The 126,300-nt window shown below is 32.0% G+C and overlaps 3 protein-coding genes across 4 annotated transcripts; all 3 read left to right on the forward strand.

Annotated features, from left to right (window-relative positions):
- The first annotated feature begins 14,759 nt into the window (after window positions 1-14,759).
- On the forward strand, window positions 14,760-98,771 carry LOC148279901 (protein SCAI). The gene is made up of 8 exons (XM_088229235.1): window positions 14,760-14,973; window positions 25,134-25,316; window positions 35,766-36,119; window positions 38,591-38,829; window positions 65,099-65,290; window positions 90,045-90,287; window positions 94,992-95,162; window positions 98,536-98,771. Exons 1-8 carry the CDS (start codon window positions 14,876-14,878, stop codon window positions 98,769-98,771), a joined length of 1,716 nt encoding a protein of 571 aa, XP_088085361.1. The 5' UTR covers window positions 14,760-14,875.
- On the forward strand, window positions 48,532-52,301 carry LOC148279902 (uncharacterized). The gene has a single exon (XM_088229229.1). It carries the CDS (start codon window positions 48,532-48,534, stop codon window positions 51,334-51,336), a length of 2,805 nt encoding a protein of 934 aa, XP_088085355.1. The 3' UTR covers window positions 51,337-52,301.
- Window positions 98,772-123,932: 25,161 nt separating the features above from the next.
- Window positions 123,933-126,294, forward strand: LOC148279903 (uncharacterized). 2 transcript variants are annotated; one of them, XM_088229231.1, is made up of 2 exons: window positions 123,933-124,106; window positions 124,420-126,294. In XM_088229231.1, the coding sequence occupies exon 2, from the start codon at window positions 124,587-124,589 to the stop codon at window positions 126,102-126,104; it is 1,518 nt and encodes a 505-aa protein (XP_088085357.1). In that variant the 5' UTR covers window positions 123,933-124,106; window positions 124,420-124,586; the 3' UTR covers window positions 126,105-126,294. The 2 variants fall into 2 exon arrangements, with proteins under 2 accessions (XP_088085357.1, XP_088085356.1); XM_088229230.1 differs by having other exon boundaries at window positions 123,933-126,294.
- Window positions 126,295-126,300: the final 6 nt, after the last annotated feature.

Below are 126,300 nucleotides of genomic sequence, written 5' to 3' on the forward strand. Positions count from 1 at the left end.
TTATTAATAAAACATTTCAAAATAGCTGCTAATACACTTTTATCTTACCAGAATGCTATCCATCGGAGAAAACAATCACAGAATCTTCTGCAGAAATAGAGTTGCAATCTTTGTTAGATCACACCACAAACCGTATACTTGAATCTCAAAAGGAATTTTTAGAAAATATTAAGTGCTCTGACGTGTTATATAATAATATAGTTTAAATAGGGAAAGGGGAGTTTGACGGTAGTTACAGCGTAGGGCACAGCGAGTATAAACAGAGTTTTTGGGATTCAAGTATCGAGGATCGAAATTTATTTGTAACTTCTTATGTTCCTGTACAGTTAATTTGTCAGTCAAGCACTTCAGACCCAGATAAAATCATTTGGAAAAACCCGCATTCCTCTTCCACTAGATTTTGTAGGCCCGTGCATTTTAGATTTGCTAAAGAAACAAAAGAACTCTCTGTGCAAGAAGAAACTTATTTCAAAATTAAAATTGATAATCTAGGGCCAACAAAATTTGAATTTGATGAGAGTGAAATTACGGTACGGCATTCCTTGCAGTTAACAATGGTAGATGGAAAGGTATGTTCTGCCCTTAGTGAAACTCCATCAATGATATGTTATATTTGCGGTGCGACGCCGAAAGAAATCTCTAAATAAACCAATTGATGCTAGTAGGTACCAATTTGGTTTGTCACCACTTCATTCGTGGATCTGGTTTTCAGAGTATTTTATTCATATTTTATATAGAATTGACATTAAGAAATGGCAGATTAGGTCAGACGAAGATAAGATTATTTTTGCTCAGAGAAAAAAATTCCTGCAAAATCAGTTCAGAGAAAAATTACGGCTGATTATTGATAAACCAAGAACTGGAAGAGGTGGCACTTCAAATGATGGAAATACCCCCGTTTTTTGTTTCCAGAAGTTCTTCAATTTCAGCTGAAATCACCGGCCTTGGATAAGGATCTAATAGACAGGTGTTGCCATTTGCTGCAATGTTTGTCATCAGGATATAATATAAATAAAGTTAAGTATAGGGATTACGCGTTACCTAATTTAGTTTTTTTTATCTAATTTTTTTTTTTGCACCACAACAGGCCAGGAGGCCCAATAACAGTGGTGAATAACATCACAGAACACCCAGGCTTGAGAAAATCACATTTTTAATTTTTGTGTTCTCACCGGGAATCGAACCCGGAACCTTCCGTGCGTGAGTCAAGTGTCTTGACCGCTACACCACGGAGGCCGCTGCTGCTCAACTACTAGTTCAGGAATATCTATGGTACTACTTGCCATCTTCTGTACATAAAATACTTTTTCATGGGTCTGAGGTAATTGAACATGCGTTATTGTCTATTGGAAAGTTATCTGAAGAAGCAGCAAAATCAGGCAACAAAAATACTAAGCTTTATAGGCGCGATAACACACGAAAAATGTCACGCACTTTATCTAATACCGATCTCTTACATAGACTTCTTCTTACTTCAGATTCCTTAATTTCAAGTCTTAGGAATTTGCCTCGTAAGAAGAAGTCTATATTGTCAAAAGAGGTATTAGAATTGTTGTGTTTATTTTTTGTTTTAAGTGCAACTAATAGTTTTTTGAAAATATAGATTTTTGTAAATATTATGTTCTGAAATTTTTATTTATGTAAAATGACTACACCCATGCTATATTTTAAATAAACCTTTACTTATTTGTACATTTAGTTTTATATTTGTACTCTTTCAGAATGTATTTTTGTGTCGAAATGTAATTTATGTGTACCTATTAAATAAACCAAAATTAAGAAATTATAAGGTTTTGACGTGTTAATACTAAGCATCATTGTTTTATTTATTTTTTATATTTTATTTAACTAATAAACTATATATTTCGATAAAAATGAGTTGTTTTTTTTTCTGAAGTTAGTCATTCTTATGAAAAATATATTTTTTAAATACAGTAGCATATGCTTTAAATGTTTATTACAACAGCAAAAGGCTATGACCGCCCCTCCATGGACGCGGGACCACCGTGGTTGCGGCAAAAAAAAAATATAGGGTCGTGTTTGCAAAACTATACATGGATATAATAAGTATGAGTGTAATATATCAGTATGTACATAATAAAATAAGTATTTATACAATATAATAAATATGTACATAATAGATAAGTATGTATATAACATATAGGTACAAATTAAGTTATAATTGTCAACAATTTTTCTGACTCTTAGATTCCGATGTCTATCAACCATTTGCCAATTTTTTTCCCAAATCATGTACTACTTTCGTTTTTCCAGATTCGCGCTATAAATGCGTTCGGGATACCAGCCCCGATTTCCTTATTCAATGCTGTCATGTACCTACTATTTTTTAAGCTATCCTAGCAAGAATGATATATTTAATGTGATGGTATTTTTATATATTACACTCAACCCTCCTATTACGTGATTAATTCGTATCGGATTATATGGAAACCGCGCTTCAAGAAACCCTAAATTAATATTAATCAGATTATTCATACCGCGTCATATAGAAACCTTTGCCGCGTTATACGGAAACCACGCTATAAGAAACTTGGAATGAATGCAAATCATATTATCCGTACCTCTTTATATAGAAACCACCATAAGTGAATGGCAAATCAGACCAATTTGTTTTGCATTGCATACAGTATCCATTATAAAAGTAATTTTTTTATCGGACCTCTACAAATGCTTAAAATACTCTATCCCTGCAATTAATACACTCGCGGAGACGTGTCTGCCACGCCTGGAAGGCACCCGAAAAGTCCTCCAATGAAATGTCTCTCAAAAACGCTGTCGTATGCTTTTGGATATTTTCCACGGTCTCCCGATGCTTTCCTTTCAGACCTCTCTTCAGTTGGAGAAACAGGAAAACGTCACACGGAGCCAAGTCGGGACTGTAAGGGGGCTGGGGTGTTGCTCCGGACCAGGAAGTTGGTAACGATGAAAGACGTGTGGCTGGGGGCATTGTCATGGTGGAGCTTGACTGTGTCTTTGATGTCAGCCCTCACGCGCGCGACCCGGCATTTTAATCTCTCGAGCACCTCCAGGTAAAAGGCAGAGTTGATAGTTTCTCCCGGCGGCGGCGGTACAAACCCAAAATGGATGATTCCTCGGGCGTCAAAGAAGACAATGAGCATTGTGATGCGATACTTGCTCATTCGCGCTTTCTTGGAGCGGGGAGATGATTTTGTGTGCAACTCGCTGTTCTGCCTTTTCGATTCTGGGTCGTACACGAACATCCAGGATTTTTCTCCGGTTACGACAGAGTTAAGAAAGTCCGGCTTTTTTAAAATCAAATCCAACAGTTGGTGGCAGCGCGAAACTCAAAGTTCCTTCTGATCTTCCATCAGCACTTTCGGCACAAGCTTCACGCAAACCAAGCGCATGCGCAGATCCTTTATTTATTAAATATGATACATAGTTCATATAATAAAATTATGAACTAAACAAAATGTTTCCAACCACTTATTTGATTTTTACATATTTGATGCTTTTCATTCATCAACACTTTCACATATTATTGGCCAAACCTTTTTCTAATGGGCTAAAAATCCCTTTAAAAACACATTAAAAGGCAATCGTATACTAAATCAAAAGAACGCGGTGCTTGTACATAAATTACATTTGTACTTCATAGTTGAAGAATGTGCAGACGAACGCAAAAGACAAACTTTTCAATTAATTTACGTTGTTAAAATGCTGTCTTGTACGAAAAACATGTTGTATGGAAACCGTTTTTAGGAGTGTTGTTCGCAATTTACGCTTCGCGATATATGGAAACCGCGTAATAAGAATACCGCTCTACAGGAGAGTTGACTGTATTAAGTTACATGTTTTTATTAGAATCGCGTCGCAGCATTAACGTAGTTTTAAACTTAAAGGTACTTAAATGTGCACACATTTAACATTAAAAAGTACAAGGTTACTAAAACGCTACATTAAATATTTTAATGAATAATTAAAACCATCTTACTGGATTTAGGTGGAGAAAAATCGGAAAATTTACTAAAAATAAATTCCTAATAAATTAATATTGTATAACTGTTAAGTATATTAACAAGTAGGTATTGATGTTATTGTTTATTTTTGCATAAAAATGTCTGCCTTAAAACAGGTTGTACCTAGTTAGGCAGACTAGACTAGATCCAGAGAAATATATTAACTAAGTGTTTATGTAGTAGATAAAGTGATAGTTATTTTTGTTAATAAACTTTGATTATTATTATTATTATCAGAATAAATGATCCTTTAAAATGAAAAAAAATAATACAAGGGAAAAAATAAACTATGGGAGTCATTGTAATAAAAAAAATTATATTGTAACTACATACACTATTTAAAAAAATATTGTGTTATTAAAGTGTTAATTATTTTGTATTCATTTAAAAAACCTTTTTTTCTTCATATTATATGTTTTGCCTCCTCTCGTAAATAACGCTGTTTTTGTACGTTCAATAAAGACTTTAAAGTTTATTAATTATAAATAGAACATTTCTTAACTTTTATTTTAATTTAATTATATTACTGGGTTATTGTAATGTGTACACTTATTAACGATAATGGACTGTTTTGACAATTTAAGTTCCAATGTACCCCTTTTTTAATAAAAAAAATGATGTAAAAACTGTTGTTTTTTTTCCCCAAATAAATAAATAAATCTTTTTTATTTCGATTCTTTGACAAAACGCCGCGCCGTGTTGTTTTCTATATAAATCTTCTCTACAAAATAATAAAAGATAAAGGAGATGTACCGATTACGGAACACTCAGATATCGGGATATATTCAAACTGCCTTCATTTTCAAGTAATGCAACATACTATACGCCTTTGGTCCGCAAATGTTGGGAATAATATAATACATGTATACTGCCGAAATAAAAATAAATTTTAGTATCCTTTCCCAACTTTTACGAATAATCTCTAAGGAATAAATTTGAACTAACAATATTTTACAATTACAGATGTACAACGCTTAAAACGTCGTATTCTGTGTAATTCTGTAATTCAAAATATATGAACGTAGAATGAGGAGGTTCAGTGGATTTTTATACCATCAAACTAAGGCAAAATATTTGTTTTTTTATTTTTATGTGTCGTGTTATCAGCGCTATGATTTTCCAAAGTTTTGTAATTTTGAAATTACTCCGCCTGTGACGTCACAAGATTCAGATAGTTCTGCTGATTGGTTGGTTAGAATTGTTAGTCGAATTATTGGTAAGAAGTTGGTAAGAATCAACCATTGGTTGATTTATTTATTTTATTAATATATACGGAAAAATTGTCTTTTACTTGGTTTAATCATTTAAAAAAAAAACATGCATTACTTTGATTTAGAAACAAAAATGAAACCTAAACATTATATAACACATTTAGTAGAATTAAATGCTTTAATTTTTACCGCGTGATAGAAAACATTTTTTATATCCAATTTCCCATAACACTGAACTTCCTCATTACATCAATGAATATGTACAAATTTTATGTTTTTCAAAGCATGTTTCTTTGTTGAATTACCCAATAAAATTATATTTTACAAAATAAATAGTTCTTTATTCGTAAAACGCTTCAACTTTTGATTGAACGTATCCTACCTAACCTTATAAAAGACTTATAGTATTATTTATGTATTTTATACACGTACTGTTTATGCAATAATTACAACAAAAGTACACATTGCTTTATCGTATTATCCTTATTTCTGAGTCCGGGCTGAATAAACAATACTATTCTCCGTATGAAATAAAACCAGAAGCTAAAGCATTTGCCTACCATGCTAGAGGTCTCGGCCGTCGCTGGTTCGATTTTCGGGAAGACTTATTTACAGCATATATTCCATTCCCGAAAATGTTCTCCATCTGTGTTTTATATAAGTTAATCTTTATAACTCCCCAGGGGGTAGATTCCGGTCCTTTATACACGGTGTTTCGGGGCCAGAACGCGAAACTTCGGAGCAATCGGTAGTTTCTGTTTCGGTACCATTCTTATTAATGACCATTGTTCACTAATGTTCAATAATGCGCCAAGCTATAGAGGAGCCCAAACGTAGGAAAATTGTTCTCTGAGTTTTGGGTATAAAGTTAGCTACAGTTCGCAGCAAAACAATGGGCCGTACTCAGGTTGAAAATTGCCAAATGGATATTAATTTTCATTGTAAAGTAAATGTAAAATTGTATTTTTGATAAACGGTGTAAACAAATAAATAAAATAAAATCAAGAAAATACTTAAATTTATTTCAACAGAGAGGTAAAACATTTTTGAGAAGATAATATGGAAGTCTAGGCATTTACAGAGCTAATGAAACTAAATATGAACAACTCCCAACTAAATAATGAAAAACTAAATATTAAATATGAACAACTCCCTAGAGAGGAAATCCAGCCAGTCTGCAAGCATTTGGGCATAATCAAACAATGTTGAATTACTACCTGGTAAAAGAAGAAGCATAAAAATTGGAAAATTGTTTTCAGGCGTTGCCTAGTAGGTGATTTGGTTCAGCCGGATGAATCCCACCCACGTGATAAAATTTTCAGCTCTTTTACTTCACAAAAGTCAACAGATGGAAGAGTTGAGGAAATGGGGGTGTTCAAACATGGGCAGAATGGTGAATGTTACACAGTGTGTAAAGTGGCCACTTAAACCAGCCAATGACAGGTTATAAGCCCTGTAAATGCCTAGACTTCCATATTCTCTTCTCAAAAATGTTTTCCCTCTCTGTTGAAATAAATTTAAATATGAACAACTCCCTAGGGAGGAAATCCAGCCAGTCTGCAAGCATTTGGACATAATCAAACGTTGTTAAATAAAATACTTTTAATTATGTAGCTGTGTATTTATTATTGCAGGGTTATTCCATTTTTTTTTCCTTTAATTCGCCAATATTTATTTTATAAAACTGAAAATACATGTGTGTTTATTTATTTACTCACAAGATACTTATGTTACATTTTTTGAGACATAAATCCCAGCTCCATGGAACCAAAGTCCGGTATTGAGTTTGTTTGTTTGTCCGCCACATCTGCGAAACGGCGAGTCGTAGCGACTTGAAATTTGGACACATCATTTAAGATGCGATTTCAAGGTTAAAGTTGCCATTTTCAAGTGAAATTTTAATAGACCTCTAATCGATTAATACTCAAACTTTATATGGATGGCTAGTGCGGCTCCGACATATTGCCCTTATTCAACTGTCATTATTAAGAGTAAACGTACTTTAATTCACAAATGTATCACCTAAATTCAGAAAAAATAGTATCCGAAGTAAATTTGTTGACATAAGGAAAAATTTTGAGCAACATAATACACGTGTCGGGACAATAAATGCCAAAATTCAATGTAAATCATTGGAAAATATTCGAAATCAATTACTTGTGAAAACTGACTCCTTTAACACATTTGACGCTCCTACTGCTGCAACCAATCATACTGCAATTCAGCATAGTCGAATTTTATTTATTATAACGTTAATATCCAAGTTATTTACAAACAAAGCCAAGCACAGCGACAAAAGCATCCGACAGAACCGTTATGTGCTTGTTGTCAAACAAAACCAAATGGCCACCAATTTGTTGCTAACCAACATCGCTTGCGTTCTATGAAACATAGTAATAGGGCTTCTCTATAGGTTACGCTTTATTACTCTGAGATTCTTCACGATTAACTTTTTTTAAACCCAAACCTTTTTTTTTCGGAAACTCTTTTTTTACTGTGAAAAGAATCAACTGTTATCATTTGAAAAGCGTGTCAATCCACGACTGGCATCATTTCCACAAATTTCTACCGCTCCTCTACCAGCCGCGTCCAGTACGTGTCGCTTCATTGCATTGGTCAAATTAATACTTTTTAATCACAATAAAAAAATGCGGTTAGTGGATGTTTTCAAATGTCTTTACACTCCATTATATTTTTTTTGGTTTGTTTCATATTTCTGATAGATAAAAATTACATTTCTGACAAATAATACATTTCTAAAAGGGTTAGTTTGATATACGAAAAAAAGTATTAATACTGTTCTTTTAGCTGCAAAAATATGATAATGTGAACAAAATAATAATGGTGAACTGAAAATAATAAATAAAAATATTTAAATATTACCCTCTCTAAAATATTCTCCGTCTCCGTTGTAACATGTTAATTAAGATATATTTAAAATAGCACCCTTTTTTCATATGGACCACACACGACTTAAATATTTTAATTCAATGAGGAACTTCAGCCCTACGGGAAATTTAATTAAAAAAATGCCTTCTTGCGCCGGGTAAAAATTAGAGCATTAAATTGTATGCCAAAGTTTCTTGAAAATGTATAGAAAAAATAATAAAAAATATTTTAATAAAAACGCACTACTTTGAATGACGTCACTGGTTCATATGAATCAACCTATGATCTGAGAGCTATGGAAGATTTCCGGTCTGTTTGTCGTTTCTGGACCAATGGGAAGAACTGAATGAGAATAAGCGGAAAGTAACCTCTGACGTTACACGCGGAGTTATTTTAGAAATACAAAACTTTAAAAAATTGTAGCGCTGATAATACAATATATAAAAATTTAAAAAAATAAATTTTTGGCCAAGTTTAATAGTCTATTTACAAATAAAAAAAACAACTGAACTTCCTCATTGGTTTCAGGTATTCTGATTATTCATCATCAGGTATAACAATGAACTTAGTTAGATTAATGTAGGTAATCGAAACTTTTTTGATGAATTTTAACATGATAGTATAAATACTAATGTATGCATAGTATAAATGATAAATTATTCAAAAATATTACATTGATACTGCTTAGTTGATACAGATTTAGCTAATTAATACATTAACATGCATTTAATGACTTTTTTTCATTTTTTATTAATTAACAGAACTAACAATGTTTTAAGTAGGTGTGTCCAAATGTTTGTAGACAGGCTGGATTTCCTTCCTAGGCAGTTCTTCTTCTTCTTTTAGTGCCTTGCCGGGTCCCCCCGACGCCGCTGGCGATCACTACAGCGAAAGCACATGTATCTGTCCTTTATATTTCGCAGCCAGGACGACTGCTCGTTGATGTACTCGCCGTAGAGATTAACATTATTAACATATAAATTTGTTAAGTCTACTAGGCAACGCCTGCAGGGGAATTGGTTCAGCCGGTTGAATATCACCCCCATGATAAAAGTTTTAGCCTTTTTAATTCACAAACGTCAACAGATGGAAGAGTTGGAAAATGTGGATGTTTAAACAATTAATTATGCAACACTGTACGAAAATACGAGTTTAACAAATATACGGGTTTTTTGAAGTCCTAACAGAAAATGACAAAATATCATATTTGACCATTTGTGGACTCACATGTTTTAAAAGGTAGGTTGTCTATATCGTCTAATTATTTTAAAAAAAGAAAAAAGACATACTGTATTTAAGGTAAAAAAATAAGTTGACAATATTTCCTCCGTGTTCAGGAGATGAAGAATACAGTTTTGTATGTGAAATAGAAAAAGAACATAATCACCTGCCAAGAAGAAAGATTCCTCATAAATACGACAGTCAATGCAAATAAGGGATTATATGGTTAAAATATCTGTGAATATATCACCATTCCTCTATCCACACGAGATGGTACGTAGGGTACTACATTGGTACACCAACCGCTCAAAGTAAAAATATTCTCGATTAAACGAACTGGTCCAAGAAAAGTATAAAAATTAAAAATATTTTCACTTGATGCCTAGTACGTAGGATAAATAATTTAGTCAAATTAATCCCACCCGCAACAATAAAGGTTTCAGCTCTTTCACCTCATGAAAATCAACGTTTGTAAGAATTGAAGAAATGTGAATGTCCAAACATAGGCAGAATGGTGAAACCATCCAGTGACAGATCGTAAGACCTGTAAATGCCTAGACTTCCATATTCCCTCTTCAAAAAAATTTTTCCTCTCTGTTGCAAAAAATAGATTTAATTAATATGGTACTTAAAATGATACATGGTTTTTTTTTCTATTACAATCTACTTTTGTATATTTACTTAACCATTTAAACAAGTGTTTCCCAGTCTTCTTTATGCCATGCCCCACCGTTGTCTTTTCAAACGTCAGATGCCCCACCGGCATCTTTTTCAATTAAACAGCAGGTACATTTTCAAATCATATTGTCATATGTTTCTAAACATATGAATCCCCAATGAAATTAAATAAAACCTATATTAATACATATATCATTACTGAAATTATTACAAAAAACAAATTGAAAGTTTTTAGATAATTATTAAAATTGTAACGGGTTTCATTCTATTTTTACTCCAATTTGGCGTATATTTCATTTTTGTACATCTCAGGCATTTTTCGTATGACCGATGAGTATTCCCCTTTATATGCGGAATGCCAACGTGTCTCATCTCTGAAGCGTAGTGCCCCACCTCTGAGGCGTTATGTCCCACCGGTGGGGCGTGCGCCCCACCGTGGGAAACACTGATTTAAACTGTAACTTTCTAAAAAAGAGACTAGCTCTTGTGGTTGGAGAGTGACTCGCACTATTATAGATATTTAGTAATTTTAAGTTACAGAATTTCGAATATACATGAAAATAAAAATAAAATAATAATAATAATTTAAATGAAATAAATGTTTGATTGATCACTTTCTTTGTGTATAGTATTTATTTTGTGTAAAATCACCCGATTACAATTAATATCGCCACCTGTTTCTTCGTCAAGGCGTAAACTAAACTTTATAGCACAATTACTTAACATAAGTAAAACGTGAAGATTATTTTAATACAATCTATGCGAAAAAGTGTCTCCTGTTCTCCAATGCAATAAACTCGTATGTATGTATTATTATGTATCCTCATATATTTTCTTCTAAAATGTAATGATTTTTATTTTTTAAAATTTCCTTTTTTCTTTCTCTTCTTAATTCATTTTTATTTTTTGCTCCTTTGTGTAAAATGCATTTCTGTCTTCATATTTAAAAATGCACTTCTATTCTTTTCACTTTTATACTAATATGTAAAGATGATATTTTTGATTTTTTTTTCTTTTTCTTCTAAAAATCAATAAAAAATTTTTGCTACTTCTTTGTAAAATACATGTCTGTCTTTATTTGTATATATGTATGTAAAAGCATGTAAAAGCCTAAAAGGCGTTTAAATAAATGAATAAGTATAAAATGTTTATTTGGTTTTGGTGTAAAAAAATAAAAAGATATCAATAACGATTCCAGTTTAAGTCTGCGCATTTACTACACAGGAGTATGCTTGCTTTCATTTAATTTATTATTCAATTTATAAGTCGCAGCGTTGTTGAAATCCAAATAAATCTATTTCTCAATAGAAAATTTCTACACATCCTGTAAACGGAAGTAGGATAGTTAGTTCCACCTACATAATATGTATGTATTATTTTTTATTACAAGGATGAATTGACGCTACGCTTCACACAATCGTAGATATAGAAAACTGGTTAGCGTAGTACGCTCAGATTGCAGATTTGTGTAAGTTGGAAAGTGCGTCACTTGTCCTGGTATTTCGAGAAATCAGCTCCGTTTTTTATAAAACATTTCGAGTATTACCGAATGTTTGTAGACACGTACTAAATTTTACAACCTACGCAGTTTATCAAGATTGATGGATACTATACGAGTAAGAGACAGGCAAAATTTTTATATGGAAATATGGAAAAAATGTTCCTTAATGGTAAATTTAGCACAGTGTAAAAATAAATTAAAGCCAACCAATGGCAGGTCATAAGCTCTGTAAATGAATAGACTTCAGAATCCTCTTCTTAAAAATGTTGTTCGAATACCTTGGTCAGATTACAATTGATTTTTACTCTCAATATGATTTATTCGATTACATAAGTTTTTTACAAAAATAGATAAACATACATATCCAGATTACAGGTCAAGACTGCCGTACCGCAACTTATTATGTTTTTGAATATATAATGCAAAATAAGCCTGTATATATTTTAAATAATTTAGTTTCACTATTGACCTTGCTGGAAATGCAGAAAGCTTTATTTCTGTACCTTAGAAGATAAAATACAGGAGTTCACTTTCGTCATAAAAATGCTTTTTCAAGATGAAATACAATTCTGAACGCCACTTTGTTTTAATGCAAAAAACAGTAGTCCCATGTACGCTATTTTGATATGTTACTTTATTATTAAAATAATCATTATTTATCATTGACAGTTCTTTAAAGATCGAAATTATATCATTTAGTTCTAAAGTTATAATGTTTTGGAAATTGCATAAACACAAAATCTTGTTTCCTGAACATTTCGTTCAACGCTGTTTAAGGTACACATATTATATCCGAGTATTCCTGGGGGAGGATTAGGATGAAGGTAACTTTTCTTTTAAGAGAAGCCGGATTTTTGACAAACACCAACGGGCCTCGCATTTCGCTTGAAGAAATCATGGTATTTTGTGTCCTGTCGTCATTAATTATTTTTATTATATGTACTATTGAAACCGTGTAAGATATACTTACATTACCACAAACAAGTTGAAATCTTAAAAAAATAGAACACGTCCTAATTTCGATCAATATTTTCACACTTTTTCTGCGCGCGCATTATAATTCAACGAAAAAATCGAATAGAAGGCCATCATGGCCTTTTAATAAAGTGAGTTCTTAAAAAAAGGTATTTGATTTCTCCAAAGCTAGCCATTTGTAATCTGCGCGCGCATATTACATTGGCGTTTGTCATTACAAAAAATAATATCGTGACATAAATTGTAGTCTGAAATGTTATTATTAATTATAACTTAAGTTAGATAATATTATATTCCAAGATATTCCAAGTACTGGACGTACATTCATTGTTTAGTTGTAGGCGCATTGGTTGTTTTTAAATATTCTTACCCGCATTGCAATGGAAAGATGTCATCTATCTTTAATTTTATCTACAAATTAAAATTAAGTTTTCCGTATGCAATTTTTTTTAAACATCTTCAGTTATTGACGAAGATACTTTTATTCAAATATACATATTTTCATACATAAGTATCGATTTTACTTTATACCGTCTCCATAAGGGTTAAATTAAATACTCGTTAAATAAAAAAAAAAAAAAAATATGTTAACTTGGGGTCACTGTGTGTGGATCCGTTGACAAAAAGGTTTTTCAAAGACCGAGTTAACAACAAAGAACTTTTTGTATTTATGTGTTATTTCACTAATATTCTAATTTTTATTTTCTTTTTACAAGTGGTGTGATACGGAGTGGTTACACAAGTATAATATAAATCATTAATGTATCCCGAAGACAAGCCTCGAGAATTTTTTAAAAAATGTAAATAATTGTGGCAGACCGAGGTTTTGGTTTAGGTCAGTTTCGGCCACGGTTCCGGCCAAAAATTGCCCGAAAATTCGGCTCAACCGAAACCTGCTTTAGGGATGTGGCGCATTGTATTCGGCAATACTTTGGTGGAAATTTAGCACAATTAGTGAAGTTAGATTCTTATCCGTTCTAATAATGAGTTAATGTATTGCAATTGTCTAATATAAAGAATAAATACTTGACACTTTTTTTTATTTGCTGACTAAAGTTAGTAGTTCTATCATATTACAATAAACAAATTATGCCTTTTATTTTTACTGTTGGACATGGGGGTGCTTCATGACATACTCAGTGGACGCCTTGATAGTCCGGCTCTTTTGTCGGAGTTATCATTAAATGTCCCCGGCTACCGCACCCGTCACACGTCGAGCTCTCTATTTCATGTGCCAGCAGTTCGTACGAACTATGCCCAGAACTCTCCACTTATACGTTTTGCTAGTGAATATAATTTGAACTTTCCCTCTATTGATCCATTTGATTGTAAAAAAATAACATTTAAAATGCGCGTCTTAAAACATACTGTTTTGTCTTATACTTGGTTTCAATAATAAAGTCTTATTTTATTTTATTAAATTTTATCTCTAATTTTTAATATTTTATATATATTTATATTTTCGACACTTGACACCCTCATTCCAATATAACACCCACTCACCCACCCTCTCACTCACTTACACTCACACTCACACAAACACACTAGTATGTATTGTACGTGTATTTAATGTATTTATGTGGATATCTGTTATTGGTTTTATTCTCTGTATATGTTTTTTGTTATATTTTTGTTACATGTATTACCGTTGATATCCCCAATAAAAAAAAATAAAAAAATTTCGTTGTGTGTTTGATTTAACACGTATTTTAATGAAGAATTTCAATTAACAAAAAAAAACATAATTTTAAGAGTTTGAAGTGACTTTAAATAAGTATTGGTTTCGGTTTCGGTTTCGGCTAAAACTAGAACAGAAGCCGAAATTCAGTTTCGGCTGAAACTCTTATTTCAATCGGTCACTAATAATAATAATATGATTTATTTTTGAAGATATTCATTGTAACTTTTTTTTTCCATTGGTACCTTAAATTCTCTAATAATACCTATATGTTTACTTTTAAAGTTTTTATTTTAATTTTATAAGCAGAAAAGTTAATAATCGTGAAAAATAAAACATAATTTATGTAAATCAGAACGATTATTTTGTGTTTTTCATAGTAACAAAAAAACGCCCTGTGGCAATGAACAGAAAAGGGGATGCGCGTGCAAGGTTGGTGGGCGATGACGTCATTCATTGAACAGCTGCCAGGCGTCGCAGCGACGCGCGAGCATGCGCGGCGCCATGTTGGACGCGGCTAGTCTCGCCTATGTTATCTCGGAGGTCCAGAATGAGACACGAGAGACTCGGTCACCGGTGACAGTGCACCCCTAACATGTGTCGAGACACCCTCGGAAAGACTGCCCCGCTCCTGTCCTCGCCCGACCGCCTCTGAGCGCCCTTCGCTACCCGGATGCGACTCCCGTTATGGGAGTAAGGAGGAATCTCTGCTGAGCAAGCGATGGTAAATATGGCGGGAATGGAAGAACACGAGAGAAAAATTGTAATCGAGTTCTGCCATTTGCTCGAGAAGTCCAAGCAGTTGTTTAATGGGCTGAGGTAAGTCCAAACACTTTGCCTTTCATGACTTTCCCCTACCCACTCTCGTGTTAGCAAACTGTCACTTGGAAATTACACCCCCTTTTGATAAAAGCATTCGAATTCAAACTCACATTCGTTTTAATTGTTTACTAACGAAATGTTAACATAACTTTTGAAATATTTTCAGATACTCCCTATCTTTGTACACATAAAGAGCAAAATAGAAACATAATTTTAATTCAATATAACCTATTATGTGTGTTCTTCACAACTCATTTTATTAATTAAAATTGTATCAATGCGATATTATCTGAGATTGTTACTGTAAGAATTTAACAAATACCATACGCAGTTTTATTTTTGCTCATTAGAAATATTAAAGATAATCAAAAATTACTTCGTCACTTTGAAGACACATTGGGTTTTTTTATGCGTTGTTTCACCCGAATGAAATCATTTTAAATTTGAACGAAACACAGTATCGATTTGTATATAAGTAGTCTAAACAAAATTACGTAGCGTGTTAGATTTATTTGTGTTATTATCGGCTTAGAATATGCACCGCGCGGTGGGCCACTCTCCTTCACGCAAGACTGGTCACGGTACAATATTGTTAAATAGATCTTCAATTAATAATCCACCCGTGAAATTCCTTTGATGGCATCCCGTGGACTGGTACACACACTTCAGATATTTTCCTAGCTCAATGAACAATGAACCCAAGAACGACGAATTGGTTATAGGCACTTTTCTATTTTTGTAATTAATTCATAAACATAAATATTTTTTTACGGCTAAATCAATTTGAGAAAAATGCACTTCTACAGTACAGCATATCTGCTGTCAGGATTTTTATAAATATTTACTTTCTCGCTTCATATCAATTTATTTTACAAATACGTTAAACGCCTTTATATTTATAATCAGGCAATCAGCAAAGCATCCCGATGATTAAAAAAAAAACTATATACAATCTAGTCATTTAAAATTATTCTAGATACTGCCATAGAAAAATCAACAGATTAACAACATTGCCCTTTTTTCAAAAAATATTATTTTATGATGTCCATAGAAAATGTGTTTTTTTCTGCCTTACAGTTATCTTTGGTACATTTCTTTTTCAATTCTTTTTTCGATTTTAATTTAAAATAAAATTATTTTTAAAAGGCACTTAATACAGTATTTAGTATACAGTGCCCTATGCACCACTGGGTGCGGATATGGAAAGGATGAAAAATAATAATATTTAATAAATTAACTTATTATAATTATTACTTATAATTATTTTATACAGTTTTATACGTAGTGTCTACAAGCACTATCTGCCTACTAACAGCTATCAAAATTCGTGTAAACATTGACCGACGTACATCAGCCTGTTTTTAATTGACTGGAAGATAATGCTTGTGGCAATAAGCTTGCCAATGTACATATTTACGTATTGTACAAAAGATGAAAATAATATACATTTTTTAAATTCACTTACTTTAGAATCATCAATAGGCCGATTTTACACCGGTCCCGTCCTTCAAATCCACAAGACGCAATGACATTGGATTTCCGTTTGCAGGATTTTTGCCTACAAGTAATCGCTAAATAAATAATTTTAAAAATACGAAAAAAAATATAGAAACTATCTTAAACTCGTGAATTCCTATTATTTATGTTCAAAGCATGAAATTTGTGATCAAACACTTTAATTAAAGTTAGTAAATATTAGTATTTAACCATTTACCGACTTTGTATGTCTACCGGTTTCGAGATGTACTCGTCAGGACACTCACTACAGCAACTAAAATACACTTCCCTCGTCACCGTCATATACATATTATTTACGAAAAAATACATATATTACATGTAGAGTTAAATGGGATGCAAACACTGACAGTGGTTTAATACTAATATTTATCGTAAATTCTACTATTCGTCCCACATTACAGAAAGGTTGATAAATACACGTATTCACTTTTTGAGAATGGAATATAGACGTTTATTCATAGTATAATATTTACTATCCTGCCCACGTTTGAACATCCATATTTCTCCGATTCTGTGAAAAAAGATTACCTAAGTTGTAATAACTATCAATTTCGATAAACCACCAAGGGGTTAAATCCAGTATTTTCCAGCAAACATTTGAACATATTTTAAATAAACATGTTTTGAGCTTGTCCAAATTTTCGTAGACGAGGACTGAATGCAACCCCCTAGGGAGCTGTCAATATTAACATATTACAACATACATGAAGAACATTTTACAAAAAAAGAAAATGGAAGTCTAGGCATCCACAGACTTATTTTTGAAATCTCTTAGTTTGGTCATATCATTCCAATACTTCGGGAATTACACTGGCTACGTTTTTCACAGAGGGTTGAATACAAACTCTGTTGGCTTATGTACCTATATATCCCGAATATCTGAGGGAACTATGCATTCCAGATGAACTAGCTGACAGGCGTCTTAAACTTAGATCAGCTACGTCTAGGGCGAGAGAAAAAGTTATTATACCTCCACGCAAACAGCGCACTAAATTCAGTGAACGCGCATTTGCGGTCGCAGGCCCTGTGGCATGGAATGCTCTCCCAGCAGAGGTGCGAGGCCGTGAGACTGAAGTGATGTTTCGGAAAAAAACTCAAAACCCACTTGTTCTCTAAAGTATTTGAATAAATCCGTAGCATGCCATTTCAAAATAAATTGTTTTAATTCAATTACAAATTAAAAAGCTTCACTTAAATTTATTTATCTAAAGAATGACTTCCAAAATCACTCGCAAACGAGTGGAGGCGTATAAAATAAAAAAAGAAATAAAAAAAAAAAAGACTTTGTAAAGCGCCCTTGAGGCGCCTCAAGGGCGCTTTACTAAATGGTGATGAATTCTGAAATATTACGAAAATGGCGCTTTATAAGTTTTCCATAATAATTAATTGATTAATTATGACCTGTCATTGGCTGGTTTCAGTGAGCACTTTACACACTATGGTGAATGTTACACAATGTGTAAAGTCGCCACTTAAACCAGCCGATGACGGGTCATGAGCCCTGTGGATGCCTAGACTTCCATATACCCTTCTGTAAAATATTCTTCATGTCTGTTGTCATATGTTCATATTTGAAATATTTTTTATCGGAAAAGGTGTGAAAAATATTATTATTATCGTCTATACTTAGCCTGTAATAACATATCATGTAATTGGCTTTGTGTCGTGCGAGTATAATATCGGGTGTTTTTAAAAGCATGATGCAACTTTTAATTGAAATAAGTGAAGCGAATTTTTTTCAATGAGGTTGCTTTTATTGTGTCCGAAAGGAAAAAAAACACGTTTATTTTCCGAAAATGATTTGCAAAAAATATCTTTCGCGACTAGCGATGGTGGCGCATTCCGTCGCACAGCATACAATTAGACTAATCTAGAGAGACAAAAGTCCTGAATTGAAATGTTAAAATAATGCTTTTCCTTAATATGACAATGGCCTTGAAGGTTTCCTTCAACCGGCAATGCACTTCTTATTATTTATTGCGCAATGGTCCTCTCAAAGACAATGACTGAAGTTACCGGTTCGGATGCGTGTAGCCGGGGGCCGCTCGGGGCGACTGTGAACGTTAACTTTGGGCATATACAACTGTGTTTTATATAACTTTACGTACTTTTTGGTGATGCATTCGTAAACTACAGGCTTGATTGATTTAGCATTGCATTTTAATTCACCAAAATATTCGAGAAAACTTAGCAACACTGTCATAAAAAACACCATTTTCGAAACACTAAATATAGCGTAATTTAATTTCGGATGTTCGTAAACTATGTAGTTAAGCTGAGTCAAGGCATGAAAAACTTCTCAACATATCATCGCATCATTAAAATTTGTTGAGGATATCATTATTTTCTGCGAATATTTGCGGTTTTAAAGATTTTCAATTTTTTATTGATATGTGCCCGCGCATAAAGAAACACATTAAGCTTATTATTACCTTAACCCGCGAACTTATATTTTAACTTTTACACAAGGAATAAGACCTTAGCGCATGAAGCAGAAAAAAAAAGATATTTTGTCACACAATAGGACAAGTAATATCCGAAATGGGTTTAGATGCCGACAACAAAGAAACTAAGAAGCTTACACTAGGTCACACATCAAGAACTTTTCGGGTTCGTATGAATTATGGTTAAATTAAATATGCATAAATATTATCTGATCCTTACACTTCTTTGTAACGGAAATGCCCAAGAATACCAGGTAAACATTTAACTAATGTAAAAATATTTTTGAAATCAAAATAATTGAGCAGAATCAACGAGTTTATGTTTAATTTGCTGCTACATTTTTAAAATGTCACTTCAAGTCATTCAAAATCCTACAAGTCTGACATCGATTTTTGTCCAACTAGATTTATTTAATTGTATACTGTGCGTCGGTTTCATTTTTTGCCACTTTTCCTAACAAATCCGGGGTTATTTCCGAAATGCCAATTGGCTTCAAATACTTTAAGAATTTTAGATTTGTTTCCATAGACCGCGGACTTAACGTAGACCTATTAAAAATAATCCAATGGCGTCAAATCACAAGTTCGTGGCGGCTAATAACAGGATCATTCCTAGAAATAATTCTGTCGCCAAACCTGTCACTCTGTATATTAATAGCTTCAAGAAGAGCTTTATTATACATTTGGCGAACTGAACACTGATTCCTAAAGATAATTGTCTTAAATTGAAACGTGTTTCGAATAATTTAACTTAAGACATTCTATTATTATTTTCAGTATTCTAGAGCACAAACATACAATATATCTGTCATCGTTAGTTTGACAAGATACAGTGTTACCAATAGAAGGTCACATATATCAGGAATCACTACAAAAAAAGCACCCTGTATATTGATACTGTTATGTTCGAGTCCATTGCGAGTGAAGTGATCCAACCAACAAAATGATCAAACTTTTGTATTCAGTGTTTTAACTTTATGAACATTTTGCCATTTTTTTTTCTGACATGAACGTCTTGTATTGAAAGAACTAGGAAAAAAAGGCTTTTGGTTTTTACTGATTACAGAAATGTAATAAATAATGTGTTTACTCCACATTTGAAATAACAGTTCACTTCACCTGCAATGGGCTCATTTTGTAGAGTAAACATACTGACACGTTATTTTATGTATTACGAGCTAAATCCGGCAATGCTTTGCTATTGCTAGATTTGAGTACATGCTTCTAAATATTATATTTAAAAAAACACAATCGAAAGTTTTATATCAATTATTATATTTACTCCAAATTAGATATGTATGAATATATTTTTACTTTAGTGTTTCGGTTTACAAAAAATATGAGGAATTTTGATAAAAAGGTATTCGAACATTTTTCCCGTCACTGTCTTGCAGATGCCTCCCCGATACTGTGCGAAAAAGACAACTGCATGTCAGACCTTTTGTTAAAATTGACGAAATCGACGTTTCGTTTCCGCATCTCAAAACTGAAACGATTTGTTTATTTTTTTAGACAGAGTATCAGAATAAAATTTTCTGTATCGGAACGTTTTGTGTTTTTTAAAAATAGTTATATTTGTATACCGTGTGCCCGAAGACAACATTGAGGGGAGACCCTTAAGCCCACCATCTACCCTCAGCTGTTATAGAGTCCTGGGGGACTCTCTGTCAGCTGCGTATAGAGGAAAGTTATTATAAATATTCCTAAGGAATACAAACTCTAGGCAGATAAGGGAGGGGGGAGGAGAACGTATAGACAGAGGCCAACATGTCGTCCCCACCCCTTAGGATCCCCTCAATGCCTCTGTTTTTTTATTAAAAAAATATGTTCGCAAACAATTTACATAAATAAACGTATCTAAATATACAAAAACAATTTCTTAAAACTATAGTAACATAACAAACATAACTTACACAAAAACATAAGTAAAAACACGGATATTTACAATAAGATAACGACTTTGAATAAAGAAGGACTCCCTGGGGGGTCAGAGGCAGAGGATCCGAAAACCACCCCCGTAAGGGGAGGACAAAACAAAAGAACGTGTGCGTTCCACTCGGAAGGAAGCACAGTCCCAACTGAATGAGCATCCCACAGGAACAGTTACCTGTCCCACCATATTTTACCCACCTAGGCGTCCGCGCATCTGAGGAGCTCCCAACGCTATACCCAAGTCCGGACAAACTGACGGAAGAGTGCACAATTCGTACTGTTGGCCATCAGATCCACATTCCACACTGGTCACATGACCCCTGTCAGACCATTCAGCATCTCATCTCTGGCGTCATCTAATAGCACACAGTGCCACAGGGTGTGTTCGCCCGAAAACAACAGATAAAACTGTGCTTTTTTTTACGGATTTGGATGGTTCTAGTTTCCATAAAAAACTGTTTTTATAAAAATGAAACAAAAGGGACACGCCAATGGTAAATATTTTTAATGTAAAAAATCACTGCAACGGTGCCATAATCCAGAGAGAAAATACAGGAATACATTTGTATGAAGGAATGTCAGACCGCGTTTCCTTTTAAGATGAACCATTTTTAAGTATACTTATAATTTTTTACTAAAAAATCTTTAAAAAGATATTGTAACTTTTAATTGGTAAGTAGGTACCTACCTAGGTACTTGTTTATGATTAAATTCCTAATTTAAAAATAATTCATATTCAAATATTGAATTAAAATCGGTACCTTGTTTATGTTTGAATTCCAAAACATAAAATAATTAATTTTCAAATTTAGAATTCTGTTTGTAACTTGCTATTATCACCAACAGGGGTGTATTTTTTTAGGAATTCGATTTTTAAAAATGTATCAAATGTTAGTCGACATTCGACATTATTTTAGTATTACTAAATATCCAGTAAAAAGAAATAAACGGGTGAAAAGTTAAGAAATTTAAGGAAATAATTTGATTAGGATCTATCAAAAACGAATGCTGTTTGTAAACATTCAAAAACATTTTTGTATGCACTAAAAAATAACATCTTCACATTTTTTTATTATCTATATTCTCGTCAAATGCAACCCTGGTGATGTATAAAAAAAACATTAACGCTCCTGAGCTTCACTTTTTTTCTACTTGGTAAATTGAATTATAAACACGCTCGTGGCGAAGATCTACATTTCGCTGAAAACCGCACGTAAATCGGTTCAGTAGTTATTAAGTCCTTCGTGCACACACAAACGAACATTGCTTTTTATAAATATACATGTATCAACGCATGTACACTAACAAAATGTTCCGATTTCATACATAAGGTTTCTAGCTAGTCATAACCAAAAACAGAACTGTTTATATTTTAAATATATTAACATATGTATATTATTTATTGAATCAGCATAAACTTGGTAACACTTCACGATGCTTACCCGAAACCAAGTGAAGGTTATAATTAAAGGGGTTAAAGCAAAAGTTTTTAGGAAGATCAACTAAACCAGTAGTGAAAAGACCACTCTTTTAAGTTCAATCTGCTTATTGCACTTAAAATGAATGGTATTTTTGCTACTTGTTACCTTTTTGATGCTTGTCAATTGCGATGGGAATCTTCCCCATAAGGGAGAGTTACCTTTCTTTTTTTTCCTTCAATCCATCAGCGCTTAAAATTTTCTTGAGTTATCCCCGATCACTGGACAACGCAGTTTTTATCAGGTCATGGAAAATTTAACGACAAATTATTTGTTTTCAATATTGTTGATTCGTGCTGCTGCGTATACCCTAATCAATCCTTTGAACACATTCTGTGGTCTTGTCCCTTTTCCCCTCTCGATGATTACCGAATGGAGACTTCTCGCTACTATCTGTGGCCCTGTTGTATGTCCTGTCGGAAATACAGATCTGGTGGCTTCCAAAAATAATTTCAAGGCTTTTAAAAAGTTTTTTAATCATTTCGGCGAATTGATACTGTCCAATCAATTTAATCCCAGTCAGTGAAGAATTCACTTCCCTCTTTTCTCAATCCGATGATTTGTATTTTATGTATTCTAGATTTTTTAAAAAATTTTTTATTTATTAAATCATACAATTTTTTTTTGTACCCCAGGAGTTACAACAAACTCATTTTGGGATAGAAAAATATTTACACATAGGTATGTTAACAACATTAATATAGCAACAAATAGTAATAAAGTAACAAGTAATAATATGTACATAAAAACTAAAATAAGATAGCAAGCAAATATATGATACAAATCATACATCCGCTTGCCATCCTTTAAACAATCCATAATAAAAATTAAAAATAAAATTGTTATATTTACATATTGCAAGAAAGAAATATTTAAGGGAAAAAATAACTTAAAACTAAATTTCACCCTCCACGTACCTCCTCAAGTAGTAATTTTTTAAATGAATACTATTGTTATTTATTGACGTTCTATAGGACTCCGGTAGCCTGTTGTACTCACTACAAGCAAGGTATAGATTATTATTAGATTAACTTCATTCAGCACAAATATGCTAAGGCTACCAATATTACAGAGCGCTCCTTCGGGCAGCTTTTCTCGTTCGGTAACGCGGTGTGCGGTATGTGGTTGGCACGCTACTTATGCTACGCACAAGTTGCGCATAAGGAAAATAGTATTTTCGCTTCTGGTTTTGCGGGTCTTCTAAAAAACAGCGACCATAGGCAGCGGTGGTTTTGATTGTAACACAAAATAAATTGAATAAACACCTTGCTCTAGTAAGGTGTTTATTTAATACATTCTGATGAATCTTTCTAAAACTTCTAGACGTAGGTTCTACAGTGCAATGATGAAACATCTGTACTTATTGAATGTCAATGTGATGCTTTATATGACAAAAAAGTCACATCCTCGGGGGACCACTGGTTAAACCTGAGGATGTTAGAGCGCTCACCCTACACCTAATAGCCCGAGACTTTAAGGTATTGGGCGAATGGGAGATTTTACAATATGAACTTTGAACATTTTGAGCACTTTAAAAACCTCGGCTTGGGGGGCGAGAATCAATTTACGGGAGCCTGTCAAAATAGATCTACGCAGGTTGCGGTGATGTTAGGAGCTTATATGCCACTGACCCCCATTTTTCAAAATAAGAATTACACTTCATGACATATTATATGCAATAAACATAAATATTTTTATCATTTTAAACACAATATTGTAATTAAAAAATACTACTATAGTTTTGGTAGAGTATACTGATGGGTGTTAAACAATTCATAGCCCAAATAACAAGTTTCATTATTTAAGAATAATTTGCAAATTTAAATTAATGAATAAATATGTATATTGTATTTATGTATTCTTCTTTATCTTGTAGTAGATCAGATCCAACTGTCTCGTCACCTCTTTGAAGGTTCTTTCAGGTTGGCTGCCACCCTCGGGCAAATTGTTTGCAACCACGTGTGGAAGTCTGTTGGCATCCATTCTCTCCACGTGGTCGCGCCAGATTATCTCTTCCCATCTAACGATTTCTCCTATGTTCCGTGCTTCACGTATGACAGTATTTCTGATCCTGTCCCTCAGCGTCTTTCCCAGAATAGAGCGCAATGTCCTAATTTCTGCAGTTCTAAGAAGTGCCTTTGTTTTGGTTGTGTCGGCTCTTAATTATTATTATTATTATTATTAGCCGGATACAAGTTCTACATATTTATTCGCATTTCGCTTTCTTTTTCCTGATAGTATTTTGAACATCCTGACATAGTTGCAGCTTTATCGGTCTGTTCGCGGACTTCACCGTAGAGATCGTTTTGATGTATTTCAATTTCAATGTATTTAAATTTAAATTTTCAATTTTATTTATTTATTCATATATATGTACATTACAAAATGGAATATCTTAATTCATACATATAGAAATAATTCAAATAATTATGTAAAATTAGGCATATATATAAAAAAAACATTAATTTACATAATATCCAAAGAATAATATGTTAAAAAAGTAAGAGAATCTTGTATTGAAAAACTCTCTCAGAGACGTGAAAAATGTCAATGTCCAAAGTGATATTGTTCAACATAGAGATAGCCCTTGATAAGAGACGTCTTGGCGTCGGGACTTGTCCCGGTACCTGAATCTTGACGCCTGCACGATGGGTTAATTCTCAATCATCAATGCGCTCTCTATCGGTTCATTTGCGATTGTCACACGCTTATTTTGATGACAGTGATTGTCATATTGTATAATTTTGTATTTTTGTGTATCAGTAATGTGTATTGTTTTATTTAGGGACTTGCCACAGTATGGCCACAAGCAGTGGCAAGCATACTTCGGACGGACTTTCGACATTTACACAAAGCTGTGGAAATTCCAGCAGCAGCATCGTCTTGTGTTGGACACCAAGTATGGGCTCAAGAGGTGGCAGATTGGAGAAATCGCCTCCAAAATAGGACAATTGTATTACCATTACTAGTGAGTATAATACCAATTGTCATGCGACATTTTAGCACTTTAAAAAATCCTTAAATTTTGTGCGACTTATGTTTCTTTCATAAAACTTATTTTTAAGTCAATATTTTTTTTTATTATAAAAATGTACACTGAATCAAAAAGTTTCCATAAAATAAATAAATAAAAGTTCGTTTTTTTTTATTGTTTGAATACAATGAAGTTCTTACGAAAGAAAAAAATTATTTGCCTGTAGTATTTTTCTGCTTAGTATTTAGTTATTTATTTTTTTGAAATATGTATGTAACTATTAAAAATTAATATTTTTAAAGTGTTTATTTTTTTATTTATATATCAATCTATAATAAGTAGAAAAACTTTATACGCGTTTATAATTGAGAGCGATGCGTTACTTTAAACTTGTTTATTATTATTTAAATTTATTTCAATAGAGAGGGAAAACATTTTTGAGGAGGAAATATTACACAGTGTGTGAAGTGGCCACTTAAACCAGCCAATGACAGGTCATACGCCCTGTAAATGCCCAGACTTACATATTCCCTTCTCAAAAATGTTTTCGCTCTCTATTGAAATAAATTTAAATATGAATAACTAATAACCCTAGGGAGGAAACCCTGCCAATCTGCAAGCATTTGGACATACTCAAACATTGTTGTTTATTATTCATCAAATTATTTAGTAGCTTGGCTTTGCTCTGTTTTAGGATGCGAAATTGATTTATTGCTAGTAAATATGGTATATTTAAAAATGCATATTAATTTATTTAGTTTATTTCCTAATTAATCGATTTGTGAAAAAGCGTTAATTTATTATGTAGTATTTCAGCTTAACCCGGGCAACGGCCTTAAAAGTTTTTATAATGTCAAAAGCTATGAACTTAAATAGATATGATAAACAAATTAAATCTATATAACTCTCTAAGGAGAAAATCTAGCTTGTCTACAAACATTTGGACATACTTTAAACATTGTTGAGTAAAATAATGAATTCATATTATGGGTTATCCGTAGTTAATTGAAATAAAAAAGAATCAAATAATTAACACTATAAATAAATCTATGATTCCTGATTTCAAAATCGTTTTTAATTTATTTTTTGATTGTTTAACTTTATTTTAATTAATAAACAAAAATTAAATAACATTTTTATTTTAAGAAAGCGCCCCAAATTGAACATTAATGACACATTTGGCGATGGTTCGAAAACGATTTTTGGAGATGGTACTGTCATTTTTAAAATATTTTTTCTATTAATACTAGTACAAAATACAACCAAAAGTACCACAAAATGATATGTAGTATTATTTTATTTAATTATATCACTAACGGTTCAAAATCTTGCGTGAAAAAATATTTTTTTTCTGTATTACTAAATAACCCTTTTTCCATCAAATAAGGTAAACTTTCGTTCAACTCAAATAAAATATGGTATTATTACAGAAAAGAGGTACGTTTATAAGATGATAATATTGAAGTCTAGGCATTTACAGAGCTTATGATCTTTTATTGAATGGTTGAAGTGGCCAGTTTAAACACCAAGTAACATTCAGTCTTCAAATCTTCCACGCATTGGTTTTTGTAAAGTTAAAGAGCTCTTATTGTAGTGAACTTGATCTTAACAATTCTTTAGGGAGGTATAATTCAATCCTTGTCTACAAAAAATTTGAAAAACAAAAAATATTTTTCATCAAATAAATAATACTAGCGGGTAACCATGCTAGGGAATTCGGCCCTTTGGACCTCACAGCCTCGTTTTACGGCTCTACGGGCCTCAGTTGATTGGCTTCAAGCCTCGGTTGGTTAGGATCTTGGGTACCTTAAAATATCGCCCATTTGGGCGTCACAATTTTTTTTTGTTCAGTGCAATCTAAATGCGATAAGGAAGAATTTGTTACTCATAATAATTCGACTGAAACCACACAAAATTTACATATATTATATATTCAATATCTACACAAAAAGTTTGGGAAGTAAGCGATTAACATTGAAAAGCGAAGAATCGGTAATTTAAAATGACCAACGAAGAGACGGATACGTCTCGAAATCGGTAGACATAGAAAAGTCGGTATGTGGTTATTTACAAATATTATAAATATAGTGATAAATAACCAATTGAATGTTTAGATTTTCAATTATATTACAAAAATGTAAATAAAAAATAAAACAATGTAAATATACAAATAGGTAGGTACTTGAAGTGGAATCGAGTTGTGGTTCCGAGGCTGCTGTCGCGGACTAACAGAGGTCCGAAGTTCGCACCCCACTTTATCGCAACCTGATTCGCATTTCCTGATAATGAGTTATTACAACTCGTAGAAAATAAGCTCCCAGAATTGAAATATTTGTGTGAATAAAATAAAAAAAACTAACTTATTGTATATGTAAAATGTAAATATTACATTTAAGAGATTTCTTGAATAAAAAATATATAAATAGAAAAAGGATCTACCCACCCTTAAAATATTTATATGGCTACATATTCGTCAGCGCCGATTTGACATCCCTATAGATGTGTTTATAACCTTAAAAATGATACACATTATGTTTTGCATATTGCGTAATTCAAAAAATCAAGAAACGTTATTTGATGTTATTGAATTGAGAGGTTGAAATTTTACAATGTGACCTTTAAACGGTGCGCTTTTAATTACAAATTAAAGGAAAATAATATAAAAAAACTAAAATATTCAGATTTTTCCAATATGTTTTGACATTTTAATGCTGTTTTGACAGTTCAATGAATTTCATTGAAGTTGTAAGCGAGAAATTTGAACTCTTTCTCCATATACCCATTGTTTCCGGAAGACTGAGAGAGACGTTACTTTACCGAATCATTAAAGCAGTCGGACTATTTCGCCCAAGATTTAGACGATGAATTTAAACAAACGAAAATAATTCTAATTTACGTAAATAATAGAGCTCGAATTCCTATCCGCCAATATTCTCGTAGTAGTTCGGTCAACATGGCACGGTACCATGAAATAACATAGGGCGGATTCATTAATATCTAACTTTTTTTATTATTTTATTTACCAATACGCAGGTAAACACACAAAACAGTACACCATGAGGTCGACTAATCTCCACTCGATTTATTTTAGTAAATTTTTCACCTGCGAGTAGAAACTTAACAAATAAGAAATGAATAAATAAGTATCCACCCACCCTAATTTTACCGGACAGAGTGGATTGGCTCGATATGTGTGGAACGGGCCCGTACGTGACAGACACAGTCAATCATTTTTTAAATAAAAATATATGGGATCATATATTTTTGATTGACTGCTAAATAAAGTAGCCTTGAATATTTTTTTTCTTTAAGAATATAAAGAATGCACCGTACTGTAATTTTTTATTTAATGTCGAAAATTTTTATCAACAATTATTTCTCATTTCTTTAATCTACAAATTTGTCACTATTTTAAATACATTCATAATTTTACAAACTATGTAAATATAAATGTTTTAATAATTTGCAATATTATTATATTTTTTCCTTTCTTTATGTCTAAGCTAGTAATTTTAAAAGCTGTTAAGTAAAGTTGTTTTACATAATATGTAAAATATTTTTTTACATATTAAGTTTGTTTTTTGTTTCTCCATACTATTCATATTTTCATGCACGTAGGTAAATTATTTAGACTTTATTTAATAATATAAAGATTTAGACGTATCTCTCTTAAAATGCAGAAAAAAAATGGGTTTAGTGAATAAAATATTCATAACTTCATTAATTAAGGAAAATTACTGTTATTTAAGTTTTGTTATCAACTCACAATTAAGTAACAAATGCCTTAAAAAAAAACTGAAAAGTAAATGACTTTAACAAATGCATATTATAATCAATAAACCTACATATGAATGTACTTTTGAATTGCAAAACTGAAAGACTAAGCTTTCTTTGTAAAAAAAATTGAATTTATTTTACGTTCAATGTAGCACTTTTACATTTTAACATATATTCTAAACGAGAAGTATTCGGATACACATTTCAACCGAGATGGAAAATGTACGTGTGTAAATTGCTCATTTTAACCAGCAAATGACAGGTTATTTTTCTATTGTAACATCTATCGAACTTGATCAAATATAATGCCTACTTATCTATAAAGTTTAGGGCACAATCAAATGATAAGTTTTTGGGTGCATATGCATTAATTTAGTTATTTTTTTAATAATAAATATATGGAAAAATCTATCATCAAAATATGTACAAAAACGATTTTCATTTTATTTATTGATGTGCGAATATTGACTAACATAATAATACTTGGAAATAAAATATTTTCTAGCGATTTGATAGAAGTCGTGCGAGTTTTTTCAAAATGAGTTTTCTTACATACTAGCATCTAGTTATATTATTCCAGTAAAATGTATAAACAAGAAAACATACAAACTTTTCATAAACAATATAAATCCGTTACTCATGTAATATTATCAGTATAAAAAGTCCTGAAAACCAAAAAAATAAATGAAACTAAATTACAGCAAAATAAACAATAAGCAAAAACAAATGAACTGCTAATAAAAGAAAAAAGTTAAGTTTTCACAATAGAAATACTATGAATAAACAGTTATGTTAATAACAATGAAAAGTTTGCAACTTTTGTATCCATGTACAGTATTGTACAGTGTACAGGGGTGAGTGGATACACCCCGTAGAGGCTTTGAAATGGGTATTATATTATATCGATTACACTTTATGATTTATACTATATGTTCAAATAAGTGATAAGTTTCATCACACATTGATTAGAAAATAAACAAACCGTCGAATGGGCACCAAAAGGACGACAAAAAAGATTTACGATGCGAATCTTGATTAATGGAGAAAACGGGGAAGACCGAGAAAGACATGACATGAAAATTGTGGTTCCGTGGTAGTGTTCCTGTCTTCGGATCGGAAGGTCTTAGGTTTCTCTCCCCTCTACCACAAGTTATTAGCCATTTTTATTTCGGTCATTTACGACTAAAAGAAAATATTCACGAAATTGAATGAGGGTGACTCATAAACATGTTGCGTTCTGTCCAATCAGGCGTCACAAACGGCGAGGTAGTCTGTTTGTTTGTTTCACGATTTCGTGAAAAAACATACAATTTTATTTTCTTCGACAAATTACAAGGTACACGATATTCACACAATGCATTCTAGAACCTTTGTGTTTTACTTTGCAAAGGTAAATCCATTATGTTCAGTAAATATTGGTAACATGCATTTTATTCCGAAAAGTATTGGAATGTAAAAAGAGTCATATGTCTACGAGAACAAATAGGAAATAACATAATTTAGAATATCCACCTATGTCCAATTTGCTTGTTAATTCAGTACTGGATATTTAAGGTTTTTTTTTTCATAACTTTTGGCTTGATTATGCACAAAAAATACTGAACAGAGACGAATAAATTAGCTGGGGCAAAAAATATTTATTTTATTATTATTGACGTACTAGCTTTTTTACCTGCCTTGGATCGATTTAAACTTAATTTTCATCGGCTATTTTCCTTTTTTATGCATTGTTTTGTTATTTAAATCCAGAATAGTAATAAATTTTTTATAGAGTTCGAAATTTCACGTCGCTACGACTTTCCCTTTCGGAGTTCTTGTGACGGACAACAAATAAACACACGAACGCGTATTTCCAGTTTTATAATAAAGATAAAACACAAATGTTTATTACATTCCTTGTAGTAAAACAATTCATTCTGGTAAAAAGCAAGTTTTACAAAATTAACACTATCTATGGTTACGGTTAATATTGTGATTTCTTTTTTAAAATAAATATTTAAGTTCTTGCAATTTACCCAAATATTTCAATTTCGAGGTCGTTTTCGACGAATTGTAAATACGGCACTATTATAAAATAGGAATCAAGTTGGGGTAGAGTGTGGTTCAAACATTGGACCTCTGATCCGCGAATCTGCAATACTAGCCACGAAACCACAACCAGATTATAGCTGTTTAATGGCTTTCTGGATAATGATGAGTATTTTTTGTTCGTCTTGTTGAGCCGTGATTTATCCATTATCTGGAATATAAGTAATATAAGATTCGTGAGCGTGTTTGAAATGCCGTTAATAATACATATATATTTTTTTATAACCGTCGTGAAATGTTGCAGTTCTAAAAATCTTTAAAATCAACATTTCACGTCCAACCTACCAGGGATCGAACCCTTGACCTCCTTCATCCACCTTGACACATACAATGAAACGTTTGAAAACTTATTTTGGATAAATAATACAGTTTTAGAAATATTACTAGAACCCTGGACGGGTATTCGACTAAATGACCGCTCTCAGGTAAAATTCCTGAATGATAAATCGAATGGATATGAGTGGGCCTCGTTGTGTAGTGGTTGACGCCTACCATTCTAGCCTTCCTGGATTCAATTCCTATCAGGGTGGACGTGTAATATTGATTTTAAAGGATGCTTAAACTATTATATCCATGGTTCTTGGACGGGCATCTGAAGTGTAGGACTGATCACCTTACCTTGATGTAACGGATGAACTAAATACCTTTATTTTACACTTTATATACATATACCCAAATCGTTAAGTTTAAGAAAATTACAAGTACATGGACATATTTTAACAATATACAATTTTAAATAACAATTTAAAACAAAAATTAACAAAAAAATATACACTTATATTTTTTTACAAAAATTAAAAACAAAAATAAACTACAAATTTACACTATACTAAGAAGAGAGGAGAGGAGAGGTGATAGGATGGAAAGAAGAATGAGAAAGGAACAACTTAAACATTTAGATAGTGACATTTTAATCTTGTTTTTAATGTAAATAAAGAAGAGGCGTTTCTAATATTAGTGGGTAGATTATTCGAGCAGCTACTACTGTAAAAGAGGAGGCAAGAAAATTAGAGCGGTGAAGGGGTATTAAAAGGTACGTTGCGTTTGGTTTGAAATGGAATACTTTTTGCACCATTGGGTGCGGAAAGGGGGACGATGTGATAATGCTCATTAAAAAATACATATAAATAAATATGTAGATTCTAAAAATTTCTTTCGGTTTCTTTCAACTTATTGTTTTTTTTTTCATTTTTATTCTGATTTTTCTATTAGATTTTTTTTTTTCATTTGTTCTTTTTCAAAAAAATATTTTTGTACAATGGACTTATAATTTGATAATATTAAATAATACATATCACAAACCTGTACTCTATAAATACTTTTTTTCCCTCAGTAAAACTTATATCTTAAAACGATGACAAACTGATCGTTTAGCAGTTTATCAGGGCCAGGAACAGAAACGTAAATGTAGTTAAGAGCGGTATTTTATTTTTTTGTGTAATTGTTTTTGTACCATGTTTCTTGTATAAAGACTTATATATAAAATAAATTAAGACTGATTCTTTCTGGCTGAGATACGGTTCCACTTGCTATTTAATGATGCTCACACTTACACACACCTGAACACTTACTCCCACATACACACAAACACACCTATACATTTACTCTCATACAAATACACATAAACACACCCTTTTGTTGTACCACAATTTAGTATGTATGATTTTTATTTAGAAACTTCGCTGGTCTGTTCTTAAACCGTATCTTTTTTAATGTTATTATATCATTGCCGTCTTTTTGTATCTGTAAAATAAATAAATAAAGACTTTTATAAAATAACATTAATAATATAAAAGTGAAAATGTTTGAAGTATTGTATTATTATTAAAGCGATTGTTTTATTAAATATAATGTTGCGTGGGTTTACAAAATGCAGCGAAACCTCTAATTTGCAATTTCATCCAAATGTGCACCTTGAAATACTGTCACTTTAACCCCTAATATATTTATTTATTTATCAAAGTGTACAATACAGCACTGCTGCCAATTGCAATGTATATAATATATTATATTATTAGGTAATGACGAAAGCACGTTATTAAAAAAATGCACTATTATATTATTTATTGTAAAGTCGGACAGTGCTGTACATGAAATAAAACGGTCGTAAATGAACAAATCACAAAAGGGATGAGGAACATTTTACAGAAGAAAATATGGAAGTCTAGGCCTAGTCTACTCTAGTAAGTGGCCACTTGACACATTGTGTAACATTCACCATTTTGCCTATGTTTGAACATCCGTATTTCTTCAATTCTTCCATCTGTTGATTTTAACGACGTTAAAGAACCGAAATCTTTAATGTTGTGAAGATATTTATCTGATCAGATTATTTTGCATACTTGGTGACGCCAGAAAACAGTTGTCCAATTTTTAAACTTCTTCTTGGACTAGTTAGTTTTATTTCAATATTTTAAGTTTGTCGAAATGTTTGTAGACAAAATACTGGATTTCACCCCTTCGGGAGTCATTAAGATTAAAACAATTTACAACAAGGATGGAGAAAATGTTGAAGAAGGAAGTATGGAAGCTTAGGCATTTACAGGGCTTATGACTTGTCACTGGCTGGTTTAAGTGCCCACTTTACACACTGTAACATTCACCACTTTGCCATTGTTTGAACATCCATATTTCATAGATTTTACATTCATCATCATTATTTTATTCCCCTTTCGCACCTAATGGTGCATAATAGTGCGTTTTATATTGATTGACTTTAAACAATTCCCCTTTTTAACGTTATTTTATTGAAAAATATAATTATTACAACATACTACAGTACACAATGCATTATTTTAAATTTTTTGATTATATATATTTTTTTTAAACAATGTTCTTTAAAAGTTTCAAAACATTTGTGGTTTATTCTGTTGTTAATAATATTAAATATTTTAATATATAGTATTTTTAAATGAAAACAAAATAAATTACTCGGATTTCTCTTCCTGAACCTGTGTGAAATGTTTAAGTCTACAAAAAGTTGTTATATTAATGAATTTTTAGAACAATATTTTGAGTTTGTCCAAATATTGTTGATAAATTACCTGTTCCATGAAGAAGGATAGAAATTGAAAAAATAACATTTTCAGGCGTTGCCTAGTATGCAGGTGAAATAATTCAATTAGATGAATCTCACTCGCATAAATAAAAATTTCAGCTCTTTAACTTCACAAACATCAACAGATGAAAGAATTTAAGGAATATAGATGTTCAAATATGGGCAGAATTGTGAATGTTACACAGTGTGTAAAGTGGCCACTTAAACCAGCCATTGACAGGTCATAAGCCCTGTAGATGCCTAGACTTATATATTACCTTCTCTTAAATGTTCTTCATCTATGTTGTAATATGTTAATTTTTAGAATGTTAAATCCTCACAATATGTATATTTGCATTAAACTATGATATTTTACGAGCGTTATTAGTAATTATTTTTTTAAACCTTTTTAATCTTGTTTCAAATCGTCGAGTTTCTGGCATAATTTTGTAACTTTATTTAACTAGTTGTGAGATATTGCACTTTCCGAGTTAAAAACTCATCCTCAAAAACAGTCCAAATAAAATAAACAATTAAATAAACTGCCCGATGAACTAAAAAAGGAAAAGTCGAATAGCAAATCTAAAACTGTCGCAATCAAAAATATTACTTTAACGTTTTTGATAGTTAAAGTTGTTAAATTAAATATATATGGATAGTGTATAATACTGTGTTTTATGTTTCATAAATTATGTTTTCTTACTGTTTTGAATTCTATAAACTGATATTATGTATTGTCACAAAGATGTTTTTTTTTATGTACTGCCCCAAATGAGTATTTTATATAACTCCCGGGAGTATAATATCTTGATCATGTATTAAATGTTTGATTGATAATAAAAAAAATAACAAATTAAATAAAAAAAGTAAGATCTTTTTATTTATAAAATATAAATTACTTTTATTTATTTTTAAACAAAGATTAGTTGATTCCATTTTAAAAATATTTCATTTTTCGAAAATTTTTAGCTACCAACCTGGCCAGAAACCCAACAATATGCGGTTTATTTTTAATCCTTTACTTTAATTTTCTCGTATATTTATTTGAAAATATTTTTCATTATCATGCATATTTATTACTTCTACTTATATCATTGTTCGTTTACTGTACAGCGGGTAAAAGTTCAATAGTGTGGTGTTTAGTATAGTATGCTTTTAATATCATTTTTTTTAAAAACTCCGTTTAAAAAGTTAAAAAGCTACATAAAAAGAATAATAATTTGAGTTTTCCAAAATCTGGATTAAATCATATTCATAGACTTACATATTGTTTTCCCAAATAAGTTCTCTTTTTTCTGTTAAAATATTTGTCATTCATGAGTAGTAAAAAAATATTTGAAACAAAACGAAATAGTAAAAAAATTATAAACGCCAATAAAGATAAACCATTTTGAGGTATTAAAGTAGTGTATTTCCGACCTACAAAAACCAAAAATTTATTATTCAAAAAGTTCCCGATAAAGAATAGTCAATTCATACAAGATTTAACACAAATTCATACCTTTTCTTTAGGCGAAACCGTATAATTTGGTTTGTTCTAGCCTTCGAACAAGCGAAACTAATTACCTGAATGAGGCGTACTCCTTTTACGCTGCCATCAGAGGCAGAGCGTACTACTCCAGGGCATCTAAGGAAGATAGGTCCGACCTGATGGTGAAAAAACTCCGCTACTACGCACGCTTCATCGTCGTTTGTCTTCTGCTAAAGAAGATGAAGCTAGTGAGGGAGCTCGTTGGAGAACTGGACCGACAAATTGTGGACTATGCCAGTACATATGACCCAGAAGACCAAATAGAATGGAACGTGGTTCTGGATGAAATTAAGTCATTTGTCAAAGCAGAGGCTATGGTATCCGTTCTGCACGCCGATTCCAACCCCATCGTACTGTCTCATAGGTAGGTACATCTTTATATCAGCATATTAATGTTGTTTGTATTATTTTTAAACCACAACAGTAGCTCAATCACAAACAACTATCGACGTGCTTAAAAACATGCTAAGCAACTTTATTGAAAATTGTTATCACGTCGCTTATTAGCACGTCGATAGTTATTTGTGATTGAGCTACAGGCCAAGAGGCCAATTAGTTCTGAATTACAGCCCAGAACACCCAATTTCCACGAGCAATATCACATTTCATCAACGCGAATCAAACCCGAAACTCCGGAGGAGTGAAATTCAGCCATTTCATTTGTTATTTACTTAAAAATTAAAAAAAATCATAAATGATTTCCCATTTTAGGAGATATTTTTTACGAACAATTATGTAAATTAATTCCTTTCAATTCCTATGTACTTAGCGTTTCTTTTCACCCACGCAATCCTTTTTATAAAATACGTTTTGTTTCATTTTATTTTTAAAAAAACACGACAAAGAAAGGGATTATTACTTTATCTTAAGTCCATAGAAATAAAAATAGTTGTTTCCTTCAGAAAAAACACAGGTAGAGTTTCCCAGTCATCGAGAAAAATAACATTAATTTATAAATTACCAACAAAACCTTTTTTTAATTTCTTATAATTGATTATAAAAAAAACAATGAAATGAAACCAAACAGGTTTCGTAAAAATAATTTGAAGTATATGTATCACGCTTATGAATTGCAAAGCACAATAATTTATGGCTCCAATTTGTATATTGAACGAGGAAACCATTTGATTCATACATGCCTATTGCCTATTCTATTTCATCGAAATCTACCAGCTCCGACTCGCTGCTCCGCAGGCGCAAAGTGCAAACACTGAGTGTGTTTATCGCGGCTCCCAACTAACGAAGGTACCCCCAGTAATGCGGTTTCTGATTGGTCAATAGAAACTTGAGCCAAGATAGATGATAAAATTAGAAAGTTCAGGGTTTAAAAAAAAAATCCTAACAGACTATTTAACTAAACTATGTTTCAATCAATTCAACTGAATTTTTATGTATCGTATTATCATCGCTATGATTTTTAAAAGTTTTGTATTTTTGAAATTACTCCGCGTGTGACGTTTTAAGTTCCCTTCCCTTCTCGCGTGTTCTGCTAATGGGTCATTTGACTTACTGCAAACCGGAAATCTATCATAATTCTCTCTTCATTGGTTGATTCGGGAGAACTAGTGACGTCATCCAAAGTAGTTCGTTTTGATTAAAATATTTTTTTAAACACTTTCAAGTAACTTTGGCGTACAATTTAATGCTTTAATTTTTACCGCGCTTAAGAACTAATTTTTAAATCTGATTTCTTGTAGAGCTGAACTTCTTCTGAATTGAGTAAAAAGTTCAAACTAACGTTCAAACCTTGGGCGTTATTCATTTTATTATTATTATTCCTTTTCGCATCTAATGGTGCATAGGGCACTGCATTGATACACCAACTGCATCGTATCTTGTTCATTTTTGTTACATGTAGGTATCCATAGTTAAAATAATACTCAGAGTCCCGATACAGACATCTACTGAAGAAATATTCCACAAATCACAACTTATGACACCAAAACAATTATACGCTAAAATAATACTCACTTATAGATTCAAAAACTACTCTTACTTAAATGAAATACATAACCCCCACAAAACATCACATACAAATAATATAATCACTAGATCCTCAACACAAAGACAACTTAAACAAATACAAACTAATATCACTTTCAGTCAAATGGATTTTGAATATTATTCAATTAAAATATATAACCTACTTTCACTATCTATTAAAACAATTAGTAACGAGAACATGTTTTAAAAGGCTATAAAAAAATGAATATTGGAGCTAGGCAGAAGTAAAATGGATTGTCTAATTCGCCCAAACCAATATTGAATCAACTTCAAATCGGGTTGTGGTCCCGTGGCTAGTGTCTCGGGCTCACAAACCAAAGGTCCGTGGTTCGAATCCCACTCTACCCCAACTTGATTCCATTTTCTAATAGTGAGTTATTTACAACTCGTTGAAAATGGCCCTCAAAATTAAATATTTGGGTAAATCATGAGAACGCAAATATTTCTTTTTTAATAAAAAGAAAAAAAAAAAAAAAAAAACTGCTCCACAAGTGTATAGCTTATGTAAGGTTTTTGTTATTTTCATTGTGCGTTTTGTAATATAAATAATAAAGATGTACATTTATACCTGGTTTTTAAAACAGTCTGAATATTGTATTAATTATCTCTGTTTATTAAGTTAGTGAGTGTTCTTTGTTAATTCTAAAATGTAAAAACATTTCAAAATAGTACTTGGCACGGGTAACCCCAGTGAGGTCACATTATTTTTATTATTGTTTATAGTTTGTAAGAGCCATGACGATACGAATAAATAAATAAATAAATAAAATCTTACACTTCTGTGTCAATACATGGACTAATGAAAATGTTTTAAAAATTTCTTTGTTTCAGACTGAGCCCTTTGACCACGCCCCCGGTGGAGCGGTCCCCCGTGATGAGCCTTAGCCTGCAGGAGATCCTCATCATAGGCAGCTGTGCGGAGCAGGTCAAGTTTTCCGAGCTGACCATGGACATGTTCCGCATGCTGCAGACCCTGGAGCGAGAGCCGCAGGAAGACTACAACCACTTGTACGATACGTCTCCGGCCGCGGCGCCGAGCAGAAACTACGCGGGAATGCCCACGACTAAAGGTTTGAAAATATTGTTTTATTTTACAATAATTTATTTATTTATAAATAACAAAAAATCATATTCAGAATATTACTTATTTTTCTGATTACGTATAAACACTAATAAAACACACATTTAAATAAAACTCACAATGTAAATGATTGAAATTTAAATGTGTTGCTACAGGGAGGGAAAACATTTTTAAGAAGGGAATATGGAAGTCTAGGCATTTACAAGGCTTATGGTCTGTCATTGGCTGGTTCAAGTAGTCACTTTACTGTCTGCAAAAAAATGGACATTGTTGATTTGAGTTTGAAATAAATTTTTGAAAAAAAAAAGTTAATATAAAACCCATCTTATATACCTTATACATGTATACACGAATAAAATGCAGATTTGAAAAAAAAATATCTATGTAAACGATCAAAATTAAAGTGATAACTATTTATATATTTACAAACGTATTTATGAAAAAATTAAAAAATATTTATAATCTGTTAGCGGTGATAAATGATCGCGTGTTTTGGAAAAGTTTTTGTTATTTTTCTGTTTCGTCAGTACAGTCTGGGCCCCGATTACAATGGGCAGTTAATATTTATCTTCAATTTTATCTATAAAGTAAAATTACGTTTTCTGTATGAAAAGCAAAATATGACTACATTTTTTTCTTCTAAACATGTTCAATAGATACTGACGAAGATAGTTTAAATGTTCATGCAAATATACTTATTTTTGTACACAAATATCGGTTTTTATTTATAGATAGCCGAAGATAATTCTGTTAACTTTCTATTGTAATCGTGGCCCTGGAGCCGCATAGGCCTCCCCCATCTCTTTCTATTTAGCTCTTGTGTGGCTGTGATGTCACACTAGTGTACATACGATACAATACTTGATATATCTCTCTTATTTGTTCAAATGATGAAGTTGTATTTTTTGTAATCTTCAAATGGACAATTTCACACTGTATTTGGAAAGTAAAATTTGTATAACTCTGCTAGATTTTAATAAAAAAATATTTATCCTTGTCACGTGTGAGATGTGACGGCAATACAGCGATAAATTTGTATAAGAGAGCACGAAGATAGAACTCATAACAAGGCTTCTTTTCTATCTTCATAGAGACGCTGTTTTATGGCTGGTGTTAGTGTGAAACAGATTCAACCGGTTATTGACAGTGATGGGGGACGCACGCACGTACACGCACGATCTCTTGGCAATGTGTGGGTAATCAATATATGTATGAATTGGTTTTGAATTATGAAATCAGGTGAGTGTGCAAATCTGAGACAGGTATGATTTTTAATATTAAGAAAGGGTCTTTGAGACGGTTTGGTCATGTAGAATGAATGAATGATAAAACGGATATGGGTATTTTTGGCAAAAATAAACGATGGCAATGAGGACGACCAACGAAGAAGTGGAATGATCAGATAAACCAAAATCTTAAGTCTGGTCATGTCAAAAGCAGACAGAATCGAAGGGCATGTATCCCAGGATAGACCTGTGAGGGGGTCCATCTTCTCTGCCTATCCCTACAGGGGAGTTGCGTGATTGTTAATCTGTAGACTATGATGGGCGTTTCTAAGCCGTTAGTCATTGTCTTGGTCTTTGATTTGTTTATTGTTAGGCCTACTTCTGTACTTTTTGACGCAATGTTTTGGATCATATTTTTAAATATACAATTGTAAATACATATAAAAAATACAAGATATTTGATGTCTAGACAGTGATGCCAAACCTAGACTCGAGGGTCAGACACTGACCCACGCAGACTTTTTAATTGACCCACACGTTGCAACCAACATGAGCCAGTGCTTAAAAAAAGAAAGAACAAAATTTGACCCACTTCTCAAAAAGGTTCGTTATCGATCTAGAACCTCAATCCGTACTCAGTCGAAGAAAAATTTCAACTTATGAACTTTTGCGTAATGCCGGTGTATATTAGAAATGGATATTTCAGTTATTTAAAAAAAGTTGCAGTAACAGTTGCGTTTCTTGAATTAAAAGTTTTCGTAAAGCTGGTTCTTAATAACTGTATAGAGAAGCGTGGGTCGAAAATATAGTACAAGCAACTGCCGAAACAGTTTCACATTTTTTCGTTTTCATGAGGCAAGGGGAGGGCTGCCTACGATAGTTTCGACACTGCAGTGTAAACTGTTTTCAGTGTTTTTTTTTTTAATTAAAAAATAGTTTCTGAAACAACAGTGAAAAAAAAAAACAATTTTATTTTTTTTACTCACAGTTTTTTTTTTACAAAACCGTTTTAGCAGTTTTTTTAAGAAAAGCTGTTTTAAAATAACAGTTTCAATTCAAACTACCTTATTGTATATATGTATGCGAATTCAGGCCCCTTATAAAATATCATACCAGTGGAATTCACCGTTTTTATTTTACCCGCTTGAGAAGAGTAGGCGGTTTGATTTGAACAAACGTAAAGAAAACAACCTCCTGTAATAAGTATTGTAAAGGTGCTGCAGTAAACTTGGCTCGGACACGTAAGGGTGTGTGCTGGGATGTTTAAGGGTGGGTGAGAGCGTGTGTGACGGGTAATTGGCCTTAACGCAAACCATACCTACATGATATATTCATCATTTATCATCATTATTGCCTTTCGGCACCTAATGATGCATAGGGCACTGTATTGGTACACTGATTGCAGCGTATTTTGATCATTTTTGTTACATGAATGTAAAATGATCAGTCTTACGCTTCAGGAACCAGTTCAAGAACTATGAAATATTCAAGTGTATAAGCATCCTTTAAAATCAATATCAACCATATCGGGAATCCAAACCGAGACATCTTGGTAGACAAACGCGCTGACCATTACACCACGAGGCTGACAAACAAAATATATTAAACTCAGTAATTTAAATTACGCGGGAATGCCTCTTACGAAAATTTAAAAAATATAATTTCAAAGAAATAATGATTCGAAATATTTAAAAATTGACCTCATTAAAAATAAAAGGAAATAATAAGTGATTAAAATTACTAGGAAATTACTTTTAAGAAAGATTTCATAATTTAATTAATATTTGAAGCTCCTCCATATATTTCAACTTATATTTCAAAGTATAAATAATATTTTGGATTGATAGTGATCCAATTTATTATTGAAATCGTCGAACAATAATCTTGTGAACAGATTAGATTCCCTTTAAATATGCGAATATACTCGTATGTATAATATCGCTACCTTACTTTGAAGATGTTGTATCCGAATTTTTAAGATTTTAAAATTTAGCATTCTTAGAGCTACAATCTTGCGCGCAACTGTTTTCAGATTATCAAGCTATCAAATTCACATACATATATGGTTACCATATGACAAGCGTTTGCGCATTTGACGGGCATTTTAAGGTAAGTCAAGCGAGCGGCCGGCGAAATTGTTCTGAGACAGCCTCTTTGAATTGAGTCATCTAAAATTTTCAAGTACCTACCGGAAAAAAATGCCGCAATGTATTCTATTCCCCCCCCCCCCCTCCGTCCACCCCCTGTTCATGGCATTTGGGTGAAGGATTATGAATCTACCGATTTATTTTTCAGAATCTATCACTTATTACTTTTATTTTATTATTCTGATTTTTCTGAAAAATTCATTCATTTTGAAATGGTTACCCTATAAAAATACTTTATTTATGTTAACATGGTATCCGCGTTCGAATTTGCATTAAAGATTTCTGCGTCCGGCGACTTATTTGTCAATTCCTCACACAATTGATCGTATTCTTCTAAAACACCTGTTTAGCAAGGTGGGAAAACGTGCTAACCACTACCCTACGAACCCGAAAAAGTCTAGTCTCTTTTTGGAATATTTTCAACACAAATACCTATAGATTAGGTAATTTAGAAAAATGTGTATAATTCAACATTAGTTTTAATCAACTATCTTCATCATTCCATGTTCGCTCCTTAGTTGGAGTATATATTGTCCACGAAGGGCCTTCATCCATCTCTATTGGCTGCCAGGTCCTGTGCGTCTTCCTAATTAAGGTTCGCGATCCGTAGTTCTAACAGGCGGCCTCCGTGGTGTAGTGGTCAAGATTCTTGACTAACGCACGGAAGGTTCCGGGTTCGATTCCCGATGAGAACACAAAAAAATTAAAAATGTGATTGTTCTCAAGCCTGGGTGCTCTGTGATGTAATTCACCACTGTAATTAGGCCTCCTGGCCTGTTGTGGTGCACAAAAATGTAAATGTAAATGTAAAAACATAAACTGCCCACAAACATTTTGATTTAACGTTATTATTTATGGTAAAATAATAGAGAATTTCTGCATCCGGGCAAATGATGCGTACAGTTTTGTGTATGAAATAAAAACCGAATCCTGGACAAGTGTTTCGACTCAAAGGCTGCTCAGGTAAAAATCCTAAAAAAGAAATTCAAGTGGAGAACCGTCCACCTTGTAGTGTAATTATTGGCACGTTTACCTACAATGCTCAATTCCTAAGAGAGTTCAGATTAAGATTTGTTTTTAAATGTGGTTTTATACTGAAATATTTCACTATCCCTGTGCCTCGATGATGAACGCTATCTTCATCTGCATATATCGAGATGGTATACTTAACTTCTGTACTATCTGTATCTTCCTCGGTATGTTCTTCCTACTTGTCATCTCGACATCATATGATCGAAACGAACCAATTAATGACCGCAAAAATTAGTCCACGTTCCTTACTTCATTGACATTTTAAATAAATCTCATTTATATTTTAAATAGGCTTCCCAATTCAAGCAAAAAAAGCTTGCTTAAATTTGATTTTTATATGACTATTGCCAAAACGATATGCTTAAATATCGTTTGCATTTATCTACTGATGTAGTAGTGAGTGATAAAAGCCGAGTCCCAATACGTTCTCTCAGAAATATAGTAAAAGAGATGGAAAAAATACAATGACTAAATTATTTTTTTACAGTGGTAACTTTTTAACGCCTCGGTACTCTTTTGTGTTAATAGAACAGAACGTAGCAACATTATTTTCGCATCTAGGCGTTCGTTTTATTAAACTGACAGTTATGACCGAATTTAATTCGACTTCAAAATTGACTTATTTCTCTATTATATTTTTAATACGCTTTTGAGAAAAAAAGTGCCAAACTCAAAACGATTAAATTTTTTGAAAAATTATAATTAAAGGAAAAATCGCTCTGTGGAACAAAATTTTTGATACTTTTAATGCGTAGATAAACGTTTTGATGTTAGTACAACCGATGTACTTACATCAAAATTTGATGGTGGGGGGTATCGGAAGTATATCTTTGTAGTCGGTCGGGAGACCTTTATTTTTAACTATGACGTCATACTGACCCTATGTCATTTAAGAGCGTAGATATGTGTACCGTGACGTACGCTTCCCCTTGTTTCATATCGATGTACCTACCCAAATTTAAAGGCGGGGGCTCGGTAGTATATCTTTGTAATTGCTACAGGGAGTTTATCTTCAACTATACCGTTAGGGTGAAAGTATGACGTCTTTATCTTCCCATCATCCCCGGACTGGCACCTGAAGCGTAAGACTTATCACTCTACCTTTCTGTATCAAATTGTTGAGATACGCTGCATTTCATTTAACAAAACAGCGCCCTATGCACAATCGGGTGCGGATAAGGGTTCGATTATGACCACAGAATTTTTCGAACAAAGCATATTTATTTTTCGAATACGTTTTTTAGAACCTTGTAAAAGTAAGTTAATTGTGTATCTATATTTTACTCAATCTGTTCAGTGATGGCCCACTTTGATCTCTACCCTTTTCTCCCTTTTTGTACCCTTTTATTCCTAAATAAACTTCATTTGATAATATTTCCGACTTTGGAAACACCTTAATTGGCCTGGGACATTTACTTAACTCTCGCAAAACTTTTTTACTCATGAATTTAATTTCGATGTACTCTTTTATTTTTATTCAACAAACAAAATTTATAAATAAGACGTAGGTATTTGGGGTCAAGTTGAAACATACACGCTTCGAGATAATTTAAAATGATACAATCGATTCGTTGCAACAGAAAATTTTTGAGAAGGGAATATGGAAGTCTAGGCATTTACAGGGCTTATGACCTGTCCTTGGCTGGTTTAAGTGGTCACTTTACAAACATAATAACAATTATTTACCATAAATCCCCACCACCGTTTATATCTTCCTACAAAAAAATCATCTATAAAGTACGCCCAGCGCCCAGCGCCCAGCGCCCAGCCCGTTCGCAGTGAATGATAAAACTAGCCTTAGCTTATTCTTTTTACATCTTCAACCTAGTCGCGTTTTTTCAGTACTAAAACGAGCTTGCGATTACAAATATTATTTGGTCTCAGTTTAGAAACTAGTATTCTGATCATTTTTTCTTAAAGATTATTTTTCTTTGATAGAATACCGTTGACATATTATTATTTATCACATAAGACATGTGGCGTTCGAAGTGGCCGTTTTTGGAATTATCAATTTTAAAAGGAATCGGCCAGTGCTCAGTGTTGATATTTCTATCATAACGGAAATATCTGCTGAATGTCATTGTGGTATTTTAAATAATTTTTGTACAAGTGTTGCATTAAAATAGTGTAGAATAAAGCTACGTATATTTCGCGAAGTTAATAATTGTTTAATGAGTTGATTTTTACAGCACCACAGAAAAAAAACCATTTATAATTATGTTACTTACATATTATGTACTAATAAATGTAGGAACAAATTGATGAACATTTTTTGTAGATTACTTATAAAATAAATCACTGATTCCACTGCTTTACACACTGTGTTACATTCGCCGTTCTGCCTATGTTTGAACATCTGCATTTCCTCAATTCTTCCATCTGTTGACTTTTATGAAGTAAAGGAGCTAATACCTTATCACGTGGGTGAGATTCTACTTAAACCAGTTTAGAGATTTTTTATTAACAAAATTATTATTTTCTAATTCTACGGTTTGTTGATTTATTATTAACCTAACATTTAAAATACTTAATATTGAAATATAATTATTTAAAAAATATATATACAAGTCACAAAAGGTGACTTTATTATTTGACGAACGTAAAATAGTATGTTACTAGTCTATTATGTATTGGCGAAAACGCAATAGGAAACAATATTTTTAAATAAAAACTTTGTTATTGTTGATAGATCAATGAAGGATTATAATTGTCTCAATAACTCGTAGTTATAAAATGAATTATTAATGCCTAACAAACTTTTAACCTTAAATATCTGTTAACTAGTGAATTGGACTTAATGTTTTTTTCACAGAACACCCATAATATATTAAAAATATAATTAAAAACGTCGTAAAATAAACAAAAAAATAAACATAAGGAAAATGAGTAGTATGAATTTAGAACACATTTTTCTAGTGCATTGTTTTTCAAAATTATTTTTAGTTAAAACAAATTATTTGCTTTTAGGTATTCTGTGCAAAATATGAGTAAATCTTCATGATATAAATATTGATATGAATGAAACAAACACTTCTGCACACGCGCAACGTGCATACCTACCATGCTTTCATACCTCTGATTATGCTGTAAAGTATAATGAAACACACAGTTGGTTCCACCGATATCAGGAATTAAAGCTTGGCAATTTCGTGTGCATTTTCGATCACAAAATTCAAAAGTCTAGCGAAGTTTTAATTGCATTTATTTTTTAATCCCTTTGTGACGTACGTATTTTGTACGACGCGAGTACAGCAGGTACATGAAGGGCTGTTTCCAGTGCAGTAGATTACAAAATTACATCACATCGTCGCTGACTACCTACAGCCGATGTTTTATTAAGTAAGCGCAAGAGCTTCGTCACAACCGCCAGTCAACTTCAATAACCAATAATACGATTATTATATGCACCGATACCCGGGCAAATTGGTTTGCTGGAAGAAATTACTAGCTAGAAACTGACGGAGCTAACCATTTTGCATTGTACGTACGAGAAATCAATAATAAACCAATTAAAATTTATAGTAATACGACCAATTTCTCGTAGATTGTATATAGTTTCACAAAATATGGCAGAGTTTCCCAACGTAGCGGGTGCCTGTTAATGGATCTCGCCCTTTGGGAGTTTATTCTATCAGTCAAATTGGTGCTCCATCAAACTAAGGTCAGTTACGAAGTTGCAACGCGGGTACAACTATGAAGACGAGGTTTAGTACCACTCAAAACTTACTTTAAAAAGGTTCTTTTTGTTTCTCTAAAATGTACGGAAAAAGGAATGACAATAGATTAATATTGACGAAAGTATATATACTAATTGGTCAATGACGTACCCACGTGTGATGATTTCATCTAAAATATAGAGTTACGGCCGATGAAGCAAGTCATCATTTCATATTGAATACAATACATTAAATTATGCAAGACTAACAGTTATTTTTTTATTTTCATTTAATAAACATAGACGGCAAATTTGCCTTTTACAAACATTTATAATTCTAACATATTTAGCTTAATATTAAAAAAAAAACATAAAATTCCTTGTACCCAAGATTTATCAAAAAAAATAAATCTAAAAATTTTACAAGATTTATATTTTAAAAAATAACCTAAGAATTATAAATCATATTCAGTAGAAAGTTTAAATAATAAAACGTTATACAGTAATTCAACAAGAAAATCATAAGTACTGTTTCATACAGCTGGGCAAAGTAAACAAAAAACTGTATGTATTATGAAATGCATGAATAAATAAATATAATTACCTTTCACCATCTTTGAAAAAGTTCAAAAGGTTTGTTCTATAGGAACAATACCCTACACTAAATATATCAGATACGTGGGAATAACTATTGCCGAGTTCATGAAGTCTATTGAATACGGCATTACAAGTATACACTGTCCGTGAATTGTTGCTACAAAACGGTGGCACCTGTCTAGTCATTCTTTCAGGCACATAAAACGTCCGTTTACATAATAATAACGTCATGTAGTATATTCCAAGGCCTACTACATACAGGCCATGGCGCGCCACGGATTTTTAAGTGTCACGTGACCAAGTCAGTGCTTCGAGAAAGTGCTGTTCTGTAGGACCGGCACCGGCCGGCGTTCTACGATCTACATTATCTCTGGCGCGACCGTTTGCATATGGCGTCGTTTGTTGTTGTTGACTGTTATTGATATTTTATGTTGTTTTACCGCATTTATATTTAATAAACAAAGTTATTAGTGTGATTTAAACAGTGAAGTTTACTTGGAAAATAAATTGGTAAGTAAATTTTGTATTTATAATGCGAAGTTAATGTTAAAATAAGTTCGAATTTTATTTGACGTTTCAAACATTCAACAGATTTCAATGAAACGTTCATACTTTGTAACCGATATAGCCCTTTCTTCTTGTTTATATTTAATTTTCCAATGTATTTATGTTACCCATAAGTACATATACACGTCTTTTATTTATAACGTTAGTTAATATTTTCAATAACATCAATGTTCCATATTTGAGGTTATTTGTCACTTGAATATGGCTTGCCTACGAGAGATGATTTTAATTTAAATTTCTGCTTGTTATCTGTATCCCTACCTAGTGGCGCATAATGCACTGTATTATATCGATACGGTGTAATCTCAGCCATTAATTACAAGAAGCCTCGCGAATCAGGGTAACATATTAAATTATTATAGTAAAAATGTACTGTTTATGTTAGATTGTCAAAGTAAGACCCAATTAAGCATTGTAAAATTCCTATGCCTTATTTTATTGTTGTTTTATTACAGGTTATTCACAAGATGGGAAGGTGTTGCAGTGTTATTGGCTGTAAATCCAACTACCGCTCACAAGGTGGAAGTGTATCCACATTTGCTCTTCCTAAAAATGATGCTCTACGGAAAAAATGGCTTCGTCGAATTCCAACGGATTTATCTGGAATAAAAAATCCGTATATTTGCATCAAACATTTTGACGAATCCAAAATCATACGAAGCGATAAGTGCACAGTACGCGGGGAAGTTATAGATATGGCTCGCAAAATTCCCAAGCTTTCTGAGGGAACCGTTCCTACGATATTTCCAAACGCTCCTAAGTATCTGTCTACCGCCCCCCAAGTGTCCAGGAGACTCGCCGATGTGGAGGCATCCCGGATGGAGGCTGCTCTCAAAAATAGCCTCGACGATTTTAAGAAGCACAGTGCAGCGAAGACTATAAAATCTTTGGATGATCTAAAAAAAAACTTTTCCTCCAGGAAGATGTCAAATGAAATCAAACCAGAATGGGTTATGACGGAGACAGTGTTACACAAAGTTTTATGTTTAATGGATTCAAATGATGCGCCTTGTGTTTTAGGGGCTATTAAAGTGATGAGTGATTTGCAAGTACATTTATATTTACATAATAAGTTAGTAAGTAAGAGTCGACATCCAAAAACCATTAATTTAATTAGAAATATAGACGATTTGAGTGAATTGATAAATTTTATAGAGTCTTCTATCAATAACCATGCCATCATTGCTGTCGATTTAAATGATGTCCTAATTATGTTGCAAAGACACTTCCCGGATGCTGATCCGGGAATAACGTTCATTATAGAACAAATAAACTATGCCGCGACCCTTAAAAATCTCCGCCGGTACAGTGGGAACACTTTGATATTTGCAGCAAGTATGTTTGTGCATTCTTCGGCCATGTATCACATGTTATACAATAGTCAATATTTGTGCATTCCACACCCTAGAAATATTAAGAAATTGATTGCAAAATTTAGTTTATTTGATCACGATGTAAAGGGTAGTGTAGAATATTTAAAAACAAAAAAGCAATTCTTAAAAAAAGAAGAACTTCTTGTGAATTTACAATTAGATGAAATTTATATAAGTCCTCAACTTAATTTTAAAGGGGGTAATTTATATGGAAGCAGTAATACTGATCCATCAAAAATTGCCAAAACTGCTCAAGTATTTATGGTATCGAGCATTTTGTCAAAATACAAAGATGTCGTTAGTATAGTGCCAGTAAATAATTTGACAGCCGAACAACTAAAGTCGATGATAATTAATGTTATAAAGGAGGTTGAAGATATTGGTTTTAAAATAATATCTTTAATTTCTGATAATAATGCCATAAATAGGAAGGCATTTGAATTGTTCCAACCGAATAAAATATTACTCCCCAGTGTACCTCACCCGATAGATAACAGTAGAACATTATTTTTTATTTTTGATCCTGTTCATATAATCAAATGCGTTCGTAACAATTGGATATGTAAGAAAGGTGATAATTGTGTAATGAAATTTCCTGATATTGATAATTTTAACGGAACGTTGGAAGCTCAATTTCAACATTTGCGTTTAGTCTACGAACTAGAGAAAAGGTCACTTGTTAAATTTGGACACATGTTATCATACAAAGCACTGTATCCTAGCAGTATTCAAAAACAAAATGTGTCATTGGCATTAAAAGTTTTTAATGAAAAAGCTATTGCAGGGTTAAAGTGTGTTGCGCTTAAAAATCCTGAAACCTTTTTAGACTCTGAGGGTACATTAACTTTTTTAAATATATTTTGTAGATGGTGGAAAATTATCAACGTACATAGCGCATTTGAAGGAAAGCGCTTTAACGATCCGCACAGGGAGCCCATGAGGGAAGAAAGTTGTGATAACATAAACTTCTTACAAAACATGTCCAGATGGTTAAAGAATTGGAGGGTTGCAATTCCTGTTAGTAATTCTTTAAGTGCGCAAACATTTCAATATCTTATCACCACTTTAGATTCATTCTTATTATTAATTCCATATATGTTCTCCATGTACAAAATAGATTACCTCCTACTGGGCAAGTTCCAGAATGATGATCTGGAAGCAAGATTCGGGTGTTATAGGCAAATGAGTGGAGCTAATTATTACATTAGCTATATTCAAGTCTTGGAAAGCGAAAGGAAACTTCGCTTTAAAAGCAGCATTATATTAGTATGTAATGGAAATAATATTCCATTAAAGACACTTCTTCCTGAAGTAACTGCATCCACGAATAATGTCTCTGTGGATTTAAATATTTATAATGATGTAATATATTCTGAATTTTGTTTAGGTAATATTCCTGAGAATTTGATGCCAATTATTACATATATTGCTGGCTATAATGTTAGAAGAGAATTGAGAATAAAGAAATGTGATATATGTGTAGCGTGGCTTCAGTCATTAGATAAGGAGGTAGAAGTTGAAAATGTTCCCAAAGAGTTGATTTTGGAATTAGATAGAGGAAAGTTAATATTACCGACTGAGAGTCCCGTTGTTGCCACAGCATTGGTATGGTTTAGTTTGCAAAAAATTTTGGATTCTTGTCCTGATATTTTTATTAGTGGCCAGAATCAACTCTACATTTTGAATAAGATATGTGTTTCCAAATTAAATGATTATTTTTTACTTCAGGATGATTTTTTAAATCAATGTACTTGTAAAAAATCTTTGCAAATAATATTAGAAAACATTTGCCATAGAACCTGTAAAATCCTCTTAAGTAACTTAGCAAAAAACAAAAATGATGAACTTGCTGTAAAAAGTTGTACCGGATCAGCTAGGAAAGTACAAAAATTTAATTAGTTATATCTTATCTAGTACATACCATCAATTCTCTTAACTTTCTTGTGTTAAACTTAATATCATGCTTTGATGTTCGAATACATTATTAGCAATATTGAATTTTGTGAATTCTATATAATTGTCTTAGTATTTGGTTGTGAATATAAATGAATTTATTGTTTGTTATGAAATGTTCTTTGGATATCAACTCTTCACTTTTATAGCCAAAAGCCCCTAGAACAACAAACTTTCCTTCCAATGCAATATGTATTGAACAATTTTTCATTCTGCTTTTATAATTTTCATAATGTTTATTGGTGAATTATGAATGAACATGTTTTTTTAAAAATTTTATTATAAAATGTTTTTTAAATGTTGACTCTTCACTTGTTGACAGTACACAATGTTGACTCAGCACCCAAAAGACAACACATTTTTCTTAAAATGCACCATTTATAATTTTCAATTCTTCATTTGTGTACACTGTTTTTACAATTGTGAATTATCAATGAATATGCTTACTAAAATATTTTTTCATCTGATATCTTGTAATGCTTAAACTATTTATATATATTGAATTAGAAATGTGTGTATTCTTTAATTCTTTTCTCCACAAAATGTTATTTTACAAATTTAGCTTTGAAATTTGTACATTCTATTTAAATAATTGTCTTTCTATATGTGTTTGTTTTTGAAAATGATAAATGTGTTTTTTTTTTTATTTAGTTAAATTTTATAAATTATCTGCTGATTATTTTTTTCATCTGTTCAAGTTCAAATTGCGCTTCCAATGTCTCAATTTCAACATAAATTAATGTAAGGAATTGATTAAAAACGATTGTTTCCTAGATAATGTTACACATTATTTGTCTATTTTTGTTTGATTTGATAGTAAAATTAAATTTTGCTGTAAATTATGTGTTTCCATTATTATTACGTATATACTTAACTGTGTTTTGTTAAATAAAGAATGGCTATTTATAAAATATTTTCATTTATTTCTTTACCTTTACCCTTTTACAATGTGTCAATTTTAATAATTGAAACATCTTCAGCGTCGTAAAACTTTTTCATACGGTGAAAATCGACCCGCACATTGCGTACCGAATACTAGAATACGACGGCACTGACTTCGTAATTCTGCGACCGCGCGCCTAGGCCTGTATGTAGTAGGCCTTGGTATATTCTCGCCGTGAAGACATAAAGAACAAAGGAACGTGGCCTATAAAGAGACCATAGAGCATGATAACGCCGTCAGCCCAAGAAAATGAGCCCGAAGAGTCAACCCAACTAAGTCAGCTCAGCGTAGTTACCCAGTTCCAGAATGTAGTCCAAGTTCAAGCAGTTCAACTCACCATCGCCATTACTCCCGTGTTGCGTAAAAAATCTGTAAATTAATTCGCCATGTAATAAATACACCTTGGAATACCAACATCGTGTTTTTTGTCATCTTCAACTGGAGTAGGAGCTCCAAACCTTGCCAACAATCTAAACTCTGCACACACACACTTGTCGTTATAGTAAAACATTGGTTCGCCAGTCTCTAAAGCCCGTTTGATGGTTCGTAAACTACAGATTTCGTAGAGCAACTACGAATAAAGTGACTTTCAAACATAAAGGCGGGGATTTAAAAAATCTAAATAAACAAAAAAACACCGCGTTAAAATCTGTAACATGATAAATAAATAAAATACTTTTTTAATTAAAATAAATTTGTATGGCCATCGTTCCATACACGTCATCTTTGTTCATGATGATTCTAACATGAAATAAGTATTTATTATGTACTAATAAATTATATATTATCACTGTGTTATGAATGAAAAAATGAATCCATAAGCATTAATTATTATAATCAACTTGTTTTGATTTTTTAGATAATCTTGAATTACTAAAAACGTGTTTGCAAAATTTCACTATTTATATTACTTACGACTTACGAGTGAAACTTTGATTTTAGCCACAGACAGAGCTTTGTAAAATATTCAATAGGTGGCGGCGTTTTACGAGTATTTTCACAGAATATGAATACAATATGTAGACGTTATGCATTCGAATTTGCTCTGAATAGTTGAAATAGACTCGACATGATTAGATAAATCACAACATTAAATCTGAGCTTGTCAATGAAGGCAACGTATGACAAGATATAGAAATGAAATTAGATTGATGATGAATCCAAATTGTCCGATCGTTCTTGATTTGTTCAAATATTTTAGACCGAGAAACAGAATATCTCAGAAAGAATATAACAGAATAATAATTTAGGAATTGTTGCACACTACTAGTCTGCGTGTAAAATACACGTTCAAAAAAATAGTTTAACGATCGTTTTACAATCTCACACTCCACGGCTATAGAATTTACTCACAAACATACATATTAACCGACACTCACTTGCATTCACAAACAAAAATACACACATAATCACACAGACAAAACAAATATATTATATTCACGCAATTAAAATAAGAATGTAACAGTTAGTTCCTCAAAAATAGTATAGGTAGTATTGAATGCCAAAATAGACGATTCGCCTCGTCTGTGACGTTGCACCTTTGCCTGTTAGTAAAGACAATTATTGTACACGTTGGCCAATGCGTTCACCAGTACGATGGCAAATACGTATTGGCAAACGTGTAGATGCCATATAATTAGAACGGAAGACGAAAACCTCATAAAAATCCTAAGTCTTTCTGTGCCACAAGGACAACAAAGACCAGGAAGGCCCAAAACGCTATGTATGTACTGGTCGATCATTTAAAGTTGGCGCGTTCGCAACACTTACACAAACAGATTTTTAGTGTACAGAATATTGATTTAAAAACTTTTGTGTTGAAAAATAAAAAAAAAACCCTATTTGGATAAGAGCAAAAAACAGATCAGTTAAGAAAATTTCGTAAATTAATTTAATAACGTATCACCTCCCAAAAAGAAAACAGCCGAAAATGGCGGCAGAAAACTAGCTTTTTTATTATTTAGTTGGTCAAAAATTATGAACACAAAATAGTGCAACAAATAATAAATGTACTTGTGCAAAAATAAATTAATATATTGCATTTCATAAACCAAAACGGATTTTTAAAAAGATGGCACATTTGATTAAAATGAAATATAACCTTTTTCAAATCAACATCCTGTAGATTTTAAATGCGTTTGTGTAAGTTTTGCGAACGCGCCAGCTCTAGTTAAACCACCAGTACTGCATCAGTGCAGATATGACAATGTTGGAAGAGAGGAAAAAAGGGAAGAGACTCGTGGATCCAGCCAAGGTCCACAAAAGGCTGTCGAGCTTATGATGATGATGATGATGATGAAACGTGTAGAGAGGAGTATTAGTGGCTGGCAGAGCTTGTACACAGACGGGTACACAGACTGGTACATGCGCTCCCGCCCGGTCTAAATATTGCCGGTTTTTCAACATAGATCAAAAGGCGCTTGGTGAACGAATTGTCAAAGCGCCCACACGCTGGTGTAGTTGTTAATACACCACAAACTGCTGAAAAGAGTGCACGCATTTTTTTGTCATTTTTCGTCTATTTTCTATGGGTGGCGAGATGGCGGCCTGAATACGAGCAACGAAAAAGCTTTTTAATTTATCAAGTTATACTACCGGGAAAACCGTTAATAAAAATACACATGAATTATGAAAAAAAAACTAAAACCCTTTATCTCAATGTGCGCACTTATGAGCGCTATATAAATAATTTAATAAGAAAACTACTTAAACATTTATTACAATTAAATTAATTTCTTTAATTTAATTGTGTAGTAATAATTTAAATATCATAGTTTTTAGTTAAATAAGCTGTTGTTTTCTATAACTTTTTTGTCGGCCTCGTGGTGTAATTAACGGTCAGCGCGTTTGCCTACCATGCAAGAGGTCTCGGGTTGGATTCCCGACGTGGTTAGTTATTTTAAATGGTGTTTTCATGCTAAAATATTTCATATTACCTGGACTGGTATCTGAAGCGTAAGACTGATCATCTTGCCTTCATGTCACAAAAATTATCAAGATGCGCTACGATTTGTGTACAAATGCAGTGCCCTATGCACCATAAGGTGTGGAAAGGGAATGATGATGATTATTATTTCTTTAAATAAATAAATAAGTTATTTATAATAACCGTAGTTAGAAAATATGTTCATTCATTTTATTAAGTTTTCACCAGTCCGTTTTTTTGTTGGCTAGAAGATATTTCTTTTGACAGTTAGTCCACCAAAGTGCATATTGATTATTTATTTACATACTTATTTAGTCTATTAAATAATGGCAAACACATTTCCTTATAATACATACAGGTGCAATTGAAATAAAATACTACTAAAGATAATTATACGTTGCAATGTAGATGTTTGTATTTTTAATCGAAATTTTGGCGCCGAACCGGAGTAATGGATATCATGGATCGTGCAGCGAAATTGAAATGGCAGTGGGCAGGACACAAAATGATGGCAGGTGGACACCCAGAGTAATAAAGTGGAGACCATGGGCAAACAAAAGAAGTGTTGGAAGGCCACAGAAAAGATGGGCCGACGACATTGCCTCTATTGCCGGTAAAACATGGATGATTAAAGCGGGTGATAGGAAGAAATGGAGACGTTTGGAAGAGGCTTTTATCCAGCAGCGGAGAGAATAAGGCTAAATAAGAAAAAGAAGACGAAAGATAATTAAAGCTAGGACAATTTTTTTTTTCTGTAAGTTAAGTTATTTAAATTAAATAAATCAAATGCAACAGGCAAATACAAGGCTTCAACAGTTTCGATGTCCATCTCGGCACCAGAGTTATTTTTTGTGCGTTTTTGACGTACGCACCAGATATTAAACACGTCCAGAAATTGGCCCGTATCGAGAGACACAGAGCGACTCACGAGCGTGTGGGCAGTGTAGTGATTTTGTCACCAATACGCGCACCAGCGTATTGGTGAACGTATTGGCCAATGTCTAGAGCTGTCTTAAAAAGCCATGGCGTAACTAATTATATTTCTTCATCATTATCATTCCCCTTTCCGCACCTAATGGCGCATAGGGCACTGTGTCTGTACACCAACCGCAGCGTATTTTGATCATTTTTGTAACTCTAAGGTAAGATGATCAGTCTTACGCTTCAGGTGCCAGTTCAGGGAACATGAAATATTATATTGTAAAAACCCGTTTTTAAATAAATATTTCGTATCGGAAATCGAACGACACCCCTTGCCCGGTAGGCAAACGCGCTGATCACTACACCACGAGGCCAGGGTTTATTTATGGATGTGCAAATAAACTCATCCATTTCAAGCAATTTTTAATTATTATTGATTACATAGAAAAGACACTCATTTTAGGCAAATGAATACTTACCGTGTACACACATTGTTTAAGCAGTGAATGAGTTTGATCCATCGCGATTAGAGGTAAAACCTTCATCATCATCATCATTACCATTCCATGTCCGCTCCTTAATTGGAGCATATGATATCCACAAAGAGTCTCCATGCATCTTTATCGGCTGCCAACTCATTTGCGTCCTCCCAAATCGGGTTCTCGTTCCAAAGTTCTGACGTAAACTGCCGACGAACAGTCAGCAATGGACGCCTGGGACGTCTAGAACCCGATGCCTTGTACAGTAGGCAAGCATGGTTAGGAGGCATCCGCAGTATATGGCCTAGCCAACCGTATCGCCTCCGCTTGACGACAGTTGTCACTGGAGTTTTCTGCGTCCGTTCTTTTATTACTCCATTCTTCACAAAGTCAAGCCACCGCACACCCAAGATTCTTCTGAGACACCTATTTTCAAAACTCAGAGTTTCGCAGTTTTTGGCCCTAGTGAGGTGCTCCGACTCGCATCCGTAGAGGAGAATAGGTGATATGCAGGCGTTATATAGGCGGCATTTGGTTTTCACTGAATAAATTTAAAGTAAATATGCGATCTTCAGACAGCCTTCATACTGTTGAATGTGGTGCTTGCTACTCCTAACCGCACTCCCAGTTATTTTTGAAAGCCTCCATTTTCTGTAACATACACTCCTAGATATTTGAAACTCTTGACCCTTCCGATGATTTGGCTTGACAGAGTCAGGGAATTTTGATCATAAAGGCACGAAGTATTACACAGTACATAGGTTTTTGCAATATTGATTTTTAAACCCATGCATGCGGAGTACTTATTTAGCTTATCTACAGGGCCCTAAAGACCCCTGACTGAATCGTCAATTATAACCGCACCGACGGCATACTTTAGGTAGCAGAGTTTTTGGGAGGGGGAAATTGATATTTCTCGATCTATTGGAATTGACCTTCTAAGGTTGAAGTCCATAAGGATTATAAAAAGGAACGATGCAAGGACGCAACCTTGGCGAACTCCAGTGGTGACCTCAAACCAATCTGTGATGAAGTAGATTATTTTTTACATAATAAAAAAGTTACATTTCTTTACAATATTTTGAGTTTGTCCAAATGTTTGTAGACAAAATACTGGATTTCACCCCCTAGGGAGTTATTAAGATTAACAAATTACAACAGGAATAAAATGCCTAGTCTTCCATATTTCCTTCTCTAAAATGTCATCCCTGTTGTAATTTGTCGATCGTATATAATTGAAAAAATAAAATGCGATCGCATATATCCCCTTATTTTGAAATATATTCCAAATCAACAGCACGGTTTCCTAAAACAACGGTCAGTTTTATTAAATCTTACAATTTTCACAGATTTTGATATGCAAAACTTGCGTAGTAACAATCAGACAGATGTCATATACACCGACTATTCCAAAGCATTTGACAGGCTAAATCATCAAACTTTAATTAATAAATTACGGTGCATAGGTATTCACCGGGATTTACTCAAATGGTTTACATCATACCTAGAAAAAAGGTTACAAAGTGTAACTATTGAAGGCTTTGTAACTATACCTTCTGGTGTACCACAGGGTTCTCACCTGGGCCCTCTACTATTTAACGCATATACTTATGACATAAACAAATGCTTTAAATATTGTAAATTCATATCCTTTGCTGATGACATGAAAATTTACGCCTGCATTAAATCCCACACTGACTGTGCAAAAATGCAAGAAGATCTCGACAAACTTTTTCAGTATTGTAATCAAAATTTACTGGAATTAAATATGAGTAAATATCATTCATTTTGTATTTCACGCAAACAAACAACAATCAGCTTTCCTTACTCTTTTAATAATACCCCGATCTCTATAACAGATAGTCGAATTCGCGACTTAGGTGTTATTATTGATACGAACCTAATATTTAATATTCATATTGAATCAGTCCTAAAAAAACATATAAAATGGTCGGACTTATTATGCGAGTATCGAAACCTTTTAAACATGCAGAGACATATGAAAAACCCTACAAAACATTTGTTCGTCCCCAGGTAGATTACTGTACTCCTATTTGGTTACCTTACTGTAATGTAAGTATTAATAGACTAGAAAGGGTCCAACAAATTTTTTTTAAGCAGGTCGACTACCGGTTAAACATTAACTTTTCTAATCATGCTGAAAGTATGCAGTACCATGGAATAAACTCTCTTAAAAATCGAAGAATAATGTTGGACCAGTTATTTTTATTCAAATTAATAAATAATAAAATTGATTCTCCTAACCTACTAGAAAGACTTCCATTCCATGTGCCATCTAGACCGACAAGACAAAATCTTTTGTTTTACTCTGAAAACGCGTCAACAAACTATTTTAAACAATCTAAAATACCTAGAAAATGAATATATATAACAATATATTTACCGAGGCTGATATTTTTTGTGACAATGTATATAAATTTAGGTCAAAAATTATAGACATTTTGAGAGAAGCAGACATTTAACTTTATTATTATTATTATATAAATATTTTTTCATTTCGTTTCTTATACATTTATTATATTGAACATAATTTAAATTATTTTATTAAGTGTAAACAATTTTTTTGGTGTGTGCATGAGTTTCTTACACTAATATACAAAGAAATTGGCAATATATGTGTACATACTGTTTGTTTACCTAATAAAATAAATAAATAAATAAATTATATTTCCTTATTTGATTTTTCACCCACAACCCTTACAGTATATCTCAATATACAAATAATATCATAACACAACACGCATTATACTCTCATAACATAACAAATTTTGCTCTGTTAACAAAACTCACATTCAAATCACTTAAAATTTACTTTGTTTTTTTTATTTTTATATTTACCCAAAACTTCTCTGGTATATTCATTCTGGTATGAAATAGAACCAGAAAACTTAATGATTGTTTTCAACTCGGTAACTAGTCTAAGCTGATAATCCCGAAAAAGGAAATTGAGCGGAGATTAGTCCGCCTCGGGGTGAATTGGTTACTGCGTTTGCCTACCATGCCAGAGGTCCGGGCGCCAACAAAGCCAACGAGAAATATTGATCTGATACCTAATATGTGGTTTTTCACTGTAATATTCACCGTCCCTAAACTGGCGCTTGAAGCGTAAGACTGATAGATATTTTTTTCGATAATTCAAATAGACGCTGACACGCTGCTGTTGGAGATATATCATAAGGGCTGGTATTCTGAACGGAAGTGCGAGCGAAGAGATCGCTTCGTTAACGTGTATTTAGTACGTAAATACGCGTTATTTCGTATGTAAATACACGAGATAAAAGTGTTTTCTACGGGCGCGAGAGCGGGTCAGAATAGCACCGCAGGTAATCCCAGGGAATGATGAGAACTCTTATATTTGTATATTTTAGGCTGCATATACATTTTTTTAAAAAAATAAATTTATTGCATGAATAAGTTAGCATATTTAATACCAGGGAATCTATATAAAACTAGTGGATTGGGAAATGAATACGGAGCGTCCTCTGGTTAGGATAGTCTCCATCTAACATGGCATAGGTATACATATATTTTTTCTTTGGTAACTATTTTCTTTAATATTTTTTAAGAATACCTGAAACAATGCATTTACATAATCAGTACCAGTCGTTATTTTTTTTTCTATAAAATACATCGCAAAATATGTCAGATTCACTCACCAAACCTGTCATCTTCCTTTAATTTGTTCCCTTCAATATCTGTTACATAATTCCGTTTTCACGTTTTGCTACCACTATTTTTAACCATATTACTACTACTACTACCATCACCCCATTCCCCCGTAGGTGGATGCAGAGAGGATGATGGACCACCCCACACGTCTATCCTAGCATACATTCCTAGCTTCTTCCACATGCATACTTTTTATCATACATGTCCTTCGGATATGTCTGCTTTTGACATGACCAGACTTGAGATTTTGATTAATCCGATCATGCCACATCTTGATCGTTCACATCCTACGTTACCATTTATTCTCGCCATGTATATCTGTTTTAGCATTCTTTTGTTATCCATTATTTCTACATGAGCAGACCATCTTAGTGACCTTTTCTTAATTTCATCAATTACATCTATCGCAGATTTGCTCTTCCGCCTGATTTCATAATTTGTAACCCTGTCATACATTCATTTCCTGTACATTAGTTTAATTTCATTTCGTATTTCGACCGAATTCACCCTGTTTTCGCCCTTCCTCTGCCAACTCCGAATTTCACTTCCAAACACGAGTGTTGGGACTAAAACCTCATTATGCACTGTCGGTCTACCTTCAAATGACATATTTTTATCAGCAATTACTGTGCTTAGGGTGCAAGTTTGTTGCCCGCATTCACTCTCCTTTTGAAAACCCGTGTTTTTTATTACGACTTTTAAAATTATTTTGTTTCTATGCTACATTTTTTAAATAAATTTTTTAAATATTTTTTTATCAAATCCGCAAGGACACCTACACACGATTGAACGAAGATATGCAAAAAGTAGCCAGTCCACGATTGAAAAAAAATAGGTATTGGTTTTATCGGATGCCGTATTCTATGGTTCTGCTAAAAACATCCAAGCAGCTTTTATTTAAAAAAATGTATTTATCACCTTCTGAAAATAGTGTTATCACAAAAACAACATTTCTTAATTTGCAGAAACACTCCACAGCACTAGAAAAATCTTACGGTATAGATGCTGATGGGAAGATTAATGCCTCCAGAAATTAAGTTCTTTAAATAAATTAAATTGAAATTGGAAGTACTTTAATTGTATAAATTCATAGATTGTAAAAAATACCTGTAATAAAAAAAATGTTTTAAAACAGAATGTCACCTCATATATCCAAAGTTTGAATGCGGTATCATTAAATATTAGATCTGGCGGTTTTCTGCAAAATACATATTTTAGGTTGTGTGGTCAGACAGACTTTAGAAAATCACCAAAATTCCTTTAACACATAATTACATTATTTTAAAGCAATTATAACAAATGAATAAAGCAATTCTTTAAAATTAAGTACCCTAATTGATAAATTATTTTAAAAAATAGGTTCTGTATTATTAAAATCGTTTTACAGAACATTGCATTTTAGTAGAAGAGTGTTTCTGTATACTTTTTTTCGGAAGTTCTAACGGAAACGGAACATTCTGTGCAATTTAAATTGACTCATAATTTGTCATATTTAACAAGTACTGAATGACAGTTCTACACAGTGCTGCCATTTTATCTATTTTAGCCAATATTACAGAACTTAATTTTCCGTACAATTGAGAATTTTTTAAAAATAGGATTTAAAAATCTAATTATATCTAAAAAATTACATTATTATTTTCAATAATTTGTTTTTTTTTGCCACAGCAAAGCGTGGTCGGGTTCAGCTAGTATAAAATAACAAGTTCAATACATAATGACACAACATATATCATAGGTTTACTAGGGCTGGACATTTTCTACAAAATGCACATCTTAGGTTGTCAGTCAGACATTAAACATTATTAAAACTGGTCAAATACATCATTTAATTTTTTTTCGTATTATGAAAAAAATAATCTATGCATTATTTATCATTTGTCAAAGTAAAAATTATTCCAACTGTAGTGCAGATGCACTCTTTTCACAAAAGTTCTATTATCTTAGTTTCACTTTTCTGTGGCTGGCTGCTTTCTGCATAACTACGTTCAATTGTTCTTTTTTAGTATACTTTTTTTACGTGGTACTGCGTGGAATGTATTCTCCGTCTAAAAAGATGTCCCGGTTTACTTGTGTATACTTTTGAAAAAATAAATTATGTTCAAAATGGATGTTACTTGCGATGAGAAATGAATATTGTACGACAGTAAGGAAATATAAGTTTAAAAAAAATATAAAAAAGTAATAAAGGCCTATGAAATACTGTCGCGTTAATTTTTTTTTTCTTATTATACTAATAATAAGAAAAAAAAAATACTAAGCATAAAAAAAAATACTTTAAATTTATTAATACGTCACGATTCATGTTTATTTGTTCGTGGCCGTTGAAATTTGTGTTGAACAATATCACGAATCTTGCGTCACAACAACCAAAGCCAAACACGTCGCGTTTTTCTACGAACGTATTTTTATTGCATTTCTTTATTACATTTATGTATAAAAATATTTTTCCATAATATCCATATTGATTTTGAAAATACAATTAATTATTCTTGATCCATTTTATATATTTTTATCGGTTTTCTTAGTTTGTGATATTTCCCTATTGTAAGCGTTTATCGTGGCGGCAGGCAGGGCCAGTGATCAGATAAAGGGGCTCCGCCTCCAGTCAAACAATGCCAACAACGAAAGATCTCCCGAAATAAGCTCATGTTGACGGGAAGGTGGTCCTCTACCGGCGTTATTCTCTACAACTAAGGGAATCTTTAATGAATACCATTTGATTCATTGGAAAATATTGATAGCGATAGTATAGACCGAAAAAACCTATGTGATAATGATGATTGTTATATATAACAACAACAACAAACCTTCACGTCGTTTCCCCGTAAGCGTAGGCAGAGAGGATAGAACGCAACATCACTCTATCTTTGCATACAAATCTCGCTTCCTCTACATCCATACATCTTCTCTTGCACGCGTGCCGATTATTCCGACTTTTGACATGTCCATCTTCCAGTATTTGTTTGATTTGGTCATGCCATGTCTTTCTCGGTCTTCCTCTATTTCTGTATCCATCAACATTCGCATTGTAAATATTCTTAGCCGTTCTTTCGCTGTCCATTCGTTCTACATGTCCAATCCAGTGCAGAGATCCTTTCTTCATTTTATTATATTCATATATTATATTTCAAAGTGCTTTTTTGTATATTCTGTTTTGTTTTTGTTTGTATTATTATTATCTTCGGTGAAAGAAAGTTAAAGTTTGCTGAATAAAATTTCTTAATAAATATAAAAAAATGATAAAACCTTACATAAAACAAAAGCATGGTACAAATAACTTGCAACTATAAAAATAATAATATTTGGCTCTAAAGACCAAGCGTCTCCCTTTCAGTTAGGCTCATACTATTTTTTTAATATTTCTTTTATCAAAAATTAAATAACTTTATTCATTTTCAATTTCAATTTCAAATCGGGTTGTGGTCCTGTGGATAGTGCCTCGGACTCACGGACCAAAAGCCCGTGGTTCGAATCCCACTCTACCCCAACTTGATTCCCATATTCTAATAGTGAGTTATTTACAAGTTTTTCTTAAAAAAAAAAAATGATACACTACGACTTTTATTTAATTAAAGTCTTTCACTGTGAGTTCGGCAAATGAGAGAAAATAATCTTTCGTTATTTATTTTATGCAACTGGTGGGAATCGAACTCGTGACGCCGATTTCACGGTTAGCTGTCTAACCAACTGTGCCTGTCAAATAAGTACGAATACTTTGTTAAAGCACCGAAAAATTTAAATCCAGCAAATTTCAGACCAACTTAATTAATACAATAAGAATCAATTAATTTGTCATTGCAAAGGGAACTAAATAAATTATGGACAATAAATTATTAGTCAAACTTGCCCTGTGTCATTGAGAAGTTAATAAAGCGAACCAAGTCACTGTTTATTTATTCAATAGTTCTCAGTATGGACTCTATTTGGTTGTTTAATTAAGGGTTGATGTTAAAGTAACTGTAAGGAGTCGAATCAATCTTCATTATTTCAATTACGTACCTATGCACGTTCAGAATGAAATGAATTTTTGATCTGAGTTGTTCTTCGAGTTTTCAAAAGAGCCTTTTAATAGGCACAAGTCATTGTTTTTGAAAAGGTTGAGTAATTTGTAAAGAATGAACACGAACTTTTATTTACTTAATCATTTACTTATGTAGAACAGACGGTTAATATATTTATTTATGTATTGCATAATTTAATACAATTCCCCTATTACACTACACATAATATGTCATCAATTTTCTTTATCCTTAATCCTTTACCTTTTATTATCCACAACCAAAGACTATAATTGATTTTAATTTGTTGCAACAGAAAGGGAAAACATTTTTGAGAAGGAAATATGGGAGTCTAGGCATTTACAGGGTTTATGACAGGAATTATCTTCTCAAAAATGTTTTTTCTCTCTGTTGCAACAAATTTAAGTGTGAACAACTCCCTAGGGAGAGAATCCAGCCAGTCTGCAGGCATTTGGATATACTCAAAACATTATTGATTTAGACTAATATTTAAACAATTATTGCTATTATTATTATTATTTCTCGAATACGTTTTGAACCTTTGAAATTATATAAATAACGTCTTTAGTTTATAGGGTTGGAATAAATTGCGAAAATTCGTCAAAAAGCCCGCCAATGTACAAATATGTACAAGAAGTTAAACAAATAAAAACAATAAATGCATGTACATGTACCTACATATGAAAAACCAAAATACCCATCCTAATATAACAAATGTTTTTTCCAGGGTACCCAGTGGAAAATGGTGACCGGCCAAGTAAGAGAGACAACCCTCATAAATACCTGCTGTACAAACCTACCCTGAGTCAAGTCCTAGTGTTCTTGGCTAGTGGATTTAAAGAGCTTCCATTGAATGGGGCACTTTTGCTCTATATATCTGCCGATGGCTGCTTTTCGACTACAAAGCACCCTGAAGACAGTAAGTACCCACAAACAATGATTCATTTTAGGTGCTTAACTTCAAAAGGTTTTTATAAGTAAACTCCTCATGTTTTCACTTTAATATTTATTACATGTATAATGTATATTTTGATAGATTAATTGCTTAATTAATCAATCAGAGAAGTTCGGGAAAAACAAAATTTACGACTACTATGCAGTTTTACGTACACGAAATTTTAAATTTTATATAATTTTCTGCTGACATAATTTCCAAATGCCGCAAAAAACTTTTAAAGAATTCTATTTAAATATTGTCTAAGATCTTTTAATGTTCTACTAATGAAGCAGACATTTTTTCCATGAAACTAATTGCAAGGCATCTTTTAATAAAATTCAGGCACGGGCAGCAATGCAAGATTTTTGGTAAGCATTTAAATAATCACTTTCTCACTATCTTTACATTTTTTAATATCTGACTGATGAACTATTTATCTTTATATGTATAATTTTTCTATACGCGTGATGTCACTGATCTACTTCTAAACGACATAACCGATTTGCGTGCGGTTTTCAGCGAAATGTAGAGCTTTGCGCTGCGCGTGCTCGTTGACAAAAAGAGTTAGGAGCATAAATCTTTTTTTCATCGACCAACCAGGGTTGCGTTTGACGAGAATGCATATATTTACAAAAAAAAATGGAAGGATGTTGTTTTTTTTGTTTCAAAAAAGTTTGTGTTTGAATGTTTACAAACAACACTAGCTTTTTATAAATTCCAATCAGATTATTTCCTTACATTCCTTATAATTTATTCCCATTTATTTGTTTTTACTGGATTTTTAATAATACTAAAAAAATATTGACTGACATTCAATATTTAATAAAAAAAATAGCATTTATAAATAAAGTGCACGTTTGTTGCTAAGAAGAGCTGAGTTTGACCTTTGCAAAAATAATTATATGCTTGAAAATTAATTATTTTATGTTTTGGAATTCAACCATAAACAAGTACCGAGGTGCCTACTTAAATTTAATATTTGAATATTAATAATTTTTAATTTCGGAATTCAATCATAAACAAGTACCTAAGTACCCACTTATTAATTAAAAGTTTTTTTTATAAAATATATTGAATTAGACGTTCTGTTTATGTAAATAAATAACGTACCTTATTGGTCTACAGCCTTATCATATTGAAGAGGATAAGTAATTTCATTGCAAAAGAAACAAGATGGAATTACAAAAACAATCAAAGGTGCATAACGTTTTCACCTATCTAAGTTTCAATGCTGCAGAACTGCGTTCATTTGGTATTTTTAGTTATATATAATTAAATATTTTCCACTAAGTCTAAAGACATTTAGGTGGGACACGATTTTTTAGGACAGGTTTATTATACACACTTTTATATTTTATACGTTTATTTATTACCTTTTAACGGTCACTATAAAGTATTACGCAAGTATTTTTTCAGTTCTTTTTTTTTCATTTGTAGACTTTCCATGTTAATAGTGGTGTGCGGAAGATCATCGAACAACATCAGAACTAATAGAATGTTCGTTCTCCGAAGTAATTTGTACTTCGGGGTTAGTTAATTATCATAGTTAATAGTTAGGTGTAAACTAAACCTGCTCTAAAATATGTATCTCACCGAAAAGTCCTTAGACTTAGTGGATAATAAAGTTTTAGTTAATTCCCTTAGTCTTTAACCTAGGGCTGTTAGTGTAATGTTGCCAAGCATTACGGTAAAACAATATCAATAGGACAGTTTTAACAAAAAAAATATTTTACGTGCGAATAAATGCTTTTCATAGATTAGTAATTATTTCAATTTACGATCACAAACTCATTCAAAACGTGTTTAGCGTTGGGCAATAGGGATTTGTTTTAACCCTTGTTTACAAATAGTGAACTGCAGCTTAAGAAAACGTGTGGAATCCCTTTAAAATGAATTCAAACATTATTGTCCAATAAACGGCGACCGACGCCGACGCCGACGCTCACCTCACGCAGGGGTTCACGTATTACAACGAAAGCTCCCAACCCTTTTGCGGAACTGTTTACAAAGGACAGTTCTTAACTTTCGCAAGTAAACTTTTTCTAAATTTAGTAATGGTCCCTGTGTCCAGGCAGACGAAGCATATAGTTATGTGTGTGAAATAGAACCAGAACCTTGGACAAGTGTTTTCGACTCGATGGCTGTTCTCAGGAAAAAATATCTGAAAAGGGAAATTTAGTGGAAATAAGTCTGCCTCGTATTGTAGTATATGGCGCGTTCACCTACCAATCTTGATTCGTTTCCTGACTGGGTGAACTTCAAATATTGTGGTTCTACACTGCAGTAATTTATTGTTCCTGGACTGGAACTTGAAGTATTAGACTGATCATCTTATCTCCGTCTAACAAAAACGTTCCACATACGCTGCAGTTGGAATTTAAATTTAGTGCCCTTTGTACCACTGTGTGGGGATAGGGAGATGATGATGATAATGAAATAGAATATTGATTTGAAATTTTTCATTGTAGTTCTCCTTGTTGTCAATCTGTTAGTAATGAAACACTGTTTTCACCATTTTCTAAATTAATTGAATGACAAAGATGAATACAGCTTATTTCATGTTGAGATGCGTTACTATGCCCCTTCGGATCCTAAGCCGGAAAAAATAAAACGAAAAACAAATAAGATCTAAATTTGTTGCAACACAGAGGAAAAACATTTTTGAGAAGTGAATTTAGAAGTCTCGGCATTGACCTGTCATTGGCTGGTTTAAGTGGCCATTTTGCACACGGTACAATTCACCATTCTGCTTATGTTAAGACATCCACATTTCTTTAACTCTCCCATAGGTAGGTTGCGCACGGATCGATGAGTGGATCAAGCCAAATAGGTCAAATGTGTGCACTGTTTATGATTTTTTTTTTCTATTGGTCTATTTAAATTGGTTATGTTTTTTATGAATATTTTATTTTTTTATTGTTTATAATGTTAGTTATAATAATGTTAATTAGATTAATTACGTTTTTTTAAAATTGTTATTATTATGTTAACTTTGTTGAATAGCTAATCTAAGGCATGTTTCACATTTTGAAAAATGTTTCCCCCGGCACGGGACACCCCAGTGAGGGAACATTATTATGTATAAAAAAAAAGAATACAAACAATGTAAAAGTGTAAATAAATAAATAAATAAATATGTTGACTTTTGGAAAGAAAAAGAGGTGAAACCTTTTTCACGTGGTTAAGATTTACCCTTAGTGTGTAAAGCGACCACTTAAACCAGCCAATGACACGTCATAAACCCTGTAAAGTTCTAGACTTCCATATTTATTTCTCAAAAATGTTTTCCCTCTCTGTTGCAACAAATTTAGAACAGCCAGTCTGCAAACACTTGGACATACTCAAAACAGTTTTGAACAAATAAAATGTTTAATTAGAAATTTCATTGCTACCTAAATTTCGATTTGAAAAATGTTTTCTTAAACGGAAATACCTACATTACATTTTATGACGAAAGTACTCTAAAATACCTTATAAAACATGACTAAAGTAATGGTTTGGAATTGAACACATTTCCAATCATGTTTTATCGTGTCGCCGTATACACCTATTCCCGCTTATTAGTTGGCATTTTACTATAAACGCCCGTAATCACCACGTATAGCCGCGAATAAACGTATTCAGTGGGTAAATGATATCATATTTGTGAAGTCAGCCATCATAATACCGCTCCCCCATAAGTACACTGTTGTATGTCTGAATATGACATTTTGCAGAAGAGCAAAACCAAACTTCCTGAAATTTATAATAAATTTATAATGCCTAGTATTTTTTGTGGTATTTGCTCATTTGACTGTTGAATTATGAGAAGAATTCTGTAGCATCATACTACTGCAGTGTTCTTCTCCTTATATTACTCAAATAATTTCAAAGAGTACTGAAGCTTGTGGAATCTCTCACCCAAAATATCATCTGGAAGTTCAAGTACATTTATTACTCACAACAGCCAAATTTAGACTAACAACAATGTACTTTAAAGTATAGTAAAGTAAAGTAAAGTATTTAAATACACGCGGAAAGTTTAAAACGGAAATCTTTTATAAATCGGAACGCCTTCAAAATATTTTATTTTTTTAAACTTGGGCGAATGCTTCATATTTGCTAAGTAACTTATTGCCCGTTTCATAAATATTGTGTTTTAAGTAGAAGAGTTCAAATGCCTAAGACTTACGATTGAATATGCAACGCCAGCTACGATTCCTGGAGAGATCGCTTCGAAAAAAAATATTCTATTACAAGTGTGTTTTTCCTTGTGATTTACTACTAAAAATTGGCATGTTTTTCTGTTGCGGTGTAAAAGATACTTTCAGTCAGCAACCTACAGTTTTATCGATGAGTTTGACCCATATCGCAGTCAATCAATCTTTTTAAAATTCAAACATGATACCAAGTAGAAAATGCCAAGAGAGTCTAGCACATATTTAATTTCATTATATCGATCTTTTAACGACGCGACAGTTAGAATTCAGAACATCAGGTCTCATACTAAACTTGTGAAAGAGTTGTCGACAAGTCTTGTATTTACGTTAATATTTTAGTACCATAATAACGCAGCAGTACTGTCACATTTCGTCGTTCCTTTCTCTAATAAAGCAACAGCTTAATAATTGCATACTACTTTACGTAAATCTCATTAATACTATTCACATTTTGAAACCTTGTTTCCAACTCAAAACGGATTAGAGTAATTAGTTTGATATATATATATATATTGTCAGATAGATAAACGTTTATAAAGAGGTAATGTGTACCTTAGTCTGATATTTAAATATTAAAATCAAACGCTTATTTGAGTCTACCAAAAATCGTTTATTTTATTTTTAAACACAAAAACAAAACAATCGGGCAATTGTTTCGTCTTATTAAGGCATTTTCAAACCAATGTGAAGATTAAATGGACGGAATGTCCTTATGTAGCTTTTTGATTTCAGGTACTCAAGTAATAATTTTATAAGGGTTAAAATAATAATATAAAGGTAAGTCAGAATATGCCCTAGTCTGAACAAGGCTACTTACTGACATCTTTAAACACTCTAATAATTACAATCCTATCATCTAATCATCAATATTTCTTTAACCCTTCAATCTTTTGATTTTTATATCGTTCACTATCTCTGTTAAAAAACATGTTTATCTTATGGGGTTAAATCCAGTATTTGAATACATACATATGTAGATTTAGACATATCGCTAGCCTAAAGCAGCACTCCGCAAATTTCCGATTTTTGAGGTATTACTTTTTATTTGCTTTTAAATCTGGAAGTAGGACCCACATGACCATATTTTTATGTTGGCTCTAATAATAATATTAGTAAAATTATATTTATTTTTATATTATATTTATTTAAAAGAAAAATATATTTATTGTCTTAAAACGGGGAAGCAGGCAGTTTAGGTAGTTTAGTACTTAAAAATTTATAAAAATTAAAATAGATGTACGTAGATCGATAAATTGATTTCAAGTTTTACTGGCAATGAAATAGAATTTCGATATTGGTTATTTATTTTAGAAATTTGAAATAAGGTACACGTAAACATATTCTTATGTGTGTTCTAATAATAAAACTGTACAGACGTGTATCTCATTTAGAAATAATTTTATATGTATTATATTTTAACTTTATGTTTTAAAAACTGTAAAATTTAATACAAATATTTTATTAAGGTATGTGATATTTGTGATAAAAAAAACTTAAAAAAACATTCTTTACTGCCTTAGAACGGGAAAGCCAAAATGCAAAAAAAAAACATGCAGATTTGTTAATAAACTGAATAATCATATATTTTAAAATAATAAAATATAAATTATGTGTAAAACATAGTATTTATAATAAAATTTAAATAATTTAATTCAGTCAGACCCTTTGCACACCTCAAAGTCCGATTAAATCAAATTCTCATCCATAAAGACAACCAAAATTTTAATGTTTTTACGTCACACAACGTTCGCGACTTAGAAAAACTGATAAAATCTTAATTCCAAAATTTAGTAAAATTAGCACAACATTACTACACTGACAGAAATATATTTTTCTTTAATGAAATGAACCAAAGAAATAAAAAGTGCAGTCAGAAGTACAAAATGTTTTAAAAAGAATCGAAAAGTTATATTTATAATTCTTTTTTGTGTAGAACTGATTGAAATCACCGTTTATTTAAAAATAATAATTTAAATGTTATACTACACATATTATTAATAAAAATAAAATAAACAAACCACTGTAAGACATCACTCACCATTATTTACAGAAGAATTGTTTTTTCTTTTACGTAATGGGAAATGTTAATATAAATATATGTATTAAATTGATACTAAAAAAAAGGATTTAGTAGAAATATTGCAAACGTATATATTTATTTTTTGATAAACTTTTAAAAAAATCTTACAAAATAAAAATGCATATAATACTAATAGGATTAAAAAAAACAGATTTAAGTATTTATTTTGGTTTTTTTAACTCTTAGCGATCGTATTGCGTTAAGTATGATATCCAGATAATTACATGTCAGAATTTATATTTATTTCCTTTGTACGTATAAAACATGTGATGTAATACGAAAATATTTACACCTTTTGAAGGTATTATTACCTTATGGTTTTCTTAATTGGTTTCGTATTCGTGCAGATAATTATTATGATGTTCCTACCACTTTGTTCAGTTTGTTGGACACATATTCAAATATTCATCCTTGATCGTAGTTTTGTATAGGGTACCCCCTAATTTTAATTTTAATGTCGATTATCGTTCGATGTGATGTAAGTAGTGTTGCTAGCCCTACCGATTTTTCGGTAGATCTACCGATTTCGGAGAAATCTACCGATATATTGAATTCGATTGAATTTCTACCGATTATTAAACATTTCCTCATAGAAAAAAATATCAATAAAGAAATGGTTTTATTTTTTAAATTTGATCATGAGAATCTATCGACGTCTACCGATATTTTTTTCAGAATGTACCGTTTTTTGCCTGAAGAGGTTGGCAACGCTGTATGTAGGTGTTAATTAGTGAAATTATAGCATTAATTTAACACCGTTACAAAATAATACTATCGTGCCAAACTAATGACATGTGTATCACTGTAATTAGTATAGAAACCCCAGTTTGAATTTTCTATATCCGTTCTGTTCGTATGTACATGAATTTCAAAACGGATTGTAGTCCCGTGGCTAGTGTCGCGGATTAACGGATTAGAGGTCCGAGGTTCGACCCTCATTCTACCCTTACTTGATTCCCATTTTCCGATAGTAAGTTATAAAATTCATAAGAATTTGTCAAGAGAGGTAACATTATACATGATCGATATATTTGTAGTTATTTCAATTATATTTTATAGCGCTTATAATAGTTATCATAATTTCTTGCCTTCCTAAAAAAAGCCAAAAGGAGCGCGTTTTGCGTTATAGCCACACAATCTAATTTTTCTCTAATTTTTTTGCCTCCTCTTTCACAGTAGTAGCCGCTCGATTGTGGAATAATCTACCCACTAATGTTAGAGACGCCCCTTCTTTATTTACATTTAAGTCGAGATTGAAATGTCACTATCTAAATATTTAAATTGTTCCTTTATCCTTCTTCTTTCCTTCCCATCCCCTCTCCTCTCTTCATAGTAAAATGTAATTTTTTTTTTATACATATATTTATTTTTGTTAATCTTTGCTTTTAATTTTTGTATAAAATTGTAAGATTCAATATGTCCATGTAATTATAATTTTCTCAAACTGAACGGTTTGGGTAGGTAGGAAGAAATTGCCTTAAGGCAATATGCCCGCCCTTATATGTATATTTATTGTATATGTATATAAAGTGTCAATAAATAAATAAAATAAAAAAAGAAGTTCATTGTTCTTTTTTTTCTTTTTTAATTGTTAATGGACTATTAAATTAGGCTGATTTTTAAAAATTATTTATTGTATTATCGGCGCTACGATTTTCTAAGGTTTAGTATTTTTGAAATAACTCCGCGTGTGACATCAGAGGTGCTTCTCTGTCAGTTCTTCCGATTGGTCCGTTTACAGTAACCAAACCGGATATCCTTCATAGCTCTCATTTCATTGGTTGGTTCATATAAACCAGTGACGTCGTTCAAAGTAGTGCGTTTTTATCAAAATTTTATTTATTTTTTCGTACATTTTCAAGAAACTTTGCAGTACAATTTAATGCAGCTCTAATTTTTACCGCGATCAAGAACACATTTTTGTACCCAATTTCTCGTACGGCTGAAGTTCCGCATTGCAAAATTTTACTGTATCCTATTTTTGTCCGTTAATTAGTATTTTGAGGTGAAAATAAAAGGATTTAGATTCCTAGCCCTCGATCATCATCATCGTTTACCTATCCGCACATAGTGGTGCATAAGGTACTGCATTTGCACAATTTTTTCAGCGTTTCTAGATCATTACATTACATGGAAGGAAAGGTGGTCAGTCTTACGCTTCAACGCATGTCTAAGAACATTGCAGTGTTGCAGTGTAGAATCACTATTAAAACTTAAATGTGACGTCCACCTTGCCAAAATCAAACCCAGGACCTCGAGAATGATAAGCGATTTCGCCAACCACTACAAAACGAGGTGGGCTTGCATCCAATCGGTTTCCATTTTCAGGATTTTACCGAGATTTGCGACTGTATTTATATCCGCTTAGACCAGAGGTTCCCAACCGTTATTGTATCGTAGACCCTTTGTCGATTTTTTCTGTTTTGCGTCGACCCCCTGTTTTCAGATATTTCTTAAAGAAATTCACCAACTTGAAATGTGTTTTTGAAGCTGACGCAGAACCTCTTCCTTTTATAGGGTTAGGGTTTACTTTTAAATGATACGAAATTAGAATCACATAACATTTATACTTAAAATAAATAAACAAAAAAAAAATATTTTAACGGGAGGGATGAGCCTCGCAAATTTCAATATTTGGCTTCAATTAAGTCATGTTTAACCTTAAATCTCCTCGGCGAATAATTTGAAATTTGTTTTACTTTTTTTGGTATTGGCAACCGCGCTTCATACCTTTTCCAATAGGTATGAAGATGGAAAAGTTTTAAAAAAACTTTCGCGGTAGTCCATAATGCAGGATATGTAACAGGGCTAGTATTGTGAACGGAATTGCGCGCGAAGAGATCGCTCCGTTAACGTGTATTTAGTATGTAAATACGCGTTAAAAATGCGTTTTACGCGCGCTTTTGCGTTCAGAATACCACCCCAGGTATGTCGCTTTTAAGCCAGAATTTCTGATATTCATTTCTAAACTGCACTTTCAGTTCTTCGTTAGTGATTGTTACAATCAGTTTTACAATTTATACGTACTGCGGCCATAATGCGAACAGGTGGAATATGTGTAAGGTGGATTGTTACATTTACGGTAATTTTTTTGTGACGGCCCGCCTAAATGCGATCCACTCTCGTAGACCCCCATTTACATCTCATGGATCCCGGCAGGTCGTGGTGGACCCCTGGGAGTCGATATAGACTTTGGGAATGACTGGCCTAGACGCAGAGTTAATATATAGCGCTTAATAATTGCTAAATAGGGAAAGAATATTTTTTTTTACAATTGTAAATTAATTTAAGTCTTTTAAATACTGTCGAGTAAAAAAAAATTTTCGATACTTATTAGTACCCTAAAAAACATTTTTAAACGTATAATTTTTAATTCTCGCGAAAATGGTCCACTGCATTAGCCACGCCCCTAATACGTCACGATTCGTGTACATTTTGAATTTCGTTTCGTGACCGTTTAAATTTAAATAGAACTTCGTCACGAATCTGTACGCCACAAAAACTGTACGCCAATAAAAACATGTCAATTTTTTTAGGGAGATATTTCGAAATAATTTACTTCTTAAAGTTATGTAAGAAATCATTTCTTCAACATGCCTTATTGATTTTGAAAATACAGGTAATTTTTCTAAATCCATTTCATATATTTTTATCGGTATTCGTAATATGTGATATTTTTCTATTATAGTACAAAACATTTGAAATTATTGGATTTGGTGTATGTTTGGGTAGGTATTGTTGTTTTTTATATTTTTAATGACTAGATGAGATGTGCCAAAAATAAATGTACGAGATTCTCCTTGAATATTATAAAGAAACCGTAGAATTCTATAGACAGTGAGAGGCATCACAGTAAATGGCGCATAAACTCAATGTGATTCAACCTTGGATTGGGGCTCAAATACGCAATCCCTCGCCTTCACTCTGGTGTGGCTGTGATGTCACACTACTCTACATACGATACCAGACTTGATATATCTCCCCCTTTCTTTAAAATTATAAAGTAACATTTTTTGTGATCTTTAAATTGAAATTTTTACACCGGATTTGGAAAGTAAAATTTGTACTACGAGTATCATGGATTTTAAATCAAAAAATATTTATTGCTGCTACGCGAAGAATAAAGGTTACTTCAAATCTGTGTAAGCGAGAGCGTAAAGATCTAGAACTCATAACAAGGAAAACAGAGACGCTGTTCTGTGCGAAAAATATTTGGTCGGATATTGACAATGATGGGGGATGCACGCATGTGAGATATCCGGTGTATTTATGATTTTAAATTTATTTGGCTACAACAGGGTTATATGATTGTTTATTTTTATATATTATAAAGAGTACCTAGGTATGTATCTATGTTTTTTTTTCAAATGTATGATCTTTAGAATATTTAGTCTACTGCTTGTGGTCAACGCGATGTTACATAAACGCGCGCAAAAAAAATTATTTACCACAGTTTTTTAAGAGTCAAGTTAAAAAATGTAGTCGCGTGTCATCTGTGAGATGCTTCTTCTAATTAATGCAATGATTATCTACTATAAACTGAAATAAAATAAATAAATTTATAATACAAAATTTAATCACATGGTTTTAAGTTGGATATGAGAATAACTGGAAGCGGAAGTTTGAAGTTCGAACATGATCGAGCCACGCATAAAACTGTTGTCTTGGTATTTATTAGAAGGCGCGCGACTACCGTGTTAAGAGAATATGCGCGGTCTGACTTTTCTTCATACAAACGTATTCCCACATTTTCTACATAGAGCAATGATTTATACACACTATAGATATTCTCCATTACCGTGGGTCTATTGTTTGATTTTTTGTTGATAAATTGTGTTTTATAAGCGATCATCTAAAAAACCTTAAAAGCGCGTAGTTTTATCTGCCATCTTCGGACGTACTGTAAACAAATATTTATTTATTTCACAGGTACATGCAGTCATCAATTATTAAATTACATAAAAATTTAAGGTTGAAATATAGACCAGTGAAGTTTCTAAATAATCAGCATCATCATTTCCTTTCCGCACTTAATGGTGCATAGGGCACTATATTGGTACACCAATCGCAGCGAATCTTGTTTTTTTTTGTTACATAATAATACAATGATTGGTCTTATGCTTCCGGTACCAGCCCAGGGGCTAAAAAATATTCTGGTGTGAAAACACAATTTTAAATCGGGTTGTGGTCCTGTGGCTAGTGTCTCGGACTCACGGACCGAAGGTCCGTGGTTCGAATCCCACTCTACCCCAACTCGATTCCATTTTCTAATAGTGAGTTATTTACAACCCGTTGAAAATGGCCCTCAAAATTAAATATTTGGGTAAATCATAAGAACGCAAATATTTCTTTTAAAAAATAAAAATTTCATATCAACTATGCTGGGAATTGAACCCGAGACCTCTTGCTTGGTAGGCAAACGCGCTGACCATTATATAACGAAGCCGAATAAGCATACACGCTAAATTACATTTTTTTCTTGAATGTGTGCGTGCGTATTGTTTGAGGTATAATTAAGTAATTTATTATGATAGAAATATTATTATAGAGAAGAATTTCAACTGTTATCCTTTTGTTCATTCTGTTACCGGTGAAGGCGTCTACCACGTGACCTTCTTTGTGACTTCTCTTCGTCGCCACTTGGGGGCACTGCAGGCACGATAACTAGCACCACGTGATCTACAGCGCTACAAAATGCCCTTAATACTATATATATGTATGTATATGTAAAAGGGTGTGTTTGTGTGTATTTGATAATAAATTTATTTTTGATACTCTCAGAAAAAAAAACAAAATCAGTTCAGTTTCGGGGATAGGGAAAACGGTAATTCAATACCTCGATTTCGTCGATTTCAGGTAGGCATAATCAATCCGACGTGTAGTTGTCTTTTTTGCACAGTATTCGGGGGGGCATCTACCAGAAAAACTATATTTAAATACCGATTCATCAAACCCATCCGCACATCCTCCTCAACTCTCGTTCTCTCTCTTCTTTTGACGCTCCTACTGGAGGTTATCGACCATGATTCTGAACTCGTCACGATCCTGTAACTCAATCACAAATAACTATCGACATGCTAATAAGCGACGTGATAACAATTTCTCACAATAGTTATTTTTCGTATTCGCGATCACAATGCAACATCTGTGAACACCTAATATAAAATTTCAAAATATTTACGTTTCACGACGTTTAATCCTGCTGCGCAATCGAATATTTAAATTTCACCGGTGTAAATATGGAAAATATTCCAAAACTACTATTTTTATTTTTTATTGTTTTATTCGTTATGCTATTTATTGCATTTAGCCAGCGGCGGCGGTTGGCAAGCTAAATGTCAAGAAAAGCAGTCGCCATTGTAATTGTAATTTTATTTTAGCTTTTTTGTAATAGGTACTCCTTACTATTTTGCAAATGCAATATATTGTATTATTTTTTTGCTAACGCCAATTTTTCGCCAGTGAACTGTATTTATTTACGAGGAAAACAAAAAACAAACCGACACGAGCATTGACTTGGAGATTATACACGAGTTGAATTATGACTGCGATAACTTAAGCATGTTCATTGTGGTCGCTCAAATGCTTAGCATGTTTTTAAGCATGTCAATAGTTATTTGTGATTGAGTAGTAGCGGCTTAGTAGGGCCAGTCTAATCAGCGCTGCTGCATCCGGCACACCAAACTTGAGCCATGATGCTCTCTTTTGTTCCATACCCTGCCCTCTATTATTTCTTCTACAATAAGTTGAAGAAGGGCATACTTCTTATGCTTTAAACGTGTGACCAAAGTATAACCCTTTCTTCTTTTGACGGTGGTCAGTAACTCTCTTTCTTTATTCATGAAGCTTAAAACCACTCGATTGGAGACACGATCGGACCATGGGATTCGTAGCATTCTTCTGCAGAACCTCTTAAACAAAAAAAAATAAATTAAAATAAATAAAAAAATACTGCTGACTGGACAAACTTTGGCGTGTTTAACGTCAATCATTAAATATTATATTCGTTAACATTATTGCGCAACAGGTTTGACACATTGATACGTTTAAATTAATATCAGATATGTACTCGTACGTACAATAAATAGTCATAATTAAACTAAAATAAATCCATTGAAAATGGTATAAAGTTAAATAAAATATCAATAACATTATTAAGCATCCTTAATATTGTATAACAACAAGGTTATAAAAAAATTAACGATAATTATTTGTAAAAGTGTGGAGATAAGTCCGCCTCGTTGTGTAGCAGTTAAAATGTTCGCTTACCATTCTTGAGGTTCTGAGTTCGATTCCTGGCAAGGAAGATACAATATTTATTTTAAATGTTTTTTTAAACTGCAGTATTTTATTATTCCTGGACTTATCCCCTTACGTTCATGTAACAGATAATCGAACTACATTTTATTCGGTTTACCAATAAAATTCCCTATTCACCACTGGGTGCGGAAAGGAGGACGAAGATCATAATAAAAGAGTAAAATTTATTTGTTTTATTGTTTCAGCATTTACTTTGTGGAAAAACATTATGAATTTATTTAAAATGAAGCACTTTGTCATTTTTAACACATAAGAGAATAATATATTATATCGCAACTAGTTTTAGGTATTCTGAATTACCCATCATCATGTGTAAATGTATACTATAACTTTAGAGTAAAATTTACAATACAATATAATTTAGGGGATTATACGGGAGTCCTCTTTTGCCATTTTGAAGTCAAAAATTCATAAATTATTATCGCAATACGCTATTTTATACCTAAATAATCACCGAAGTCCAATTTCGTTGTAGAAATTTTTGAAATAAAAATCTGAAGTTCACTTCGTTTTAATGCAAAAAACATCAGTGGTGCCAGATGCATTATTTTAATGTGTAATGGTATTAAAAAAAACATTATTTCACATTGATATTTCTTTGTAAGCTGAAATCATCTCATTTGTTTCAAACGTTATGATGTTTTAGAAATCACACAATCGGAAAATCTTGTTTCCTGAACATTAATATTAATGTGACTCCAGTGGTCAATCCTTTAAGGTACACTTATATTTTATTTATTTTTATTTATTTATACTTTTACATTGTTTGTATTCTTTTTTAATACATAATAATGTTCCCTCACTGGGGTGTCCCGTGCCGAGGGAAACATTTTACGAAATGTGAAACATGCCTTAAATTAGTTATTTAACAAAGTTGACATAATGATAATAATAAAAAACCAAATGAATCTAATTATCATAAATATAACAAACAATATAAACTAAAATGATCATAAAAAACATAACAAATTTATAATGAACAATAGACCTAATTTCATAAACGGTACACACATTTTACCTATTTGGCTTGATCCACTCATCGATCCGTGTGCAACCCACCTCCACTACGCATTTCTTATATTGTGAGAAATAACTAATTGTCCTTATTGATAATGGAAGTAGATTGTACACTATTACCTTCAAAGGTAGCTGCAAATTTAATACCGCAACTATTACAAGTATCGATAAGTTTATTTCTTACCCTGCATTGTAATATATGTAAATAAATTTATTTTTATCAATATTCCTACAGAGATGAGGTAGAATTTTTTCAAATTCAGGATTATCGATATTATCGATATGTAAATAAACTTGTTATGGTGTGATCATTCTGGGTATAACAATGTTTGAGTGTGTCCAAATGATTGCAGACTGGCTGGATTTTCTTCCTAGGGAGTTATTCACGTTGAAATTTATTTCAACAGAGAGGGAAAACATTTTAAACTTCTTTTACCAGGTTGTGATCAAACATTGTTGAATTACGACCTGGTAAAAGAAGAAGTATAAAAATTGAAAAATTGTTTTCAGGCGTTGCCTAGTAGGTGATTTGGTTCACGTGATAAAGTTTTCAGCTCTTTTACTTCACAAAAGTCAACAGATGGAAGAGTTGAGGAAATGTGGGTGTTCAAACATGGGCAGAATGGTGAATGTTACACAGTGTGTAAAGTGGCCACTTAAACCAGCCAATGACAGGTCATAAGCCCTGTAAATGTCTAGACTTCCAAATTCCCTTCTCAAAAATGTTTTTCCTCTCTGTTGAAATAAATTTAAATTCCGGGTATAAATTATTATAAATATTGCAGCTTATCCTTAGAGCTTTTTTTTCAGGCTGGCATAATAGATCAAAGAAATATTAGTACATACGAGTATCTAGTTACTTTGTTGGAAACAATTGAAATGTGAATCCTTTTAGTTTGCGTATTGCACATGCGATACTCTTAGTGTCTTCGATTTTGCAGTGAATCGTATTGAAATCTATGTATCGTTTATGCGGAGTCCCAGTGTATTATTTACAAAATTGTCAGCCTCGTTTATGTGTATCCTCAATTTATTTGTATTGCCTATGTAGGTACTGTAACGAAATCCAAGCTAAAAAATTATTTTCGTTCTTGAATCATAATCTTGGTATCCTTCCAAGATTCAGAACACTAGATCGGCGCTCATTAGTTAACATTTAAGAACGTTTGAAATTCTTTTTAATAAATTAAATCAGGTTTAAAAATACCAGTCCATTTCAAATTAAAAAAAAAAAACAAAAAAAAATATTTAATCAAATAGAATGATCAGTTATAGATCTAAAAATTACCATACCATTTTATTATTGAATTGCTATGCGGTACTTTTTATTTTAAATCATGTTTTGATTTGTTGTCATTTTTGTGTATTTCATTTATGAAAAATACACATTATTTGATTATAATACATTCCCCGCTGGGGAATCCCGTGGCGAGGAATATATTTTATTTTTCAGCACAAAATATATATTTTTCTCATTTTAAATGCGCTTTGACCAATAACTTTTTAATACTATAATATATGTCGGTATATTATTTAAATCAATGTATCAATGTAGGCATATTACTGATATGATTGGGTATTTAGTCCCGACTTAACACGGATTTACCTAGCAAGTCAGGAAACAAAAATAATGATTAATTGTGTGTTGTAATTTTGTAAGTATAATAACATAAAATAAATTAATATAAATAATACGCTTCAACCAATTAACGGCATACATTTTTATTAACTGTTATTTCAACGTTAAAATTTTATTACGTGGGTTCCGTGGTGTAGTGGTCGAGACGCTTTACTTTAGCTTTTTATTCATATTTAACACGTTAATAAAAATATATAAAAAAAAATGTTTTTCCTTAGTAGATTGAGAAATACATTAAATAAAGATACTGCAGAACTAATTTACAAAACAATCATTCTTCCACGTATAGATTACTGCTCAACAATATTATTTTTAGCAAACGAAGGAAATTTAAATGAACTAGAAATTTTACAAAATAAAGCGATGAGAATAGTTCTTAAGAAAAATAAATATAGCAATGTAAAAAAATGAGAGATGAACTAAAATGGTTATCTGTAAGAAGGAGACTTAAATTTAATATGTTGATATTTATACATAAATTTTTTCACGATAAATTACCAAAATATTTTAAGGATAAAGTTGACTTAAACAAAAATTGACATGAATATGCTACTAGACAAAATGATAAAATAAGACTACCATTATTGAAAAGAGCTGAGTCGCAAAATTGTTTGATGTATAAGGGTTTAAAAATGTATGATGAGATGCCTGAATGTATGAAGAATGAAAAGTGTCTGAAAGAATTTAAAAATAAATGTATAAGTTACTGTAAGGAAATGTAAATATATATAGATGATGTAAATGTACATAATAGTTTATGTTAGTTTTAATATAAGCTAACTTAAGAAATAAATTTAAAAAAAAAAAAAAAAAAATATTTTTTTCTCAAGTTTGGGTGTCTTGTGCTGTAATTTTTTACTGTAATAAGGCCTACAGGCCTATTGTGGTGCAAAAAAAATGCATATCTCCGCGTCGTCCTAATTTGTAAAACTCAGCAAGTTTCAAACTTACCTTTGTTCAGAGGAGAGTTAAAATGATTTTCACTTCAGTAGCGAATTGTAGTGAGGGTTTAAAAATATATTTTTTAAATTATGCAACACTGTACGAAAATACGAGTTTAACAAATATACGGGTTTTTTGAAGTTCTAACAGAAAACGCTAAAATATCGTTTTTGACCATTTGTGGACTCACAAGTTTTACAAGGTAGGTTGTCTACGTCGTCTAATTATTTTAAAAAACGGAAAAAGACATAATATATTCAAGGTAGAAAAATAAGTTGACAATATTTTCTCCATGTTCGAGAGATGAAGAACACAGTTCTGTATGTAAAATAGAAAAAGAACAAAATCACCTGCCTATAAAAAAAAATCCTCATAAATATGACATCCAATGCAAATAAGGGATTATATGATTAAAATATCTGTGAATATATCACCATTCCCATATCCACACGAGGTGGTACTACATTGGTACACCAACCTCTCAAAGTAAAAATATTCTCGATTAAACGAACTGGTCCAAGAAAAGTATAAAAATTAAAAGTATTTTCACTTGATGCCTAGTACGTAGGATAAATAATTAAGTCAAATTAATCCCACCCGCAACAATAAAGGTTTCAGCTCTTTAACCTCATAAAAATTAACGTATGTAAGAATTGAAGAAATGTGGATGTTCAAACATAGGCAGAATGGTGAATGTTACACAATGTGTAAAATGAACGCTTAAAAACTAGCTGACGACAAGTCATATGCCCTGACATATGCATAGACTTCCATGTTTCTTTCTCTAAAATGGTCTCCATCTCTGTTGTGATATGTTAATCGGCAGAATGGCAAATGTTAGTTACACAGTATGTTAAGAAGTCGCCTTTATCAGCCATTGGCATATCATGAGATTGGTAAATGTCTGGACTTCCATATAATCTCAAAGTTGTTCTACATCTGTGTTGAAATATTTTTCAATCTTTTATTTCCATAAAATTGCAAGTACGTCATACTTTGGCAAGATTACTATAGACGTATAAACCAGTGTGGTTATATAAATAAAATAAATTATGTAGAATCAAATTTATCGCCGTATTTCATTTTACTTAATATACTATTACATAATAAAAATAAGGTAGGTGTGTAGATTACACATAAAAAATTTACGCAATGCACGCTTCGTCAAAAAATCAATGTTAAATAGGTACCTTAAAAAAATCATAAATATTTACATAATTAAAAAATGTTATGCGTCCTCGCACCGCTTTTATTAATTATATTGATGGATAATATCTTATGTAAATCTATACCACCTGACCGAGGTATTGAAGTGAACTCTTCTTGGGTGCGACAAGTGTGACTTGAAGTAAGCAGACGATGCGGTTCTTCTTGAAAAGTCTATTAGTGATCCCCGGGAAATTGTTGACAGACTGCGGGGAAACTCCGCTCGTATGGGTCTTAATATTAATATTAATACCAAAATACCTAGATAATGTGCAACAAATCTTGTTCTGAATGTTGACAGCTTTAAATACTTGAAAGTTCACATAACTGAGGATAGTGGCATGTACAAAGAGCTCGCAACCCGTCTATAAATTACTGGAACAATTTTTAACATGATGCGTGCTGTCGGAACACTTAAGTTCTATGATCGCTGACATCCCGAAGTACTACCCGGAAGAAAAGACATATTGATTTTAGCATCCGGATTTCTGTCCCTGATCTCCTTTTCTGACTAACCAAATGTGGAATTTTTGTTTGCTGTAGTTCATTTGGCCGCATACTGTTTTTGTCATCAAATTAACACAAATCAACAATTCAATCAAATAATCTAATTGTACGCCAATTGTTTTAAATCGCACCCCAAATAAAATAAAACGAAACGTATTATAAATAACAGTTATGTTAAGTAAGGATTTTTATTTATTTATTCATATTTTTCTCTAACAAACTATAATAAATAATAAAAATAATGTGACCTCACTGGGGTGTTACCTATGCCGAGGACACTTAACAATATACTTTTTTGAAATGTTTTTACATTAGAGAATAAAAAAAGAAGTCTTACTTAATAAACAGAGATAATATATATTATTTATATTACAAAACGCACAATGAAAATAACAAAAATCTAACATAAGCTATACACTTGTGGAGCGGTTGATTCAATATTGGTTTGGGCGAATGAGACAATCCATTTTACTTCTACCTTGCTCCACTATCCATTTTTGTATGGCCTTTTCAAACATTTTCTCGTTCCTAATTGTTTTAATAATAGATAATGAAAGTAGGTTATAGATTTTAATTGAATAATACTCAAAATCTCTTTGTCGGAAAGTGGTATTAGTTTGAATTTTGTTTAAGTTGTCTTTGTGTTGAGGATCTGGTGATTATATTATTTGTATGTGATGTATTGTAGGGGCTATGTCTATCATTTTAGTAATAGTAGTTTTTGAATTTGTAAATGAGTATTATTTTAGCATATAATTGTTTTGGTGTCATAAGTTGTGATTTGTAGAATATTTCTTCAGTAGATGTCTGTATCGGGACTCCGAGTATTATTTTTATTATGTCTTGTTGTGCAACAAATACACTATTTCAAACTGTGTCACTCGAACCACCCCAACCGATTTAATTAATAAACAAGCTTATTAATGTTTTGTTTGGGAGTTTTTTCTTCTGACTGATATTAACAATGTTTTCATTTATGAAGGTTAAATTATAAAATATTTTCAAACATAAATACAGCTTTTAATGTTTTTATTTTATTTTTATACGGTATTTTTGTCGGGTTTGTTAGGTGTTTCTTCGTGTTTTGAGGTTACCGTTCGAACGGTATAATTACTATTAAAACAAAATATCTACGATAAATCCAACGCGATGCGATGTTCAGAAAATTAAGTTAACTACGAATATCTTAATAAATACATCAGGTTTGATAACACCGTAGGTACTACATTAATTTATTAACAAAAAAATATTTTTTTGTACTAATGTATTTTAATTTTCGTTGGGTGTGTTAGGTATTTCTGCGTGTTTTGAGGTTATTGTTCCCACGGTATAATTACTATTGAGATAAAATGACCAACGCGACGCGAAGTTCAGAAAATTGTAACTAACTATAAACATTTATAATAATACTTCTGATATGATAACACTGTAGGTACTGTATTAATTTAATAACAATATTTTTTAATGTAAGAATCTTTGTAAATGATAAACACTTTTTGTTTTCAATATAATTATGTGTTATTTCAATCAGAGGCCCTGATAATGTTGAAATATTACAAAAATAAACCGTGGAACCTAGCATGTAACAGTCGGTGACAGCTGACCGTTGAAAAAATAATTTACGTAAATGCAATACGTGTAAAGGTTCCTTCTTATAACACTATAGATGTGGACTGTAATAAAAGGCATTAATTGCTTTTCTGTAGAGATTTATTTAAAAAAAGTAAAGTTAACACAAAAAAGCTTTGAGCCGCGATTATGAACGCTATCTTCATCGGTACATATCGAGACTGTATATACTAACATACATATTTATGAACGAAAATGTATAAATTTATAAATTTCTATGAAAATTCATAGCATTTTCGTCGGTAACGTGTAATTGAACATGTTTAAAAAAATAATTGTGAATATATCCTATTTTTCATACGGAAAACTTAATTTTACTTTGTAGATAAAATTGTAGATATGTTTTTACTTCCCATTGGAATACGAACCCTGGTGCCGCAACAATAAGGTCTGTTGAACACGACTGTTATTTCGGGAACTAGGCTAGGAACTGGACAATCAAGACAGCAGCATGGAGAGCCTATTTCACTACCTTATATAACCCCCGCCAGTAGCTTCACATATAAACTAAAATATCAATCTAATGCACTGGAACCTACCCACGGAGGAAAACCAAATATAAACCGTACATATAATGTAAATGCAATGTCGCAAGTTGTCACAATTATAGAATTATTCATGTTTGCAAAAGATATTATCGAGTATTTTTTTTCAAAATCCAAACTTTGTTACAAAAACGTAGAAAATTCTCATATATAAGGCCTAAGTAAAAATAAACATATTTTGTTTTATGCAAATTTGAAGGGGAACATGAAACCAAAATGACATAAATACAGTATTGTGCGAATTTAATGGAATAAGAGTAATTTTTTGACATTTTTACGTATATTTTTACGTATTAACACTCATATGTCAATTTGACAGTTGTTTAGAGCAAAAAATTATGACTTTCAGTTCATTAATTTTTTGGGAGCTCATGTTGGTGTTTGTATCTGTGGTTTTTTTTTACATTTTCTCAATAAAGGACTAATTTTACAAATTGCTTGCATATTAAACAGTGTTTTTGAGTTGGTTTAAATCATGGATATCACGCCGAGGAAAAGGAAAAAGATTATAACCTTAAGTGAGCATACTTCAATGACTCAGAAAGAGATAGCAAATATATGTTTTGTAAGTCAGGGAGCAGTCAGAAAAGAGAAACAGGGTCAGTTGAAGCAAAGAGAGTTGGGAAATGTGGAAGAAACCGGAAAACTGGTAACCGAGATAAAATATATTTAATCAGAAATAGTAAGTTACACTCCAGAAAAACAAGTTACGAGTTTTAACGAGATTTGGCAGCCGATACATGACTCAACAGTACGAAGAAGACTCGTTGAATCTGGAGGAAAAGTAATCCGACCACAGAAGAAACAACTCCTGACGGCACGTATGAAGAAGCAAAGGCTCATTTAGGCTAGAAAATATACCAAATAGACTAGAATCCTTAAAATGTATTCATTAATTTAGCCACCTTTGTAATGAGGAACTTCAGCCCTGCGGGAAATTGGATAAAAAAATGTTTTCTTACGCGGGGTAAAAATTAGAGCATTAATTACTACCACAAAGTTTCTTGAAAATGTACGGAAAAAATAATAAAAAATATTTTGATAAAAACGCACTACTTTGAATGACGTCACTGGTTCATGTGAATCAACCTATGATCTGAGAGCTAAGGAAGATTTCCGGTCTGTTTGTCGCTTCTGGACCAATGGGAAGAACCGTATGAGAATCAGCGAAAATGAACCTCTGTCGTTACACGCGGAGTTATTTCAGAAATACAAAACTTTAAAAAATCATAACGCTGATAATACGATACATAAAAATTTAATAAAAAATGTTTTAACTTAGTTTAATAGTATATTAATAAATATTAAAAAAAAAAAACCACTGAACTTCCTCATTGTAGAAGAAGAACTAAAACTTTTAAAAAAATTGTAGAAAACATGGACACAATTCGAGAATACCATAACAATTTATTAATTATATTTATTTATTCACAATATATTCATTTAAACATTTATTAAGATACAATTCCCAACTCCATAGAACCAAAGTCCTGTGTTGAGTTGGGACGAATATAATATATTCGTATATACATATCAGGTATAAAACTTTTACAATCAATATCACCATATTTACTTCATATAACAAAAAATACACGAGAAATCAATATAAAAAAGAACATGCAAGAAAAAAACATTTAAAGTGTATGTAAAAATAAAAAAACAAAATCAAATAAAACCATTTCAAATATTTGAAAAACCATCAATGCGTTTCTCACTCAAATCCCCCTAAGGAAAATCCAGTCCTGAAACTCATTTTCGAAAATAGATTTTGTGCTTGAGAGCTTTACACGTTCTTCCAAAATATTAAACACTCTCGGTGCGATAAAGGAGAAGTGTCTCTGAGCAAAAGTCGTACGGGTTTTGGGTTTAACATAATTAACTCCCTGGGAAAACCTCATACAAATAATTTGCTTAAACAAACATAAACCAAAACATAAACTACCATAAACAACATTCTAAAAAGAGACGACAACAGTCAAGACTAATAAACCAGGGACTAAAATTATACAACAAACTACCAGACAAAAATAAACAAAAGACCCAGACAACTTTGACAAAAGATGTCAAAATATTATCATATCTTTATTTATATGAATTTAAGAAAGAAAAAATATTTTGTTAAAATAATGTAATCCGTAAGGGTTTATAAATAAATAAATTTTAAATACTAAAAAAATATTTGCTTCTAGTAGGTATATGGTATGAATGCGGACAATGTAGAAAAAAATAGGTACGAGGGAATAACATTAATATCTTGAATGGTCGCACGATTATAAACATTCGATTATTAAACGAAGCAAAATTGAAATAGTTCACACCACCTCTTCGCGCATTCTGAAAATTAATGCAAACGTTATCAAATCACATGACACCGGGTACCTGCATTTAAGAGAAATCGCGGTCTGACATTTCTTCATACAAACATATTCCCGTATTTTCTCTCCAGATTATGGTAGTAGCGATTTTAATTCTTATACAATTTTCTTTAGCATTGGCGAGTCTCTATCGTTGTTTTTTTTTTAACACGCCAGGGGGGCCAATTACAAGGGTGAATTACGGTATAGAACACCCAGGCTTGAGAAAAACCTCTTTTTTTTTTCTCATTTCACTACACCAGGGAAGCTGCCTTTAATAAATTGTTTCTTATGGGAGCTAAGACCTTCATAAAAGCGCCCAGTTTTATCTTCTGTCTTCGGACGTAGGGTGTAAAAATATGAGAAATAATTTTGAAAACAAGGCCCACGCATGTTTTTTTTTCTGGTACTCTTTCTTAAAAAAAAAATAAACAAAATTGATGTTTTGAGGTGCGAAAAATAGGACAATGAAACGTCGATTTTGATGATTTTAGTTATGTATAATCAGCCCGACGGCGACGTGCAGTTGTCTTTTTCGCCCAATATCGGGAAGGCATCTTCGAGAGAGTAATAGACAAACTATGTTTAAATTTCTATTTATCAAATATCTCTGCCACCGCATTTCTTCTAAAGTTATAATAACGTGATTGTGAGGGGTGGAAATCATTCCTATAATTAAGTATTTAGGCATCATAATTTAATATCACTTCAATAAAAAAAACATCAAAACAACTAAACATTGACATATTTTAAATAAAATTGTACTATATATTTGTAAATGCCTGCGCTCGTTTGTAAAAAAATGCAAATCTCGTAGAAACTAGGAAGAAAAGAAGAAAAATTAAAACCTGGATTTAAAAATAAAAATCTTTAATATCTATAAAACAAACATTTTGAGTTTGAACCTTCTGGCCTATTTTAGTGTTAAAAAATAGTTTAAGTTTGTAACTGAAAATGCTTGATGGAAGTTCATTTTAATTATTATGTAAATAAAAGACGCGACATCTTCGAGACTAGTATCTTTATTGAGGAGTTCAATGTATTTATACAAAACAGTGTATAAATGCATTAAACTTCTTAATAAAGATACCAAAAAAAGATAGAAAGCGATGAAACCGGTCACTGGATATTGAAAATTTGTGGATTGAAGTATCACAACAAATGAAAAAATTGTTAAAAAAAACAGTCCTTAGACTTCTTTATTCCCCTTTCAGAATATTTTAATTGTATGTATGTGTGTATTTAGATTTATGTACATGCTATTTGTTGATTTTAATATTTGCTTTATTGTATTTCAGTGGGATATGACTTGGGCGGCGTTGTTACCAACAGCAGAAGAGAACTAGATATGGGAAAAAAGGGAGTTCATTTGAAAGAAATGCACTGCCTACATCCAGGAGACTTGTACCCATTTACACGAAGGCCTCTCTTCATCATTGTCGACTCCGATAACTCGTTCGTTTTCCAACACATTCCGAGATACTTCGGCCAGCCGATTGTGACACTGATGTCGCCACAAGACATCCCACCTGCCTTCCAAGGTAAAGAGACACTCGATTGATTGATTTTTTATTTGCCTCAATATTTCTCCATGATCATGATGAAAATAAATTATTAAGTTTTAAGTATTAACCCATTCGGCCGTTAGTTTCAAACCTTAAAACAATATTCCGTCATCAACTGCCATCAACTATGGGATCTGAGCCCGCTCAAGGAAACATTTCTCCGATGAATTGACCAACTTAGTTTTACAAGATCAAAAATAACTATTGACCAAATGAGGGTACTACTTGCAAACCCGGCAAAATCCATCTTTCTTTATTTTGAGCAAATAAAAAAAAACTGCCTTATTTAAAAAAAAAATATATCAGTTAATATTTTATACGTAAGCAGTGATAACGTAAGCATGATTATCTCAAGAAACAGTAGTGAAATAATACTTTTAATTTTATACATTACCAACTTTGCAATACTTAAGTAGAGGTTGCCATGTTTCAAACAAAGCCGATAATTTAAAAGTCAAGTGAAATCAAGCCGTATTTTTAACTGACAATGTTAAAATTATTATAAAAAATTGTATTTTGAATAAGTTTTAATTAATATCTAACTTTTTTGAATTTTGGATTTTGCCGGGTTTGCAAGTAGTACCCTCAAATGTGTTTTTTGTAAAGTTGATAACATGCCAAGAAAATAAAAGCTTACAAAATTGTGCGAAGTTAAAAAATAACGTAAAATGTAAAACATAATTTAAAATGATATTTATCATAATTTCCCTATATTCACATAATGGTGCATAGGGCACTGCATTAGCACACCAACCGCAGCGTATTTCGATCGTTTTTGTTACATGTAGGTAAGACAATCAGTCTTAATATGCTTCAGGTGCCAGTCCAGGGACTATGAAATATTCTAGCGGAATTTTTAAAATGAATATTTAATATCAACCGTTTCGGGAATCGAACCCGTGACCTTTTGCATGCTTTTGCAAACGCGCTGACCATTAAACCACAAGGCGGGTGAGGAAAATAATGTTTATTATTTTACTATAAAACAGTTACTTTCTTTAATTGTTTGTAAAATATAACACCTTGCAGTATATTTTCTATGAAACCTTATTGCGTTTTTTTGTAATATTTTGAGATTTAATTAAAGTTTTTGTAAAATGTTCCTTAAATAATTCAACTCACTTATTAACATAATAAGCTTACAGACTGCAATACAATTATACGAAAATACTAGATGGAAATAAATCATAATGAATCATGTGTTATTATATTATTTATAAGTTTATAAGTTTATTATACCAGGAATCGAGCCCGGGGCTAAATGATTTGATTAAATAAGTAGGTACTCGTTTATAACTCTCCAAGGCACATATTTTTACTGCGTTTTGAAATTTTATTTGAATTTAAAGTACCTTCCTTTCAGTCTTCTAATTAGGATATAAAAATTTATTTCTGTTTTAAATGTATGCAATGGAGCCAAAAATAATACACAGAGCAGATGTAGAAACATTCGTTAATACTTGAAAACAGCGATCAAATATATTTACTCTACAAAAATAAACCATAGCGCTTAATTAGTGTTACAACATTTTTATAGTTTATTCCCTGTTAATATGAAAAATAGAAAAACAATTAAAATATTGCAAAGTTTGGTCTCAAGAACTGGCATTTGTGTTAATTAATTAATTTATTTTTATTTTCTTTTATTCAGGAAACATACAGTACAGTTACAAAGTTTAATATTTTACACAATTAGACTTAATTCTAATGGACCAGTGAAGTTTCCATATTATAAAGCAATTATATGTAAGGTTAATTATGAAAGTATAAAAAAGAGAAGGAAAAAGAAAAACATAAATGAAAGTTGTTTAAAAATTAAAATTTAAGAGAAAAAAAGATATTTTAAAGTTTGTAGTTTGTAGTGAGTATTTACAAATGGAAATAATATTAAAGATGAAGAAAATTTGTAAGAGTAATTAAAAATTAGGAATTGAAATAAAGAATGAAAAACATGCTCAGATGTAAAAATAAAATAAAATAGTAATAACATTTAAAAAAAAAAGAAAAAACATCAATATACACATATTTATTTTAAGGGATTCAAAGAAACGATGTGAAGAATCTTTAAGTGAAATATAAGACAATAAATTTAGGTCAATTTAAAAAACATCTTCAAAATTAATGACACATTATAGTAAGAGCAGCAATATATTGATTTTATTTACATATATAATATTAGTAATTAAAAGTAGTTTAAAAGTATAAAAACATGCCAATATTATTTATTTAAATCTTTTATTTAAATCTTAAATTATTTAATTAAATCTTCTAGTAAAAGAATAAGTACATTTGCGGACGTATTGCTGAAAGCAATATCTTCCAGCTAACCAAAAAATAGACCGTTGAAAAGAAGAGTTGGTCAATAATTTGTTCTATAAAACAAAATATATATCAAAAGATACATACATGAAAATAAACCTAATTAATTATAAATAACATCTGATAAGGCTTGCAGTAAATAAATAATAGTAAATTCTGTTATTCATAGTAAAATATCAGGAATGTGAAATCAGGTAATGAATTTGGAAGGAGAGAGAAAAAGAAACCAAGGAAATAAAAGGAATAAAAAAGTTTTCAAAAAATATTAAAATGAAGGAATGTCAGGATTCGGATATATTGTAATGTTTCGGGCGTTTCTTGAAGGTGGCTTGAGAAGGTGCACTTTGTTAAATGAAAAGGTATTTGAGACCCTTAAGAGTATTTCATCGTGTGTAAAGAAATTTTATTAAAAATATATATTCAATAATTATATTATTTTGATTAAAAAATTACTTTATCGTGTTATTATAATAAATTATAGATTTACGCTTTAAAACAGCATTTAGTTATGTAAAAAATATATGTTGTTTGCGTTACGTCATATTTTTTTAAATTATCGATTACTTGAGTATAATAAAGTGTGTTATTAAAATATTAGTTATACACAGTATTTTTGTGAGAAAATAACGCATGGTACAAACATGAAAAATAACCATAGACTAGGACATAAAAAAACTATTTGGCAAGAAAACCAATATGAATTCTTAAACCAAACACTGATTTGAGTCTACAAAACACTGATTTGAGTCTGCTAAATCTACTAAATTTACACCTGAAGATGGGTAATACTGATTACCCGAAACTAGTCGTGTTATAATGTATCAAACCCTTGTATGGTAAATTTACAAAGTGTTATATTTAAAATAAATTCTACAAAAACCGTTGGTTTTTTTTTTTTTTTTTAAACTGACATAACACAAGAACGAAACAATTATTTCAGTTCTTGTTTTCAAAAATATAATAAACGAATTCAGTAGACTCAAATCAGTGTTTGGTTTTCATATTAAAATATTAATATGGCGATCTACAAAATAAACACTTAGTCAATAAACAATGTGAATTCTACCAAGACGTGGGTGAATTAATAAAAAAAATATTTTTAAAAATGGTTTTGAATGTATATCCATGTTTTTAAACTTTCAAACTTCTTACCAAGTCTTCTTCTATACTCTCTTCCCAATAAATATACATGTTTTTGTTTACTTACGCACCCACACACACGCACCCACCCTTTCACGTACGCACATACACATATGGCACACATGCTATTATGTATTATTAGATTAATCATAGATTTTTTTTATTTCTTCTAGTACTGTTAACGTATTTTATTTCATTGTTGTGTAATAGCTGTAAAAATTCAAAATTAAATTAATTAAATAAATAAAAGTCATGTACACATATAAAGACCAAAAATATTTTTTCAATCCAATTTTTGATGTTTTTGTAAATGTTGTTATTAGAATACTTATTGATGTATTGCTATAAATGTATTTTTCGTTCCCTTATAGTGTTAATACCGTGTATTTTGTTAGTGTAAATATGTTTTTGAAATTAATACAGCTTTTTCAATATGATGATCCAAAAATATTTTATGATTTTATGCCTAAAGTATGCTATAAAGGACTCAAAATGTAAAATAACTTTTAAAATAAAAATAACTGAACATATACAAGTAAATAGTGCAGCGGGAGATATTTTGAAAAATATCTGTAGATAAATAAACGAATTACTTTATATAATTATTACACACATTATTTATATTCTTATGTATGACACGACTTTATGTTTGTTTTTTCATGATATAATTTACTATATTATTTATGGAACGAATGGACAGCGAAAGAACGGCTAAAAATATTTACGATGATGAATGTAGAAATAGAGGAAGGCCGAGAAAGACATGGCATGACCAAATCCAACAAATACTTGAAAGATGGATATGTTAAAATTTGGAATAATCGGCGCGCGTGCATGAGAAGATGCATGAATGTAGAGGAAGCGAGATCTGTTTATGAAACTTTATGTAGATTAATTTATAACCTTTTGAATACTTAACCTATATTTATATAAAAACAGACGAAATATATCAACTTCACCATACTCGTTACCTAGCCGCTGTAGTCTAGGTATTAGTGAGTATTAAACTACTTATATTTTAAAACACAAAAAAATCTCCATCTTACAGCAGACTGAGCCATGTGAGATGGAAACAATCCTATCCAGAGGACGCTGCGTATTTATTTTCTGATTCACTAGTTAGATTCCCTGGTATTACATATGTAGTAGATTGATTTATGCAATAAATTTATAAAAATAAAAAGATTTGAAGTTACTTTCATACATTTTTTTGTTTTACAGATCAACAACACAATGGGTCACTATTTACGTTATTTTTGCATTCACCTCTCACTGCATTCTGTTACTGCTGTAACCTAACTAATGTGCCTATCCATCACTGGGAGAGATGTCAGTCCTATATCGATAGGTTTGTTACGGAGGCATCTAGGCTGTTCACTAGGTGCCGAGTAGGTAAGTTAGATCAAATTTATATAATTTCACTTATTTAGAATCTGAAAAATAATTGAATTGCCAATCCACCAGAGTGGTACTTGTATGGATATTAAAAGTATAATATGTTTCGTATAATTAAAATATAATTACTTTTCGACCGGCAAATTACGCCTTTTGAAATTTAGACTAAACTTGGGTATGTTGGCACTCATATAAAAACGAAATATTCAAATGAATTTTTTTTAGTAATTTATATAAAATAGATTGAAAAATAATGTTGAGGAAAAGAAAAAAATACTTATATTTGTAAAAAGATATACAAGCTTTTAAAACCTCACAAATTATACGCTATTTAAAAAAAAACTGGGTTGTTAAAATTGTACCTTCAATAATCGTTTTAAAAATAAATCGTGTAAACATTTTAATTGATATTTTTTCAGGATAAGTGTTTTGTTTGCAAGTTTTTGATTTCTACGGTATGTTTTTAGCAAAATGTCAATGCTCATATCAGCCATCGAATGGCGTTCAAATTTCGCTAAAAACATACCATAGAAATGAAATATGAGATTTATAACCAAAAATGCTTCATAAAAAATGTTTTAAATATGTAATTTCATAATTACCTTTCCGCACCTAATGGTGCATAGGGTACTGCATTGGTACACCATTCACTGCATGACTCGATCTTTTTTGTAACATAATGGTAAGATGATCAGCCTTACGCTTCAGGTACCAGTCCGCGGACTATAAAATATTCCGGTGTGAAAACTCACTTTTAAATAAATATACCATGTAGGGATCGAACCCGAAATCACTCGCATGGTAGGCGAACGCGTTGACCATTACACCACAAGGCTGACGATGTTAAATATGTAATTCCATTAAAAAGGGAAGAACTAAAATATTTTATCTTTTTTTAACGATTATTGAAGGCATAATTAAACCCAAAAATAAGGAAAGATAAGCACAGAATTTTTGTGGTTTTAAATTAGTCTTATTCTTCTTGCGGTGCCTTGTCAGGTCGCCCTGACTTTTTCGATAACTGCAGCGAAAGCATCTCGGTCCTGGGCAACTTTTATATTCCGCAGGACAACTGCTTGTTGGATTTACTCGCCATAGTGATTCCTGGGAAAAGATGACCAGAGTGGTTTCCCGTTGTCTTCTCTGGTGGATTTTCCTGTCGGGGTTACCTTCTCTTAGCTGGTTGGAAGAAATAAATTATCACATTTCATTAAAAAGATAAATTTAAGTATTTTCCACAACTTTCCTGTTTGGTTTATTGTCTATAAAATAAGTAAGACCGCTCAGTTAGCCATCCTGTAGCAGGTGAACGAGGTACGCTGCATTTATTTGACCAATTCAACGCTATTTGCACCATTAAGTGCGAATAAGAGTTTGATGATGATATTTTCCTCCATATTATTTGAGTACTTGTTTTTTTTCAGTTGTTTATAAATTTTGTGCATTGAATCTATCAAATAAAAAAGAACATATATGCATACGCAAAAAGAAAGCGAGGGGACAACGACGCGTTGGCCTCGGTCCATACACTCTCCTCCCCCTTCATTAATCAGCATAGAATTTGTAGTTCTCACGAATGATTTCATCAACGTTAGTTCTATGCACAGCTGGCAGAGTCCCACATGATTCAATAACAGATGCGTTCTATAAGTCTACGAAAGGGTAGGTGAAGAGATATTCATCATATTCATTTCATGATATAAAATTGATTTATATCAAATGATTCAAAAGCAGTAATAGGCAAACAGGTTAATATTATTAATTGCATCAAAATAATGTAATACGGAAAAAAAATAGGAAAATAAATAGAACATAACTTGTACCGCATTATCTATTTCACTATTTTCCTTTTTACTTAAATTAATGCATGAAAAAATTATTCCAAAATAGCAGCCAAAACTTTATGGTAAATTTAATCAGTCAATGTCTTTCCTGCCAAATTCGCTAATAGTGACTTCTTTACTTGAATAAAACAGATTTTACAATGTGTTGCGTATGTCCAAATATATGCAGTTAGGCTGGATTTAATCCTTAGGGTGTTATTTAGATCGAAATTTGTTGCAACAAAGGGAAAACATTTTCGAGAAGGCAATATGTTACACAATGTGTTAAGTGGCCACTTAAACCAGCCAATGACAGGTCATAAGCCCTGTAAATGCCTACACTTTCTTATCCCCTTCTCAAAAATGTTTTCCCTCTGTTGCCACAAATTTAAAACAGATTTATTTTATTTTATTTATAATTGTTCCTAAACGATAAACAATACTAAAAACATTGTCATTATAATTTTTTTTTTAAATGTATATTTGTAGGTATTTTTTATCAATGTAAATAAATGAATAAATAGAAATTTACGCAAAAATAAACAATAGCATGACTACTGACTAGTTATTTATATAATAAATTACAAAGAACTTCCCTCAAGAATTTTCACTTACAAGCTCAAATGTTTTAAATACTTACTGGTTAATTTATTATAGAGTTATACAATATTTAAATATACCATTTAATATTTTAGAATGTTTTTGAGTAAGTTTTCCGATTTTTCTCTACCTAAATCCAGAAACCATATTTTGACAAATTTATTGAGTTGAATTTGGGATGGATTTGTAATGTTTGGGTAACACATTGAATATTTTGGGGCACAGAAATCTGAAATTTCTTTTGCCCGAATTCAGAGTTTATGGTAGACCCCATGACTCATCCTTAAGTTTGACTTCTGGTAGTGTGGGAGTGTTCCTTTTGGGATTTGATTTAATAATTTGCTTTCACAAACATAATTATTCTAGATATATATACTTGCCTTATATCTAATATATCAAGTTCTTCTAACAACTGGACGCTGGGGTGCCTGTAGGGCTTTTTAAACATTATTTTAATAATCGGTTTTTGAGCAGATTCGAGAGGTTTTAATATTGATTTATTAGTGTCTTTCCATCCTATTATGCCGTAAGCTATGATTGAGTTACATAAAATATAATAAAGTTATTTGAGTTTGATTCTTGAAGACATGGAATTTTTTTTAAATTTTTTGCGTTAGATATTCTATGTGTTCTGTCTATTTAAAATATTTATCAATAGTTATTGCCAAATATTTTATATGGTGTACTGATTCAAGTATTTTAGAGCATATTTTTAATTGAAGGTTTTGTTTAGGCTGTCCCGCTGTGGTTTTACCAAATGTTATGTATTTTGTTTAATCAATATTTTAAGTTAAAGGATTTTTATCCAGCCACATTTTCATTGTATTGACATCGTTTTAAACCGCAGAATAATAAATAATATCGCAAAAGATATAAAAATATCCAACATTAGCCTCTTTAATATGAATTCTCAATGTACGAGATAACGATTTGTTTTATTTTTTTAGATATGTCGTACATGCAATTCTTCGGCGACGACTTCTTGCGGCTGGTGCTGGTGCGCTTCGTGTTCTGCGACGTGGTGCTGCGGCTGCACCGCGGCTTCCGCGGGCGGCAGCAGCGGCCGCGCGCGGCGCCGCCGCTGCCCGACGCCGAGCTGCTGGCGCACCCCGCGCTGCGCTCGCTCGTGCTCGACCTGGCCGCGCACCTCGACCTCGGCTCGCACTTCCACGACGCCGAGTGACCCCGCCGCCGCCGCCGCTCGAGCGACGCGCCGCACGCCTCCGTTATGGCGTCGCCCTAAGACTGTCGAACCGACTATTACATTCTTCGTAAACGCATTATTTTTTATAAGCAATGACGTATAATGAATAGACGCGTTATTAAGATATAAAGACGCTAGACGACGAGAATATTGCGTGGCCCTCGACAATTTGAAAACAAGAGAGATAGAAAATCTTGATCAACGCGCAAATATTCATGTAAGAAAGAGATATATAGTTGTTACATATTTTCTCAGTTCATATTTATTTTGTGTTAATCGTATATAGAAATCACAGAAATATCTCAGAAACGACATTATCAAGCAACAGTATTTTTTTTTCAATTTGCTTAAAAGAGGCAATCTACTTAATCCAAATACTGGGTAGAATAACACAATATGTCTGTTTTGTTTTTCTGTCACGTATCACGTTAATCATGGAAAGAATTCGTCAGAGAACGAAGGCACGGAAGGTAATTACCCACGAACAGCGTCGCCAACTCTACCGATTTTTCGGTATATCTACCGATTTTGGGAGTAATACCAGTCTACCGAATTCGATGATAATTAACTATTTTTATAACATAGCAGTAGCCACTCCCTCCCCCCGCCGCTTATCGCGGGTTTTGAACTGTTTATAAGCTGAACTGTCTATAATATAAAAAAATGCCGATTAAGCCTTGAGCTTTAGCTCTAGCTAGATAGAGGTCGGCAACGCTGCCCACGAATTGCAATGCCCCTTTCTCCTCCCCAGTAACATGTCTATTTAATAATTATACGTCATTGATAAAAAGCATTTCCTTTGTGGTCAAACAATTAATCAAATATTAGTAAATATTTGTATTTAACCACTTACTGGCTTTTCTGTGTCTCGAAGTCTACCAGTATCGTCAGGATACTAATTATACTAAAGTGCAAATCCCACTATACCCCTTCACCGTAATATAAGTTGCACAAAAATACAAAACCAAAGCGTTTATTTTTTTTTTAAATTATTATTATTCGCGTTAAAGAACACATGAGGTGTCTCCACAGTAATAACTTCTCCAAATGCGGAAACCACATAATGCAGGAGTAGAAATATTACATACAAATAAATAAAGAATAAAAAGTAAATAATGAGAAAATATAACGCCTTAGGAAGGCTTTGAAAAATAATGTTTCTTTAATCAATAATCATATAACCTTTCAATATAGCCCATTATACGATGTTCCATTGTAATTTTATTTATTTAAGATAATTTATACAGCGCCATTTTTGTGAAAATTTAGCTCTATGGCGCTGTTTAATAAACATCCTTGCATAATGGTAATAGTCAACATAGACTTAGTTAATTATTGCTCCCCTTTACTCCCCACCATTTTTTTTACTTTTTTTCCCGTAAGCTAAAGCAGTTTTTTTTAAGTGCATGTTAGTATTAGCTACTTACATCAAGTGTGTCTTCAGTATTTTTTGTGTTACTACTACCATGGTTTAGATGCATGGGGGGATTTGCATTTTAGTTTGTTTGATGTCCTGACAAAGAGACGGATACGTCTCGAAACCGGTAAACATAGAAAACTAGGAAAATTGTTATGTACAATTATTTACCTGTATTTAATAACATATTATTTATTGAATCGGCACTAACATTGTGGAATAACATTATTAAATTTATCGTTTTGGTATAAGACCACTTGAATTTATTTTTGAACACCACTTATAGCTTCGTTCACTGTCTTCACGGAGACTGAACTATTAAGCCCACTGCGTGATATCACATGATTGGCTCATTTCACATTTAATGATTTATTTATTAATTTAATGGAAAACGCTATAACCAATACATCATGAGGCGAACTCATCTCCACTTAATTTCCTATTGCAGAATTTTTACCTGAGAGTAGCCGCTGAATAAATACAAAAAAAAAATACATCAATCCATCCTAATTTTACCTTGTGTTGATTTGTACGATCCATTTATGACGCGGTTGGTTTGTTTATTTGGAAATTCTAGTAATAATGAACAGATAAAGATAAAGTGCAAATAATAAATTCAAGTAGTCTCATAACGAAATGTTTCATTTCATAAACATTTTGAATGCAACAGTTTTTTTGACGAAAGCCCTTTTTTACCCTCAAATAATTTTGCCATATTGATGGTACTATCATAATAATAATGTAATTTTGCTGAATTCTACTTCTTCCTCGTTCCTCAGTTTTGAGGGTAGTGATGATTGCCACTTTCCCCACCCTTGCGTCTCCACCCTGCGCCCTCTCCACAGCTTCATGCCGGCTCGCCTGTGATACCGTCTTCACCTGATCGATCCAGCGAGCTTGTAGCCCTGCCTCCGCTTCTTCGTCCTGCCACGCCGCCCTTGATTATTATTTCCTCCAAATTTCACGTCCGGCGAACTGCAGAAAACGTTGGCAGCATACGGCCGATAGGCGAACTTTCATGTTAAGTTCCTCCAGTTCGGAGACGTTCGTTCTTCTGTCTGTCCATGCGATTCTGAAATTTCCTTACATATCAACAGTAATGGAACCCCGTGAAAAGAAAATACGCAATGGCTACGTTAGTCTACGCAATAGGGAAATATCACTTTTTTTACAATTTTTAATTACTAAGGGTCTATGAAATACTGTCTAGTTAAAAAAAATTTTTTTTTTACCACTTATTAGTCGCTAAAAAAAAGTTCTAATTTATAATTGAACGTAGTTATGCAGAAAGCAGCCAGTCCAAAATTTCGAAAAAATTAGATATTGATGTTATCGGGTGCAGTCAGGTCGATTCTGTATTTTGCTAAAAACAGCCAGACCGCTTTCATATAAAAAAAAAACTGTATTAATCACCTCCAGAAATCGTAGGTGTCGATCACAAAAACGGCATTTCTCAATTTGCAGAAAACACCCACAAGACTAGAAAAATCTTATGGTACTTTAAAAATCTTTTGAACTAGTCAAATGCACAATAAGATTCTTGTTTGTAATATTTAAAAAACTTATGTATCCATTGTATATCGTTTGTTAAAGTCAAAAACATTCAAACTATTGTGTAGATTTTATAATTCACTCTTTTCACAAAATGGCTATTATCTCAGTTTCACTTTTCTACGGCTGACTGCTTTCTGTATAAATACGTTCAATTTTGAATTCCCGTAAAAAAAGTCCATTGCTTTGGCCATGCCCTAATACGTCAATATTCGGATAAATTTCGAACTATGTTTGTGAGCGTTTAAATTTAAATAGAACATCGTCACGAATACTTACATTACAATTATAAAGGCCAAACATGTCGCGCAAGGATACATTTTTAAATAATTTACTTTTTAAAGTTGGGTATGAAAACGTTTCACTACAATTTCCATATTGATTTTGAAAAAACAATGATTTATTCGAAATCCATTTCATAACTTTTTTTTGGGTATTCGTAGTATGTGATATTTCCCTATTACATGGATAATTTTATAATATGGCTAGTTTAAGTGACCACTTTACAAACAGAGCAACATTCACTATTCTGCCTATGTTTGATCAAATAAATGTACCTTTTTATTTCTTCCATCAATTGATGTTTCCAGTTAAAAATCTTTTATACGTTTGATTGTAGTTCAGTAATATGAATTTCACTTATTATTTTAGTTAATTAACAAAAATTATGGAAAAAGAGTTGTGTGACTAGTTATAATGGAGATAGCCGTTTTTATTATGATATGCCTTATATCTATAAATTAAAGTTTGAAATTAAAAAAAAAAAAACTAAATTAAGACTATGCTTTTACAAGCCTTAGTTCCTATCTCTCGTTGGTTGACTAATTCAATTGACTTATTTGCCACAAAACTAGTTTCAATACATATTTAATACGTCAGTTTATTATTTACAGTTTTAATATGAAATGCATACATATGGAGATTAAAAAAACTAGATACTTTTGTATTTTGAGAAATTTTCATGTCAAATTATTCAATTTGAGATTCATAGAGTATTATTCTATGAAGATAAACATCTCTCGAGGGTTAAATCCAGTATATTCAATAGCAACTAAAAACGAATAATCTTAATTTACCCACGTGGAAAATCCTCAAATCGTCCGAGCAACTAATCTTTTCACTATCTTCGTAGTTGCATAATACGTGTAACTATGTACAAACGTTAACACCGTAGTTAGTTTCATACAAATAGAACGATAGCGAAAATTTTGTCCGTTTGAGCAATACGACGATTTCGTACGTGCTTAAGACCCGTATCAGTTTCATAAAAAAGATTAAATATTATTCTCTTAATTTATAATGCATAAGACACGTACGAGTGAAGGTAACTATTTGTTACCAACCAAAGGGACAATGAAATATTTTTTTATGCACTATAAATAAATAATTCATTTCAACCTGTCGGGGGTTGAACCCGAGAACTTATGCACTACATTGTGAAGCAAAAAAAACTTCAGATAAATCAATAAACATAAAGGCAATTACAAAATCAAGAACAAGAAAAATAAATATGGTCTTTGATTATTTGTGCTTGACACGAATTTGACAGTGAGCGTTGAGTATCAAATTTTTTCTGTTTCATTTTGTTTTTAATATTACTCGTTAACTAGAATTTTTCAACAGTTATTTGTTCATTATTTACTGAGTTTTCAATGGATATAAATCTGTCTCGTTGACTATAAAAAGCATATTTACCTACTTACATTAAAACATCGAGAAAAAAACATTTGTAAATTTTATGTTTTTGTGACGCATTTATATTTTTTTTATCTGTGATCGAAAACTTTAGCATTCTTAATTAAACCTCAATATCTCAGCAGATTTTTAACGTTTACAACAATTTGATATCTCGATCGAAAATTAAATTTAGCCAAACAACCAATCCGTAGATACCATCAAAATACATTTCATTACCTTCTAGATATCTGTATACTCGTACATTATTTCTATAATTTAATATTTCAATTTAAAATTGTGAAAAATGAAAATTACTTAGTACTGGGTCATAAGCACGTTTAAAACTACCCAAACAGTCAACTGTTTTTGTTATCCTCGTATTTGTTTTAAAATGCAAACAATTATGGCGGAACAGTTCCATGCGAATTAAAAACTGCGAAAATTCGACGATTTAGCAGTACTGATCGAAGAAAATAATTGTTGAAACTGCTAGAATAACTAAATGTAAAATAAAAATCATAATCTGTGATTTCAGGAATTTTAATTAATCTGGAATTTTGTTGGCTGTTTCAAATGGTTTATTTTAGAAATTGTGCATTATAAACTTCGTCTCATTTCCAATGACTTGCGAGTGATTCGTTCAGTGAAACCTTGGCTCAATTTCTAAATCGGCTCTAGTAAAATGAACAGTTAGTCGGATGTGTTTACCTTCACACTCGACCCGATTGTGTATTGAAGGAAACTCATTTTAGATTCTTCGGCTTGTACTTAGAGAACATTAGCTGTTTGACTTCCACGTGAATACGTGTATAATAATAGATTACTGGTCTTTCATAGAGAAGACTACGCAACTTCTCAAATGTTTATGAGCAGTGTAAAGTTGGATTGCCCGCGGATTATGATTTTTGGTACAGTATGTTGGTGAAGTAAAATTTAGCCAGGGTCTTCAATAAGTAAATAATTTTAATATATATTACTCCACCTCTCCGATTAATCAATTTAATTATGGTGTACATAACGCATAGTTATTTACGAACATTTATTCGAATATAGTTTTAAAGTGCAGTGTCAACTGAACATTAAACAATATAATCTTATGTTAACCCATTGTTAAGTTTTAAAGATTTTTGTTAAATAGGTAATTATTTAACTTATTCATGTTTTTAAACACACGATATATTTCTTTCTAACTTTGCAAAACAGAAGAGTATTTTGTTACGACACTGTTGCGACAGTTTAGTTTCGTGTATATTTAAGACTTTGAACTGTCGTGTCCCTTCGTAAAAGAGTATTACGTAACAATTCTGAAATGTTTGTGGTGACAAAAACAATTTAGAACAATAAAAGTTTATAAAACATTTTAGGATAGAATATATAATTTTTTGAAAATATTCGTATTTTAAACAAATACGCTCATGTGATTACACATATTCGCACGTTCACATGTTATATCCTAATGTTAAGGCGAAATCGTTATTAAGCTAACATTATTTACAGACAATAGAAAGTACGTGAATTAAAAAAATATTTCATAGATTGATATTATTAGAAAATTAGGTGTTTTTTTGAAACGCGATGGTTCAAGGGAACACTGGATTACTATTCAGGAAATTGGCGAAGCTGTAATATGTATATGCAAGGTTAACGTTGTTTTATACAGAATAATTAATATCCGCAATGGCTAACTTGTCGATTTTTCTGTCAGATACGTTGAATTCATATTTATATTGATTACCTTTTTGTGGACCTAGATAAATAAAATGTTGAAAGCCATTTCCAAATTATCCTTTTCTTGAAACATAAAATGTATTTTGAGGCATTAGTTTAAACTAGTATTAACTCACAAAACCAAAATTAAAATAATAATGAACGTAGATCGCACCGTACCTCGTGATTGTTTCGCCATTCATGAGTTTCAGCAATTGTTTGATCAGTTGAAATTTTCCAATCGGACATATTGGTGAGAAGTACTTGTAAGATATTTGTGATTATTCTCGTTGATAGGAAAAACGCGATTTTATCGATTACCATTTTAAATTTACATAAGACTAAGCGAAAAGTTTGACATATTTGTAGGTCTCGTATTGTGTATTATAGGCCATGCGATGTTCGTGTAGCGAGATATATCGTTGACCTGATTTTCAGAATTTAAATCTAGACATTATTATTAGTATGTCAATAAGCACCTTTACTGATTTACTGCTAAAAACCTATATGATATTCAAATTCGAATTACATTGTTAAGTGGTCAAATTTTTTACTGTAATGTTCGTATTTAAATAGTTTTTATATACACAATAGATATTAATAAATCACATTAACCGGGAGCATAAATTATGTACATCAACCTATTGTTAATATCCCACCTAATTTAGAAAGATCGGACTTGGCAATGTGCAGGTTCGTATGTAACATGAATCAGGCACACTTTTCAATTTATTTTCATCTTTTGGTATAAAGATAACAGGTGAATTCATAAACTAGTTTGGAGTTTCCTATCACACGATCTCTAGTGGATATGGAGTAACAAGGTTCGACAACAGTTTGTCATTGTATTAAGATTTATCTTGTATAAGCCTAGTATTAGATCAGTCGCAATATAAGAATAAAGTTGGAAACTAATATTGTTACCACTTAAAAATGCCTGAAATTACATACCTCTTTCTTCGTGTTGCTGTTTATAAAACTGTTTACATATAATATAATGAATAATTTCTCACTGTGAGGAGTAACAACATCTGTTTAAAATATTTTTGAATATTTTGTGTAGCAGACGATGAGCATTTTTCAAAAAATAGACTTTACATATATAATAAAATAACACTGAAGAGAATAGAAGTTACAAATGTTCTCATGTTTTAAAATTATTCCGACTATATGAATAAATATTTAAATATTGTATTGTACCTATTCCAAAAAATATGTGTTGTATATTGTTTCAAAATTTTAGGTTTGTAAAAACAAATCTGGTTAATTGATGGAATAATGAAATTTGTTAATCATGCCATTAATATTTCGTGTACATTATAATTTTTTGAAATTCGGCATTTTTGTGTAAGAATGAAATGATCTTTAATTTATTAGTATTTACTGAATGTTTATTTACATTATCTTCATCCATATTTAATATTCGTAACTTATGAACTTTAACATTTTTCATATAACAATTTAAATTATAATATCAATTGCAATAAAATAATAGGTTAATAAATTGACTTACATACCAACAGAATAAAATAAAAATATTTATATAGCAAACATTTAAATAATATTTACAAATTTGACATTTATCTAACTAAAAAATAAATAGTATTTATATGCGCGTATACATACTTATTCAATTTAGAACATTATTAAGTTCTATGATTGATTGAATAAACAATAAAGATGGCAGAATCTGAATCAAAAACTTTTATAGAAATTTGCATGCATTAGTTTCTAAGTTTAATAACATTTATTTTAGAATTATAAAGTTTTGTGTCATTTGATGTTAAATGCAACTTAATGTTTTTGCACACAATTTATATAAACCCTAAGATGATCGCATTTAAGATTTTATATTGTTCATTGTTCTATTTCTGACAATTAATATTCAGTATCGTTTATTGAAACATTAAATAATATTTTTATGTAAGAGCATTTACCATAACTTGTTATTTAAAAGCGTCATGACAACATATCTGCCTAACGAATTCTTCGTCACCATGCGTGATTAAGAAAGGAGTGTTGCGATGGTTTGCACGTGTAGAGCGAATAGACAGCGATAAACGACTAAAAAGATTTTCCATGCAAATATCATAAATATACAAAACGATCTGAAAGGCGTGCCATGATTAAATTATTTTTGAAACAAATACTCGAATATGGACATGACAAAAGTACGAATGATCGGCGTGCGTGTATGCCAAGGTGCACAAATGTCGAGAAAGCGAATTTACATGCATATGGAAGATGTACTTACGAGTTAAATTGTCCTGTTAAAACATTGAAAAAACCGCAATCAGTTAGGACCAAGGATTAACATTTTTAATTATCAAATCTTTTTCATTTGCCTTTTTGAAAACCAATTTATGAAAGCATATATATTTTTACAAAACAAATTTCATTTCCATTTTTGAGCAATCTATTGTATCAAACATAGGTACACTTATTTTTTCTTACAATGCCTTAACAATTTTTTATAATACATACATTTTTTTCGCTTCCATATCCCAACTTTCTAGGAAAAACTGTGTTGGGTCTAGACTTATCAATTAAAATAGTTTTATATGATTATTATTTGTCACCATAATTACCTTTATGTTTTGTAATAAGTTGTTTTAAGAGTCCTCCTTACTAACTTACTCGTACTTAGTAACTTGTTTTGAAGGATTATACATCGTACAGGCATCAACATCATCATTCTCTTTCCGCACCTAATTGTGCACAGGGCACTGCATTGGTACACCAATCGCAGCATTTCTTAATCGTTTCTGTGAAATAAAGGTAAGATGATCAGTCTTAGGCTTCAAGTGCCAGTACATGGACTATGAAATATTTTAGTATAAAAACACATTTTTTAGAATAAATATTTCATGTCAACAATGTCGGGAATCGAACGCGAGACCTCTTGCACGGTATGCAAACGAGCTGATCACTACACCACAAGGCCGACAATATAATGAAAACTCAATAAAAAACTAATGAACAGTAAAGGAAAACGCCATGAGAAAGAAATTAATGACAAAACAAAAGTGCCCTTACATAAAAATACTAATTAGAACTTCAGTACGTGCAATTTTTCTAAGGACGGTCGCTTAACAATTCTGATTAGGGATCTGATGACTCCCAAATCGAATCCACGAAATATCGATATAAGTCGTAAATGGACTTTTCGTTTGAAAATTGGAAAGATTGTATGGATGACAGGTTTTTCAGACAGACAGAATTACGTCTTGGCGAATTGAAAATTAAAAATACTTTGTAACGATTACGAAACAAAGTAAAACAGCCAAAGTTTGATCAAATTATTTCGATATGGTAGATTAAAAAAACTAATTATTCATTAAAACTGATAAGTTTAAAAGCCACCAAGTATCGTATTAATTTGTTCCTTATTTATAAATAATTTAACTTTATTGTCCCCTGAAAGACGCTACAGCTGTTCTTAGAAGAATTGTGCTTATTTACCTACATACATAAATAATTAGTCAATATTGCTGTTCATTATGAAATATCTATTCATAAATAAAATAAAGTTCCACTTTGTTTAACACGCTCAGCATGCGAAAAGATTTCAACAAAACATACGATAGTATTCATGTCGTGCTTGGTAATTTAATTACCTAAATTTTATACAATTGAAGACATGAGTGGATGAAGCCGTTACGTCGAAAATTTTCCAAAATTTACTTTTTTTGCATAGATGAAGATTGTATGTATAGCTTATTCACATAAAACCAACTACACTCTAAAAAAATAGTAGGAAACCGATTTTGAGAGCAAGCGAAGGTGTTATTTTGTCTACAATTGTAATGGTTTTTAAAACTTCAACCCCATATATATATTTGCTTTTTATTTTTGTCACATAAAGTTTTCATCCATTCATGTCTTCATTTCATTTTAGTATAAAAAACTCAATAAGGATGTTCAGTGGTTTATTTGTTAATAGACTATCAATCTAAGTAAAAAAATAATATTTTGGTGCATCATAATCATCGCTATGTTTTTTATTTTTGTAATTTTGACTCATGACGTCACTGGTTGTCTTGCTGACTGGTGAGTTGGTTTCCTGAAATCTATTACAACGCTATATTATTGGTTGATTCGGAAGAACTTGTGCCGTAGTTCAAAGTACTTAATTTTTATTCATACATTTTCAAAAATCTTCGCCGCACAAGCTTTAATTTTTACCGCGTGTAAGAAAATATTTTTTACATCCAGTTTCCCGTAGCACTGAATTTTTTTATTATTTATCTATCCACACAAGGCGAAGATTATAGAAGTGATTTTGCGCATATCAAAAAATGAATAAAATGCGTTTTTAAGTTGTAATCCTAATATAAAATTAAACAATTGTAATAAAAAACTGCTTTAAATCTGACGATAGATACTAAAAAGATATGTCAATATTTTGCTTATATATGTTATGTTAGTGAAACTTTGATAAATATTAATTTATATCTACGAGTTACCGTTAAATTTTTATCCTAAAATCAAAACTACTAGGAAACATACACAAAATTGATATAGATATTTCAATAGAAATAAAATATCTTTCGAATTCAATTAAATCCAGGTTATGTCTGTAACAATTTTTACGTACTCAAAACATTGTTGTATTATGTGGCCTTTGTACATATGCACAAATTAGTTCGCGATCTTTTCATCAACAACCATATCAAAAATAGCCCATGTACCAAATCTAGTTGTGGAAATGGAAACTTTAAAAAAATGTTACCAAGCTTATCAAAAGAACTAAACTTAATATTTCTAAAAGGCTTGCTGGATATTGAGTGTTGTTCGTACAATATCTCTTATCCCTCATATAATAAATAGTGACTTCCTTTTAGTTATCCGAGATTTTCGGCTTTTTTACCCCGAAAGAAAGTAAAAGCCATTTTGTTTCATTTCGCAACTTTAAATAGCGTTTTCTAACGCTATTTATATTTCACAATGCCAATGCTAATTGTTTCATTGGTAACCGAAACATTTTCAAATATAAATAATGAATAGAATCGGCAGAATATGTCGATTCTCTGTTTTGTGGTTTGATCCATTATTTCGTATATTTTAACACAGCGAATCTTAAACAAAACTAATTATTCTAATTATATATCTGTTAAAACTACGCGTGCGCCAGCGTATGAAGATTAACCGGTTACGAGATAGACATAACAAAGATACAAAGACAAGAAAATAAAATAATTAAACTAACATACGACTTACCCTATCTGACTTCTACGACTGAACCGTACGAAAAAACACTAGTTTGAAAAAAAAAGAAAAAAAACATTTTCACTTCATTACTAAACTAGAAGGCTCATTGTTCCTTTTAAAAATCTGTCTAATTTGAGATAAGCGATTTTATTGGTGAGTCACGCTTCACTGAAATGTATAAACAGTATAGAAACAACAAATTTGAAAAATCACTTGTATTAATAAAATTGTTTTATCGTAATGTAAAATGTCTACGTACTTTAAAAATACATGAATGTTTTTCTCATTATTACATGGCACATAATTAAGATCCTGGTTTACAAAAGACATTACTGTTCCTTTGAATATGAAAAATAAGTTTATCTCTCAGTTTTTTTTCCTTTCTTTTGATGTATGCCATATAGTGATGACATGCATAGTATTAAATCGACAACAAAAACAACTTTTTTTTGCCGGGTTTTTCTCAGAAACATGTCTAACTGAGATACTGCACTCTTCATACGGAGGGCAGATACATATACTAAACGTCAAAATAATAATGCGTAACCTAGAGAGGAGCCTAAACGTAGGAAAACCATTCTATGACTATTAGGCATTAAGTTATCTACAGTTCGCAGCAAAACAATGGGCCGTACTCAGGTCGAGAATCGCCAAATGGATATTAATTTGCATTGTAATTACTTTTAAATATGTACCAAGGTATTTATCACTGGAGGGTTATTCCGATCTATTTTTCTATAATTCACCTATGTTTATTTTATAAAACAGAAAATACATGTTTATGTTTATTTTTTTATTCATTTGTTCATTTTATTCACAATATATTTATGTTATGTTTATTGAGACATAAATCCCAACTCTATTGAACCAAAGTCCTTTGTTGAGTTTGTTTGTTTGTCCATCACATCTCCGAAATGGCGAGTCGTAGCGGCCTGAAATTTAGACACGTCATTTAAGATGCAATTTTAAGGTTAACGTTGCTATTTTCGATTAAAATTTAAATCGACCTCTACTCGATAAAAACTCAAACTTTATATGAATGCCTTGTGCGGCCCTGACATATTTCCCATAATCAACTGTCATTATCAAGAGTAAACATACTCTTATTCACAAATTTATCCCATTCATTGAGAAAAAATAGAATGTAAAGTAAATATATTGATATATAGAAAGTTTTAAAATAACATAATTCACGTGTCGCTACAATAAATGCCAAAAATCAATGTAAATCATGGGAAAATATTCGGAATCAATTACCAGTGAAAAGTGACTTCTTTGACGCTCCTACCGCTGCAACCAAACAGGCTGCAATTCACCATAGTCGATTTTTATTTATCATAACGTAAATATCCAAGTTATTTACAAACAAAGCCAAGCGCAGCTATAAAAGCATCCGATCAAACCGTTATGTTTATGTTGTCAAATAGAACGAAATGGCCACCAATTGGTTGCTAGCCAACAAACCAACATAGCTTGCGTTCTATGAAACATAGTGATAGGGCTTCTCTCTAGGTTACGCGTTATTACTCTGAGCACTAAACAGACATAATATAAAACAATTGTACCAAATACTAATTTACGTACATTGCTCGATAGCCACATACAATAAAAAGCAAATAAAATAAAAATATTCACACAACAGCTTTTATTTTGATTTTATTTTAATACGTGTAGTATTCATTTGATTATCTATCTACGACTATATAGTGAGTTTATTAACATTAACAAAAGCAATACAAGAATGTAATATTTACACTGTATTTTTTGTTGTCGAAGAACAAAATAGTTAAGGTAATGCAATTATTAATGTTCAACTGTATCGTTCATATACATATATTATATAAGACGCTTTATGTACCCACTGCTCAATAATTCAGAAATATGTTAAATACAATGTCTTCTCCGTGTACCTCTATATTCATCATATTAAATAGTTACACACAACACTAGGCTTATAAAAATACCTACCATCATAATTCTGATATTGTCTCAGCCCTTCATTCAACTAACAAATCAGTAAAAAATAATTTGAATATATTTTTTATACGATGTTCGAGTTGTTTAGAAGTAATTTTACGTCGAATTCACGAACAAACTGAAAACTCTACGTTACGTGTTAAGATTTTGCCTTTGTGAAAATAAATTACTTTAATATCGGTGTTCATCTAAGTAGATATGAAAATCATATTATATTAATTAACAAGTATCTGATATTGAAGCTTCACCTCTAATTTTATAAAGTAGCTTAACTTTTATATAAATGGTATTGTGTTATGATGGAATCGGATAAAATCAACTTTTCATGCCTTGCTGTAAGTTATTTACATAGAGCTATTTAACGGTATTTGTACGTGTGTAAAATAAATATTCATCTGTTCAAGTTCTATTTGACTTTGATTTTCTGGTATTATGTACGTATAAAAATACGCAAACATTAAAAAAATGTACTTCACCAAAAACATATTTTATCCTATACCCGATTAAACACGCCTTATGTGTGAAATGTTTCAGTAGGTACCTAACCGTTTTTAACAGATGGACCATCAGTTGCTCAATCACAATGGCCGCACTGTCGTTAATAATTACCCACGCGATAAAAAAATTTAGGGGTTGAGTGTTGGATAAGGACTTTTAATCGATGTGATAAACATCTGTGATTGAGCACCAGCGCTGCTATTTTAAACGCTCTCGCGCCCTTTTAAAAGAAAACACTTTTATCTCGCGTATTTTGTATTTAAACGCGCAAGATAAAAGCCTTTTCTTTTGGAATCCTTTTTTTGAGTTAGTAGTCTGAAAGTATAGATGGCCACCCAATAAAAACTTTACTTACTCTACATTCATGAATCTTTTCGTATCTGCACACCGATTCCCTAGTTTTTGACGTGAAACCGCACGGAACATTTTTTTATTTATATTTATTTCTATTTTTTTTTTTTGCACCACAACAGGACAGGAGGCCCAATTACAGTGGTGAATTACATCACAGAACACCCAGGCTTAAGAAAAATCACATTATTTTTTTTGTGTTCTCTCCGGGAATCGAACCCGGAACCTTCCGTGTGTGAGTCAAGCATCTTGACCACTACACCACGGAGGCCGCCATATTTAAATTATTCGTAAACTCAACGTCTTTTTACCTTTATCCGCACCTCGCGCATTGCTGCACAAATTGTTACAGTGTATATTTGTAAACAAGCAAGTTTTTTTTTATCAAAAAATAAATTAACATTTTTCAAAGGACTTTTTTGAAAAGAATATACGGAAGTCTAGTAATTTAATAAAGTAACTTATATTTTTCAATGTATAAAGGTTTCTACAAAGATTTGAATACACTTCAAAATATTGTTGAAACATTCTAATACTCAACCAGGTTTATTTTGAAGAGAAAATTTAATAATAGTATTGATTCATGGTTTCCGTAATATTTTATCTCGCGTACTAGCTTGATCTGGAACCACGCCAAATTTGCAAATGCAATAGAAACGTCGCTTTAGCTTTACATAAATTTAAATGAATATCATTTATAAGCGTTCATAAATATTATTAGACCAGGCCACTGAAGTTATACTAGTTAAAAAACAAGATTTTACTCAAGTGTTGTTTTTCAATACTTGATTTCAGAGAATGATAATCTAACACCTTTAACGTCAAACATTAATCTACACCTGATGGTGCAAAGGGGACTGTATTGAAAAAGTACATGCAAGGTATCTCGATCATGCGATACAGGAAGGTAAGATAATCAGTCCTACGTTTCAGGTGTAAATTAAGAGACAGGGAAATATAAAAGTGTAAAAGGACCTTATAAACAAGCACTTGCTGACTGACAATCACAGGAATCGAACCCAGAACCTCAAACATGGTTGGCAAATAAGCCAACCACTACTCAAAGAGACGGACTTTTCTTCACTCGATTTCCCTTTTCAGGATTTTCACCTGAGTAGCCAGCGAGTTGAAAACACTCGTCCAGTACTCTGGTTCTATTTTACACAGAGAACTGTATTTTTCATCCACCCGGACACTGAGTAAATAAACATCAAATACCTAGTAATTAATTATTTTTACATGGTTGAGGGAAAAAATATTTTAAAATGTTATTTTTCCTCGATATACATATTGCATAGTCCCTAGACTGGAACCTGAGGCGTAAGACTTGATTTTGCGTTCAAGTAACAAAAAACAAGGAGGGCTGAGATTGGTGTTACGTTACTGCTGCGATTAAATTCCCTACGCACCGTTAGGTACTATGAAATATTGCTGTATAAAAACAAATATTTAAACTAGAAATCGAACCGAAGACCTTCTGATCGTAAGCAAACGATTACGAGGCGGATACGCATAAAGCGACCTGTACTTGTGATCCTTCACTTGTTGATATTTAAACATAGGCAAAACGGAAACTCTTACACCGTTTGTCGAATGATAACTTGAACCATTCAATGACAGGCTATTGACTGTAAATGCCGAGATTTCCTTATTCTTCGTCTACGTAGAAACGTCTGTCTATCTAGATAAATAATTCATTAATTTCTGTCTAATCAACGACTATCTGAATTTAGAAATGTTTTCGAAACTCTCGTGTCTTCTATATTTCAACATTTAACGCTCATAAGACTAACCTTGTAATTTAACTTAAATTTGTAATAAAATTATATAATGGATTAGGTTTACCTCGTCTTTTTTCCTATTCTTTTTCATGTGTCATGTCAGGTCTCCCTGACGCTAACCACTATTTGGGAGAAAGATTTCATTTTCTGAGCAGTGCAAAATACCTCCTCAACAGTTCTAATCCTAGTCCATGTTTCTAAGATTTCATATTTTAAGTTTTGTTTAATAATGCGGTTTCACTCGAGTACGAGTGATTATAAACATTTCAAGTTAAATCATTTTTATATAGAATTAAATGAAGATTCAATTTTGAAATATTCTTAATACACCCACCTCTTTTCTGGTTTCTTCCGTGTTTTATTTTTAAAAAACTACTCACTTTTCCCCCTGCATTGGGGCATAAAGAATTAAATTGTTATATTTTTATATCAGTCATATACCTCACTTCTGATAAATAATTATACTAATACAGCCAGCGGCAAAAGTTTTTATGGAATAAATATTTTATTTTAACCGATTCGAGAAAGGAAAACGCGGAAGAAACACAGTAGGTGACTGGTTGTGTCGAAGCTAGTGATTAATTAAAAATCATGCTATCAAAATCAAAAAGTCATTTGATAGAATTTATGTTTAATTGAAATAAGACAACTTAATATTATTCAAACAAACATTGTCTGAAAACCGGTCAGAACTGAATAAATTTTGAATCGGAAAATTTTGTCCTGTATTACACAAATTGGTTGGAATCATGCGAGCATGTGAATGTTACATTTAAAACATTTTTTAGCCATAAGAATACTATGTAAAAATCAGAAAAGGGCCATGACACATTTTTCTAAAAAAATAATACTTTGAATACGTTGACTGATTCTGTTCTTAGTATTTTTTGGCCTTTTCATCTCCCAACTGGGGTGTTCTAGCCAATTATATTATTAAAAATTTGCGCACACGTATGAGGATGCCCAGTGCATTGGGCAAGACGGGTATTTATTTCGTATAGCTTATTGCGCAATGCGCATGTCCACATATTAATATCATTTCAAAACATCAAAATTAAACGTGTTCCTACACAAAACATAAATATGCTAAATTAAAGCAGAATACATTTGAAAAGTACACAACTAAAACGGGCTCATGGCGTTTTTACGATTAGTAAGATATTTATGCATTTTTTTCTTCTCAACCAGTTCAATTAATTGCAATTTTAAAAACAAAATGTGTAATAAGCTCGTCAATTGTAGAATATATGTTTTTTTTGTTTTTCAAAATCATTTACTTAATAGTCTTAAAATTAAAAAAACATTTTTCCGTTAGCCATAATTTGAGCATACGTCTCACTCCTGTGTTTGACTCACTAGTCCTCATATTGCTTAGTAAGCTGGTACATATATTTTAGGTACACTGTATTGCAGTGTTCTTTTGCCAAAATTATTACAATATCTAGGAACAGCTAGCCCTTCCATTCTAGTAAATCTCGTGTTGTAATCATGTACCAATTTGTGTTTATACTCGGAGTACGACGCACGCTGACAAATTAAATCGTACCAAAGTAGAGCCCTAACTAATAATTTATTTACAGATTTATACATTAACGATATTGAAATGTCGTGTTTCTGACGGTAAACATCTTTATGAGTTCACAACTGGCTAAAAATCAGTTAAAATGCGACGATTGCTGTAACGAGCTCGTTTTTGTTAGTTTAAGAGAGAAGTTTATTTAAATATACATAAAATAGATGTTTTGATTCCTTTTCTTTTGCTATTGTGTGTAAAACATAAACTTCATTAATAAACAACGTACTATGTTCAATACATGAACCCAGTGCCCCACAAACAAAGTTTTAATTGAATGTAGTTATGCAGAAAGTAGCCAGTCATAGAAAAGTGAAACTGAAATGACATTTGAAGTACATTTGTGAAAATAGTAAATAATCAAATCTACACAACAGTTGCAATGACTTTAACAAATGATAAACATTTTTTTTTTCATATTATAAACGAGTATCTTATTACGTATTTACCAGTTTTAATATTTTTGCAAGAACCTACCGTAAGATTTTTCTAGTGCTCTGGGTGTTTTCTGCAAATTGGGAAACGCCGTTTTTGTGATCGGCACTATTTTCAAAATGTGATTATTACAGTTTTTTCATAAAAAAGCGGCCTAGCTGTTTTGGCAGAACTTAAAACACCAATATCTCGGTTTTTCAAATTTGTGGACTGGCTGCTTTCTACATAACTACGTTCAATTCTTTCCTGTAAAATTCGCTGTTTCGCAATGAGCCGTTCTTGACGTGAACCATCAATTTCGAATACACTAGTGCAGTGATGGTAACCTTTTGAGCTCGGCATGTTAAAATTTTGAAAAAATCTGGTTTGAACCGGGTGCCGTTTTACATCTAGAAATATTTATGATTTTTGCAGCCTAAGTAAATAAAAAAGTTTGATTTAAAATAAAGTTTATTATAAACCAAAAACCAAATAATTATTTTCATAAATGAAATTTTCATTGCAAAAAATATATTTGTTAAATCTTTGATTAAAGGTTGAAATTTTGTACATTAAAAACTTTTTAATTTTTTTGTATTTATTTTTATTTAAAAAAGTAAACACGAACAAAAAATATAAAAGGAAAACAATGAAACCCACTAAACCGCGAAACCAGGTTGTCAGCAGGTTTTTTTATTTTTCCTTTACAAAGAAAAACATTCGAGTAATTATATACATTTAAAAAGTAATATAAACTTTATTAAGAACTAAAAGCATACGTATTTTTTACACAAAATTTATTTACAAAAATTTAAATAGATGACTGTTAACATAAAATAATAATCAATAAAAAGCTTTGTTACATATTAGCCATTTAATTACTTTTTTCTTTTAAGTTTTGTCAGCATTTTCTTCTTCGATCTGCTTAGGAATCTTAAGCAAGCGTTACAAACTTCAGCAGTGAGTTGATTTTTTATATTTGTTTTAGTACTCAGCGCAGTGAAAAAGCCATCGCTAGATTTTTCAGACTGCCAAAATTGTTTGGTAATCAGTTCCGAGCATTCAACATGTTTTTTTTAACGCGCGTGTCATAGGTTACTCATTACTGAACTAGTGTATGGCACTGTGATTCGATCGAAATGTGTTATACTCTAGCTAGAAGATTTAATTCTCAGAATTTTAACAGATTTTAGACAAATTTATTGGCTAGTTTCCCGTGTAATACTTGTAAGTCCGTTATGTTTATATTTCGCCAACAGACATTTGGAAATCTTCTAAGGGTGCATACTTTTTAAAATAATACAAATTTAGGAAGGCGGAGCTCAGTTTTTTATTTGTTATAAATCTGCAAGGAAATTAAAAACTCTCTTAGTTTCATTAAACGATTTTTCTCGAATGAAACTCAAAGCTTATTTTATCCTAAACTGAAAGCATATCATATAATTAAATAACATGTGTAATTATTTTGTAATTTCAACAAATATTAATTCCCTTAAATACGTTTTTCTAATAAGTTACAATACCCTTTCAGCCTGGGTGTTCATTTAAATATTCACGAATAAATTTTTTTTTTTTTCTCGAATCTACCAAAACTCAAAAATTAATTTACAATAGCTTATTTTTTTATTTTCTGGAACCCCTAAGTACTTTTTTTTTGGTACTTTTCGGTAATAAGCATTACACAGAAAGGTTCGTTTTTTACTTTGACAGCAGCTCAGGAAGGTTTGTTTGTTTTGGAGCGAATTCCTGTCGTCTTAAAAAAATATATTTATGGCAAGTTTTAAACATATTTCAGTAAAATTAAATAAATCCCATTAAACAAATTTGAATTGTAAGGTTTACACAGTTTAAATCAAATATGTCGGTTAAATAATTTCTAAAGTATAAAAGATAAAAAAGCAAAAATAGGAAAAATTTACAAACAATTCATTTATTACACTTTATAATACAACATATTTTTTATATCCATGGGAATTAGTTCAGGTTTGAGAGAATTAAATAAATTGATGAATCAGTAAAATAAGTATTTGATTTATTAATATTGAAAGAAGAAGAAGAAGAAAAAAACCTTTATTTTCACCACCGTTCAGATGCACAGTAAGTTTTTCCGGGTATTATGTCTTTTATCGTTCGTACTTATTGTGGACTTTTAAGGGCGCAGCTGCACCCTTAATAACGACAACTGACCCTCAAAAATCCTAGACACATATGGTAACATAAAAAAAAACTACACTTATATCAATCCCGATGATGATGGCTACTAAAATGCGATCTGAGGCGTCTGAAGTGTGCGCATTCGCATTATTTTCTGGCACACGGCATAATAACCTAGAAAAAGTTGATCTACAAATATATTGCTTCAAATATTAATTACACCAGAACCTCTTTTTACACGGTTTCAAAATAGCACTTTAGAAAAATTAAATTTAATTAAAATTTTGACTTAAACTGAACACGCGTTTAATTTTAATTAAATTTAATTTAAGAATTGACAACGCGTAACACCAATTGAATATTCATAATTGGAATACCTAAAACCGCTCTTTTACTTCCTTGGCATACGAGTATAATATATGAGGGTACTAGAAACAAACTTGGAAATCTCCACCAAAAACTGAAAATTTGTTATTGACGCCAAAATAAACTATCCCTACCTACCTAAATAATAGCGTAATTCAAACCGTCTCTAAATCGTGCAAAAACCGATTTCAATTGTACTACTTGACACCACAAACTTAGCATTCTCCATTGAGTTGGTGAAGCATAATCAGAAATCTCACAACTCTTTTATCAGAGTTTTTCGCAAATATTTCAGTAACTCCACGCCTTCGGTGGAGATTTCTTAGTTGGCTTTTGATACCCTCATATATGTGATATTAATAGTAGGTAATCTTTTTTAGGATTTTTTAAGTATTTTTATGTCATGTTGTATCACTTTTTTTTAAATAAGGTAAAATGAATAGTAAAAAAAACAATTTAAAAAAATCCTGAATTGATTTTTATACAAGAAAACCTAAACACCCGAGTGGAACGCATCCCCCATGTAAAAAAGAGGTTAATTAATATTAGCCTTTTTTTCCTTCAACTGTTACTTTATAATAAATTCAAATTATGTGTCCTTTATATTTTAATAAATTTCAGTCGACGACACAATTATTGTACGTATGAGTTCATAGTTATTTATTTTTAGTAAAAAAATAATGTTTTACATCTCTCGAACATTTGATACTATTTATAATTGTAATGCTTTCGTTTAAATAAGTGCATTAGTATTACATATGTATTTTTAAATCACTGTTTTATAATGCAAACGTTAGGCAAGTATTTACTATGAAATATATTAAAAAATTCATTCATATGTATCGAAATCATTGAACATTATACTGTAAAGCGCTAAAAATATAAATACATGCTCACAATTTGTTTTATTTGAAATCCACTTTTTGTAATCGTAAATAAAACGCTTTTATACGTCATAACAACATCATCATACCTGTCCGCACCCGATGAAGGTAAGGTAATCAGAGTGACACAGTGAAAATATGACAAAAAACTGAGTAATAATAAATATTCACTGTCCCCGTTGTGATATATTTTGAAAAAAATATTTTTGTTATAAAATTGGTATTCTGAACGGAATTGTGCGCGAAGAAATCGCTCTTTTTCTGTGTATTTGTAAGTAAATACGCGTTAAAATGCGTTTTCTATGCACGCTTTTGAGTTCAGAATATCACTCTTGGTATGGATGAGCGTAGGTACTTAATAAGCGTATGTGTGTAGTTTTATGTTAAAAATATTTTTACATACATTCTGAATATAGGGGAGACCAGGAGTGAAAGTAACACTGGGTGAATGTAATAAATGAAGTTAAGAAGAAATTACTTTGCTTGTACCAACATTTTTGCTGTCTTTATGCGTCTATTCTACTACTCTCTCACATTTGCAATGCCCGCGGCTCTGTGTTGGACAATTGTACGTAAATCGTATAAGTGTCGTTAAAATCCAACAAAATCAAGTTTTTGAATATTTTTCAATGCTTTATATTTCTTTATAAATAGCAGTTATTTTTAATATTTTTTATTAATGTTTCAGTATAAATCAGTCCGTTTCTGTTTATCTGTTTATGTTTTATATCACAAAAAATCTAATTATTTTTTAGAGACTTGACTGTCTGATTTTTGGAAAATCAATGATGAGTTTGTTTCTTATTTGGGTGATACCGTATGTGTTGGATTTGTTCCGACGTTTCGGCTACCATTGCAGGAGCCATCTTTAGCGTAAACTAAGTGTTTTGTAGAAAAAAGTGTGTGTCTAAGTACTCGTAATTTGTACCGTGTCACAGTTGGCAGTAGGCAGTCGGCAATTGGCAATCGGCAGTACCCTGAATATGGCTCCTGCAATGGTAGCCGAAACGTCGGAACAAATCCAACACACACGGTATCACCCAAAAAAAAACATATTGATAACAATGACCGTGAAAACCTTCGCACCTATTTAATAATGAGTTTGCTAGTAACTTCTCGCATCAGGTTAAAATTGTTATTTTTGTTATTTTAATCACAATTCTTAGGGGTAGAGAGAGATGATAGAAATCCATAGCAAAATAATGGAATGCCTAATATACAAAGAGGAAAACTGATAAAGGCCTGTCAACGCCCGAGATGCATCTGCTTCTGAGATTGCCCGACTCTTGCAGTTGATACTCTTTCATTTCCATCAAACTCGACTGCTGAATTGCCTGTTGTGATCACAACAACAGCTTATCCTAAAATGCAATCCACATGTACGGATGTTGCTTATCCACCGAATATGATTTGTATCTCATCTGTGCCATCTCCTTCATCACGGCTCTTAGTTAACATCATTTATCGATTTAGCAGTACATATACTTCTTATATTACTTTACAAAGTTTATTGTACCTATTAAGGGAGATATGAACAGGAACTTGAACATTGTTACTTACATCCCTGGTCTCCACTATGAATACTCTAAGCAATCTAATATAACGGTAACCTTATCGTACGGATAAATATATTTTTTAAATTTTCATACAGTCATCGTTATTCCCTTTTTCGCATCCAGTTGTGCACAGGGCAATGCATTGGTAAACCGAACGCAGCGTATTTTGATCATGTTTTACATGAGAGAAAGGTGATAAGTCCTACGCTTCAGGTGCCAGTCTAGGAACAATGAAATGTTTCAGTTCAAATAACTTCTTAAATCAATATTTTATTTCCACCTAGCCCGGAATCGAACCCGGGACCCGGGAGAATGGTAAGCGCACGCGTCAGCGACTAAAAAACGAAGCGACATTCTCTCCACTCAATGGTCCTTATTCAAAATTTTTACCTGAGCCATCCAGTTGAAAACACTCGTCACAGAACTGTATTCTTCATCTCTTTACGCAGAGACTATTTATGCCCATTGCAGATGAAGTAAACCAAACGTGTTTGAGGTGAAGTAAATCTATTGCTTATGTTACTTTTCTGTAATAAGTATAATCCAAAAACCCTTTATTTCTGGTTCTTTATCCACAAAACATTCATCAAAACAATTAAATAAAACAAATACGTGAAAAACTTTGAATACGATCATTTTGTAAGTTGGTTTTTCACTTACAATGGTCTCGATTTACCATAAATCGTTAAAAATACCGTTTTTATTATTTTAAAAAGTCTGAAAAATGAATTTTTTATTTATGTGGAACAAGGAATTAACCGATAAGATATGTGTTTTTTTTAATGAGTTATGAAATATAAATACTCAGAATAGCTAAAATGATGAGTGTTACACAGTTTAATATACACAGTGAGTTAAGTGATCTCAAATCCTGCCATTGCCCTGTAAATAGTGCCTAGATTGTAACATTCCCATTTTAAAAGGATTCTCTTTCTTTGTTGAAATATGTACCGATCTTGGTAAGCTACTTAAGTGTATAACTCCAGTATTTGTCTAGAAATATTTTATCATACTTAAAATAGTGTTGTTTAACTAACTTCACATTGAAGTTCCGTGTTCGATTCCCGATGAGAACACAAAAATTGAAATGTGATTTTTCTCAAGCCTTGGCTTACCCGCCTTCTGGCCTGTCTTGGTGCAAAAAAATGCAGGTATCAACACTTTCATAGAACTTAATAAGGATAAAATTCTTTTTAAATCCTGGTAAAAAATTATGTACGTTGTATAAAAAAATTTAAAAAATATATTAATACATCGAAGTAATTGAATATTTAAATTGTATTTTTAAATGAACTGGTAAAAAAAGTGAAAAAATAAACTTTTATAAATATAATCAATATAAAAGTGTAATTATAAATGAAACATCATTGGATTTTTAAGGCAAAAACAATATAATATTACATTTAAAAAATAAATAGCTAAATATATCAACAACGCAATTCGTTGCCAAGTCTCTGCAGTCTCTGAACTTGGGAATTAATAAAATATTTTCAGGTATTTGAAAGAATTAAAAACACTTTGCTGTGCATCTAAATAATTTATGAATTTTTGCTAAATCATTATATTTACAAAATGTACCTTATGGTGTAGGTCCCAAACTATTTTATTTGTCTTGAAGATGGGTAGCTCAAGTTAGAACTCAATCAGCACCACACAAAACAGAAATAAATAAGATAAAATAGATTATTTTTCAATAAAAATACGCACGCGACGCTCCATCTTCTTAGCTGATATTGGTTCTAAATAGTGGGTATTTTTTGTAATAAAGGTTTTATTTTCAAACATTTATTTAAGATGTTACATAAAACGGACGAATTCAAACATAGAATTCATTTATACATCAATCATAATCAATTGCATCAAGCGCGTATAAAACGTATCAACAGTTTGAAACGTTTTATTATTATTATGGTAGTTTGTTGTATCAATAGAGTTTTTTCAGCAAGTCGTAGAGAGTTCCAAAAGTTCCCGTGACGCTGTGCGGACCAAAATATCTGCGAAAGCTGGGCGATATATTTAGATCAGTGCCAGTACAAGCTCTATCGGTGGCGGCCTACACTGGGGGGCCGATCCGCTGTGTAATCCGTATTTCTTATATTTCTGTACATTTTGTGCCCACTTGAGATCGCAAAAAATGGTCCAACATCTCGTGAGCCATGGTACGTAATGGACCGAGGATCAGTCCAATCATAACAAGGTAAAGAGATGCATTCCCGTTGACCTATCCCTCGCTGTGCTTCCATGTTTTCGTTCAATGTGTTTCTTTTTCGGAATCTTTTGTCGTGAATTGGTGACCTAAATTTAAAGTTTATTCAGAATCTCGCGTAAACAATTACTACAGAAATAAAAATGATTGTTATTTCTTTAAGTCGAAATAATATTTTCAAAATTAAATTAAAACTTCATGATCAGTATTCCATAAAGTAAAATGAATGTTGTTGTTTATGTGTTGTTTTCCTTTTCTGAAAAAAGTATTTAACGGCTTTTAAAAATGCAATCATCTTTGCCAGAAAATCCTCGTGAACCATCAGTGCCTCCAGTGCCGATAAAAACTTATCAGTGGGAAGACGTTAAACGGTCCCGACAACAAGGAGGCTACCCTTGGACTCACTTGGACAAGGAGCCTCTGCAAGGGGAGGATATCACGGCGGAGACAGTGCTGCGAGATAGCACACCGATGCGACGATCTACTTCTAGAGAAACTTCCAGAGCAACCTCTCGAGAACCTTCCAGAGCAACCTCTCGAGAACCTTCCAGAGAACCTTCCAGAGAACCTTCTGGAGAAAGAGGTTCTTCTCCAGCAATGTCTACCCCCACCGAAGATCAGCCAGTTCGAATCCTTATGCTAGATGCATCTCCTGGGAGCAGCCGAAAGATGGGAGACGGGGAAGATGAGGTTGCTCACGTTCCCAACTTCTCTAAAGAAATTTCACTAGATTCCGAAGAAGACATTCTAGATAAAACTAATGCCAGCACTTCATATGTACAAGAACCTAAAATAACAGTATCTCCAAAAGGTATACTGAAACGAAAACATCCCGATAAGCCAAAACCTCCAGCTGAAGATTCTCCTAGAAATTCTAAATGTTGCCATCCTTTTGTGGAGAAAATTAAGCACATTGCCGATAAAACAATACATAAAACAGACAAATCAGTTACGAAGAAAGAATCAAATCATAAAAAAAAGAGCTTGAATGATAAACAAGAAATTATTTCGCTCGATTGTTCTCCGGGGTTAGAAAGGCGGGAGAAATTAAAACTTTGTGAACAAGGCCTACAAGAGTCTCAAGATGAAATGACGATATCTTTGGTTATGCAGAACGAAGAACATAATGAATTACCTAAAGAAAATAATATAGAACATTCAGTGCCATATAACGGTAAAAGTGCCGCTTTACCAAAACTACCTAAAGAAAACTCATTCATTAAATATGATATACCAACTGATAATTCATTTGAAATAACTGAAATGGATGTTTCTCCATCAAGTAGGAGAAGGAAAGAACATATATATGAAGATATCAAAGATAAATCAGCAGACAATATTGATTCTGAAAAAGGAGTGACTGACAATAAGTACTTGAATGACGAACCAAAACAAGAAACCACTGCAATGGATATGGAAACAAATTCGGGAGATTCTAAAGATCCGAGTCTCTTTATTGATGAACCGATGGAAGATGATGAATCAACTTCAGACAGCATAAACAAAATAAAAGCAATGTATGACATAAGTATGACTCCAGATAAACTTGTAAGAGATATTCATAATGAGGCAATAGTATTAGAAGAAGTTGAGGGAGCAATCGAAACCTCCAATGTTGAAGCATTAAACCCTCAAGTAGAGCCGAAAAATATATCTCCAAACATAACCATTACCGATGTTACGGATGAAGTTTTGAGTAATCAACTTTTGAACGCGGAAGAGCAAGACAAAACCGTCGAAGAAAATGCGAGCGCTTTGGATAGACGAGTCCATTTTGATTCTCACGTAGAACCTTCTCCTGACGATGGAAAAGATAATTTATGGTCAAAAACGAGGTCAGTTCTTTATATCAATTTAAATTTGTGTTTGATTAACAATAATTTTGTCAAATTGACTAAAATAATTTTAGTACGTGACTTTGTATATATTTATGTTATAATATTTTTGCGAGATATGCGTTTTTATTTTGTGCGCCCATTACTCGCTTAAATATAAATATTAGTAAATTACAAAGCGGTGCGGTGCGGCAGTGGCGCGAAAGATTATCTAGCGCTAAGAGCCCAATAATACCGCTGCCTTCAGCCGGAATTAGAACTGTCGCGCTAGAGGGGAGAGGGGCTAGTGTCACCGCACTTGTCGCGGTGCAGGCGGCCAGGCGCCATGAGCACCCTGCGGCGCTGGACCT

The sequence above is a fragment of the Micrasema longulum genome, unplaced genomic scaffold, assembly GCF_059751315.1.
Source record: "Micrasema longulum isolate JH-2025_06_02 unplaced genomic scaffold, ASM5975131v1 h1tg000647l, whole genome shotgun sequence".
Classification (NCBI taxonomy): Eukaryota; Metazoa; Arthropoda; class Insecta; order Trichoptera; family Brachycentridae; genus Micrasema; species Micrasema longulum.

What these genes read in the sequence shown, in the direction of transcription:
- LOC148279903 (XM_088229230.1), top strand. Translation starts at nt 124,401, where the DNA reads ATGCAATCATCTTTGCCAGAAAATCCTCGTGAACCATCAGTGCCTCCA.
- LOC148279902 (XM_088229229.1), top strand. Translation starts at nt 48,532, where the DNA reads ATGGGAAGGTGTTGCAGTGTTATTGGCTGTAAATCCAACTACCGCTCA.
- LOC148279901 (XM_088229235.1), top strand. Translation starts at nt 14,876, where the DNA reads ATGGTAAATATGGCGGGAATGGAAGAACACGAGAGAAAAATTGTAATC. An exon ending in CATCCCACCTGCCTTCCAAG is followed by an intron (nt 90,288 to 94,991) that starts GTAAAGAGACAC and finishes TTTGTTTTACAG; the next exon opens with ATCAACAACACAATGGGTCA. An exon ending in GTTCACTAGGTGCCGAGTAG is followed by an intron (nt 95,163 to 98,535) that starts GTAAGTTAGATC and finishes TTATTTTTTTAG; the next exon opens with ATATGTCGTACATGCAATTC.